At 52.0% G+C, this 117,729-nt stretch overlaps 4 protein-coding genes and 1 pseudogene across 6 annotated transcripts; 3 read left to right on the forward strand and 2 right to left on the reverse strand.

Annotated features, from left to right (window-relative positions):
- The first annotated feature begins 250 nt into the window (after nt 1-250).
- On the forward strand, nt 251-79,303 carry USP49 (ubiquitin specific peptidase 49). Its single transcript, XM_056126419.1, is given in 7 exon segments — nt 251-268; nt 67,812-68,499; nt 68,501-69,241; nt 71,442-71,646; nt 76,946-77,054; nt 77,915-78,120; nt 79,061-79,303. Coding segments are annotated over 6 exon segments (2,112 nt in total). The 5' UTR covers nt 251-268; nt 67,812-67,839; the 3' UTR covers nt 79,252-79,303.
- On the forward strand, nt 75,975-76,071 carry LOC130034898 (uncharacterized; annotated as a pseudogene).
- A 6,412-nt stretch (nt 79,304-85,715) lies between the features above and the next one.
- TOMM6 (translocase of outer mitochondrial membrane 6) lies at nt 85,716-87,685 on the reverse strand. Its single transcript, XM_056126426.1, has 3 exons — nt 87,480-87,685; nt 86,342-86,445; nt 85,716-86,126 (listed from the first exon to the last, which is right to left on the reverse strand). Exons 1-2 carry the CDS (start codon nt 87,644-87,646, stop codon nt 86,349-86,351), a joined length of 264 nt encoding a protein of 87 aa, XP_055982401.1. The 5' UTR covers nt 87,647-87,685; the 3' UTR covers nt 85,716-86,126; nt 86,342-86,348.
- A 197-nt stretch (nt 87,686-87,882) lies between these two features.
- Nucleotides 87,883-91,388, reverse strand: PRICKLE4 (prickle planar cell polarity protein 4). The gene is made up of 5 exons (XM_056125904.1): nt 91,269-91,388; nt 90,481-90,618; nt 90,047-90,250; nt 88,533-88,743; nt 87,883-88,219 (listed from the first exon to the last, which is right to left on the reverse strand). The coding sequence occupies exons 1-5, from the start codon at nt 91,386-91,388 to the stop codon at nt 87,945-87,947; spliced, it is 948 nt and encodes a 315-aa protein (XP_055981879.1). The 3' UTR covers nt 87,883-87,944.
- Nucleotides 91,389-94,107: 2,719 nt separating this feature from the next.
- On the forward strand, nt 94,108-103,805 carry FRS3 (fibroblast growth factor receptor substrate 3). Of its 3 annotated transcripts, XM_056126422.1 has the most exons (7): nt 94,108-94,298; nt 95,602-95,744; nt 98,145-98,228; nt 99,446-99,632; nt 101,892-102,053; nt 102,573-102,730; nt 102,886-103,805. In XM_056126422.1, the coding sequence occupies exons 3-7, from the start codon at nt 98,163-98,165 to the stop codon at nt 103,618-103,620; spliced, it is 1,308 nt and encodes a 435-aa protein (XP_055982397.1). In that variant the 5' UTR covers nt 94,108-94,298; nt 95,602-95,744; nt 98,145-98,162; the 3' UTR covers nt 103,621-103,805. The 3 variants fall into 3 exon arrangements, with proteins under 3 accessions (XP_055982397.1, XP_055982398.1, XP_055982396.1); XM_056126421.1 differs by lacking the exon at nt 94,108-94,298 and having other exon boundaries at nt 95,623-95,744; nt 98,140-98,228; XM_056126423.1 differs by lacking the exons at nt 98,145-98,228; nt 99,446-99,632 and having other exon boundaries at nt 94,163-94,298; nt 102,595-102,730.
- Nucleotides 103,806-117,729: the final 13,924 nt, after the last annotated feature.

Raw genomic sequence — 117,729 nt, forward strand, 5'->3', positions numbered from 1 at the left:
CTCAGGCGGCCTCTCGACGCCGCCGCCCCTCTACGCCGGGTCCCGAGGGGCCCCGGCCCCGAAACTTGGCGCCCGCCGCGGGAACGCGCGGACGGGCTGCGGCGGGGGCGCCGGCGCGGGGGCCCGGCGCGGCGCAGTTGGCGCAATGCGGGGCTGGGGGCGGGGCCGGGGCGGGGCCGGAGGCGGGGCCCGGGCGGGCGGGCCAATGGGCGGGCGGGGGCGGGGCCTCTCGCGTCGCGGTGACAGCTCGCGCGTGCTGATGAGGGCGGTAAATAGACGGGGAGGGGCGGGGGGCGGGGCCCGGCGGCGGCGGGGGGCGTGGCCTGGCGTCCCGGCTCGGCGCCCTCCCCTTTAAAGCGGCCTCGCTCGGCGGGCGCGGGGCGACAAAGGCGGCGCGCGGCGGCGGCGGCGGCGGCGGGAGGCGGCGGCGGCGGGAGGCGCGCGGCGGGGGGCGCGGGGCGCGGGGCGGGGGTCCGGGCTGAGTTGCGGGTGCGGGGGCCGGGCCGGAATTTTTTTTTTTTTTTTTTTTTTTTGCGAGTGGAGGGGAGTGGCGGCGAGCCCGACGTGACGGGGGTGTGAACTAGTGCGGCGCGCGGGGCGGGCCGGGCCAGGTGGGCTCCGAGGGGGCGCGGCGGCACGGGGGTCGGGCCGGGCCGGGCCGGGGCGCCGGGGGAGCCCGCGCGGACTTGCCGAGGTCCGGCGGGAGGCGGCCGGCCGGGGAGCGGGGCAGGCGGGCGGGCGGGCGGGCGGGCCCGGGCGGAGATGGGGGCGCGGCGGCGGGGGACCTGGGTGCCGTGGGACGTGCGCGCCCCGGGGTGCCGCGGCGGACGGGGTGCGCGGGGCGGGCGAGCGACGCCGTCGCGGAGGCTGCAGCAGCGGAGGGAGCCTCGGGGGCCCCGGAGGAACCATGGTGAGCGGACCGGGACCGGGACCGGGACCGGGGGCGGGCGCAGGCGCGGGGTCGGGGGCGGGGGGCGACCGAAAAGTCCGGCTGGAGGGGGCGTGCGGGAAAGGGGTTCTTTGTTGCGGGCTCGACCGGGGGTCGAGGCTGCGGCGTCCTTTTGTCCGTCCCGGTCGCAGGTTGCAGAAGCCTCTGGCTCCCAGCCGGGAAACCTCGAACCCCCCTGGCACCTTCCCGCCGACTTGCGACGCCCCCTGGGAGCGCGCGGCCGCCCGTTTGGTGGGATCGACCCCGCGCGCCCCCGTCGCGCTGTCCCCCGGGCTGTGACGAAGGGGGACCCGGCGGGGCCGGTGACAGCCGCCCCCGCGCCCGTGTTGGATGGGCAGCATTCGCATGTTCGCTCCGGAGCCCACTGCTCTTGGGATGCTGAAAACAAAAAAGAAAAAGAAAAAAAAAAAAAAGGAAAGCTTTTTGTTTCACCAAATCCACCCGATTTCTGCCCAATTGTGGCCCCCGGGGGTCTGGAGGCTCGTGAGAAGTCATGTCAGAGAAAGGCAAATTGGCCAGGAAGTTTTCTAGGGAACAGACCTAGTGGTCAGGGCTCTCGGGCAGCTCTGGGTGGGACGTTTCATTTGTTGAGTGGGTAACTCATGCATGTAACAAAATGGGATCGAGGAAGGGACATTTGTAGACCAGTGGAGGATTTTTTTTTTTTCAAAAAAAGAACCTGTCAGATGTTGAACAATGAATGTGTTAATAATTTGTATTAAACATTTCAGACAACGAAAACTGAAAGTCTGGGGTAGCCCCATGCCTCTTAAAACGAATTTTCTAAGAGCTTTTGAATTTTACACCACCTTTGGGGAGGAAAAGGAAGTTAAGAAATGTGGGACATCTTTTATATTATTCTCATAGAGTATTTTGTTGATTTTTTTTTTAAATCTGAAGCTTTTACATTTAGCTCCGATATGAATGTTTCGGGGCCAGAGAGATACTAAAGCAGTTAAGGCCCTTGCCTTGCACATGCTGGACGTGGGTTCGATCCCCGGCATCCCGGATGGTCCCCAGAGCCCAACACCAGTGATTGCCTAGTGTAGAGCCAGGAGTAACCCCTGACCACCCTGGGTGCGGCCCCCAAACAAAATATAGCTGTTACATGGCATTTGTTGCCAAAGAATGGCATGTAATTTACTTAAGGGTAAAAGTTGGGGGACTGTCTTTTTTTCCCTTTTGATTTTTGGGCCGTACCTGGTGGTCAGGTGCTTCGCTGAGCTTGGTGCTTGTGGTTATTGGGGTGCTGGGGATTAAACACAGTCTCACATGCTGGTCAAGTGCTCAGCAGCAGAGCTCAGATCCCTCAGCCTTGTTCCTCAGACCCTTAGTGGAGGTTCCTTCTTGAATGTATGTGCAGTTACTCAAAGAGTCTTTTATTCCAAGTTGGGTCAAGTTCGGATTACCACTCTTTTGAAGGTAAGGCTCTAAACAGCAAAGCTTATATGAACGCATCTGTAATATTTACCCCAGGTTAGATTTTGGCTTGTGCATGGAAGAAACTATGATTGTTAATGTCTGTGAATCGTTAAGGATTTTCAAACGTTTCTGGATTGATCAGCCATGTTCCGGGATTTTAGATTCTGGATTATTTCAGCTGGTGTTCAGAGTGGTAAAATGGAATTAGGAGTTTAGCAGAGGTCTTTTTAGAAGTGACTGTTTTTGGCTTTTTGTTCCAAGAGGACTAGTGTGGAAGTTTGACTTCCTGTTACAATCACTGTAGGCACCTGTTTCTGAAAGCAAAGGTGTGCACGTTTCCTTCTTTCCGAAGTGTGCTTGGAATGGTGTTACGAGTAGGCTGTGCTCTGCATTGTATTGCTATTTTTTATGATAATTGTTTTATAGTTGGTATCTTTATGTAAGTGGTTTTAGTGGTATTAGATATTAATGAGGAAATTACAAATTATGAAAGCAAAGGAAAGCATTTCTTTGGAGCCTGTCTATGTATTTTGTATGCTCTCATGTCTTTTAAACCTGTTTTCTTTACAAATGGCTTTTTTTTTTTCCCAGTGAGGTAAAATAGTTTTATTTAAAGAAATTCACTTAGAGAAATGGGAGGGGGAGAGAGAGAGAAATACATATTCAAGGGAGAACACAGGCTTCTCCAGAGGGGGAAAAAAAGCCAAGAGTGCACATCTCAGGTTAAGATCTGGGGCCAGTCCCCAGCATGGAGAATTATCTGCAGATGGTCAGTCCTCAACTGATATGTCTAAAACTAAAAATGGATAATCTTTTAATTTAGATACTACTATTTAATTAATAAGGACTCAGATAAAATTTCATTTTCACATCTATTTACTAAATAAAATTCTCAATTTAGTTTTGTTTGTGATTTTATTTGCAAAGCAAAGCTTTATAGTTTTGAATTTGAACGAGTAGGTGGTATATAATTGCTTTTTCCATTAATTATAGAGTCCTTGGATGGCAAGAGACCTTGAAAGGACCTCTAGTGTATCCTGCAACTTCAGTCAGTACCCCACTTAACTCATCCCAGGTAGATAAAAATTTATCCTGCTTTTTATAAATCTTAAGTGGTAATGTGGTTTCCTTTGTAGATAACTTTTTCTGGCGTTTGGTTGTTTTTTCTAAAAGGAATGCTGTCTTCTCTCTAACCAGAACACAGTACCTTATTTGTATTTCTATTCTCTTGCCATTCTTAATTTTTGAGTAAATTCTTTTGTATTGTAGTATTCCTAAGTACTTATAAGACCGTAAGTTTTTCGTAAAGTTCATAACTGACCTATGTATAGTGCTTTCATGCTAGACACTGTCCTAAGATTTTGGCAAATTGTAACATTCCTCTCTGCCATCCTGAGTTCTGCGGTTCCCATTTCCAGATAGAGACACCTCGAGATTCATCACCTGCTCAAGGTTATACTAAGACATCTCTACAACTGCTTGTTTGATAGTTAATATTTTAGTAATGATGCTGCTGGAATTTTGTTGTTAAATACTGACCAAATGATTTGTTTGTACTTAAGGTCAAGGGATAGATTCTGCTAAATTATAGAGATGGATTGAAACCTTGGCATTTCTCTTGCAGTACCTTCTTTATCGCGCTGATGTTGCCTCTGTTTGGCAGTTGAGAAGTTATTCTTCACCTCGTTTTGTTTGGGGGGGGGAGGGCTCACTCCTTGTTCTTCGCGCAGGGATCACTCCTGTCAGGGCTTAGGGGACCGTATGGGTCCTGGGGATCTAATCTGGATCCTCCATGGGCAAGGTAAGCCCCCTTTCTCTGTACTCTCTCTAGCCTCTCAAAGATTATTTTTAACTCTATTCTCATATAGTGTCACTCCTATAAATGCTCAAGATCTGTATATAGATTGACCAGGATTGGCCATGTTCAAGGCAAGGGCCTTTGTACATGGACTATCTCTCTGCCTGGACTTTTTATTATTGTTGTTTTAATGAATAATTGGGCTAGGGTGATAGTACAGCAGGTAGAGTGCATGCTTTGTATGTGGCGAACCCCAATTTTAATCCCTGTCACCACATATGATCTCCCAAGCCCCACCACAAGTATCCCTGAATGCAGAGCCAGAAGCGAGCCCTGGGCACCCAAAAAAAGCAAAACAGGAGAGTAATCCTGTTTACAGAGTGCCCAGTACGAAACCAGTATGTGGAAAGTTTGAGATGCACACAATGACCATATATATATGGTCATTTGTAACATTTGAACCTCACACAGGCCCACGAAAACCTGTTTATTGTAGAACCCCTCTGCTGGGAACCTCTTTAGGCCCTGGCAAGGGGACTCACTTACTGGTAGAGCTGCAGGACTTCCCAGGTGCTGGAATGTGTGGCAAATCATTCACTGAGAAAATAGGAGTGGATTGTAAGTGGATTGTTTGAAATTTTCTTGGGTTTTGGTTTTGGACCACAGCCTGTAGTGCTCAGTACTTACTCATAATTCTGAAGTCAGGGATCACTCCTGGCAGTGCTTGGGGGACCATATCAGATGCTGGGATGAACCAAGGGCAGCTATGTGCAAGGCAAACACTCTACCCGTTGTCCTATTGCTCCATCCCTTTTTGAAAGTTCGTGTGGTCCTTCCAAGATCTGGAAAAGATCTAAGGGCAAAATGAATCGTCTTTTTTATTTATTTATTTATTTATTTTGCTTTTTGGGTCACACCGGGCGATGCACAGGGGTTACTCCTGGCTCTACACTCAGGAATTACCCCTGGCGGTGCTCAGGGGACCATATGGGATGCTGGGAATTGAACCCAGGTTGACCGCGTGCAAGGCAAATGCCCTACCCGCTGTGCTATCGCTCCAGCTCCAGCCTTTGTTTTGTTTTGTTTTTTTTTTTTTTGGCTTTTTGGGTCACACCCGACGATGCACAGGGGTTCCTCCTGGCTCTGCACTTAGGAATCACTCCTGGTGGTGCTCAGGGGACCCTATGGGATGCTGGGAATCGAACCCGGGTTGGCCGTGTGCAAGGCAGACACCCTACCCGCAGTGCTATTGCTCCAGCCCCAAAATGAATCATCTTAAGCATATTGATTGACACTAAGTAAATGATGATTGGAGGGATGGCCCAGGATAGGAGAAGTGTGCTTAAAGTGGACCAGGGCCCAAACACAATGATCTCTTAGTATCTGTATTGCAGATCGTAATGGCCCAAATCAGGGAGAGAGTAAGAAGGACTGTACCTGCCACAGAGGCACGGAATGGGGTGGGGTGGGGATGGTGGGTGGGATACTGGGAACAGGGGTGGTGGGGAATGTGCACTGGTAGAGGGATGGGGACTCGAGCATTGTTTGACTGAGATGCAGTTGTGCAGGTTTGCAATTGTATCTCACCGTGAGCCAATAAAACTTCTTAAAAAATAAAAAGTGGCTCATATTTAAAGAAAAAAAAAGGTATTGGTTGCGGGCCAGAGCTGTGGCTCCGTGGTAGAGTTCTAGTCTTGCTTGTGTGAGAACCTCAGCTCCTCTGTTCCCAACACTGGAAGAAAAAGAAGGAAAGGAAAAGAAAAGCAACATTGGTTAAGATGAACACAAATAAATTGGCCTTACGGTAGGAGAATATATTTAAAATTTCTGTTATCTCCCTCACCTCAGTCCCCTAGTGAGCCAATGTTTTTGAAATCTTCAATTGCTTTCGTTGAAGGAGATTGAATAGACCATAGTCACACCTTCCAGCTCATTGTTCATGGCCGCCCCCCATTTTTGTACCACATCTCATTGTGTTAACTCGAGTTCTATATGTTTGGGAGTTGCTGCTGGTGTTGCTTGGGACCTTGTGGTGCCAAGGATCCAATCCCTGCATCCTGCGTGCAAGACGTACGGTCCATCCCATCTCCCTGGCCCTCATGTTCAGTCCTTATTAAAAAGGAAGCCTGGGGCTGGAGCGATCGCACAGCGGGTAGGGCGTTTGCCTTGCATGCAGCCAACATGGGCGATACAGGTTCGATTCCCAGCATCCCATATGGTCCCCCGAGCACCGCCAGGAGTGATTCCTGAGTGCATGAGCCAGGAGGAACCCCTGAGCATCGCCGGGTGTGACCCAAAGAGCAAAAAATAAATAAGTAAATAAATAAATAGGAAGCCTGTCCATTTGATGTAGTCTTGACCTCTAGAATGAGCCTGTCTGATTCTGTGGAAGTAATTAGTAGCTGAATTCAAACAGATGTAAATGACGGGTGGGCTCCTTTATTCCCCCCTCCCCCATAAGCAACTCTTAAAGCTATGAAATATAGCGCCTTAGTAATTAAAAACACTTTGCTTTCATAAGGATGAGAAAATTACAAATTATTTGGAAAGCATCCTTGCCAGTCGTACATTATCGCTTCTGAGATTTGGGCAGTTTTTAAAGAACGCTAACGCTCTTCCTTTGCCATTTACATGGTAATGGGAGTGAAAAGGAAGGCGCTCCTCTGGAATTTTCCGGCTTGTTTTTATTACGTGTCAAGTTGTACACAGCAGTCTGTGACAGGTATTTTCTCTCTTTGTCTTCCGTTGAGCTAATTAGTAATTTACACTCTCGAAGCATCTCTCGCAGCCTGCGTGTGTGAAAATGCCGGCTCCTCGCTGCCTTCCCTGCGGGCCGGGCTGGCAAGTGACTGGGTGCAGATGTTGGTTCGCTCAGCTGAAGGATCGGGGATATGAAAAGGGTGTTTTTATCAGTGTGCTGGTGGCATGTCTGTCCCCTTCGACTCTTCACTGCCCCCCCCCCCCCACCTCACCGTTCAAATCGGATGATTCGACCAGTAATCCAGAGCCGCTGACCTTGATTCCGTGTTGGGTTGCTTTCTGTTCCGTCTCCCACCCGCACCCCAACACTGGGATCTGGGAGGATTAGCAGGGCGGTCTGGCACAGTTGAAAGCCCAGGAAGCTGGTCTTCCTGCCCCCCCCCCCACCCCCACCCCCCCCCCCCCCCCGCCTCCCGCCCCCCCACCTCCTCGGCAGAATACAGAGCTTCTTGCCACTGTCTTTAGAACCCAGCAGTGCTGCTCTTGCGGGCCAAGTTCTGCAAGGAGAGTCCGAGTAGAGCTGGTGCCGGGGGGTTGGAAAATGCCTTACGAGAGGTTTCTGCATCCTTCCGACAAAATGTTAAGCTCTGCCTTTGCATCCGCTTTTTCAGAATGCTGCTGTGAGTGAGCCCATGTGTGGCTTGACTTTTCCCTTCGTGACATTGGTGTTCTGCTCCTTCCTGTTTGTTCCTTAATTCTTTTAGTCTCTGATGTGGGAGAGGTACGGATGCATCGGGCCTGTCATGTGCTCACTTACAGAGACTCTGTGGTCATATTAAGGTAGCAGGAGTTTTTGATTTTGAAATTAAGGGTTTTTTTTTCTTTTTTTTTGCTTTTGTGGGTCACACCTGGTGATGCTCAGGGGTTACTCCTGACTCATGCACTCAGGAGTTACTCCTGGCGGTGATCGGAGGACCATATGGGATGCTGGGAATCGAACTCGGGTTGGCCATGTGGGCTGCGTGCAAGGCAAACGCCCTGCCCGCTGTGCTATTGCTCCAGCCCTTGAAATTAAGTTTTAAGGCTCAGTATGTTCAACAAGGAACATGTATTTTTCATTGAGAATTACAAGAATTAAAAAAAAAATTCATTTTGTTGCTATGCCTGGCAGTACTCCTGACTCTGCACTCAGGGATTATTCCTGGCAGGAGTTGGGGGACCATATGGGATGCTGGGGATTGACCCAGGTCAGCTTTGTGCAAGGCAAGAAGCACCCTACTCGCTGTAACTTTTTTTTTTTTTTTTGGTTTTTGGGTCACACCTGGCTATACACAGGGATTACTCCTGGCTCATGCACTCAGAAATTGCTCCTGGTGGATGCTGGGAATCGAACCCGGGTTGGCCACATGCAAGGCAAACGCCCTACCCGCTGTCTATCGCTCCAGCCCCATCACTGTGACTTTTTAAAAATTTGCATCATAAATTTTATGCCTGATGTGGGAGAGAGATTCCTTCCATCCCCAAAACGAATCACGAGATCTTGGGAGAGTCTCCCTTCTCCAGTGAGAGCAGGGGCTGGGGGCAGGATGAGCACTGCAGCCCCTCAGTCTGTGGATCTGTCCTCCCCTGCTCAACAAAGGATAGTTGTCCCCTCCCCCAATTATTATTTTTTTCTCATGTAATCATCCCTTTTTAAAAAGCCTTCACTATTAAAACACACCCTCCGACGTTCGCCTTGCACACGGCTGACCTGGGTTCGATCCCCGGCATCCCATATGGTCTCCCAAGCACCGCCAGGAGTGATTCCCGAGTGCGGAGCCAGGAATAACCCCTGAGCATCGCTGGGTGTGACCCAAAAAGCAAAATTAAAAAAAACACACACCTTCCGATATCGAGGGGCAGGGTGCTGGCTGGGATGTAAGGTTAAAGGGCACCATCTCGCAGAATCATCCATCACTTTCTGCTGCAGGGCCTCCTTCCTTGCTGCATCTGTAGCCACTATAGGCCAGCCTCATCTACTGGCCACTGCACGTTCAGGACCACGGAGCCCGGGAGGAAGCTTCCTCGGTAGCAGGTGGGGCTGTTCCTCAGGGCCTGTCACACTAACGTCAGCTAGTTTGATGTTGCGATAACTGGTCCTCAGAATGGAGAGTTCCACAGATGCGTGGTGCTTGTGGGCCGGGCTCCAGGCTGGAGGTGGATTGCACAGCTGCCGGAGAACGGCGGGGTGTCTAGAGGGGAATTTATTAATGTATTAGTTCTCAGCTTCAGCCTTTTTGTTTGAAAATTATCTTTGGTGTTTTTGGGCCACGCCTGGCTGTGCTAAGGGGGGTCACTCCTAGTTCTGCAATCAGGGATCACTACCAGGAATTAAACGTGAGCTGGCCATGTGTAAGGAAAGTGCCCTGCCCACTGTATTTTTGCATCTGTCAGCATCTGTCCCTGGAGTTTGTGCCTTTCTAGAATGCTAGGTAATTTATGGTACTTGTATTTGCAACCCTGGGTGCTTAATTTGTCAGAATAATGTCAAAATTCCTTAAAGCTACCACTTCCCTGACTAAAGTTGCTACCTGGAGGTATCCACAAAGAAAATCAGATAAGAAAATGAATAGCTCTGCTTAGCCATCATTACCAATAGTTTCACATAGACATCTAGCCTTTGGTGGTGAATCAGTATTCATGTGTGGTATTTATATACGTATACGTAAATTGTATGCGTATATAAACCCATACACACACAGAATATCTCGTGTAAGCATTAATAGGGTATGAAAGGGACACCTATATTCGTATTTTGTTTTCATCATCTAGAACACCTAGAACATTCCTATGAATTATCACTGTTGGCACCTCAGTTAGTCTTCCTTGCCTTTTTTTTTTTTTTTTAGTGCGACTGGACTTCTAACTCAGGGCTCATACTTGGCAAGGCAGGTACTCTACCACTATCTTCATTCTCGGCCCAGGCACTCCTTTTATAATGTCTAATGTTAACCATTGCTGTCAGTTGTCCTATCAGTATTATCCAGTTCATGGTTAAAAAATAATTATTTTCATGTCATTTCACACAGAGATTCAGATTCATAAGCAGCATTCCACATAAAAATAAAGTCCCAAAGTGGACAGATTTACAAGAAGTAAAAGTGAGAAAGTGAGTACACAGCAATGGAATTGACTATACCCTTTTAAAAGAAGTATTTCTAGAATGGACTAAAAAAAATAATGGTATGGTGTATGTCTGCTACTGTTCAACCATGAGAAAGGATACCCCACCATTTTGACATGTGACTTAAATGTATTTTGGGCTTTAAGTGTATTATGTGATAAGTCAGAAAGACAAGATACATACATATATATATATTATATTATATCCCACAAATGAGTTCAACCATGCTCTGTCTGTGCCTCTCCTTATGACTCATTTCACTCACTATAGTTTCTTTAACTAGTCATCTATTCTCAGACACTTGGGTTGTTTCCAGATTCTGGCTATTGTGAATAGTGCTTCAATGAACACAGAAGTGCAGATGGTATTTCTGCTCTGTGATTTTTGGCCCCCAAGGTATATTCCCAGAAGTGGTATTGCTGGACGTCTTAGGGAAGCTCGATTTCTAGCTTTTAAGGAATGCCCATATTGTTTTCCCAAAAGGTTGGACCAGTCATCATTCCCACCAGCAGTGAAAAAGAGCCCCTTTCTCTCCTCATCCATACCAGCATTGGTGGTTCTTATTCTTTTTGATGTATGCCAGTCTCTGTAGTGTGAAATGATAATCTCGGTGTTGTGGGGGTTTTTGTTTTTGTTTCTTTTTCCTTTTGGGTCACACCCAGCGGAGCACAGGGGTTACTCCTGGCTTTGCACTCAGGAATTACTTCTAGCAGTGGTCGGGGAACCAGGTGGGATGCTGGGAATCGAACCCGGGTCGGCTGGGTGCAAGTCAGACGCCCGACCCACTGTGCTATCGCTCCCTCAGTGTTGTTTTGACTCACATCTCCCTGATGATTAGCAAGGTAGAGCATTTTTTCACGGGTCTTTTTGGCCATTCGTATTTCTCCTTTGAGAAAGTTTCTGTTCATTTCTTCTCCCTCAAAGGGGAGAGAGGGTGGGAAGGGGGGAGGAGAGAGAGAAGAGGAGGAGGAAAGTGCCTGCCGTAGAGACAGGGTGGGGGAGGGAAACTGGGGACATTGGTGGTGGGAAATGTGCTAGAACACTGTATGACCGAAACCTGACCATGAGCAGATTTGTAACTCTGTATCTCATGGTGACTCAAAAAAAATTTTTTGTTTGTTTGTTTTATTTATTTATTTTTTCTTTTTGGGTCACACCCGGCAATGCCCAAGGGTTACTCCTGGCTCTGCACTCAGGAATTACTCCTGGTGGTGCTCAGGGGACCATATGGGATGCTGAAAATCGAACCTGGGTCGGCCGCATGCAAGGCAAACACCCTACCCGCTGTGCTATTGCTCCAGCCACCCCCCAAATTTTTTTTAATTAAAAAAAAAACGAGCTATGGGGAATATAAAAAAAAATTAAAGTCAAACCTGTGAAAGCAGTCAAATGATACTTGCTGGAGAATGGTGTTTAAGAGTACAAATTTGTTTCTTGTTTTAAAAAAAAGTTGGTTCCTTCTCCACCCTGCTGTTGGCCTTCATATCAACCTGAGCTTTCCCGCTGGAGAAACCCCTGTGTTCAGTTTGTCTGTCTGTCTGTCTCTCCCCCTCACGTGTCTTGTTTCTCTTAAGTAAATGTCTTTAAACTTTTATTACTTAGGGGCAGGTTCGATCCCCAGCACCCTCTGAAAGTGATGCCTGAGCACAGAGCCAGGAGCAAGCCCTGAGCACTGCAGGGTATGGGCCAGGAAAAACAAAAAGAAAATTTTCTTTACTAAAAAAAAAGAAAAGTAGGGGCTGTGTCCAATAGTGCTTAGGGCGATCTGTCACCACACCCTGCCACTTACAGCAGAACTCAGCCCCGTGTGGGCCTGACAGGTCAGCAGTGCTTTGGACAGATGGTGCCGGGGGGGGAGGGGGGGGGCGGGGGGGACGGACTTTGGAGCTCCATCGCATAGTACACTGGCACCATGCACGCCAAGATCCATGGTGGGTAGTAGATATGGTTAGCACGTGCTCTGTCACTGGAACTCTCTTTCCTGGCCCCTTCCTGATGCAAATTTGTATACTGCCTAGTATAATGACTCAGAGACTATAAAAACCAGCTCCTGGAACCGCATGGCCGCATTTGTGGCCGCGCGACATCTTATTATGACATCTTATTATCTCATTCCTACTTTGGACAACCTGGCAGGCTACCGAATGTAACCTGCCCACAGGGCAGAGTCTGGCAAACTCCTCGTGGCATACCCAATATGCCAAACACCAGTAACAATGATGGGTCTCATTCTCCTAAAGAGCCTTGAATATAATCTCAGAGCTAGGATGAAGGAGACGTTACTGGGGCCTGCTCGAGGCAATCGACGAATAACAGGATGATTTGTGATTTGTGATTTTAGTAGAATGAATATGGATAATATGCCATAATAAAGTATTATAGATACTACTATAACAGCTATCATCAGTGTAACATTGAACAATTTAAATTTATACAGTGGTACATGCCACATTTATTCAATAAATACATACTTTCAAAATATATTGCATAGATTGAAAAAAAAACTGAGTTTATTTCAATTGAACGCTATTAATGGTGCTTTCCTAAAAAGATCAGATCCATTTATATTTGGCATTCTTGTCTCCTCCATGCTAAAATCCCAAATTGATTAAGCATTATCAGTACCCTCAATTATATTGTTTTTGTGCTTGAATTTTTTTCCCCTTTGCCAGTTCAGCTTAGCCCTTTATTTTATTTTTTTCCTTAAATTTTTATTAGTGAAACACCATGAGGTACAGTTGTAGACTTACAAATTTTTGTGCTTGGGTTTCAGTTGTACAATGATCGAGTACCCGTCCCTCCACCAGTGCCCATTCTCCACCACCACGGGTCCCAGCATCCCTCCCACCCCCGTCCCCCCATCCCACCCTGCCTCTGTGGCAGGGCATTCCCTTTTTTTTTTTTCTCTCTCTCTCTCTCTCTCCTTTTGGGTCCTGTGTTTTGCAGGAGAGGCATTGAGTGGCAGTCATGTTCGGTCTATAGTCTACTCTCAGCACGCATCTCCCATCCTGGGAGGATCCTCCCAACACCCTTTATTTGGTGCTCCCTTCACTATCTGCAGCTTAGCCTTTTTTTAATCGAAAATGTCTAAACGATAAATTCAGTAATCCTAATCACTTACAGAAAAGGGAAACTAAAAATCACTCCTTTTAATCTTAATTTTTAAATTCCAGCACAGTGATTTACCAAGTTGCTTATAATATAGTTGCTTGAGGCATGAAATATTCCAGGACTGATTCCCCCCACCAATCCCACCCTCAGTGTGCCCCTACCTCCCCCATGTCCCGGGGTCCCCACGCACCACCCCAGCCCGCTCCTGTGCAGGCACAACTAAATCCACTTCCTGTTGCTTGTTGGGCGATCTGTCATAGCGCCGCCTCTGGCCACGACCCACCTGCAGTGCGGCTCCCACACCCTGTCTGTGAACGTGCGCTGCTTTTTATTATTGTTTTATAAAATACTTATTTTAAAATATTGTATAAAATGTTAATGTAAATGTTTCATTCCATAAAATATTCATTTTAAATATTGTATAAAATATTAAAATTTTTACTTTGGAGTGATAGCACAGCGGGTAGGGCACATTGTCCTTGCACGCAGCCGGATTGGCCGACCCAGGTTCGATTCTTCCGCCCCCTCGGAGAGCCCAGCAAGCTACCAAGAGTGTCTCGCCCCCACGACAAAGCCTGGCAAGCTACCCGTGGCGTATTTGATATGCCAAACACAGTAACAAGTCTCACCATGGAGACTTTACTGGGCCCGCTCGAGCAAATCGCAAATCTGATGAACAACAGCAGGACAGTGACAGTTGCTTCTTACAACACAAAGGCAAACGGTAAATTTGTGACGATTGTTATATTTCACCGTGGTGTTTCTGAAGTCGTTGTCTGAGGATATTCTGGGCTGGTTGGTGCCGGTTAGTCCTTCTGTCTTAATGTTTAGGTTCATTGAGCTTGGTGATCTTCTGTGCAACTCAACCATCAGATTTGCTGTGATACTACTGGGCTGGCAGTCCAATGAAATCTTGAGGCATTCTCAACCCAACGGCGCACTAGATTTGATGACGTTCAGTTGTGGAGCTGGGTATGGCTGTGGGCTGCTGTGTCTTCAGGCAGTAAAGGGAGTCAGCCTCCCCTTTCCAGGAAGGCCTCGAAGTTCTCCGCCCAAACCAGTCTACCTGGGAAGATCCCAGCAGTATCATGTATTTTTGTTTTTGCTTTTTGGGTCACAGCCAGCAATGCACAGGGGTTCCTCCTGGCTCTGCACTCAGGAATTACTCCTGGCGGTGCTCAGGGGACCCTATGGGATGCTGGGAATCGAACCCGGGTCAGCCGCATGCAAGGCAAACACCCTACCTGCTGTGCTATCGCTCCAGCCCCCAGTATCATGTATTTTTGGAGACACGTTGCTGGGCCGTTTCCCTGCTGGCATGGGGTGGGGTGGGGGGGTCTCCTGGAGATTCGCCAGCCTCCATTCTGAAAAGACCCAGTTTTCAGCCAGGTCAAAGTCACATTTTACGAGTCAAATTGAAAACTAAGCAAGTTGGGGTGGCCAGCAGTCGATGGGGACACGGGAAGTTGGAGCCCACAGGCAGTGGGAGTGGGAGCTCCTCTGGGGGTCAGTTGGTGGTGTCTGTTGGGATTTGTGTGTGCACACCCTGCGACCCAGCAGTTCCACTTCTAGACTTTTGTCCTGTAGATAGATACTGCATGGGAAAACCTGCAATCCAGGGCCATTGGTAAGGGATCAGGAGAGCATGTTTTGCATGCACTGGGATTCACTCTCCACACGCATGAAGGTACCGGCCGAGGAACAAAGGCATGGTGGGTCCTGGGATGCTCCAAGCCTGCTCCAAGCCTGCTCGGATCGGGGCTGAGCATCCTCCACCCAGATCCTCCACATTCCAGTAGGCAGGGGTCACAGCCACCAACTGGCCCCCTGGCACCATGTAATCCCATCAATGGCCAAGACTCATAGAGACTATAAAACCCAGCTCCCGGAAGTGCGTGGCCGCCCGACATCTTATTGTGACATCTCATTATCTCATTTCTACTTTGGATAAACTGGCAGGCTACCGAATGTAGCCTGCCCACACGGCAGAGTCTGGCAAACTCCCCGTGGCGTACCCAATATGCCAAATACCAGTAACAAGGATGGGTCTCATTCTCCTAACCCTGAAAGAGCCTTGAATATGGCACTTTTTAAAAAATCTCAGGGCTAGGACGAAGGAGACGTTACTGGGGCCTGCTCGAGGCAATCGACGAACAAGAGGATGGTCTTGATCGTCGTGATCGGGATTCAAATCTGAACCCTGGTACTGTTTGCCCCTACCCCACCCTAGCACTGCCGAGTATGCCCGTGTAGGCTCCTGAGCACATTTGGGGTGGCCCTGATGGTCCCCAGCACCAAAGATCCCAAGCAGCTGCCCATTCTCTGGTCCTACTATTGAGCCATCTGGCTCCATTGGACTTACTGTCGGAAGTGGCCTATGGACCCCCCTCCAAAAACAAAAAAAACCCACAAAACCCCTAAATACGGAAGTTCTCTTTTTAGCATTGTTAAAGATTTGTTTTTTCTTTTGTTGGATGGGACTCTGGCAGTGCTGGGGGCAGTTCGACCGTTGCTCAGAGGACTGTTCTGAGGATCCTGCCTGCAGAGCTTGTTGCTCCAGCCTGTTTGAACCAGTTCCCAACCCTATAGCATTGTTTGTTACAGCCAAGAATCCACGCCTGCCAGCGAGGGACTGGTTAAATAGTGCAGATGGATTCCGACAGCAAGCATAATGTGATGGAGCAGTTGAGGATGCCGTGGATCTCTATTTGCTGACACAGAAAAGCTTGTTATTTTGTTTCTGAACCACACCCAGTGACATGCATCGTGCTATTCCAGATATCTGGTCCTTGGAGCTCCCACTGGGCTGGAGCGATAGCACAGCGGGTAGGGCGTTTGCCTTGCATGTGGCCGACCCGGCTGACCCGAGTTCGATTCCTTCGTCCCTCTCGGGAAAGCCCGGCAAGCTACCTATGAGGTATTCAACATGCCAAACACAGTAACAACAAGTCTCACAATGGAGATGTTACTGGGCCCACTTGAACAAAGGGGAGGACAGTGCTACAGTGTCACAGAACTTGCTATTATGTTTTCATTAGTGGACTTAAGCGGCTGTGTGCTCGTGAGTGCCCCTGGTGGTGCTCTGGAGACTGTGCGTGCTGGGAGTTCGAACCAGGGTCTGCACTGTACGTTGCAAGTGCTTCACCTCCTGTTCTGTTTCTCCATTGTTAGCAAGGCTGGAGAATATAAGGTGGATAGGGCACTTGCCTTGCATGTGGCAGACCCAGTTTGTAAGACCCTGAGCCCAGAGTCAGTTTGGCCCACATCCAAAACCAAAACAAAAGCCTGAGGATGGTGTTAATTGAGAACATGTTCTTTCCAGGCTTCCTCTGTCGTAGTTAAGGGAGGAGGGGACCGTCCCAAGAAGAGAAAGGCCTTTCTCATTTGAGATACATTTGAGTGTATTTTTTTTGGGGGGGGGAGGAGTGGGGGTGTTTTGTTTTGTGTCACAAGTGCGGTGCTCAGGGCTCATTTCTGCCCCTGTGCTCAAGGATCCCTGCTGGCAGTGCTTGGGGGATTTATATGTGAACCTGGCTGCAAACCTTGACTCTCTGTACCATGAGTTGAGTTTTTGATTTGAAAATGTATGGCAGAAAGAAGGGGTTGTAGTAGAAGTTGAAACCAGTTGGCGGCTTTAAAGACAATGAGAAAGAGTCTGCATTTTCTATGGATAGATGAGAATAATCGTGTTTGATTTGCTGGATTGTTGTAAGGACCAAAGCAATACATAATACAATGTTTAGAACAATAACATAGTTATTATTATTATTATTGAGTGAAATATCTTTTAAAGCATGAGTAAGTTAAATTTTTTTGTTGTTAGTGGTGATGATTCTGGCCATGTCAGGTCTCTTTTATTTTCAAATTACTACTGAATTTGAGCATTTCTGTTTTGGTTTTTGGATTTTTTTTTTTTTTGGCTTTTTGGGTCCCACCTGGCGGTGCTCAGGCTGACTCTGCACTCAGGAATTACTCCCGGAGGTGCTCGAGGGACCATGTGGGAGGTCGGGCATTGAACCCCGGTCAGCCACGTGCAAGGCAAATGCCCTGCCTGCTGTACTATCTCTCCAGTCCCTCAAAAGGAGCATTTCTGCACATTCGAATGAGCTGTTTCTCTCCCGTGAAATTCTACTGATCGTGTCGCTTGGGGTCTTCTCCCAGTATTGACATTTGGTGTTTCAACCATTCCTGTCTTCACATTTGATCCTCCTACCCACAATCAATCAAAAGATGGAATACTCATGTTAAAATATTAGAGCTTTAGATTTGCAGTATCCTACAAGCGTTGGGTTCATTTACCAGTATTGTAACGTATATGATTTGACATTTTAGATTGTAAAAAAGGGGAACACATCATTCGTTTGGAAAGCAATTTCTGTGCCTGGGATAAGGAGTATTCACTTTGCACTGAATGTGTTAGTCAGTTTTTGTTAGCAGTGCAGTGTAATGAGGATATTAGCTATAACACCTACGCAGCTGGCAGTGTGCTTGTAAAATCTTTCGGAAAACAGAAATCTGGCAGAATTGTTCTGAGCAGTGGAAATATTTTTGGGGGAGGGAAAATTACATAGGACAAATGAAGTAGGAAAATTACTCCAAAAAGAAATTCTTTTAGGGGCCAGAGAGATAAAAGAGCAAGTAAGGGACTGAGCTTGCGTGTGGCTGATCCTGGGCCAGAGCCCCAAACCCCCAAATCAGTCATTTTAAAGCCTTTTGTTCTGGTGATTTGGTTCGGGGCCGCAGCCAGCTGTGCTTGGAGCCTACTTCTGGCTTGGCCTCAGGAATCCCTCCTGGCAGTCTTGGGGTATCATTAGGGTGCTGAAGATATGATACATTTTCCGCTTGCAAGGCAAACACCCTACCTGCTGTACTATTGTTCTGCCACCCCCCCATTTTTTTTTCCCAGAAAAGATTTTTTTTTCTTTTTGGGTCACATCCAGCGATGCTCAGAAGTTACTCCTGGCTCTGCACCCAGGAATCACTCCTGGCGGTGCTTGGGGAACCATATGGGGTGCCGGAGATCAAACCCGGCTCGGCCGCGTGCAAGGCAAATGCCTTACCCGCTGTGCTATTGCTCCAGCCCCAGAAAAGATGTTTTTCCTGTCAACTGGAGTGTGTCTATGTAAGCTTGTGGAACTTGAGGGATTTCTGTTTTGGCGAGGGAGGGTGGACTCGGGGACTTGGGGGCCACATCTAGCAGTCTCTATGGCTCCTTGTGCCGTGTTTTTGGGGATCCCATGCAAGGCAAACTCTTTAATCTCTCTACTGATCTTTGACCCCGTCTCCAGAGTTCTTTATTTCAGCTTTTAATTTTTCCATTTAGAGTACTCAACAAATAGCACTGTAGCACTGTCCTCCCGTTGTTCATCGATTTGCTCGAGGGGGCCCAGTAACATCTCCATCGTGAAACTTGTTGTTACTGTGATTGGCATATTGAATATGTCACGGGGAGCTTGCCAGGCAGGCGAGATACTCTCGGTAGCTTGCCAGGTTCTCCGAGAGGGGCAGAGAAATCGAATCTGGCTTGGCTGGGCCAAGCCGGCCGTGCACAAGGGAAATGCCCTATCGCTGTGCTATCGCTCCAGCCCACTCAACATATATTTACATTTAATTACAAATTATAAAGGGGGGGCTAGAGAGAGAGTGGGTAGTATGCTTGCCTCACACCAGCCAACCTGGGATCAATCCGCAGCATCTCATGTGGTCCCCCAAGAGTAGCCAGGAGTAAGTCTTGAGTTCAGAGCCAGGAGTAAACCCCAGAGCATTGCCAGGTGTGGCCCAAAATACAAAAAAACCAACAATAACAAATTATAAAACTCTTCCCTTCCACTTTCATTTAAAATGCACCTTTAAAACATCTGTTTTGAAGTCTTTTTTTTAAAAAAAAAAACAACCTTCAACAGAAATAGCAAAAAAATATTTTTAAGCAGAGTACTTAAGAGGCGTTCAGTGTATTTATTTAATAAATCAAGGTACCCAAGAATGAAAAATATTCTAAATTTCTGCTTCATTTTCTGTCATATGGGCATAGTCTAGCATTTGTGTCTAAAGCCTGTTCAGCCCTCAGTCCCATCTCTAGTTTCCTTCCTCACTCTGCAGACTTTCTCTCTAATGTGTCTGGTACACACTCTTCATTCTAGATGCATCTCTGTGAAGTACGTTGTGATGGTTTGGGATATATTTCTTTGATTCCAAAATTTCTCACTATACCAGTCTTGTGTCGAACTTGGCTATGGGTCGGGACCGAACGGTAGTAAAACAGGTATCGCACTTGCCTTGTGCACAGCCAACCCCGGTTCGATCCCAGGAACCCCAGATGGTCCCCTGAGCTCAGCCAGAAGTGACCCCTGAGCACATAGCCAGGAATAGGCCCTGAACCCTGCCGGGTGTGGCCGAGAAACGATGATAAACTTGGCTATCGGATTCTCTCTGGAAAGATCCAATTCATTAGATGCGTCCTCTCTCTCCCCCTATGCATTGGTGAGCCTTTCTGCCTCCTCTTTCACTTCGACCCCAGCAGGGTCCTTGCTTCCTTTACCTTCCTAAATGTTTGCCGGCTCTAAGGAAAAAAAGGAAAAAAAAAGTAATAAATATATCGCGAGCAGAGCTGTAGACCTTCCTCTCGATTTTGTTTTCGCTCAGCGAGGCTTTGAGAATGTTTGTCATTTTGATCCTCAATTAGCAGGTAGCTAATTGCTGCAGCCTAATCGTCTTCCACAGGTGCTGTATTCCCATAGTGATGGGTGCCCTGGCTACTGTAAACAGTGCTCCCAGTAACAGGCCCGTGTATGTCCACGGCAGGCATGTGGGAGAGTGTCTTTGTGACGTGACTCGGGAGTGGTTTGGTGGCGCAGTGCTGATGACTGCCAGTCACACTCACAGGCCACTCTGCAGCCTCCCCAGCGCTTGGGACTGCCCGTGTTTGTCATCTTGCCAAGTCGTAATGGCTCGTTTTAATTTGTATTTCCTAATTGCTAGTAAGTTTGACCGTTTCTTTTCTTTACTTTTGAGTTCTGGAGGTTTTCGGCTGCCAGGGCAGGGAAGGGTCTCACCCGCCCCCCTCTGGGGCACCCCGAATGAAACAGCCTGACGCAGGGTCCAGTGGCATGGTGATGGCAGGTGTCATGTTATGCTCCCTCCCAGGAGAGAAGGACGCGCGACTCTGAAGGGTGGCCGATGACAAGATGATCTGGCACGAGCCAGAGGTGGCTTATGGGTATGACTGCTGAGTTGTCAGAGACGGGATGTGGGCCGCGTTTGACTTTTTCCTTGTATTCTCATTAGCTCTTACTCTCCCATGAAATAAGTATTCGAAGAATAGACAACATCTTGTCATTTTTTAAAGGTCGTGTTTTGTGAAATATTAGCGTGGGGCCAGGGAAATGGTTCCGAGGCAGAACACTTCCTCAGCATGGTGAGGCCCTGGATTCAGTTCCCAGCCTCGATCACATGGCCAACCCCAGCACTCTGGGATACGGTCCCCTGGCTCTGGGCACCACCAGCCTCAGAACCCCTGCTGTGTCAGCCTCTGCTGGGGTGGCCCTGTCCCCACCCCCGGCAGTGTTAGATCTGGCCCCTATAGAGGGAGCTGATGTGTTTTCTCAAACTTCAAGAGAGGGAGGCACTTCAGACTTCATGTAGAAGTTTATTGTATTGTCCTCTTCCTGATTCCAAGAGAGCGGGAAACAGCTTTTTAAGCATTCAACTTGAAAGCTCTAGTATATGCTGCAATTACCTTGCTAATCTCGTCTTAATGTCTTCGTTTTGCGCTAAAAAATGAGGGAGTGGAATTGGCAGTCAAGGGCTTTGTCTCAGTTTTAAGTCTGGTCAAAAGTCAATAGAGGATCATTTTAAAAATAAATCAGGGCTGGGGCGAGCGCGCAGTGCGCTCAATGCGTGCAAAGCTTGCATGGCGTGTGAGAGGCCCGATTCCATCCCTGCACTGCATGAACTCCCGAGCACTGCTGAGTGAGGCCTAGAAACCCAAACAGTCATAATAATATAATATCACCCAGCTGGTTTCTCCCATGTACAGCCCACCTGGATGTCAGAAAAAGAAATTAATAGCAGGCAGCACCTTCTCTACTAACCCGTCACGAAGAACCCGGCATTTGATCAGTAGATATGATTTGGTCCTACTGGCTCTGTGTGTGTGTGTGTGTGTGTGTGTGTGTGTGTGTGTGTACCATACCTAGTGGTGCTTGGGGGGATGGTATCGTATGCCGAGGACCTAAAGCAGGTTGGCTGTTGTAAGGCAAATGCTCTACTTACTGTATTAATCATTCTGCTCCATTAGTTTAATTTTTGTTACCTTAAAAAGATTTTTTTTGGGGGGGCAACAATAAGCAGTGGTGCTCAGACAGAGGTTACTCCTGGCAGTGCTCACTCTGGTCCGTGTTTTATCTTTAAGGAGATAATAATATTATGACCAGATCTCATACTTGGGGCTTGGAAAGAGAATACCTGGAGGGGTTAGGAAGCTTGCCTGCCTTATGCTCAGCCAATATCAGTCTGGTCCCCAGGTCCACGTGTGGCCTCCTGCATTGCCAGGAATGCAGAAGTGATCCCAGAGCGTTGGCGTGTGTGGCCCTGAACCCCCTAACGTCAAACACTGTGGCATCAAAGGCGCTCTGATTTTCCAGGTGCTCTCATTTTAATTCATAAATCTTTCGAGCTTATAAAAATTCATAATTTTTAAAGATTGAAGATAGCATAGTTTTATTGAAACGCTGTTTCTTACTTAGGGTCTGCAAGTTTACTGTCTGTCTGAATTTTCAAGAAAGGGCAAATGGCTCAGGACGCTCCTGGTTTTGTTCCAACGTGCTGCGTAGGCTCTAAGTTCCAGCACCTTTCTTCGCCCAAGGAAGCAGTACTGTTTTGCAAGTGTGTCCATTTTTTGGTTTTGGTTTTGGGCTGTACCCAGTATTCCTCAGGGCTTCCTCCTGGTCCTGAGCCCAGGGATCACTCCTGTTGCCTCGGGCCCATAAGGGGTGCTGGAGATCGAACCCGGGTTGGTTATGCTCAAGGCGAACACTCTACCCCCAGTACTATTGCTCTGGCCCCCCATTTATGCCCGAAATATACAATGACGTTGTTTTCCCCCTTCTGTTTAGTGTTTGCTCCACTGAGTGAAAGGACTTGTGAAGAAATTCCCATAGCCATCAGCCTTGAACTTTTCCAAGTAATATAATACGTCCATACTTCCCCCTTTCCTCTTTTTGATGTTTTTTGTGGTCATAACTTTTGAGTAAATATCAGCAGAACATTTTTGGGTTGCTCTTAATTTTTTTCAAACAAATTCGCACTCTATTTTTAGGTATCGTTTTCCAAATATGTCCTTTCTCTCTGCTATGAATTTTCTTTCTTGCTGTGTTTTGGGGTCACATCTGCTTGTACCCAGGGCTTATTCCCGGCTCTGTGCTTAGGGATCATTTTTCCTTAATTTTTATTTTCATTTTATAAGCGGAGTGGTGAGGAAGGGAGGGCGGGAGGGAGAGAGGTGTGGAGCCACACCTTGTGGTGCTCAGAGCATACTCCTGTCCTCTGCTCAGGGATCACTCCTGGCAGTGTTCGGGGGACCATATGTGGTGCTGTGGATCAAGTGGAACTCCTTAGCGTGCAAGGCTAGCACCTTGACCCCTGTACCATCTCTGCATCCCAATACAGACTGACCTCAGTTCAGTCCCAAGCACTGCCAGGAGTGACCCTGGAGCACCTCCTGGTGTGGCCTCGTGTGGCCTCACTAACCCCCATCCTCCAACCCCATAAGGAAGATCTAATTGTGACTTCTTAAAACTTGACTTGAAATTTCTTTAGTTGTGGATGCAAATAAATATTTTTCTGATTCAATTGTGCAAGTTTCCTTTGTCTTCGAAGTCTTTTTGTTGTTGTTTCCTGGTTTTATTTTGGTTTGGGGGCTATACCCGGCAGTCCTTGGGAGTTACTCCTGTCTCTGCACTCAGGAATTACTCTTGGTGGTGCCGGCGGACCATATGGGATGCTGGGGCTTGAACCCGGGTCGACCATCTGGAAGGCAAATGTCTACCCTCTGTACTTTCTCCCCAGCCTCTGTGTTTTATTTTTGGTTTGGGGCCACACTTGCCTGTGCTTAAGGCTTACTCCTGGCTCTCTGCTCAGGGGTCAATCCTGGTGGAGCCCAGGGAACTATATGTGCTACCAGGGATTGAACCCTGGTTGGCCCCGTGTAACCGGTTGGCAACATTTCCTCATTCCTCATTTCATCAGTCCAGCCCCACATCTCTGAAGTCTTTTAAACTGTTTTTGCTTTAATTATGACTACTCATCCCATATGGTCCTCCAAACCCACCAGAAGTGATCCCTGAGCACAGAGCCAGGAATAAGCATTGCTGGATGTGGCCCAAAAATTTAAAATATTTTAAAGCTAGTTTTCTTAATTAAGCTTATTTACTAATTTTTAAGATTGTTATAATTATTGAGTATATTACTTGTCAAGTTAGTAACTATTTTATAGAGCTTTGGATCTAAATTCTATGTGGTTACATATTACAGATTATTTTGTTAGGTGCATCAGAATGAATTCCACCCGGCACCATTAAAACAGACCAAACCAAAAATAGATAAATAGTGGCACCAGTATTAACTCAAAGAGCTTAGATTTAAATCTAAGGAAATTGGGCCAAGAAATCAGCTGGAGATGTGGCTTCATGGCAAAACTCTTGTTTTGCATACATGACAATTCCATGTCAATCCCAATGGTGCAATCTCAGGCATGAGAATAATAATCATAGGGGCCGGAGCAGTAGTACAAAGGGTAGAGTGTGTGCCTTGCACATGGCTGACCTGGGTTTGATCCCTGGCACCTCATAAAGTCCCCTGAGCACCGCCAGTGTGGCCCAAAAAGCAAAAAAGAAAAGTAATAATGAAGTTAGTTAACTTTTGGTCTTTTGACACTTCTACATGCAGAATAGAGTTGTTTGAGTAAGAAAGAGAGAAATTTTGTGCATGTAAAATTTCCATGCAGTTAGGTTACAAGTATGTTATCTCTTCTTAAAAATATTTGTGCTAGGGCTGGAGCAAGAGCACGGAGGGTAGGGCATTTGCCTTGCACGCGGCCGACCCAGGTTCGATTCCCAGCATCCCATATGGTTCCCCGAGCACCACCAGGAGTGATTCCTCAACGCAGAGCCAGGAGTAACTTCTGAGCATCGCCGGGTGTGACCCAAGCAAAAAAAAAAAAAAAATTGTGCATTTGCTGAGTAGAATGTCGCTGTTTCTACCCCTCCTCCCTTGCTCATCCTTTGAGTCCTGAGTTGTACAGTGGTGCCTGTGCCCGCCTATAAAACTTGCTTTTCCTTTGATTTCGAGAAAGACACTGTTCACAGAAGCTCTTGTCAATTTAGTACATCTGATTGAAGACAGACCGAAAAAGGTGATGTATGTCTTGTCATTGACTAAGGCAAATGTCTTCTCAAGTAGGGCTTCCCTGTCTTTTTTCATTGTTGTTTCGGGGAGAGCCCGCACCTGGCAGTGTTAGGGTTTCCTCCTGCCTTTCTGCTCAGGCATCACTCCTAGCAGACCCTGGGGACCTTATGTGGTATCAGGGATCAGACCCAGGTGGGCTGCATGCAAGGCAAGAGTGCTACCCTCTGTACTATCACTCCGGCCCATCCCTTTTCTTAAATGTTTGGGATTTCCCTGATCTGAGAATTTCACCCTGACTGCATCTCCCCTTTGCTTCATTATGTTATTTTCTTCTCCTTATTTCCTGCTTATCTTTTTTTTTCTTTTTAATTTGTTTTTGACACACATCCAGCAGTGCTCAGGGCTTATTTCTGGCCAGCTCAGGGAACCATATGGGGTGTTTGGAATCAAACCTCGGTCTCTGATGTGCTAGGCAAGTGCCCTGCCTGCTGTATTATCTCTCTGGCCCCATATTTTCTTTCTTTCCTTTTCTTTATTATTATTTGGGGAGGTGCTATGGGGCACACCCAGCTGTGCTCTCAGGGCTTACTCCTGTCTCTGTGCTCAGGACAGGAGTAGTTGGTGCTTGGGGAACTATGGGACACCAGGAATCAGATTCTGGTTGGCCATGATGAGCAAAACAAACCCCCTACTGACTCCTATTTTCTCTCTCACTCTTTTCTTTTTCTCTTTTAGAGATAAACTTTTTTTTTTCTTTTTGGGTCACACCTGGCAATGCTCAGGGGTTACTCTTGGCTCTGCACTTAGGAATTACTCCTGGTGGTGCTTGGGGGATCATATGGGATGTTTGTGGATTTTTTTCTTTTGTTTTTTGTGTGGGCTTTTTTTTTCTTTTTGGGTCACCTGGCAATGCACAGGGGTCACTCCTGGCTCGTGCACTCAGGTGCTCGGGGGACCATATGGGATGCTGGGAATTGAACCCGGCTTGGCCGCATGCAAGGCAAACACCCTACCCGCTATGCTATCACTCCAGCCCCAGAGATAAACTCTTTCTTATTGATTGATTGATTGATTTTATTGATTCATCGTGAAGTACAGTAACAAAGCTCTCATGTTTGAGCTTTGATCAGTCATCAAACACCCATCCCTTCAACAGTGCACGTTTTCCACCACCAAAATCCCCTGTGTCCCCCCCCCCTCCCCTCATTCCACACCTTTCCCTGTCCAATTTGCACAACTCTCTCTTGCTCTAGTTACCTTCGATATTTTGAGACCAGTCCCACACCTGCCAGAAAGGCAATGCTAGACAGTGTGTTTTGTATTGCTTGTTAAGGATACAATAGAATGTCACACGGCCACGCGCTCTAGCAATTCTAAAATCTTACTAATTAGGGTCTGAAGAGATCGCTGTAGCAAGTTGCTCGGGTCCGAGGTTCATTTGTGTGTCTCTGAATCGTGACCGTGTGGGAGCTTAAGTAGACAGTGGCCGGATGTGGCATCATCTCAGAGTCCCATCAGGACGGGAGGAAGGAGAAGGGCCCACTCCTCCCCTGTCTCGTGAGGCCTGGCATCTGCCACCACCACTCACACCTGGAGCTTGTCGCTGGACGGTCCTGGAGGACAGGTGGAGGGACGGCACCTGCCCCGGTCTGGAGCAGCCCCGGGGAAACGGCCTATTGCGAAGCCCAGGGCCATTTCTGCAGCAAGTTGCTTGGGTCCGAGGTTCGTTTGTGCGTCCCCCAGAGATAAACTCTTGCTCTTGTCTAATTCAGAAGGATTTTTCTTTCTTTTTTAAAACTTCTAAAATTCTTTGAGCCACACCCGTTGGTACTCAGGGCTGACAGTGGGCTCTGTTCTTGGATGTCACATCATGGTGCAGGAAATCTAACTCAGGGCTCTTGCATGCGTAGCCCGTTGAGGTGTCTCCACAGATCCAAAAAGGACCTTTGAAAGGGCCAGTGCGATAGTGCAGGGGTTAAGGCACTGGACTTGCACGTGGCCGACCTACGTCCTACTGCCAGTGATGCCTGTGGTCTCCGGGTCATTGCCAGAAGTGAGCCTTGAACAGAGAGCCAGGAGTAAGCTCGGAGCACAGCCCAGTGTGGCCCCAAAACCAAAAAAAGAAAAAGTACACCATTTTAGAGGATTTTTCTATTGGCTTCTTAGGATGACAAAATAGAGAATTTTTCATCTTCTTTCGTGCTATCCACAGCACACCTGTCTTACGATTTTAGGTCGTGCTATTTTTTAAGTACCAGAAACCTAAAAAATGTTTGTCCATATAACTTTCACAGTCATATGCTCTAGTCATTTTTTTACATACGGCGTCCTTATATAGACCCTCTCCTGACTTTACTCGACCTTGGTTCTTTTGGAGGGCACCCAGCAGTGACTGGTAAGTCTCTGATTCCTGGACCCCTGCTTAGACAACTGGGTGCTGCTGAGGATTCAGCCAACCTTCCCTCAGGCAAAGCATGTGCTCGGTCCATCACCCCTCCCAAAGAGAAACACAAAAGTTATTTATTGGAAAAATAAATATTTCACATTGTATTTATGAATTTGGGTCTTCATAAGTGGACTCCTGTTACGCTGAAAAATATGTAAATTGCAGCCTTTTCACTGTTTGACATCAATTTTTTTTTTCTTTTTGGGTCACACCCGGCAATGCTCAGGGGCTACTCCTGGCTCATGCACTCAGGAATTACTCCTGACGGTGCTCAGGGGACCATATGGGATGCTGGGAATCAAACCCTGGTAGGCCACGTGCAAGGCAAATGCCCTACCCGCTGTGCTATCGCTCCAGCCCCTGTTTGACATCAATTTTAAGTTGACTAAATTACATTGCAGTTTACCGATCCTCTTGAATTTGTAAGTGAAGTCGCTTTTCTCTTGCCGTGTATCCGCCCAGCCTTATAGACTGTTTTCCCCTGTAGGTAATAGAGAAGAGGAAACCCAGCCAATGACTGAAATAGTGTGGAGGACGATGGGGAAAAACTTATTTAATGGGTAAGAAATAAAAACCATCATAGAAGGCTGTAATGAGAACTATTCCTAATAGTGACGTGTCTGTCTGCAGTCACACCACAGTAGCCGGCTACCGTAGGCGTCTGAGCAAGCACAGTCCTAGGCTGTCTCGCTAGTAGTCTCCAGGGTTGTCTTATTCCTGTTCCTTCCGAACTTTCACTACCTTTTTTTTTTTTTCTGCCTCTTATTTATTTTTTTGGCTTTTTGGGTCACACCCAGCAATGCTCAGGGGCTACTCCTGGCTCTGCACTCAGGAATTACACCAGGCGGTGCTCAGGGCACCATATGGGCTGCCGAGGATCGAACCCAGGCTGTCTGCATGCAAGGCAAATGCCCTCCCCGCTGTGCTGTTGCTCCGCCCCCATCTAATAGGTGATTTATTGTTGGTTTGCTGGAGACTGTGTCTGTCATGACCCAGGAGTTAATGCAATTCCTAATAGTTCGTAAGACAAATCATGTCTTTCTACATACTGCCCCCTGCTGTCCTGTTAAGGTCGCCTCGGGAATCCCATTCATTTTGGTTGAAATTGCATGTCATATGATAGCCCAATAGAACTCCAAAGCACTGCACCCTAGCACTGGCCTCCGTTATTCATCGATTTGCTCGAGCGGGCACCAGTAACATCTCCATTATGAGACTTGTTGTTTCTGTGTTTGGCATATCGAATACGTCACAGGGAGCTTGCCCGGCTCTGCCATGCGGGCGAGGTACTCTCGGTAGCTTGCCGGGCTCTCCGAGAGGGACGGAATAATTGAACCTGGGTTGGCCATGTGCAAGGCTGTGCTATCGCTCCAACCCAGAATTCCAACAAAGCCCAGTAAAGGGTTTCACTAAACTTCTGAACATACATCTCTTCTGGGGGTGGGGGTTGGGGTACTCCCAGGCTCACAGGCCAGGGCCTCATGCCCAGAGATCTCCAGCACAGCCCTGCTGACCAGATCATTTCATGGTCGGTCCTGGAACTGTGTTGCTCAGACCGGCAGTGCTTGGGGGCCACAAAGGGTGCAGCCTCAGTGCTCAGAGAACCACCTGGCTTGGAACCTGGGCTTCTGGCGGCGAAGCACGTGTTTCGGAGCTTGTATAGTTTTTAAAACGAGGCAAGTCACTGCATTTTTATTGTTGTTGTTGTCAATAATTAGAACATTGTAGGGATTCAAAATCTACTTGATCTTAGTCCTCTCAGAGCGTGTATAAATCTCTCAGGATTTACGCAAACTTCTTCAAAATTTAGAGCTGGAGTGGGGTTTTTGTTGCTGTTTTTTTTTTGGGGGGGGGTCACAGCCAGCAGTGCTCAGGGCTTACTAGTGGCTCTGCGCTCAGGGATCACTCCTGGTAGAGCTCCGGGGACCCGTATGGGGATCAAGCCTGAGTCCGCAAGGCCAGCTCGTACCTTGGGGAGTTCACCGGGTGGTGCTCGGGGGACCATGCGGTACTGGGGATGAAACCAGGCCTCCCACGTGAGCTGTGCTCAGCCTTTCCGAGCTCCCTCCCGCCCCAGCACTCTGTTGCGGCACATCCCTGATGGCCGTGGTAGCCAGACTTCCCGTGGAGGACTGCCCTGTCCTTGGGGTTGCATCCTTTGGGCGAGGCTGACACCCGCCTAGCTGTCATGCAGCTGGAGTAAAGTGACCTGTGGCACCAGGACTCAAACACAGGAGAGCTGCCAGGATTGCTCTCGGCACATGGAAAGCAAGCTCCTCACCCCGCCCCCCCCATACTATCTCTCCAGTCCTGTGGCAGGTATCATGATTCATTTCTTAGGATTTTTGGCATTGGGGATCGGATCCAAGCCTGATCGTGTTTCGACACGCTCTGCACACTGCACTGCACCCCTGACTATCTTCATTCTAAATGCTGAGGGAAGTGAGGTCTGGTAAGCCTCAGAGTCACCTGCAGATTCAAACTGAGGTTCCCTTGCTCACCGAGTTCATTAAACACCTAAAGGACATGCTAAAATAGATGTGAATAAGATCTTAGAGCCAGGGGAGCTGGAGCGATAGCACAGCGGGTAGGCGGGTAGGGCATTTGCCTTGCACGCGGCCAACCCGGGTTCGATTCCCAGCATCCCAGATGGTCTCCCAAGCACCTCCAGGAGTAATTCCTGAGTGCAGAGCCAGGAGGAACCCCTGAGCATCACCAGGTGTGACCCAAAAAGCACACACACACACAAAAAGATCTTAAAGCCAGATATTTACCAGGAAAAGGCAGCATAACAGATTTACTTTTGCTCGCCTGTGGGAAAGAGAACCTGAAGGTCATAAAGCCATGCAACTTCTTTTTTTTTTTTTTTTTGCCTCACACCCGGCAATGCACAGGGGTTACTCCTGGCTTTGCCCTCAGGATTACTCCTGGCGGTGCTCAGGGGACCTCATGGAATGCTGGGAATCAAACCCCGGTCCACTGCGTGCAAGACATACAGCCCCACCCCACTGTGCTATCTCTCCAGCCCCAGGCCACGTGACTTCTTAGGTGTGGGGGCGCATGAGGTGAGAGGATTCTTCACAAGTAGTTCCTTGTCTTAACAGTAGTAAAGACAGCAGTGCTTTGGCTTCACAGTGAGTTGCTTGTGGTTGATGAGAACCTCCTAATCCTGATAAGAAATGGTACTGGTCCATCTCCCCTCCCCGTGATGCTGCTCTGCTGGTGACGAGTAGGGCTGCACGCGTCCCGTTGTGATGCTCATGTCCTTGGCGGTGTCGCTTGCGCTTTTGGTTGTGATGCTGGGCTTGTCTCTGAACGCAGAGTAAGCCCTAGGTACTGCTGGATCACTGGATCAGTCCCGTTGTTCATCTGTTTGCTTGAGCGGGCGCCAATAACGTCTCCATTCGTCCCAGCCCTGAGATTTTAGCAGCCTCTCCTTACTCGTCCTTCCCAACGGTGCCATATTGGAGGCTCTTTCAGGGTCAGGGGAATGGGGTCCGTTATTGTTATTGTTCATGGCATATCAAATATGAACCCAGCTACAGCCAAGCTCAAGACCATTCTCCTCGTGATACCGAGGGTATCCCGCCCGTAACGGCAGAGCCTGGCAAGCTACACGTGGTGTATTCGATATGCCAAAACTGCGGGATATGGCTCAAAAAAGAAGGCTGCTGGACATTTTGTCATTTTTTTTTTCCCTAAGAGGTACCAAATGGTTTGGAATTTTTGTATCTTGCACGGAACCTTCTATGTAGTGAATAATAAAAATGGGCCTATCAGGTTACCTCTGTTTCTCTTTTTTGTTTTTGTTTTTTGGGTCACACCCCAAAAATGCGATGCTCAGGGGTTTCTTCTGGTTCCTCACTCAGATATTACTCCTGGTGGTGCTTGAGGGACCCATGTGGGATGGTGGGGCTCGAACCCATCAAACCTAGGATGGTCCATGTGCAGGGCAGTGCCCTATCCACTGTACAGTCGCTCCTGCCCCAGGATACCCTTGTGGTAGTTGTTTCTGTCTTTGTTTTCAGTCGGTACTACTTGGTGTTTGGGGGGGGGGGGGTGGGGCTCCATTCAGCAGTGCTCCAGGGGCTGTACTCCTGGCCCTTGGCTCGGGGGCCACTCCTAGCAGTGCTGGGACAGACACTGCAGTACCATGTTGTGCATGCTCTCAGCTTATTGAGCGATTTTACCCCAGTGTTACTTTTGTAAGAAATTGAACTTAAACTAAATACTAGCTGACTTAGATTTATTCTTCTTGTTTTTTCATTATCCGAAGAAAAATGTTCACACATGTGAGATTGTCTTTGCCTCGAGTGTTGTTTCCGAGACCCTGTAATTTGTCTAATAGACTTTTATACAAAAAGAGATTACTTGGCTCATTAAATTGAGTCACTTAATAATGACTTAGAGGTTAACTCATGCAGCTCCCAGACTCCTGCTCGTCTGCGAGAGGTCTGTTGCGTTACTCACCAATTTCAGCCATTTTCAAATGCAGACAATTGGGCATACTACCAGAATATTAAAAAGGTAAAGGTAAAGGCCCTCCCGTTGATCGTCGATTTGCTCGAGCGGGCCCAGTAACGTCTCCATTGGAGACTTTGTTGTTACTGTGTCTGGCACATCGAATACTCTCAGTAGCTTGCCGGGCTCTCCGAGAGGGGCGGAGGAATCGAACTCGGGTCGGCCATGTTGGCCGCTTGTAAGGCGAACGCCCTACCGCTGTGCTATCGCTCCAGCCCACCAGAATATTAAATGGAAAAAAAAAAGAAAAAGAAATTGACATCCCAAATGAAGGAGCATGAAAAAGTTCATAAACTCTCTGCTCAGTTGGGCAGACCTGTAGAAGAAGAGGTGAGGGTCCGAGTGGTTGGCTGAAATGATGGAGCACTGGCCTAGCTTGTGTGAGGCCCAGGTTTGGATTCCTCATGGTGCTCCCGGGCACCTCCAGGGATGGCCTGGGACGCCTCAAGTGCTGAGAAGAGAATGGCCCTCGCCTCTTCTCCCCAGCACCAGTCACATGAAAACAACACAGATTGACTGCTTGGGGTGTGCTCTTAGACTCTCCCCCAAAGGGCACGTGTGTGGGTCTGATCTTAAACAGCACACTGAGCTCGCTGACAACTGAACTATTACAGAACTGGCTCAGTTTAGACCGGCACACTGGGTAGCACTCCTGCGACAATCCCAACAGCTCAGGAAGCACTGCAGTGTCCTCCCATTGTTCATCGATTTTGCTCGAGCGGGCCCAGTAACGTCTCCATTGGAGACTTTGTTGTTACTGTGTCTGGCATATCGAATACGTCGCGGGGAGCTTGCCAGGCTCTGCCGTGCGAGCGAGATACTCTCGGTAGCTTGCCGGGCTCTCCGAGAGGGGCGGAGGAATCGAACCCGACTCGGCCGGGCCAGCTGCACGCAAGGCAAACGCCCCACACCACTGTGCTATCGCTCCAGCCCCAACAGCTCAGTAAAGACTTTAAATGTGGGAACTGATTTGAACACTACCCGAAGAAGATTCTTTAGAACTTGGGACTCCACTCCAGCCAGGCCGTTTTCCTGCGAAATAGAGATAGCCACTTACCCCACAGTTGAGTCTCATAGAGTGTCCAGGAAACGGTAGGAATCATTCAGCCTACAGAAGACCAGGGAATTCTCAGGTGCTGGGGGAAAGACAGGCCGCAGATGGCACTGTGGCATTCTGCCCTTCCCTCAGTCTGACTGCCATGCCTTCCCAAGGATGCCCTTGCGCTAGTGGCCGAGACTGCGTCGGGCCTGCCCTGCCCTGGTGCTCCATCACAGAGAGCTTACTCGGGTACTGCACTAGCAGGCTTCTCCTTTCTGAACGCAGAGTCCTACCCGCACCCAGAGGGGTGGCTGCATGATTGAGTGTTCCATCCCCGGCAGTGCCCCTCAAGGCAAGTGAGATCCCTGCAGCAGTGCCATTGCGACCCCTAATGCCCCTATAAAGTGAGTCATCTCTACACACTGCAAGTGAGTATGTGGTCACCACAACCAACCGAGTTCTCCACGAGTGAAGGGAAGGGCTAAATAAGCCAAAATCCGTACTTGTTGAACTTGAGTTCTCAGATTTTGAGGGATCTTAAGATACAGAAAAGGTTGGGGCTGGAGCCATAGCACAGCGGGTAGGGCGTTTGCCCTGCACGCGGCGGACCCAGGGTCGATTCCCAGTATCCCATATAGTCCCCTGAGCACCGCCAGGAGTAACTCCTGAGTACAGAGCTAGGAGTAACCTCTGAGCATCGCTGGGTGTGACCCCTTCCCCCAAAAAAGATACAAAAAAGGTTGAAAGGATATAACCCATCAATGTATATAGTTAAGTAAAAAATTTTATTTATTAAGGGGGCAGAGCAATAGTACAGCAGGTAGGGCATTTGCCTTGCACGTGCCAATCCAGGTTCAATCCTCAGCATCCCGTATGGTCCCTGAGCACTGCCAAGAGTAATTCCTGAGTGCAGAGCCAGGAGTAAGCATTGAGCATCACCTGGTGTGGCCTAAAAACAAGAACAGTTTATTAAACCTTTGTGTGTATAGATAGATTTGTGAGTGTGGGTGGGGGTGGTTTTGGGGCCACACCCACTGTGCTCAGGGCTTACCTCCAGGCTCAGAGCTCAGGATCACTCCTAATAGGGGCTTGGGAGATCATCATATGGGATGCTGGGGATCAAACCCCACTTGGCTGCATGCAAGGCAAGCAGCCTACCCATCGTACTACTATTGCTCCTGCCATATTTTCTTTTTACTTAGGATTTTTGTAGGATTTTTCTTTTTAGACAGGCATCCAGTAGACTTCCCGGCCAACTGTCTGCACTGAGAGAAACAATTAGGTGAAGAATGGTGGTAGAGAGCCACACCATAGCCTCTGGAGATGAAGATGACAGTCAGGTCGGTGGTCCCCACCGCTGCCCACTCCATGCCCTGTTTTTTTTTGTTATTGTTGTTAGTTAAACACCATGGGATACAGTTGTAGACTTACAAGTTTTCAAGTTTTTGTGCTTGGATTTCAGTTATACACTGATCGAGTACCCATCCCACCACCAGTGCCCATTCTCCACCCCTACCAATCCCAGTATCCCTCCCACCCACCCCCATCCCCCATCCCACCCTGCCTCTGTGGCAGGGCACTCCCCTTTGTTCTCTCCTTTTGGGTGCTGTGGTTTGCAGAAGAGCATCCCCTGGTTTTTACAACCTGTTATTCTCTCTCTCCGGAAGGAACAAATCCTCCCGGTGCTTCTGTCTGGGCTCCCTGGCATATCTGCCACTAAAGAGACTGCGACCCCTCCCATGCCACTCGGCGCTGCTTAGTCCAGGTTCTGCTGTAGTGTAGCTTCAGAGTGTTTCTCCTTCCTTCTGCTCACTGAGCTTTCTTGGGTCTGCACATTCACACAACAACTCCTTGGAGCTGCAAAGCAGCCAGTTTCAGAAAGCACGCTTGAGAGAGAGAGGCTGCAGAACATGGTGGAGCCTGCATGGTGGAGTTCTTTTTTTTTTGCTTTTTGGGTCACACTCGGCGATGCACAGGGGTTCCTCCTGGTTCTGCACTCCGGAATTACCCCTGGCAGTGCTCAGGGGACCCTATGGGATGCTGGGAATCGAACCCGGGTCAGCCACGTGCAAGGCAAATGCCCTACCCGCTGTGCTATTGTTCCAGCCCCTACACAAGTTCTTAGAGCCCTAAATGTGTCACATTTCCAGTTGTTCATGCAAGCAAGAAGTCTAAAAGAAGGCAGTTTAAACTGCAGACTTATCAGGTCGCAAGGGATTTTTAGTTGGATTTTACTTAAAAAAAGTGATCATAAAAGCACAGCTTAATAATTTTCATTATTTGACCAGTGAAAGGAGAATTTGTGGGGGGATCAGATGAAAATATCTGACAGAGCAAGACAATCATAGTCCTGTTTATTAGCAGTGTCATTTTGTAATCTGGAGAAAGTACAGGATCATTCTGTATCAATGGTTTTCAGCTTTTTCACACCCACTGATAGGCACTGGTCCGTGGACCAGCAGTTAAAACCACACTTTCTGTGTGATGCCGGCTTCCTTTGAATGATACTGCCTTTGTTCTAAGCTTTTTACTTATGTTAATTCGTTAAATGCTCACATCACTGTATGCTGTAGAAATTATTGTTATTCCCATTTGAATAAAGAAACTAACTCCCAGAGGGATTATTTTCCCAAGGTCATAGTCACCTAATAACAATAGAGCTAAAATTCAACTCAGCAGGTTGAATGCAACCCTTTAACCACTATGCTATACTACATCTTACCACTACCATAACTATCTCAGATATAGCAAGCAGAAAGTTAAATAATAAAAGTGCTTTTAATCAGAGCATATGATACAACAGAAAACTGGCCTAAGAGCCCAATACCAATGCTAGGAATTGCTGAGAAACCCTCTAGTATCATTTCAAATTACAGAATTCATAGGTTAGAAGGTGTGCTAAGGCATTGTTATAAGGGGATTTTATATAAAACAATGATTCCCAGATTTAAAAAATTTTAAAGATCTATAAAATAATTCTTTTGTACATGTGCATACAGCAAACACACAACACACACACACACACACACACACACACACACACACACACCCCTCTCTCACCCCAAATGGCTATCTGCTAACATCACCTTAGAGAAGGGGCAGTTTGCATCGAGAACATTGAAGAGATGGGCTCTCTTAATGAAAACCTGTTTACTGGGAACAAAACAGCAATCTTATCCTGGCCGTTGAAATTGTTAATTGTAGTGGTTGGGGAATTCCTTCATCTGGACTGGTGTGTTTGGATCCTATTGGGACTAGAGACTGTGGGGTGAAATGAACTCTGACGCAGTGACTGTCACTGTTACTGTCACTGTCCTCCCGTTGAGCTTCGATTTGCTCGAGTGGGCCCAGTAACATCTCCATTGGAGACTTTGTTGTTACTGTGTTTGGCATATTGAATACGTCACGGGGAGCTTGCCAGGCTCTGCTGTGTGGTGACATCATCATCAAATCATTTGGAAGCATGTTTTTTTTTTTGGGGGGGGGTCACGCCCGGCGATGAATAGGCACAGGAGTTACTTCTGGCTCTGCACTCAGGAATTACCCCTGGCGGTGCTCAGGGGACCCTATAGGATGCTGGGAATCGAACCCGGGTTGGCCACTGCAAGACAAACGTCCTACCCGCTGTGCTATTGTTCCAGCCCCTAAGGTACTTATTAATAAAGCTTTAAGGGTCTGCCTTGTTAACCTGAAATGCCCTTTACTGTAAGGGTCTCTACTCTTTTCCCATCTTCCATATTAGACTGTCTTCTAATGTCACCAATCAATCAAATGTCTTAATCAAAAGATATAAATCAAAAGTCTGTCTTTTTTTTTTTTTTTGGCTCATACCTGGAGATGCACCGGGATTACTCTTGGCTTTGCACTCAGGAATTACTCCTGGCGGTGCTCAGGGGACCATATGGGATGCTGGAATTCGAACCTGGGTTGGCTGCATGCAAGGCAAACACCCTTCCCACTGTACTATCACTCTAGCCCCAAAAGTCTTTCTTTTTATCCCCTGCTCTCCAGTTTTAGTGGTGGTGAGAATATTGCAGGGGTCAGGGCTTACACACCATGCATCTGGCTGTCTTTTTTTTTTTTCCCCTTTATTTTATTTTATTTTTTTTAAAGTTGTAGATTTACAATTTTTTGTGCTTTGGTTTCAATTATACAATGATCAGATACCCATCCCTCCACCAGTGCCCATTTTCCACCACCATGGATAATATCCCTCCCTCCCCCATCCCCCCATCCCCCCTGTCTCTGTAGCAGGGCAATCCCCTGTGTTCTCTCTCTCCTTTTGGGTGTTGTGGTCTGCAAAAGAGGCATTGAGTGGCAAACATGTTCAGTCCATAGTCTACTTTCGACATGCATCTCCCCTCCTGGGAGGATCCTCCAAACATCCTTTATTTGGTGCTCCCTTCTCTATCTGAATAGCCCTTTCCTCTAGGATACCCGGCTGGCCTCTAAGTTATGGAGTAATCCTCCTGGTGCTGATCTCAGCTATTCTTGGGTATTAATCTCATACTTTGTTACTTTATATCCCCCAGATGAATGCAATCTTTCTATGTCTATACCTCTCTTTCTGACTCATTTCGCTTAGCATGATACTTTCCATATTGTACCACTTGTATGTAAATTTCATGACTTCATCTTTTCTAAGAGCTACATAGTACTCCATTGTGTAGATGTACCAAAGTTTCTTTAACCAGTCATCTGTTCTTGGGCATTCAGGTTTCTTCCAGTTTCTGGCTATTGTAAAGAGGGCTGCAATGAACAAACAAGTGCAGATGTCACTTCGACTATACATTTTTGCCTCTCTGGGATATATTCCCAGGAGTGGTATTGCTGGGTCAAATGGGAGCTCAATTTCTAATTTTTTGAGAATCGTCCATACTGTTTTCCAGAAGGGCTGAACCAGTCGGCATTCCCACCAACAGTGAAGGAGTGTCCCTTTCTCGCCACAACCACGCCAGCATCGGTTGCTTTTGTTCTTTTGAATGTGGGCCAGTCTCTGAGGTGTGAGATGGTATCTCATTGTGGTTTTGATCTGCATCTCCCTGATGATTAATGATGTAGAGCATTTTCTCATGTGCTTTTTTGCCATTCGGATTTCTTCTTTGAGAAAGTTTCTGTTCATTTCATTGCCCCATTTTTGGATGGGGTTGGATGTTTTCTTCTTGTGGAGTTTAACCAGTATTTTGTATATCCTGGATATCAACCCCTTGTCAGATGTGTATTCGGTGGATATCCTTTCCCATTCTGTAGACTGTCTTTGTATTTTGGTCACTGTTTCTTTGGAGGTGCAGAAGCTTCTTAGTTTAAGATAGTCCCATTTGTCTATCTCTGTTTTCACTTGCTTGGCCAGTGGCGTGGCATCTTTGAAGGCTGTCTTGCTTGCATGCTTTTCGCTATGGTGTCTGATCGGGCTGAGATTCTTCTGCTTCGTTTGTTTTGGGGCCACACCCAACAATGCTCAGGGCTCACTCTTGGCTCTGCATTCAGGGATGATTCCCTGCTGGTGACCCAGGACCACATGGGTTGCCAGGGATCGAACCTGGGTTGGTTGGATGCAAGACACACACCCTACCCACAGTCTGTCACTCCAGTGCCAGGCTCATAGTCTTGGTCTGGGGTACACAAGTTTTGGTTGAGTTTGATGAGGGTCGCTGTGGTGCTCACATCCATGCTTACCAACGGCCATACATACTTTGTTTTTTTTTCCTTCTTTTTTTTGGGGGGGTCACACCCGGCGATGCACAGGGATTACTCCTGGCTCATGCACTCAGGACTTAACTCCTGGTGGTGCTTGGGGAACCACATGGGATGCCAGGAATGGAACGTGTGTCAGCCGTGTACCCACTGTGCTATCGCTCCAGCCCCAAGGACCGCACCTTCTGGCCAGGGCAGTCACACATCTTTCCAGTGCTCGCCAGGGAACGAACCTCTTTATTTTTGCTTACACCCACCTGCCTACAGCGCAGACAGCAGAGCTGCCAGGATCGTGCTTGATATACAGGGACACTGGGGGGTTGAACTGGCCAACTTGCAGGGCAAGTGGGACTCAAAAAATCAAAACAGAAAAAAAAGAGAAAAAAACACTCATCACCCCTTATTAGGGAAATCCAAATTAAGATAACAGTGAGATAACATCTTACACCTGTGAAAAGTAACACATATCAAAAATACTGGGAACGGTGTTGGTATAAATGTGGCAAAAAAAAGTACTTCTCATCCACTGCTGGTGGGAATGTTGTCTGGTTTAACTCCTATAAAAAAAAAAAAACAGTATGGAGGGTTCTCAGGTAACTTCACATTAAGCTGCTAAGACCCAGCATTTCCACTTTTGGGACCTACCCTCAGGACAGAAAAACATCCATTCATTCAGAAGGACATAGACTCACCCTATCCGTTATATCACTTAGTATGATAGCTTAGATTCGGAGTAAATCTGGACCTCCAACAACAGATAAGTGAATCACGATCACGATCATGATCATCCTGTTGTTTGTCAATTGCCTCAAGCAGGCACCAGTAACGTCTCCTGCGTCCTAGCCCTGAGATTTTAAAAAGTGCCACATTCAAGGCTCTTTCAGGGTTAGGAGAATGAGACCCATCATTGTTACTGGTATTGGGTACGCCACAGGGAGTTTGCCAGACTCTGCCCTGTGGGCAGGTTACATTCGGTAGCCTGCCATAGTTAGGTGTAGTAGAAGGTTTTCAACAATCAATAATCAAATAGAATAATTGTAACAATTCACTGTAATATGTTTATTCAAATTGCCCTTTTTTGTGTGTAGCATGTTCAAGCTACATTTGACTGTAGTTAACCTAGATCATGGAAAACAAAACAGGCTATATGTGTGTGTGTGTGTGTGTGTGTGTGTGTGTGTGTATGAATTCTACGCAGCTGTAGGGAATGATGAAATCATGTAATTCACTGCAACATGGATGGAACCGGAAGATACTACGTTCAGTGAAGTAAGCCAGAGAAGAAAGATACAGTCACCTATATATGGCATTTAGATAAGCTGGCTGAAGGAATGCAGTTGGAAGGGGGATACCTAGATCATCCTTGGCCTCAGTGTATATGGAGGAGAAGGGAAAAAAATCGAGTGGGCCAGGGAGGAGAGACAGAGGAGAAGCAACAGAGGAGGGGAGGGGTGAGAAGGCTCACATTCTTTGGTGACGTAAGGAATGAGAGAGTTAAACATCCAAACCAGAGACTGAACAGAAATCACGAGACCTAAATGTTCACAGCCCAACTTAGAAAGGTGCTTGTCAAGATGGCAGGCAGCGGGCTGGGGGCGGGGGTCAGGAACACTGGTGGGGTGAAGGTGGTGATGGTGGCAGGGTCAGTGCGGGAGCGTCATATGTCTAAAACCCCATTAGACTTGGTATGACTTTGTAAATCATGGTACTTTTTTTTTTTTTGCTTTTTGCTTTTTGCTTTTTGGGTCACACCTGGCGATGCTCAGGGGTTCCTCCTGGCTCATGCACTCAGGAATCACTCCCGGCGGTGCTCAGGGGAACCTATGGGATGCTGGGAATCGAACCCGGGTTGGCCGCATGCAAGGTAAACAAACGCCCTCCCCGCTGTGCTGTTGCTCCAACTTCAGGCATGGCACTTTTAAAATAAATAAATAAAAAGCACTTTAGTGCATTAAAGGACAATGTTGGCCAGAGTCAAGTCTGGATTCTGTGCCCAGGCCTCTCCTGCACTGCCAGGTGAGCTCAACCCCCAGTATCACCCAGAACAGCCCTAGAGGCCCCCAGTGTGTATCTCCGGTCATAGCCCTGGAGGCCCCCCAGGCATCACCAGGTGTGGCTCTGGGCCCTGAGCACTGCCTGAGTAGCCCTGGTGTTCCAGAACTCGGGGGGCATTTCCCCTGCATCCCCACCCCCAAAGGGACATAAACTCCCATTGGTTTTAGGCACACTATATTTGGGGGTGAGGAGGGGCACAGCCAGTGGTGCTGAGGGGTTACTCCTGGTGGTGCTCAGGGGACCATGTGGGATGCCAGGGATGGAACCTGGGTTGGCTGTGTACAGGCAGACTCTCTTCCCGCTGTGCTCTTGCTCCAGCCTTGCAGGCGCACTCTGGGGGTCAAACAGAGTTGAGAGCTGGGGAGAGATGCAGTCTTCACCCTTAAAGGCACTGGCAGAGCTTTCTAAAAAGATTACAGTGGCATTACAAGTCCATCAAGGCAGCCGGGCCTGCACTTACCAGTGACTGCCACTCACCCCAGGAACTCAAAGACTGCCAGAACCCGAGAAGCCCTCCGTGGAGGGCGCCCCCTGAATGCCTGGGCTTTGCCTGAGTACACCCACACCCTTTCATATCTGAATTAACGCCAAATTAATGATGACTGGCTCCAAAAATAGCACTCCCCCCCAAACCCCCATAAGACCCCTAAAGACACGGCCGGTTAGAAAGATAGTTCAAAGGGCAGGAGGCCAGCATTCAATTCCCAGTACCACAAGGCCCCCCTCCAAGGGACCAGAGTCATAGTTCAGTGGGTAGGGCACTGCCAACCCGGGTCCAATTCCCCGCACCACATACGGTCTCGTGAGCTACCTGGGCTTTTGGTGTTCTACCAAAAAAAATAATTTGGTGAGATTATTTTCTGGAGCCAAAGCAGTAGTGCAGAGGGTAGGGCCCTTGACTTGCATGTAACCAGCCACTTTAATTCCCTGGAACCCCATATAGTCCCTTGAGCCCACCCAAAGCCAGAAAAAAAAAGTTCTCCTTTTTTGTTTGGGGGCCCACCTGGCAAGTGCTCAAGAGTTATTCTTGTCTCTGAGCTCAGAAACTAGGCCTGGCAGTGGTGCTCTGGGGACCTTCGGGGATGCTGGGGACCCAACCTGGGTCATCACATGCAAGGAAGAAGCCTACAATCCTTCCACCCCCCAGAAATGATTTTCAAGTCCAGTGTCATAAGTCTTTTCCCCTCTGTTTAGGGTTTTTTTAAATTTTTTAAATTTTTTTTTTTGCTTTTCAGGTCACACCCGGCGATGCTTAGGGGTTACTCCTGGTTCATATACTCAGGAATCACTCCTGGCGGTGGTCGGGGGACCCTATGGGATGCTGGGAATCGAACCAGGGTCGGCTGCGTGCAAGGCAAACGCCCTCCCTGCTGTGCTGTTGCTCCAGCCCCTCCCTCTCTGTTTAGTTTTAAATGTTATGTAGTTTTAGGTTTTAGGTTTAGGTTTTAAATCATTTGAGCTCTTTTCTGTGTGTGATATTAGATCAAAGTTCAACTCCGTGACCTCTTCCTTTACCATCTCTGGTTCTACCATGTGGTTATCATTACGCCAGTGCCACAGTTCTGTTTACTATAGTCTATGTAATATGCTTTAAAACTAGAAATACCAATTCCCCTCCAACTTTATCTTTTCCAAATTTTTCCCGACTGAGCCAAGGATGTAGCTCAGTATAGCTCATTCGCCTGGCATTTGGGAGGGCTCCGGGTTCCATCCAAGCAGGTCAGAAAGGGGGGAAAATGAAAAATCGTTTCTTCTCTTTAGTCTTGAAATTGCTGATAATTTTCCGGTAGAATTTTTATATTCTAGGAAAAGGAAACTGACATGGGGTCACGATTGTTGTTTGTTTTGGTTTGCGGCCACAACCCTGGTGCACAGGGCTTGCTCCTGGCTCTCCCCTCGGGACCCTGTTCGGTGTTGGACATGGAACCCAGATCAGCTGCCACACAAGGCAGGCACCTTATCCACCGTCTCATCTCTCTGGCCCTGCCACTGGGGTTTTGTTGGAATCCAGAGGTCACTTTAGTTGGGGTGGCCATCTCAACAGTCCCTGAGCGTGAGATGTCTGTGTGTGTGGATAGCCAGCGTCCAGCGTCCCTCAGTGTTTCGTAGTACACACGTTTGTCTTCTTGGTAGGGCTTCCCCCTCGTGTCTTCCCTACACGGTGGTCCTTGTTCTGATGCTCGAGGGTCACGCACACATCCGGCTTGCACGTTTTCATTGTGTTCGTAGCCTCAGGGGTCACCACATCAGATTGCTGTGCTCACCGAGGCTTAACACCCCTTTAATTCTGTTGCTTCTACCTGTACTCATTGGAGGTCACATTCAGTAGTGTGATGGTGCCAACGGGCCTTGCGCTGCCTCATCATGCTGCTGGCCCATCTTTGTGGTGTTGTTGGGGGTCACACCCCTTTGTTGTTATACTCCCACACACCTGGCTGTGTCCTCGCTGAAAGTGGCTTGCGGGGGCTGGAACGATAGTACAGCAGGTAGGGCATTTGTCTTACATGTGGCCAACCCAGGTTCTATTCCCAGCATCTCATATGGTCCCCTGAGCACTGCCAGGCATAACTCCTGAATTCAGAACCAGGGTAACCCCTGAGCATCGCTGGGTGTGACCCAAAAAGAGGGAGGGAGGGGGGAAGGGACAGAGGTAAGAGGGGAGGGAGGGCGGGAGGACCATCTTTCCATTCAAGTATTTGAGGAATAAATCCTAGTTGGCCGTGGTGTATAATTCTTTTTATGTGCTTTTGAATCTGTCCTATTAGTGTTTCGTTCAGGATTTTTGTGACACTGTTCATCAGGGATTTTGGTCTGGAGGTTTGTAGTGTCTGATTTCGGTCTTAGGATATTATTAGTTTCTTTTTTTTTTCTTTTTCTTTTTTTCTTAAACGCGGGTTCCGGGGCCGAGATCTCCAAGTCTACTTGAATTGGAGTTGAGCATCCTCCACCCAGATCCTCCAAATTCCAGTAGGCGGGGGTCACACCCACCACCTGGCCCCCTGGAGCCGTGTAATCCCATCAGCGGCCAAGACTCAGAGACTATAAAATCCAGCTCCTGGAACCGCACGGCCGCATTTGCGGCCGCGCGACATTTTATCAAGACATCTTTTTATGACATCTTATTATCTCATTCCTACCTTGGACAAACTTGCAGGCTATCAATGTAGCCTGCCCACGGGGCAGAGTCTGGCAAACTCCCCGTGGCGTACCCAATATGCCAAATACCAGTAACAATGATGGGTCTCATTCTCCTAAAGAGCCTTGAATATAATCTCAGGGCTAGGATGAAAGAGACGTTACTGGGGCCTGCTCGAGGCAATCGACGAATAACGAATAGAACAAGTTTGAAACTGATCCTTTCTCCTCAGTTCAGGAAGAGTTCCAGGAGAGTGTTATTTGGTAGTACTCTTCAGTGAAGTCATTTGGGCCTCAACTCTGCAGTCGGGGAGGAAGAAGGGCGGGAGTGTGACTGACTGTAGCTTCTGTTTGCTTATAGCTTTGTTTGTTGTGTGTTTTTTCCCGTGTTTCTTCATGACTCAGTTTGGGGTAGTTTCCAGAAATTGATTCATTTCATTTAGAATATCCAGTTTGTTAGAGAGTATTCACTTAGAAATTTTTTTTTCTTTTTTGGGTCACACCTGGTAGGGGACCATACGGGATGCACAGGGGTTACTCCTGGCGGTGCTCGGGGAACCATACGGGATGCTGGGAATCGAACCCCAGTCGGCCGTGTGCAAGGCACATGCCCTACCCGCTGTGCTATCTCTCCAGCCCTCACTTAGAATTATTTTTATTTCCTTGAATTCGTTGTAATGTCCCTTGTTCTTCTGTTGTTTTTTTTTTTAAATTGAGGTATACTTGACCATCTTTTTGGTTTTTTTTTTTCTTTCTGAATAAATTATAGTTATTTGGGTCTTTTTCTCTTGTTTCTGTTCTTTTTTGTGTGTGTTTTTTGTTTTTTGTGTCACACTCAGCTATGCTCGGAGGTTACTCCTGGCGGTGCTCGGGGGACCAAGTTGAACCCAGGTTGGCCACATGCAAAGCAAGCACCCTACCCACTGTACTATCACGCCAGCCCCTAAAATAGAATTTCTATTCTCGGCTTATGGAAGGAAGAGTGCTGTTCCTGGAGGGAGGGTCTGGAAGGGGTTTGTTTTGTGTTTACACGACAGGCTTTCTTTTCTGTTGTTTTCTTATTTCAGGACTTCAGGGTACAGCTTTATGAAGAAAGTGTTTTCTTGGTTTGCCAGAATGCTCTGTCTACTCTTATGAATACCTACACGTTAGATTTATATCATTCCGTAATATTTACTTTGCCCACCATCGGTATCTTATTTTCTCTAGTCCTTCAAGCACTAGTTTCCATTATCCCAGTGCCTTCCATTTCCTTCTCTGCTTTAGGAACCTAGCCAAACTAAATTGAAGTCAAACATTTCAGATTTGTGTGAGGAAAATGTTAGTGGCATGAGCATTTCTTTATTCGGATTAAAAGTACTTATCATTTGGTCTCTCTGTTAAACCACTGCCACTCTGGGATCTACCAAGTGAGTCTACATAGCAGCCAGTACTAAATTTTGTCTTCCAATTTGAGGATTTTTCCTACTGATGGTGAATCAGATCAAAAAACTTTAGTGATCGTTTGTTCTCAGAATAAGGCATCTCCCTAGGAATCAGTGCTACTTCTAGTCTTGCTATTGATAACGTCCCTCTCTCCTTTGTCTCTCCCTCCCTCTCTCCCTTGTTTCTTCTCTCTCTCTCTCTCTCTCTCTCTCTCTCTCCCCACTACTGGTGGTGCTCAGGGACCATATCGGATGCCAGGCAAACTTGGGTCAGCTGTATCCAAGGCAAGTGCCCAACCCACTATAATACTATTGCTCCGGCCCCGTCTTTCGTTTGAATAGAGTAAAATATTACAGAAGTTAATGATATAGGCAGTACTTACTTTGTATCCTGGCTCTTTTCTGTATGTTCTTGAAAAAGTTATTTAACTTTATTTTTTTTCTTTTTGGGTCACACCTGGCAATGCACAGGAGTTACTCCCTGGTTCATGCACTCAGGAATTACTCCTGGCGGTGCTCGGGGGACCATATGGGATGCTGGGAATCGAACCCAGGTCGGCTGCGTGCAAGGCAAACGCCCTAACTGCTGTGCTATCGCTCCAGCCCCTGTTTAACTTTCTTGAACCTCAGGATTGTCATATTCAACATGAGAACAATAGTAACTGGCTGTTTTCAAAATGGGTTGTGAAAAAATGCTTGATACTTAATGCGCTTTACTAATTACTATTGCTGTTTTGGAATAACCATTGTTTACTTTTTCTCAGCAGCATGGGAGACTTCTCAGATCATATTTAATGTTATGAGAGCATTAAATAAAGTGAGAGACTCACAAGAAGAAAGCTGGTAGTTATTAAATTTGCAAATCACAGGGTTAGCTCTCTCAAGGACTTTAAAGATCCAAGAATGCCCCATGGCACAGAGGAATTCATAAAATCCTAAACTAGGACGGATTCCTTTAGTTCCCTCTTGTTTCTGGATCTGCATGTTTCAGTGTTTCCAATGATTCGAATACATGAGGTGAGCCTTAGAGATAGGACAGCGGGTAGGGTGCTTGCGTTGCGTGTAGCCAAACCTGCTTTCAATCTCCAGCATCCCAGATGGTCACCCTTGCACTGTAATTCCTGTGTGTACAACAGGGAGCATCACTGTGTGACTCCGAAACAAAAGCATAAGGCTTTTTTTTTTCCTTTAAATTTTTATTAGTGAAACACCATGAGGTACAGTTGTAGACTCACACATTTTTGTGCTTGGGTTTCAATTATACAATGATCAAGTACCCATCCCTCCACCAGTGCCCATTCTCCATCCCAGTATCCCCCCATCCCCCCCCCATCCCACCCTACCTCTGTGGCAGGGCATTCCCTTTCTTTTTTGTTTTGTTTTGGGGTGACACCCAGCAGATTCAGGGCTTACTCCTAATTCTGTGTTCAGGCATCACTTCTAGTGGTGCTTAAGGGACCATGTGTGGTGCCAGGGATTTTGAATTCTGGTCAGCCGTGTGTAAGGCAAGCATCTTAGCCCCTATACTGTGTCTCTGGCCCTATGTGAGCATTTTTATTTATTTATTTATTTATTTATTTGCTTTTTTGAGTCACCCCCAGCAATGCTCAGGGATTACTCGTGGCTCTGCACTCAGGAATCACTCCTGGCGATGCTTGGGGGACAATATGGGATGCTGGGGATTGAACCCAATTTGATCGCCATGCAAGGCAAAACGCCCCACCTGCTTTACTATCACTTTGGCCCCGAGCATTTTTTTTTTTATTAAAGCCCTGTTTCCTTTGGACAAACTGGCAGGTTACCGAATGTAGCCTGCCCACAGGGCAGAGTCTGGCAAACTCCCCGTGGCGTACCCAATATGCCAAATACCAGTAACAATGATGGGTCTCATTCTCCTAAAGAGCCTTGAATATAATCTCAGGGCTAGGATGAAGGAGACGTTACTGGGGCCTGCTCGAGGCAATCGACGAATAACAGGATGATTTGTGTGATTTGTGAAAGCCCCGTTTGTTGATCTGTTAATGGGCCTGCTGCTAATATACTCAACACATTTTCTTGGCCTTGGCCTGTCATGGTAGTATGACTGGCCGGTTTTGTCAGAAGGGCATTCCACAATAGCTTTTTGGGAGGACGTGGCAAAGATGGTTTTGAAATCAGACACTGACTTGCCTGTGTTCGTTTAAGGAAGGGGGTTTTCAGCTGAACTCTCTGCTCTCTCTTTGCTTGCCCACTTTGGGGATAAAGAAGTGTTGCTCATCTTTTTTCCTCTCAGGCTCGTAATCTGATGATAAAAAGGTAAAGGTAAAGGCCCTCCCGTTGATCGTCGATTTGCTCGAGCGGGCCCAGTAACGTCTCCATTGGAGACTTTGTTGTTACTGTGTCTGGCATATCGAATACTCTTGTCTGGTCTATTTCCCTGAAAGGAGCTCAAATTCTAGCTTTTGGTGTGTGGCAGAGAATTTTCATTCAGACCAATAAGCACTTGCTTGTAGGTATTTCATGGAAAACTGTTTGAGCTTCTTTGTTTAACATTCATTTTCAACTGTGAGCATGTAATGAGGAAACATTGTATTTTCAGTAAACAACAAAAATGTATTCCCTAAACATGGATGTGTTTTTTCATAAACTAGAATTCAAGTCAGAAATATTATTTCTGGGCCTCAGACCCCATCTCCACTACCAATAAAATGGGCAGAAAACCACAGTTTTCAATCACAGAATATTCTGGAGTTGGAAAGATAGTACAGGAGTTAAGACACTTGACTCGCATGCTCCCAAGGGACCGGGGAGACAGTCCAGTGGTTAAAGAACTTGCCTTACCTGTGACCAACCATGATTTGATCCCCAGCTTCACATTGTCCCTTGAACCCAGGGCTGGGAGCAGCCCAAACCCCCACCCCCCAAACTATCAGATGACACAAGAAGCCCAGGAGGAGTTGGCTTTGGGTTCCTTGTTTTCCCTCTATCAAGAACCCTGCATAAGGAGGGGTAAAAAAGAAACAGAGCTTTTCCCCCTGGAATGACCCGGCGACAGTAACCTACTGCAGGGTTCGCAAGCATTTCTGCCAAAAGCCACTGGGTTCCAAGATTTGTTTCTGAGTCTCTGGGATCATGGCTGTTAAGCAGCTTGATCAGGAGTCAGAGAGGCCGTTTGTGGACGGCGACTCGGGGTCTCGTTGGGACGGGAAGGAAAGGGCCGGCTCCACCCCCATCCCGTGAGGCCCCACATGTCTTGTCACTGAGGGCCCAAACCTGACTGTCCAATGGCCTCTAGAGGATATTGGCCAACTAAGCCGCCAAGGGGGGGCAGGCGGAGGGACAGCACCCTTTCCCCGCTGGGGTGGCCTGGTGACAGTAACCTACTGAGGGGTCCGGATGCATTTCTGCCAAAAGCCGCTGGGTTTCGAGATTTGTTTCTGAGTCTCTGGGATCATGGCCATTAAGCAGTTCAATCAGGAACCAAAGAGGCCTTGCCCCCAATTATATAGCTGAGCCGGAGGTGGTTTGTGGGTGTGTTTCCCACATACCTAACTTTTGGCCGTTTACTTTCTTGGTAAACTTTGCCCCAAGTTTTTGGGTGCTGGACAAAGGCACAGCAGCAATTTTGGGGTATCTGGAAGTCTGAAGGCACCATCAGGCTGCTGATGCCCTCACCTCACAGGTACAGATTGACCTGCTGGCGGCTCCATACCCCCTCGTCGTTACTTTTGGATGATGACAGCATTTGTCCATGATCAGGCTCTTAACTTACAGTTAAGAATCGTGGCACTTTGGCCTGGCCCATTTCCATGCCAGGGTAGCTCACAGCTTGCCCTGGGCCCATTCAGTCCCTCATCGGGACCCTGCTTTTGGGATCCTAGAAACTAAGGGCAACTGAGGCTTAAGTCAAGAAAGCAGATGCGCGGGAGTGAATAATACTCGAAGCCAATTAAATCCCAAGTTACAGAAGCATAATATTAACTGTCTTCCTGTATTTATACAAAAAGGACATTGCTTTAAAGTCAACTATTCAAAAGACAGAAGGAGAGGAGAAAGACAATATTTCACTCATACATACAAAATCACAGATTTCTGAGGAATCTGACCTTACAAGTTAGCAGAGTCTGATTAGGGGGAAAAGCTGACTAACTGGTTGGGGAGGAGAGCAGAGGGAAGAGTTTACAGATAAACACAATGGAATGGAAGTGCCTCAGGAGCACTGTAATATGTGGCAAGGGAGGAAGGGCAAACCAATGTCATCCTCCAGGCAACCAATCTTGATATAGGGCAGCACACCAGGCTCAGCCTGAAACAGCACGTTAGTAATCTCTTAGAAGGTGAGATACAATGATTTCCAACACTTTCTTCTAAGGAAATCTTTCTGGATCTTTTTTAGCAGGTTATTCATAACAAGGAATACAAAATAAATTATTCGGCATTGGCCTGTAGGGTACGCTTGGGTGGTGGTGGTGGGGAAATTCAAAATAATGGTGGTGGGATTGGTGTTGAAGTATTGAATGTAATCATTGTGAATAACTTTATAAAAATAATTTTTTTTTCTTTTTGGGTCACACCCGGCGATGCTCAGGGGTTACTCCTGCTTTTGCACTCAAGAATCACTCCTGGCGGTGCTCAGGGGACTTTACAGGATGCTGGAGTCTCGAACCCGGGTCAGCCTCATGCAAGGCAAACGCCCTACCCGTTGTGCTATTGCTCCAGCCCCCAAAAATAAAATTTTTAAATTAAAAGTGGTGGCAAGAAGTTCAAGATGGTGGCTCTGAGGTATTTTTGTTTGTTTTGTATTTTTTTGTTTGTTTGGGTTTTTTTTTTGTTTTTTGTTTTTTGCTTTTGGGGTCACATCCGACGACGTACAGAGGTTACTCCTGGCTCTGCACTCAGGAATTACCCCTGGAAGTGCTCAGGGGACCATATGGGATGCTGGGAATCGAATCCGGGTCGGCCACGTGCAAGGCAAACGCCCTACTCACTGTGCTATTGCTGTAGTCCCTGTTTTATATTTTTGTTTAATTTACAGTGTTGGTTAATGTTAAATACAGACCTAGAAGCCCAGGAGAGCTAGTCATGGAAAAAATCACTTTTTTACCTTATAAATAAACACTTCTTGGGTGGGAGAGATAGGGCACTTGCCTTCATGCAGCTGACCTGGAGTGATTCCTAAGTGCAGAGTGAGGAGTAATTTGCACCCCAAGGTGTGGCCCAAAAGCCAAAATAAATAAATATGTGTATATATATATATATATATTTTTTTTTTTTAAGGAAGAGGGTGCTCCCAAGCTGCTTGGGAGGCCCCCACAGGCATTCCCGATGTTGTACACCCACTGGGTCAGAGGAAGTACTGCTTGAGCCCCGAAGTGTTGGGGACTGCCAGGGCCACACCTGACAGTGCTTGGGAGCCTTCAGACTTGGGGCCAAAGGGGCCAGGGACCAAGCTTGGGTCTTACACGCACAAGGCATGTGCTTCTGACCACTGAGCACTCTCCCCACCCCATATATCACTTTGTAGCGCCTTAGTGTAAGTTACAAAGTTTGGAGCTGCCCCTTGTTGTCACTCAACCTTTAGAAGTCTTTGGAAGGGAATGCCCTGCCACAGTGGCAGGGGGGGATGGGGGGATGGGGGGATGGGGGGGAGGGATATTATCCTGGTGGTGGAAAATGGACACTGGTGGAGGGATGGGTATTTGATCGTGGTATGACCGAGATCCAAGCACAAAAATTTGTAAATCTACAACTGTACCTCATGGTGTTTCACTAATAAAAAAAATAATAGTAATAAAATAAAATAAAATAAAAAAAAGAAGTCTTTGGAGTGTAGAGCCATCTCTTGGCCACCTGGCATTGTTGCGCGCAACGCTCTCATCAATTTGAACTGCTTGCTAATCTGTTTACGCCACTGTTACCTCTTTTCTCCCATTAAGTTCTGTCTGTTTGAATACTTTTTTTGGGGGGGTCACACCTGGCCATGCACAGGGGTTACTCCTGGCTCATGCACTCAGGAATCACTCCTGAAGATGCTCAGGGGACCATATGGGATGCTGGGAATCGAACCTGGGTCGGCCGCGTGCAAGGCAAACGCCCTACCCGCTGTGCTATCGCTCCAGCCCCTAAATACTTTTTCAAAAGTATAAACTAACATGAAATTTCTGCAGGGGTTAAAGTAGACACTGAATTACCAAGACAGAATTTTCCAGTGCTTAAAGACCTATAATCAGTGGTAATAACAGTAATTTTACTCTGAATTTAGCTAATCTACCAGTAAAACAATCTTAAAGAAGACCCACAAAAGGCAGCTTCACAGGCCTTACCACGCCTTCATTAAACAGCAACGATGGAGGAATTAAACTATTTCAGAGAGAAAGGGAATGCTGCCCATCTATTTTTTAAATAAAAAATTTGTGGGACTGGATTGGTAGTACAACACGCAGCTCACCCAGATTTGATCCCTAACACCCCATTCGGTCCCTCGAATCCACAAGGAGTGATCCCTGAGTGCAGAGCCAGGAGTAAGCCCCGAGCACAGTGATACCACCCCCCCTTTCCCAAAATACAACTATAAAGGAGTGCAAACCAGGACCAGGGAGATTGCTTAATAGGCTGGAGTGCATGCTTTGCATGCAGGAACCCCATGCATGATCCCTGGCACTGACTGCATGATCCCACGAGTACCACCAGTGAGGCCTTGGTGACCCCTAGCACTGGTGGCCCCAGGACTTTGTGAACACTGTGGGTGAGGCGGGAGCAGGGGTGGGGTGGGCAGGCTGTATTTTGAAAAAGAAGGAGGAGCCCAAACAGTAGTACAGTGGGTCGGGCGTTTGCCTTGCTTGCAGCTGACCTGGGTTCAGTCCCTGGCATCCCACATGGTCCCCTGAGCACCGCCAGGAGTAGTTCCTGAGGGCAGAGCCAGGAATAATCTCCTGAGTATCATCAGGTGTGGCCCAAAATAAAAGGAGAAAAAAAGATAGCGTTCAGGGCTGGAGAGGTTTAATCATCAAACAAAGGTACCTTCAATCCGAAGGTAAGCCATAGACTAAGAATTTATATAGTTATAGGAGAATTTATGTTCAGAATATAATAAAGCATTCCAGTCCTTTATTTTTATTTATCTTTTTTGCATTTTTGGGTCACACCTGGCGATGCTCAGGGGTCACTCCTGGCTCTGCACTCAGGAATTACTCCTGGCAGTGCTCAGGGGACCATATGGGATGCTGGGAATCGAACCCAGGTTGGTAGCGTGCAAGGCAAACGCCCTCCCCGCTGTGCTATTGCTCCAGCCCCACATTCCAGTCCTTTAAAGAGAAAAAGACAACCAGTGAAAAAGTAGGCAAAAGTTCTTTGTAATCAGAATTTTTGTTATTTTTGCCATTATAATTTCTAATAATTATATAATTAGATTTTTATATAATTATATGTTATATAATTATATAAAGTCATATCATTTCCAATGATAATGACTTCAAAATGATTTAGTTGTTATTGGTTCTGGTAACTTCTTGTCTTGTTTTGGGACCATACCCAGTAATACAGGTTCTACTCCCAGGACAGTGCTGGAGGAATTGTGCGGTACGCTGTAGTGGGGATCAAATTAGGCCCCGCATGCAAAGAACGTGATCTAGCCATTCTAGCTATTCCTGCCTCAATTCTGGTAAACATTTCTGTATGTGGCAGATATAAAAGTGAACATTTTGTTGATTCCCTAAAGAGGCTGTCCTCGCCGGGGCCCCTTAGAGGGGAGCGGGTTGAGTTTCCCTCCCCGCCCCGACCAGGGCTCCGGCAGCCAAAGACCTCCAGAATCAGCCACCACCATGCTGAGACCACTCTCCACACGCATGACAGTAATGGCAGAGGAACAAAGGCATGCGGGTCCCGGGGCTGAGATCTCCAAGCCTGCTCGGATCGGGGCTGAGCATCCTCCACCCAGATCCTCCATCTTCCAGTAGGCAGGGGTCACACACACCACCTGGCCCCCTGGCGCCATGTAATCCCATCAACGGCCAAGACCCAGAGACTATAAAACCCAGCTCCAGGAAGCAACATCTTATTATCTCATTCTTACTTTGGACAAACTGGCAGGCTACTGAATGTAGCCTGCCCACATGGCAGAGTCTGGCAAACTCCCCGTGGCGTACCCAATATGCCAAATACCAGTAACAAGGATGGGTCGTCATTCTCCTAACCCTGAAAGAGCCTTGAATATGGCACTTTTTAAAAAATCTCAGGGCTAGGACGAAGGAGATATTACTGGGGCCTGCCCGAGGCAATCGACGAACAACAGGATGGTCGTGATCGTGATCCTAAAGAGAAAACAAATTGGTTAGTAGCAGTATGAAAAAATATCCAGTCACGCTCTGGGAATTAAGAAAACCCAGGGGCCGGATAGTTAAACAGGTAGGTGAGGCTTACAAAGTTGTTCCCGATTGACTTTGAGTCAAGCAATGACCAAAACCCATCCCTCCGCCAGAGTATCTTTCCCACCACCAGTGTCCTCGGTCCGTTTCCCTCCCACCCTGCCCCAAGATCTCCTTTCCCCCACCCCGGAGAACAGATGCCCCAGAGTGAATATTATTCGGAGTTAATTAACTCCCAGGTTACAAAAGCACAGCTTTAACTATCTTCCTGTGTCTATAAAATACGGACATTGCTCTGAATTAACTATGCAAAGGACATAAGAAGAAGAGAAAAACAGTATTTACAAGTTAACAGTCTGACGAGGAGATAAAGGTGATTTGGGGGAAGCAGAGCACAGAGATAGACGTGACTGATAAACACAGAGGAATGGGAGTGCCTCGGGAGCACTGTGATGGGTGCAATCCAGTAAACCCAAGCTCCCTGTGGCAAGGCAGAAAGGACAAACCAGGGTTATCCTACAGGTGTGGTGCTTGTACACTGAGGTGGTGTAGCGCCAGGGATCCCAGTTGCCAGGATCACACAGCGTGTGTGCCATACATTAAAGAAAAAGTTCGGAGGACTCAGGTTCAGAACAGGCGTGTTTATTTGATTGGGGTGGGGGTCGCACGTTACGCCACACCCAACAGTGCTCAGGGCTTCCTGCTGGCTCTGTGCCATGGATCCCCTCTGGCGAGGCTTAGGGAACCACATGCAGTGCTCGGGATCGGCCAGATCGGACTCGTATGAAGCAAGTGCTTTACCTTCTTGGTACTTGCTCTGCAGCCCCCAGACATGCATGTTTATAAACAAAAGGCTTCGGAGAGCCCGGCAAGCTACTGAGAGTATTCGATATGCCAGACACAGTAACAACAAAGTCTCCAATGGAGACGTTACTGGGCCCGCTCGAGCAAATCGATGATCAACGGGAGGGCCTTTACTTTTACTTACTTAAACAAAAGGCTTAACTTTAGAATAATTACTTTGCTAGTTATTCCTCGCGATCAAAATTCACACTTAACAAACACGTACGTATTTTATTATTCCACCTCATGGAAGCTATAATTTGTGGGTATGAACAGTATTCAACACAGTTACCATGGTGACGTTAGAGGGATGCTGAAAAATATGAAGTCAGTGAGGGTTGTTTTGTGCGTTACCTATTTCAGGGCTCTCCGTCCTTGGTGTCTTACCTCCTTGGCATGACCTCTCGAGGCTTAAATGTTTTTCGGGGTCTTAAGCAATGATTCCTCTTTGGCCCTCCCTCTTTAGTTTCTTCCTTCCTGCGTCCCTCTGCAGTCTCCTGGGCTCCGAGCTCTGCTTTCATCTCTCTTCTTTGGTCAATTAATCTGCTCTTCGTCCCTACTGGATAAGTGGCTCAGTGCGTTTCCTTTAAAAGTCTCTCCGTTTGCCTTTAATGGAGTTGACAGCATCTGAATCCAAATGGTGGGCCTCACTGGCAGACCAAGAGGTTGATAGTTTTTCGAAACAGGAGCAGAGATGGCTGGGATGCGTGGGATTCAGACAACACGAAGTTCATGGCCTCGGTGCGCTCGGGCCTCTTCTCTTGTGCCCACTCACTGTTAGTGGAGTTCCCAGAAGTACTTCTGTCTTCTTCTTATACTAGAGATGAGGGTTCACGCACAGTTCATGTCTTTGAAATGTCTTCTATGCCGTACTTGAAAGAAGGGCCCTTTTATTTTTTTGCCATGCAGCACATTCTCTTGGTCCTGTAAGTATTCAATGGGCATCCCCCACTGGACACTGAGCTGAGACTGCTTCTGCTTCTTTGATTCGACTGCATTATCTGCTGCTGTGGGGTAGTTTTCCCCATCTTAGTCGGGCTTTTATTATCCTTGCACTGTGTCAATAGTGAACGCAATTTTTAAAGACCCAAGGAAAATAATTTTAGAAATTTTCATTTGCTTTGGAAATACTGTGATTTTTTTTCTCATTGTATTTAAAAGTGCTTTTTTTTTTTAAGGGGGGGCAACACCCAACTGCACTCGGGCCTCACCGGCCTTGTGTAGCTGGGATCAAAATCAGGCCAGCCATGTTCGAGGCAAGTGCCTTACCCACTGTTCTCTCTCTCTCCAGCCCTTAATTTTTATGAAAATCTTTTATCATGAGTGCCTGTTAGATGAAATTTTCTGGCTCCAGTCAAGAGCATCCGTTGCTGAGAGCTGTCCAGTTAGTCTCTCTCTTCTCTTTCCTCCTCTACCTCCTCCTCCTCCTGTTTCTCTCTCTCATGTTGAGAGCTCTCTTTTGCTGCTGCTGCTGCCCTGGCATACTGCAGAGCTGTTCCATGCATGAAAGAAAGCTCTCTGGAGACCGGGAAAGGATCTGCCTGCAGAATTCACTTCTACGGACGATTTTCGGTAGTGGCCCCTGGGGAAGTTGAGTCGAAATTACCTTGGGATCTTGGCTGATATGAAATTTCCAGTGATTGACACTTGATGACTGAGGCTCTGCTATATTGCCTTTCTGCAATAAGCCGGGGACGCCTGCACCTTGCTGGTCAGGCTTCTGGAGAGGGGGCGAGGTGTATTTTTTGCAATGATTCGTGCTGCTAGCATATAATTCCTTAGGTTCTCCTAACACCAGAAATGTAATTAGGCTGCCTCAATCTTATTTTGTAATGAAAACATAATAAACTATATAAGCACTGTGCTTATCTGTCCTCATCTTGCTGATGCTTGCATTTTTAAGACTGTTGAAAGATTCTTGGGGTGTTATGTAGCCTTCGAAGAGGAGATAACGTGATTTCCCGCCCTCCCTGCCCCGAAGGTACAGAGATTGATGCCTGGGCTTCCTCCCCATCTCCACCTGCAATTCGCCACCACAGGGCATGTTTCTGTTTATCCACTTAATTGCATAAGAGATATCTATGTATAGTGTATTCATTGTCGTAATGGAATAGTATAAACACCATCACCCCCATGCTTTTTTCTCATGCTGTATTTGAATCATTGCGCACGTAGGCCTGCCTCTTTAAGAAGCAAAACAATGCATAGTTGGTGGTTTCTGGTATACTGCCAATTTATAATTTATTTAACCTGTTCTCTATTTCAGGGCCTGAGTATTCTCTTTGTAGCTTCCCGCTTTCTCCTTTCGTATGTCTGTAACAAATGCCCCTTTGTATCTGGGCCCTTCTCTTCGGACATTCATCTTCTTTGCTCTTGAAATCAAGTGCTTCAAAGTTGTGGGTCCATTCATGTTAATATGATGGGCCTTCGTTCCCACAGATGTGCTTGGCAGAACTGTCCGGAGGCACAGGACTCGGTGCTGGGTTATCATTTTTAAGAAGCGGGACTTGAGGACATTTGGTTCCCAGGCCTTGGAACCAGCCCTGAAATTGCCCACTCTGGCCTCCACTCCCCATGATCCGTTTGTAAATTCTAGTCAGATTTATTTTCTATTCACAGAAATTGTTCCTTTTTTTCCCCCCCTGCAGGCAGTTCCTAACGTACATATGTGTCTTCCATACCAATGGCCATGTGCGGAAGGCCGCTCCAGCCAAGCCAGGGAGGGGGAGGGAGGAGGCGTGTGTCAGTGCCTGGGTGCAGCTGGGAGGGCAGTGTGTGGCATTTCAGAGTGAAACTTAGAATTACTTTTCTTAAAATAAAACATGTTCTGGTTAGCTTGAAAGGAGATACCCTGGCATTCTAGTTCTATCCAGAACTGCCTGATGGGCTCTCTGGCCTTTTGAACCGGACCGACTGCTCTTCAGAACGGTGTTTCTATGAGGAAACGAGTTGCCAAATTTCATCTATGGGGCCGGGTTGGGGTGGGGGGTGATGGTTTAACCTGACGGTCACTGTTTGTAAATACCGTATTGGATCTGTGTGGCCAGATTTTGTTTGGCCAAACAGCACGTCGCCTGGAAGTGACCTTTAGCTGGTGCGGCGACAGAGAAACAGAAATGTTTGGAATTTTTTCAATGACTTTCTTGTGCGGCTGTTTTGCTGCGGCACCAGTGAGGCTTAGAATGGGCTAGGACAGAGGACAGCAGGTACGGCGCTGGCCTTACACATGGTCAACCCAGACGTCCCCTCTGGTCCCCCGGGCCTACCAGAAGTGATTCCTGAGCACAGAGCGAGGAGTAAGCCCCGAGCATTGCCAGGTGCAGACCTTCCGCCCTTGCCCCCAAAAACGAAAGGGCCGGGATGAGTTCCTTGCCGCCTAGAGGATCAGTTCCTGAGGAAGGAGTCGAACTGTGAAACTGTTAGGCTTTTTCTTTCTTGGGAAGCGGGGGAAGTTTCCAGAAGAGAGAGAACATTTGACTCTAGGCTTTGTGTTCCCAACAGATAAAGATACTTAAGACATTTCTGTAGTCAAAAAGCTGGTATTGAAGTTTTGTCAATACCAGAGCAATAGTGCAGCGGGTGGGGCATCTGCCTCGCATGTGGCCGACCCGGGTTTGATTCCCGGCATCCCATGTGGTTCGCTGAGTACTGCCAGGAGTAACTCCTGAGCACCGCTGGGTGTGACACCCCCCCCAAAAAAAAAGAAGCTGGTGATTATTGAAAGAAATGGGGGGTGGGGCTGCAAAGAAGTTGCTGGGGCCGGAGTAATAGTATAGCTTTTTGCAATGCCTTGTCCACGGCTGATCCAGGTTCAATCCCTGGCACCCGGTATGTTCCTTCAAACCCCGCCAAAACTGATCCCTGAGCACAGAGCCAGGAAGGAATAAGCCCCGAGCACAGCCCAGTGTGTCCCCCAGCGCCCCCTTCCTCCCCCGCAAAGGTCTAAAGGGAGAGTTAAACTTCAGCCCCAGGTGCAAAGAGCGATGTGGGTGATCGCTTCTGCTCCCAGGGGAAACTGCGGTGCTTTAATATGGGGTGTCTGAAGGTGGGGCGGGGACCAGCATTTCAGAGTCAAACAGGGAAGCAGGACATGTCTGGTTGTCCTGCCTCTGACCCGACCTTCCCCCCCACCTCTGCCGCCGCCACCACCACCTTCTGTTGCCATTATTGCAGCGGCCAGGAGTCAGACATTCGCTCACAGCATCGGCAGTGGTGTTCGCTGGGGGTCACACATCTGGCCGTGTCCCTGGCCCACTTGGCATGGGTGCTCGCCAGGCGTCGCACTCTGGTTGTGGCGCTCACAGTGGGGGAGCGGTTGCTGTGTCTCCGCCCTGTGTTGACTGTGCACTGGAAATGACACGTGGTCACCCGTCAGGAAGCCCCAGACGGACAAGCCCGGGAACTCGCTCTCCGTGCCTGCGGGTGGCACTGGGGACCAAAGTTACAGACTGCAGCTTGCAAGGCATGTGACTTCGTGGTGGTGACGCAAGAGTCAAGCCCAGGGCCTCCTGCGTGTAAGGCACCCTCTCTGGTGGTGTGGCTTCCCACCACTGAGCCATCCCCTGGGGGCCGCCCCCCTACAAACGTCACCCATCACCGATCTCATGATTATATCAGGGCTCACAGTTCAGAGACAATCGGATTTAGTTCACAGCTGCCGCGTCGAAGAGTGCCCCCGGCACTGCTCAGGATGGCAGATGATGTTTTTCATAGGGGCCATGGTGGGGGCGGGCTGCTCCTGGCCGTGCCCATCCCAGTGGTATGACTGGACCCAGGGCTGTGGTGCTTGGGCTCGGCGGTACTCAGGGCCTCGTGATGTTCTGGGCATAGCGCACAGGCCTCTCACACGCAAGACCTGGGCTCTCCCACCGAGCCATCTCCTTTGCCCCTCAGTTCCCTCACTGGAGTATGAAATTAATGTGCGGTGTCAGGTGTGGGAAGCTGTATCGATGCATCAGTTTCCTGCCAGCTCTTCCCCGGTAGTTCAAGGAGCAGCTGCCCAGGTGGCTTGCTTCACTGGAGTGAATTGTTATTCAGATGCTTGTGTCTGTGTACGTTTTAAGAGCTGCACTGAAGTGTAATTAGCAATACTAACTGCACTTATGTTTGTTAAGGTCCCACCCTTGGTGGTGCTCCAGGGCTGCTCCCAACAGTGCTGGTGGGACCAGGTGGGGCCAGGGATAGAACCAGGGCCTCCCACATGCCATGCGTGTGCTCCAGCCCTTTGTGCCATCTCTCCAGTCCGGAATAACTGCACTTATTTAGAGAGCACAATTCAAAATGGGTTTTTTTTTGGGGGGGGTTCACATCCGGCAATGCACAGGGGTTATTCCTGGCTCATGCACTCAGGAATTACTCCTGGTGGTGCTCAGAGGACCATATGGGATGCTGGGAATCAAACTCGGGTCGGCCGCGTGCAAGGCAAACGCCCTACCTGTTGTGCTATGGCTCCAGCCCCACAATTCAAAATGTTTTGACATAGGGGCTGGAGCCATAGCACAGCGGGTAAGGCATTTGTCTTGCACGCAGCCAACCCGGGTTCGAGTCCCAGCATTCCATATGGTCCCCCGAGCACCGCCAGGAGTAATTCCTGAGTGCATGAACCAGGAGTAACCCCTGAGCATCACCAGGCATAACCTAAAAAGCAACATATATATATATATAACAAAATGTTTTGACATAGATGTCGGTACATGACATCTGTACCCACACAGACGTGTATAGTTTGGCGACTGCCCGCCTCACTGCTAACGAAGAACATGGGACTTTGGAGGCCTATGCACATGAACCCCGTGGTCAGAGCTGGAAGGTTTATTACCTGGACTTGCTCTCGGGCAGGGACTTCATTCTTCTGTGTGGTCAGAGTCGAAGAGAGATAACCGAGTTTGGACCTCACTGTCCCCCTCGCTGGTCGGGAGCCCCGTGGACACCACACAGGGCTGTGAGGAGCAGCACGTCGGGTCGGAGGCAGCGTGAGCCACTGAAGCAGCCTCCTTTCCCGTGCCACAACCAGCCTGCTTATTCTGTGTGTGTTCTCCCAGAGCTTTCAGGCCTTCTCTGTACTGTAAGAAGTCGTCTTCGGCTACGCTGCCCCTAGTCAGATACCCCCTGGGCAAGTGGGTTCCAGTTCTAGGCACAGATCATTTTTGCACGGGGGTGTGGGTCAGTGCATCCGAAAGCCTGATGATCCCTTGAAAGCCAGCGAGCTGAGCTTCAGCCACAAGTGGCAAGTCCTCGCCCTTCAGTCGGCCACCTCAGTGTCTTGATCACAGGGAGGCCTGGAAGAAACAGTGGGTGCGTTTCAGCGCGTCATTGCTACTACCCGGCCAAAGAGGGCAGCAGATTTTCAGTACCTTCGTTTTACCAAAATAATAGTATCCGGTAGCAAACTGTGAATATTCCACCTAAAACCGAGACTCTACAATGAAATAGAAATAGATCCAGAAGTGATTCTAGGACTCTGTGAACATACCGGTAATTAAGTTGTATGTGTGGAAAAATGTTCTTGCTATTGTCGTGACGGTTATGCCTCACTTTGCCCAGTGAGGCGCTGCCAACTGAACCCAAGGCATGTGCTCTGCTACTGAAGACAATTCAGGACTCTCCCAGGCCTGAATTACATGCTTTAAATTAGTGAATTTGATGGGTCTGGTGGATTTTTAAATAATAACTCAATAAGGAGATGTGTGTGTGTGTGTGTGTGTGTGTGTAATTTTTGGTTTGGGGATTTTTTTGTTGTTTTTGCACCACACCTGTGTATGTTCAGGACTCACTTGTGGTGGGGCTCAGGGGACCAGATTTGGTGCTGGGGATTTGCAACCAGATTCGGAACCAGCTTGGCCGTGTGCATGACTAGCGTCCTACCCTCTCTACTGCCGCTCCAGCCCGTAAAAAAGTTTATGTTACTAAAAGGCATTATCTAGTCTAGAAGTCATACTTGTCATCGGAATAGATGAAATCACTGAGAACAGAACAGAAAGCCCACATTTCAAGGAAGAGACACACATATAAAAGGTGTGATCACAGCTGAGGAGAAAAACACAGGCTTTGGGTCGCCCACAGTTGAGCGTGTGTCGGGCCAGCTGCAGATGAGACGTGGATGGTGACTGAGGAAGAGCACTTAGGGCCGTGGATGTGTCTCAGTGGTAGAACACCTGCCTTGTACGTATATGAGACCCTGGGTTCAAAAATCAGCCCCCCACAGAAGGGGAAGAAGATTGAACTTAGCTATAAGGAAGCTGCTAATGGTCTTTGAGAAAATTGCGTGAACTGAAGCTGTTACAGAGTTGTGGTGAACATGACCATGACATTGCACTCTTGTCAGACATAAAGCAGGCAAAAAGAAAAGGGGGGTGAGAGAGAAGTACAGCGGGGGAGACGCTTACCTGGCCCGCAGCCGACACAGGTTCTGTCCTTGGCGTCCCATATGATCCCCTGAATCCACCGGGAGTGATCCCTGAGAGCAGCGCCAGGAGAAACCTCTGAGCATCACCAGGTACAGCCCAAAAATCAAAACGAAAGCCAGAGAAAAGAGCCTCCACTAGTGTCAAGGATGGTGAGGATAGTACGTATCCCTTCAGACCAGTGACAGTAACCAGCAGTGCAGAGAAAGAAAGCAAACCCGAGAACAGGAAGGAAAGGCCAGAGCACCCAGCCTGTTTCAGGCGCTTCGTGGGGTCAGACAGGCTGGTCTTGGTGCAGAGCAGAGCTTGAGTCCAGATTCCAGGCTCTGCCTTTGTATCCCGACATGGTGCCAGGCATGACCCCTGCCCTGGGCAAACCAGGATGGTACGTTGAGCTCCCTAAATGAAGCCGGCTTGTTCTTCCCCTTTGGAGCAAATACAACTTTTTTTTTTCCATTCGACTTAGGTTTTTTTTTATTTTTTAATTTTAGTGAAACACCATGAGGTGCAGTTGTAGACTTACAAGTTGTTGTGCTTGGGTTTCAGTTATACAGTGATCGATTGCCCATCCCTCCACCAGTGCCCATTCTCCACCAGCAATGATCCCAGTATCCCTCCCACCCTCCAGCCCCCCCATCCCACCCTGCCTCTGTGGCAGGGCACTCCCTTTTGTTTTCTCTCTCTCCTTTTGAATGCTGTGGTCTGCAAAAGAGGCATTGAGTGGCAGTCATGTTCGGTCTATAGTCTGCTTTCGGCATGCTTCTCCCATCCTGGGAGGATCTTCCCAACACCTTTTTGGAGCAAATACATCTTAATGCGAGTAAGAGAGACATCAGCCTATAGGCTTGCCCCTCCATCTCCCGTCAGCTTCGATTTCTGATGCCAGTGAAGTTACAGGCATAGCATTCCCTGCACATAGTATTCCTCTGACTGAGAGCCACTGCCTATGCAGCCCTTGCCAGCTTTATTGCCATAATAGAAAAATTCTAAAGGTTTTTTTTGACTGGACTGTTATTTGGGTGTTTTTATTTTTTGCCTTCCTTTCGGGGCCACACTTGATGGTGCTCAGGGGTTACTCTTGGCTCTGCACTCAGGAATTATTCCTAGAGGTGCACGGGGGAGACCATATGGGATGCTAGGGATCGAACCCAGGTCAGCCATGTGCAAGGCAAGCACCCTAGCTGCTGTACTGTTGCTCCGGCTCTCACTGAATTTTTAATAGTCTTTAGAAACACTGTACAACACTCTAGAATGTTCCATTGGAGATTACTAACTATATATTAATGTGATTGTTATGTTTGGGGGATATTTTTCTTAATTGCATATTAATGTTAAACGATCTTTCATCTCTTGGAAATATTAGCTAAGAAACAATTCATCTTAACGCTGGTTTTCTTATAAAACTGTATTCTCTGTGTATACCATCTTGGCAGGGTTTTTGTGGTAGACGTAATTCAGGGTACATTCAGTAAGTTGAAGGGTTAAAATACCCAGTGCTGTCGCATATGGCAGTGAGCAGAATCGCAGATGTTGATGATGCCACGTAATTAGTATTCTTTTATGTAAATGAAGGCTGTCAGCATGTTACCATAGTGTCTACTCTTTCTGAAGCTGGAATTTATGCCACTTGGTCTCACCAAGACCGTGCAGGATTATTCCACAGTCCTTATCGAAGAACTGAGAGGAAAGCAGTACAATGAGAGAAGAAATGGAAATCTCGTAAAATTAGAGTCTTCCTTTTTTCTTTTTGATTGGTTTTTACCGCCAGAAATTTTACTTGAATTTAATACAGTTAGGGTCCACTAAGATATTATTTATTCAAGAAGAATTGGAGTTATATGCTTAAAAGACATGATATTTCAAGCTATAGGTTTTCCAAGATGATTTGCACGGTTTAGTCATCTTCTGTCAAAGGCAGACCTTATTCAAAATGCTGTGCTCATGGTCCCCCCAAGCAAGGAGAGATCGCTGAGCACAGAACCAGGAATAAGCCCTGAGCACCACCGGATGTGGCCCAGAACAGCAACAATAAGAAAAAGATGTGCTAAAATCTAGAAGTTTCTCGTAAAGAAAGGCAAGAATGAGATTTTTTTTTTTGTTTACCCACTGTACAATTTCTCTGGCTCAAGAATGAGAAATGTTTTGTTACCTTCCCTTAACGTTTAGTGATGCCTCTATAATTTAATTATTCAAAACTGACACTAGTTACTTGATTACCTTATTTAGATTTTGAAAAGAAAAAGTATGACTGTTCAAAGAATTAAAAACTATTACTTGTCAGGTTTTACATTTCCCATGGACCAAGGTATACAGAAGATTAAAACTGTCAAACTATTTATTGATGTAGAATTGGCCTTTAACTCTCACCACTGCAAGTTTTTCCTCTTTTGAATATTGTATGCCTGCCACATCAGATGTGATATGTTTTAAGTGGCAATGTTAAGACTGGTACAGTCCTTGAGAACTGCAAAAGAAAGAGGTACATAATAAAATAGGAACTCCAGTTTGTTTCATTCCTGAGGGTGTTAGGGATTGTTCTGAAATAATGTACCTGAGAGGGGAGGGTTTTTTTGGGGGGGGTCACACCCAGTGATGCTCAGGGGTCACTCCTGGCTCTGCACTCAGGAATTACTCCTGGCGGTGCTTGGGGGACCATATGGGATGCCGGGGATTGAACCCAGGTCGGCCGCGTGCAAGGCAAACGCCCTACCCGCTGTGCTATCGCTCTGGCCCCGAGGGGAGTCTAAACACATAGTTTTTTGAACCAAGTATACCTGAAGTTGTGTGCTCTTTATTCTCGACTTGTGTGTGAGCTGAATTAGTTTTGCCTGGAGGGGCACACCGGCTGTACCCAGGGCTCACTCCTGGTTCTGTGCTCAGGGGTCACTCCAGGTCGTGCTCAGGGATTGATCATATGCATTGCCAGGAATGGAAGCTCCTTTCAGCCACCTTCAGGCAAGCAGCCTTCAATGCTGGCACCTTTCTGCTGGATCGTCTCTCTGGCTCCAGGTTAGCTTTTTTCTTGTGTGTCGTCGCTTTTGAGAGCTTTCCATTTCTGGATCAGAGAGAAGCCAGCCTGCCGAGCTTTGCCCAGTGTGATGAGCCGCAGACCTGTCCGTTGTTTTCCTGAGTGGATTTCCTCTGCCATATGGCAGGTCAGTGAGTCACCACAGCAGATTTGTACTGGGACAGGGCAGTGCAGGCCAGGAGGCGCCAGCTCAGCAGATTTATAGATCAGAAAATGGAATCGAAAGAATTTCCAGAGTGCCCTTCCCATTTGACAGCTCCCCTTGGAGAGCCTATGGAATGGGCACACTGTGTGACTCTGTGCGTGCGTGCGTGTTTGTTTGACTTTTGGTTGTGTGTTTGTGTGTGTGTGTGTATGTGTGTTTCTGTTTGACTTTTGGTTGTGTGTGTGTGTGTTTCTGTTTGACTTTTGGTTGTGTGTGTGTTTCTGTTTGACTTTTGGTTGTGTGTGTGTGTGTTTCTGTTTGACTTTTGGTTGTGTGTGTGTGTGTTTCTGTTTGACTTTTGGTTGTGTGTGTGTGTTTCTGTTTGACTTTTGGTTGTGTGTGTGTGTGTGTGTTTCTGTTTGACTTTTGGTTGTGTGTGTGTGTGTTTCTGTTTGACTTTTGGTTGTGTGTGTGTGTGTGTGTGTTTCTGTTTGACTTTCGGTTGTTCCAACATAGTTTTTCTTGCACAGGAGTTGATTTAATGTTCTGCATGTTACATTGCCATGCTCCTTCCTGTTAACAGAAATATTCTTTCTTTGTAGGATTTGAGGCTGTCTATGTGTCATGTGATGAGATCTCAGTAGCAGTTAAATCCTGAAGACATCGACCCTGTTGGACAAAATGGGGATTTGCTAGGTTTTGAGTTACAAGAGTATTCAGATATGATTCACTGTGGGACTGTGTGTCTATGGGAGAGAGACAGAGACGGAGACAGAGAGATTTTGGACCACACGCAGCTGTGCGCAGGACTCACTCCTGGCAGGCCCAGGTAATTATATGAGGTACAAGGGATCAAACCTGGGTTGTGCACGTTCGCGGCAAGCCCCTTATCCACTGTACTCTCTGTGGCCCCAAAGTCTCTGCTTTCCAATACTGCAGCTTTTAGCCACATGTGAGTAAATTTAAATTGGGTACAGTGGAAAGTTCAGTTCTTCTGTCTCACTAGCCACTAGTCCTCAGAAGTCACATGCTTTAGTCTATTATTGGTATGCAGATAAGAGCATTTTCATTATTACAGGAAGCTCGCTTGGACCTTAGATTCCTGTGAATTCTTCATCCCTTTGTTGTAATGGGTTAATAAAATGGTTCTGAGGTTTCCAGGTACAAATAGTATTTTTGGGTTTTGTTTGTTTTTTGGACACGCCCAGCAGTTCTCAGAGCTTACTCCTGGCTCTGTGCTCAGGGCTTATTCTTAACAGGAATATAAGTTGTTCCTTAAGTGGAAATACATGGGGCCGGAGAGATAGTACAGCATGTAGGGCACTTGCCCTGAACACAGCTGACCCGGGTGTGATTCCTGGCATCCCATATGGCCACCCAAGCCTGCAAGGGGTGAACCCTGAGTTCAGAGCCTGAGTAGCTCTGGAGCCTCTTATAAGCATTCAGACCCCGGCACTAAAAAAATAAATAAATAAATAAAATGGAGATTTTAGTGTGGAGAGATAGTATGGTGGATAAGACAGCTGTCCTAGTATGAAATACATTGAAATCCACCAAAGATTGCCTGTTGAGGGTAGTGCATTTGCTTTGATGCTGCCAGCCATCAAATTTGATGCTTTGGTTCCGTCCCTGGCATCACATGCTGTCCCAGAGCTCCACCGCGGGTGATTCTGAGTACAGACCCACGCGTGATGCCTGAGCTTAGTGGGGTGTGGGCCCAACAGACAAACAAGACTGCCTTTTGGTGTGAGGGTCTCCATCTTTCCTCCTGATATCTGAAACACCAGCTGTCTCTCCTCGCCCTTCCTGTCCTGTCTCACACAGGCAGGATGTGATCAGTATGATACACACAAAGGCTTTCATCTGGCGGACCTTGGAATCAGCTCTGAGACGCTTCAGAATACAAGTTGCTCGCCCCCGGTGACCAGTTAGGCGCAGTCAGTGTGAAATCAGGGCGATGGCGTTCTGTAAGGAACACAAATCAGCCCAGTGTAAGACTTAGCTGACATTCAAACATTAAAGCAGGCTGAAGAAACATCAAGTTGGCCAGAGTTCAAATTAAGGAACCATAGTTAGAGTAGTTAGTTTGCCTAAAGGCTCCAAGCTAGAGACATAAAGTTGCTCAGCCAGGGCCTGAGAGAGTTCAGAGGTTTCAGTGCTTGTCTGGCATGTGGCCGACCTGGGTTTGATCAACTGTGGTTCCCTGAGCACCACCAGGAATGACCCCTGAGCCCAGTGGGTGTAGCACAAAAATCTTAAATTATTGAGCAATATCACAGCGGGTAGGGCATTTGCCTTGCACGCGGCTGCGGCCGACCAGGGTTCAATTCCTCTGGCCCTTTCTGAGAGCTCGGCAAGCTACTGAGAGTATCTCGCCAGCACAGCAAAGCTTGGCAAGCTCCCCGTATTCGATATACCAAACACAGTAACAACAAGTCTCACGATGGAGACGTTACTGGGCCCGCTGGAGCAAATCGATGAACAATGGGAGGACAGTGTAGTGCTACATAGTTACAGCTCAAGGGTGGGACGGTGCCCTTTTGGGTTCACAGCGTGGTATACCAGATGCCCCGAAACACAGAACAAGTAGAAACAAAAAACGATATTTGGTCCTAAGCTTCTCGCCCCTTCTACTGTATCTTCCTGGTCTTGTTCCTTTTTTAAGGAATATGGAATTGTTCTAAGGTCATTCTCAGTCTCTACCGAGTTTTACCTTTTTTTCTCATCGTTTAGTCCTTCCAAAGGGAGCTATTTTTTTTTTTGGGGGGGGGTCACACTGCGCAGTGCACAGGGAGTACTACTCCTGGCGGTGCTCAGGGGATGCGGGAGATGGAACCAGGGTCGGGCGCATGCAAGGGGAACGCCCCGCCCAAAATTGGGAACCAGCTGTTTTTCTTTTTTTTTGCTTTTTGGGTCACACCCGGCGATGCACAGGGGTTACTGTGCACCCAGGAGTTACTCCTGGCGGTGCTCGGGGGACCACATGGGATGCTGGGACTCGAACCTGGGTCGGCTGCGTGCGGGGCAAACGCCCTCCGGGCTGTGCTCTCTCTCCAGCCCCTGGGACCCAACTTTGAATTGCAAACCTCTGTTGGTTGCGTCGCAGGCTGCGTGCAAGCCTGCCCCCCTCGGAAGCCCCCCTGCTGAAAGCGCGCTCTGTCCCTCTCTCCCGCCCCCCACTCCCCGCCAGGTTGCAGGAGCGGCCGCTGGCCTGAGCCATGGATAGATGCAAGCACGTGGGGCGCTTGCGGCTGGCCCAGGACCACTCCATCCTGAACCCGCAGAAGTGGCGCTGCCGCGACTGCGCCGCCACCGAGTCGGCGTGGGCCTGCCTCAAGTGCTCGCACGTGGCGTGCGGCCGCTACCTCGAGGACCACGCGCTGCAGCACTTCCGGGCGACGGGCCACCCGCTGGCCATGGAGGTGCGCGACCTCTACGTGTTCTGCTACGTGTGCGAGGACTACGTGCTCAACGACAACCCCGAGGGGGACCTGAAGCTGCTGCGCAGCGCGCTGCTGGCCGTGCGCGGGCCCCGGCAGGAGCCGCGGGCGCGGCGCGGCCCCACGCTGCGCTCGCGGGCGGCGGGCGAGGATGCGGGCAAGGATGCGGCGGCGGCGGCGGCCACGGCCACGGCCGCGGCGACAGTGACAGCTGCGGCGGCGGCAACGGCGCCCCCGCCGCAGATGCTCACGGCGCTCTGGTACCGGCGGCAGCGCCTGCTGGCCCGGACGCTGCGCGTGTGGTTCCAGCGCAGCTCGCGGGGCCGCGCGCGCCTGGAGCAGCAGCGGCGGCAGGAGGCGCGGGAGCGCGCCAAGGAGGCGGCGCGGCAGCGGCGGCGCGAGGTCAAGCGGCGGCTGCTGGAGGAGCTGGCCAGCGCGCCCCCCGCGCAAGAGCGCGCGCCTGCTGCTGCACGGCGCGCCCCGCGGGCACGCGCCGCGCGCCCCCGCCGCCGCCGCCGCCGCCGCCGCCGCCGCCGCCGGCCGCGCCCCGCGCCGCGCGCCCGCCGCCGTGGCCCCCGGCGTCACGGGCCTGCGCAACCTGGGCAACACGTGCTACATGAACTCCATCCTGCAGGTGCTCAGCCACCTGCGCAAGTTCCGCGAGTGCTTCCTGAACCTCGACCCGTCGCAGACGGAGCAGCTGCTCTCCACGGCCGCCCACGGGAGCGCCCCGCTGCCCGGGCTGGCGCCCCGGGGCGGCGAGGGGCCGCGGGCCCAGGCGTGGGGCGCCGCCGCCGCGGGCCTCTGCCGCGACGGGGCGGGGGCCGCCGCCTCGCTGGGCCGCCGCCTGGAGCTGGTCCAGGACAAGGAGCCGCGCTCCAAGCACATCTCCCTCTGCCACGAGCTGCACACGCTCTTCCGCGTCATGTGGTCCGGCAAGTGGGCGCTCGTGTCGCCCTTCGCGATGCTGCACTCGGTCTGGAGCCTCATCCCCGCCTTCCGCGGCTGCGACCAGCAGGACGCGCAGGAGTTCCTCTGCGAGCTGCTGCACAAGGTGCAGCAGGAGCTGGAGGCCGAGGGCACGCGGCGCCGCATCCTCATCCCGCTCTCGCAGAGGAAGCTCACCAAGCAGGTCCTGAAGGTGGTGAACACCATATTTCACGGGCAGCTGCGCAGCCAGGTAGGTGGTGCGTGCCCGCCCCTGCCCCCGTGCCCCCTGACGCAGGCGGCACAAGCGTGCGCGCGTGTGTGTATGTGTGTGTGTGTGTGCGCGCGCGCGCGTGGCCGCCCACCCCCAGGGCCCCTGCGGAGTAGCCAGCCTGCGCCTAGTTAAGATGCTGGCTGGGCCACCCATTACTCAGTGTGCTTTGAGGGCCTTGTGGGTGGTGATCTGGTCCCCGCTCTCCTCTCTCGGGTATGTGTTTGGTGCTGGGGGAGCCTCCGAGGGGTGCCCTAGGGCCCTTGCCGTGCCTGGACCCGGTGCAGGGGAGCGGGGCGGCGGGCGTGGACCTGGGTGCCGGGGAGCGGGGGTGGCGGGCGTGGACCTGGGTGCCGGGGAGCGGGGGTGGCGGGTGTGGACCTGGGTGCCGGGGAGCGGGGCGGCGGGCGTGGACCTGGGTGCCGGGGAGCGGGGTGGCGGGCGTGGACCTGGGTGCCGGGGAGCGGGGCGGCGGGCGTGGACCTGGGTGCCGGGGAGCGGGGTGGCGGGCGTGGACCTGGGTGCCGGGGAGCGGGGGTGGCGGGCGTGGACCTGGGTGCCGGGGAGCGGGGTGGCGGGCGTGGACCTGGGTGCCGGGGAGCGGGGTGGCGGGCGTGGACCTGGGTGCCGGGGAGCGGGGTGGCGGGCGTGGACCTGGGTGCCGGGGAGCGGGGTGCAGGAGTGCACCCAGTCTTGGGTGCCAGGGGTGGAACCCATGATCTCTGATCCCCGAACTGTCTTTCACCTTATTTCTGAGGGCCCCTTCCTTATCTGTCCTGCCATCGGTTGATCAGTTTGAGGAAATTGAACAACCTGTTTCTAACCCTCATTCGGGTCACTTGATTTTTTTTTTTTTCCTTTTTCACTTTCTCCAGGTCAGGGGTTGTGGGCGCAGGGGAGGAATGCAGGGCCTCTCCCACGCTGGCCAGGCTTTCCCATGGCATCCACAGACTGTCATTCTGTCACAGGCCAGGTAGCACAGAGGGGAGGCTGTTTGCTTCGCACAAGGCCAACCCAAGTTCGATCCTTGGCATCCCAGGTGGTCCCCTGAGCATCACTGGGTGTGACCCAAAAAGCCCCCCCCCAAAAAAAAAAGCTAATCCTTCCTAGGCGTTCTTTATATGAGGAAGGAAGCTGGCTGGCTAGGAGGATGCAGAAAGTTAAACAATCTTCCATCCGATTCCCCATTCCCTTTCATTTCTCGGACCTTCTTTTCATGTTGAAACATAAACAGCGGCTCATAGATAAAGCACTGTGAGGCGATTCAGGAGAACGTTGGGATCTCATCTACTGCGTGTTCCTGCTTGTTTGTCTTTTCTTGGGGCTTCCCCAGTATTGCCAGGGGCTCCGGAGACCATGAGAAGTTGGGGGTCGAACCCAGGGCTCATCCCAGGCTTTTGTTCCAGCCTTTTAAGCCATCTCCTGACCTGCCCCCCCCCCCCCAAACAAGAACATTGTAGACTTCAAAAATAAAGGGTGGGTAATGAGATTCGGAGAAAGCCTCTAAACTTTGCTCCCATGCCTCTGAGGTTTGATGTTTTCATATTTAGGTTTTCCTGAGAAGGGTTAGTGGAATAGGAAAAAAAAAAATACTTGCTTTTGTTTTTGCATGTGAAAGGAGAGTATTTATAAGCACTTCCTCTAGTCCGTGAGAGTTCTTCCGAAGAAAGGGACATCTGGGAAATTTATAATGGGAGAAGAGGTCTAATCACGAGGTACTTAGAGATTATGCAGGCACAGGGATCCGTGTTGAATTGCTGCAAGAAACCAGGGCAAAAGGAGAAGCAAGTTGGAGTGGAAGAAACCGGTGAAAACTGGAGGAGGAAATCGGATGAGAAGCAGACAGGAATTTGCATATCTTCCATCTCAGCCTAATTCCTGGAAAGACCCATGCTAGCTTGAGTGTACAGCTCTGCGGCACAGAATCCCATGCGCTGGTGGAGAATTGTCTTTTGTGTTTCACGATTTTCCAGTTCCAGCCAGTTGTTATAAACATAGTTATAAACATATGCCAGAATTGGTATGCTCTGATTCTCTACATTCAAGTCAGACTTCTTGTTTTAATATTACACTTGTTTTGGGGTGGTGTGTGTGTGTGTGTGTGTGTGTGTGTGTGTGTGTGTGTGTGTGTGTGTAACTGTACATTTAGCTTTGGTCAAGTTTATGTGTCTTTTCATTCTAGGTCACATGTGTATCATGCAATTATAAATCCAATACCATTGAGCCCTTTTGGGATTTGTCCCTGGAATTCCCCGAACGCTATCACTGCATAGAGAAGGGGTTTGTCCCTTTGAATCAGACCGAGTGCCTGCTCACTGAGATGCTGGCCAAGTTCACGGAGACAGAAGCCCTGGAAGGGAGAATCTACGCCTGTGACCAGTGTAACAGTGAGTGCTGGCCGGAGTGTGGAGGGCAGCAGGGGCTCTTAAAAATCCTTTTAAGCCATTTCTCTTGCCTCTTTTTGTTGTTGTTGTTTGTTTGGGGGGAGGGGGCGCCTCATCCTAATAGTTTTCAGGGCTTACTTCTGGCTCTGTGCTCAAGGATCACTCTGGCAGGGCTCTGGACCAGATGCGTGTCGGATTGAGCCCGAGTCGGCCATGTCTGAGCAAGGCAGACACCTCCACCCATCACAGTCTCTTTCCCCTCTCTTGCCTCTGTAGTCAGAAGTAAGATGGATGATACTGAGTGGTTCTGGCACATCTTCTTAGAGGATTTTTTTTTTGGTCTCCCATTTTCTGAGAACAAGCATCTATGGTTTTGGTTTTGTTTTGAACAAAAGCGAGAGGTGTGTGTCCTTTGGAGTCCTGCTGTGACTCACATGAGTTGTTACCTAGGAGGCATTTCTAAGTGTGGCTCGGACATGGGGACTTGCCCTAAGAATGTGGATATTTAGCTTCAGAGTACTCCAAAAGGTCACGAGTTCTTAATTCATCAGAAAGGGGCTGGAGCGATAGCACAGCGGGTAGGGCATTTGCCTTGCATGCGGCCGACCCAGGTTCAATTCCCAGCATCCCACATGATCCCCTGAGCACCGCCAGGAGTAATTCCTGAGTGCAGAGCCAGGAGTAACCCCTGTGCATCGCCGGATATGACCCAAAAAGCCAAAAAAAAAAAAAATCATCAGAGAGGCCATGGTGGCACAGAGTGTCGGGGACCATGCCATCAGAAAAGTGCCATGGTACTGTATTGAAATCTGTCAGAGAGCTGTTAAAGATTGGCACCGGAAGCCAGAGAAGCAAATTGTCAGATGCTTCGTGGCAGCCGTCTTGTTTGGTTGCAGGTAGGGAATTATTTTGGGGGTCACACCCAGAGGAACAGGGCGGCTACATGTGGCCCTGGGCTCAGGGCTCACTCTCGGTGGTGCTTGTGGGGACCGTGTGATGCTGGGGGTTGAATCAGGGTGGGCAGCGGTTAAAGACAGGTGCCGCAAACCCTGGACTCTCTCACAGTTGTTTCTTTCCATCGTGAGCTTTCAAGAGGAGTCATAGGAAAGTAGTATTTCTCTGTGGGGTCATTTAATTTTATTGTTATTTTTTTTGCTGAATTCTGAAGAGATTTTACCAGAAGAGAAAGAGGAGTAGAGAGGGCAGGAAGCCTCCCACAGTCAAGAGGGAGGTGGGTCTCCTAGTCCAGTTTCCCAGGAGTTTTTATTTTACCTTTTTTCGTTTTTATTTTCCCCCCCTTGGATATGCAAAGCTTCATCTTTCTTTATTTTTTTTTTATTTTTTTATTTTTTTATTAGTGAAAAACCATGAGGTACAGTTATAGGCTTACAAATTTTGTGCTTGGGTTTCAGTTATACAATGATCAAGTGCCCATCCCTCCACCAGTGCCCGTCATCCATCCCCATGGGTCCCAGCATCCCCCCCCTCATCCCCCCCCCCCCCCCCCCCCCCGTCCCATCCTGCCTCTGTGGCAGGGTATTCCCCCTTGTTCTCTCTCTCTTCTTTTGGGTACTGTGTTTTGCAAGAGAGGCTTTGAGTGGCAATCATGTTTGGTCTATCGACTACTTTTAGCGTGCTTCTCCCACCCTGGGAGGACCCTGACAACACCCTTTATTTGGTGCTCTCTTCTCTATCTGAGCTTCCTTTTCACCTAGAGCCTGTGGCTGGCCTTCCATTCATGGAGCAAAATTCCTGGTACTAATCTCAGCCATTCCTGGGTGTTACTCTCCCTTTTTTCGTTTTTTCTTCTTTCCTCTTCCCCCACCCCCCAGGCGTTTTAACTTGAAAGAGTCCGTTTTGGGGACACAGCGGCAGCACTCAGAGGCCAGGCCTGGGGCACCCGGATTGGCCCCAGGGCTCCTCTGTATGAAGAGTGCACTGGGTGTTCTGAGCCTGAAGCCCTTGCTGAGGAAATGTGGGTCAAGGAAAAGCCAGGTTGGGAGGTTTGAGCATGGAAAGACTGGAGACTAAAACAGTGAATGCTTGGAGAACTGGAAATCAGTTGCTTCTACATAATTTGAAGGATGAGTTTTAGTGAGAAAAACCTTTTGATAGTCCTTAATATAGTTGCTTATGGGGGTTTTGTTTTGTTTCGTTTTCTTTGCTTTGATTTTTGTTTCGGGGCCAGACCTGGCAATGCTCAAAGGTTACTTCTGGCTTGGTACTGAGGAATTACTCATGGCGGTGCTTGGGCGACCATCTGGGGTGCTGGTGACCAAATTTGAGTTGGCCACGTGCAAGGCAAGCACCCTACCCTCTGTACTATTTCTCCGGTCCCCGTTTTTTTTTGTTGTTGTTGTTGTTGTTGTTTTTTGCTTTTTTGGGTCACACCCAGCAATGCGCAGGGGTTATTCCTGGCTCATGCACCCAGGAGTTACTCCTGGCGGTGCTCAGGGGACCATATGGGATGCTGGGAATCGAACTCGGGTCGGCCGTGTGCAAGGCAAATGCCCTACCCGCTGTGCTATTGCTCCAGCCCCTTATTTGTTTTTTACCGTTGTGGAAAATATATTCTCTTAAGAATCAGGACAAAAGTTATATTTGCTGTTAAGTGTCATTTAAAACAGTTTGATATATATTTTTTTATAGACCTAACCTACCTGTCCTGCTAGATATTGAGATATATTGCCAGTGATTTAATTTACTCTGTTAGAGGATAGTGATTTGGAAAGCACATCACTTTAAGGCAACAGAAAATCACGGTAAGAGCTTTAATGATGGGACTGGCGCAACAGGACAGTGAATAGGGCGTTCGCCTTGCACGCGGCCGACCTGGGTTCGATTCCCAGCATCCCATATGGTCCCCTGAGCACCGCCAGGAGTAATTCCTGAGTGCAGAGCCAGGAGTACCCCTGAACATCACTGGATGTGACCCCAAAAGAAAACAAAAAGAGCTTTAATGCCATTCTTGGCTCTGATAGACTAGACAAGGAAAAAGATTTTTTTTTTTTGAAAAAAGGATTATTTTTCTGGCTGCCAATTTGTCTGAATGTTTCTAATCCAGCTCAAGTAATTGCTGGAGAGGAGAGCTATGGACATGGGAAGAGTGAGTGACGTTGATCTATTGCTTGTGAAGCTTCAGAATTACCGGCCTGCTCCCTCCCTGGGTGACCAGCTTAATCATACGGAGACAGAACTGATCAATCTCAATTGAATCAGTAATTTCTTTGTGAATTTCATTTTAGGGAAACAAAGCCGCCTTCTGTATTGTCTTCCGGTTAGCTCACATGCGCCCTCTGCCGAGAGAGGCAGTCACTGCCAGTTCCCTGGCAAAGCGGCGATCACTTTCACCAATCCCTGGGTGAATGGGAAGAGGCCCCTTTGAATTCCATCTCTGCTCATGCCCCCGCGTTTCCTCAGTGTCGCTGTAGTCCCAGCCACGCTGGCTCCCTTGTTCCGCTGCAGTGTGTCAGGAGAAGCCACAGCTCTGCAACCTATTGTCGCAGAAAGCTCCATGCGACGTCATCAGACCGTGATTTGCTGCCTTTCGTGAGGGGTGCAGGCAGGACTTGGAATCAGACGGCAAGCTCTTCAGGTGCTGAGACTGTGAGAGCAACAACTCGGGCAGTTTTCAGGCGCCACAATGAACCGGTGTCTTAATTTCGTATTCTCATCCGCTGGTGTGATTCCTCGAACAACAGAACTGTCCATAGATGGCTACAGAGAAGCCTTGTCTTGGAAATTAGGAGAACTTTATTTCCGTTATTCATCTGCTCCAATTTTGAAAGGCATTTCATTCACAATTCAGTAGCTTTAAAGACTGAACGAGAGTCTCAGCCCTGGGTGACTGTGACCAGCCTGTCCGCCTTGTCCTGCACATCCAGCATTTTGTTCAAAAAACGAGTTTGAAAAACGATAGATAGGGCAGGGGGTAAGGTAATCGCCATGCATGTGGGCATGCTGCTCACCCAGGTTCGATACCCTGACACCACAGATGCCCTGAACACTGCCGGGTGCAGCCCAAAGGCCAGAAAGGGAAAAATAAACAAACAAACTAGTTAGAGCATAAAAATACAAAACCAGGAGTTTCTAATAAAAATATTAAGAAAATAATTTTATATGCCACAAGTAAATCATGATGGGGAAAAATTACCATCCTTTGGGGCTGCAGTGATAGGCTTTTGTCTTACCCGCGGACAGCCCAAATTTGATCCCCCACAACCCATATTGTCCCCCGAGCCCACCAGGAGTGATCCCTGAGCTCAGAGCCAGGAGTAAGCTCTGCGTACATCTGGTATAGCCCTAAAAAAAAATTATTTTTTAAAATCACTGTACTCTGGCTTCTCTTCAGATCACGTACATCTTTTGCCTTTTACTAAAGGTTTCTGTAGAGAGGAACAATTCTGAGGTTTTTTTTTTTGTTTTTTTTTTTGTTTTTGCTTTTTGGGTCACACCCGGCAATGCACAGGAGTTCCTCCTGGCTCTGCACTGAGGAGTTACTCCTGGCGGTGCTCAGGGAACCATATGGGATACTGGGAATCGAACCCAGGTCGGCCGCATGCAAGACAAATGCCCTCCCCGCTGTGCTATCTCTCCAGCCCCACAATTCTGAGTTTTGAACCAATATTTTGAAGGCTTGTTTCTGCAAGGCTAATTTAAAAAAAAAAAAATCACCATCCTGGTTTCCTTATCTTTGTTCTGGTCCTAGGTCCAAAATCTATGTCGGGCTCATTTTACCAAAGGGGAAACTAGAGTTCACAGTTTCAAATAACATGTCAAAGAGCATGCAACTAACTGTGTGCATGAAGTAGAGTGAAGTCTCTATGACGAAAATAAGGGCTTTTCCTTTGTTTGGGGGTCACACCCAGTGGTACTCAAAGCTTACTCCAGTGTCAGTGCTCAGGAATCACTCCTGGCAGACTCAGCGGACCACACGGGGTGCTGGGAATCCAGCCCGGGTTGGCCACTCACAAGGCAAGCACCCTGCCTGCCGTCCTGATCTTCCCCTCCTTGCTTTCACTTGTTTAGTTTGCCTCAGAAGCAACGCTTGGGGGTCTGGAGGCCGCTCCCGGTCAGGCTCAGCATTTCCATGCCAGGGACTAAGAATGCCGGGGTTTGATGCAAGGACCTGAGGTGTGAGGTGTGAGCCGCTCTGGTCCTGTCGTGCCAGAGTTCGGACTAGGAGCTGGATTCTGCTAACTAAGGAGGATGTATGTTGAGAGGCAAAGCATTGTCTCTGCCGGAGCACAGGGAGAATGAGTCTCCTCACGATCTGTGTCTTATGCCTTCCCGAACCATCTAGGCAAACGACGAAAATCCAATCCCAAACCCCTTGTTCTGAGTGAAGCTAGGAAACAGTTAATGATCTACAGACTACCTCAGGTCCTCCGGCTGCACCTTAAACGATTCAGGTGAGCTTCCTCAGGGACCTTCCACGTGGTCGAATAGGCTGGTGTGGTTTTTTTTGTTGTTGTTTTTGTTTTTTTTTGGTTTTGGGGGGCATGGGGTGGTGTTGAGGCCATACCTGACAGTGCTCAGGGGCGATTCCTAACCCTTCGCTCAGGGGATCATGTGGTGTCTGAAGCCAAACAGACGGGCCTCGTGCAAGGCAAGCACCTTTCCCCGTAGAGTGACTGACTGGCCTTCAGCCCTGGCTGTTTGACAGGCTTTGCGGAGGGCTCGTGTCCTCCAAGTGCAGAGAACCAGTCTCGCCTCTTTGGGACTGAAAGCCTGGCTCCTGTGAGCCTTGCGCTTTCTGTGGAGATGAACTGTCCGACACCCCGTCAGGCAGATTGGCTGGCCCTGTGTGATTGGCTCGCCTGCTCAGGTGTCTGTTCGGGCCCCACCGGGCTTGGGTCCTCTTTGGCATAGTCGGAGCAACCTGTGTGTAGATGGCCCTGCAGTCAGTACAGAAAGATGACGGCTGGGGCTGGAGCAATAGCACAGCGGGTAGGGCGTTTGCCTTGCACGCGGCCAACCCGGGTTCGATTCCCAGCATCCCATATGGTCCCCTGAGCACTGCCCGGAGTAATTCCTGAGTGCAGAGCCAGGAGGAACCCCTGTGCATCACCAGGTGTGACCCAAAAAGAAAAAAACAAAGATGACTGCAGAGGGAATTTCTCGTTTCAGAGATCCTCCTGAGACATTCACAGTAAACCTATGTGGGCGACCCAGAGCCGTTAATTTTCTCAGGCCCCCTCTTTTTACCTGCCTCCAGCCAAGACAGAACATGTCGCTTCTTCCCAGTAAGCAGTTGTTATATATGTTCTAGGTGGTCTGGCCGTAATCATCGCGAGAAGATTGGGGTCCATGTCGTCTTTGAGCAGGTATTAACCATGGAACCTTACTGCTGCAGGGACATGCTCTCCTCTCTTGACAAAGAGACCTTTGCCTATGATCTCTCCGCAGTGGTCATGCATCACGGGAAAGGGTTTGGCTCAGGACACTACACAGCCTATTGCTACAACACAGAGGGAGGTGCGTGCGCTTTACTCTGTGGGGTGTGGGACACGGAAGAGGGTTGGTTTGTCCACATTCCATCGGTTGTCTTTTATTTCAATCCCACCAATCATCCGCAAGGGGCAATGACATGCGCTCAGTTCCGGTGGGACGAATTAAGACTGTTGGAACTGAATTTTGGTTGTGTCGCCAACAACGCAAGATTATTGTGAGCCTTGACAGGAACTCACACACGGTGCCCTTCCAGAGTGCTCTCACTGTGCCCTTCCCTCCCTTTCCGTGGGCGTGGGGGTCTGGCCTCTCCCGAAGAGCCTCAGTCTCACCCTGAGCAGAACCTCCCAGCTACTGCATGGAGGCAGGTGGACTGACCTGGAACCAGCAGTCCTTCAGGTGGCCCGTGAACTTGATTCCAGCTAAGTTTGCCTCGGTCACTTCCCTCTAGTTACATTTCCTCACTTCTCCCTCGTATCTCTGAGCCTGCGGTTCCCTGACTGTCCCTACAGAGGCCCCAGTGGGCCGTGAGAAAGCCTCCATAAGGCAAGGACAAAAATGACCATCAGGGGCCGGAGCGATAATATAGTGAGCGGGCAAGGCTCTTGCCTTGCACACGGCCAACCGGGGTTGATTCCCGGCACCACATACGGCCCCCAGAGTCCTGCTCGAAGTGATCCCTGAGCACAGAGCCAGGAGTAAGCCCTCAGCACCGCCAGGGGTGGCCCCCAAACCAAAAATGTCCATGGGGTGGGGTGTACTGAGGAAGGCGTGGGGGTGGGGGAAGGCGGGTGACAGGGAGGTCTGTGGAGTTCGTATGCTTGTCTCTTCCCCCATCGAAAAAGCGAACCTCGTCCTGCTCAGAACTCCTCTGTGCCTTTCTCCATCTCTTCGTTGTGCTTGCTGAGCGGACATCCAAGCTGGGTGGTCATTTCTCTCTCTCTCTCTCTCTCCTTTGGTTTCCTAGGTTTTTGGGTCCACTGCAATGACTCAAAGCTGAATGTATGCAGTGTCGAGGAAGTGTGCAAAACTCAAGCCTACATCCTTTTTTACACTCAAAGAACAGTTCAGGGCCATCCGAGAATCTCAGAAACCCAACTCCAAGCTCAGGTGCAGTCCAGCAACAGAGATGTGGGCAGACCACGGACATTCCCCTGAAGGGGAGGTGCGCATCACGGACTGGCTTGCTTTTAAACTCTCGGTGTCTATTTTCCTTTCCCCTTACAAAAAAAAAAAAAACAATAATAAGGTTTACTGCAGTAACAGATTACTAGGTTTACCTCACTGGGTAGCGAGCAGCTGTCAGGGGACCGTGTCCGATCCTAGAGTTTACAGTCACTTTCTTGTGAATGGATTTGGAAATTTCCCTCCGTCGGTGAAACAAATCAAATAGGAAGTAACTTCTGGGGGCCGAAGAGATAGTGAAGGGGTTAAGGCACTTGTCTTGTGTGTCTCTAACTGTGGGTCGGTCCCTGGCATCACCGGGTGTGCCCCCCCCAAAAAAAAAGTGAAGGAGTAACTGCTATGGAAATTCTTTCATCCGTTGCTTCTTAATAGAAGACGATGTGGGAGGAGCAAAAGGGAAGGGTGAAGGGGGTCCCAAGCCAGCCAGGAGAGCCACTGTTGTGTGATTCCCCCCCACCTTGCTAATCAGAACCCCTGAAGCAGCATGAGAAGACTGGGCCCGGACAGTGAGGAGGGTCTGGGCCAGCAGCTTGCAGAACGGGATCCGAGGTGCAAGGCGTAGTCGAAGAACGTGTCCTGCAGAGGAAGGGACCATCCCGGCAAGGGTCGGAAGCTGGTGGGTGGCCTTTGCAGCAGGGTGTAGCCGTTGTCGAGAAAGATGCACGGAGCAGATTTCCCCACGTAGAACACAGCAGCCACATCTCCACGGCTGCATGCGGAGCCCGGGGTCCTAGGCAACAGATCCCTGCTTCAGATGCCGGACAGCGGGTACGGGTTTGGTTAGGAAGGCCAGTGGTCTGTGGCGCTCTCCCAGACGACCCTGCGGCGGCGGGCAGGGACGCACACCCACATGACGTCACCCCTCCCTGCCTTGCCGTGGCATGCATTTGCTTGCCCCGCAACGTCCTTCTTGCTCCTGGAGACCTCAACTATTCTTATTCGCCAGATTTGGGAGTTCTTGCTTTCCTGGGCATGGGAGTGGCTTGGGGGTCCGCCCCCGGGATGTCCAGACAGTCTCTTCCCAAATCTGACAATTCCTTCCCTTTATTGACTCCCTCCCCCTCCCCCCCACCACACACACACACCACCACCACCACCATCACCCTCAGTCCATCCCGGAGATAAGTACGGGGGACCTTGGGCTGAACTCCAGTGCAAGGAAGTGTGTCTTTGTATCCTGGGTCCCTTTCTAAGTAGCACGATGGTGTTCACAGAGGAACACTCGTCTCCCTGGAATTTCCCTTCTCCATCGTAATCCTTCCCCTAGACGCACTGCTCTTCCTAAATGCAAACTTCAAGGGGTCGCCCCCGTCGGTCCCCAGGAATGCTCATTTTTTGACTGAGCACCTGGTACTAGTATTTCAATTCAGGTAGAAGGACAGTTGTCACTGTAAGGGGGGAGGGGGGAGAGTGGGAAAGAGAAGCTCACGAGCGGGGGGCAAACCTTAGCGTGTTCAACCGAGCCCCATTTCCCGAGCGTTAGCTGGGGGTCTCCTTCCGCGAGACGAAAGGCCCCCAGAGGACAGGCAAGACACCACTGAGACACGGAGGAGATTCCGACAGAAAGTGGCTCTCCCCAGAGGAAAGAGGGAGTGGCGATATTTTAAACTTGCTTTTTCCAACACTGTGAGGTTTCTGTAATATTTAGCTTTTATTTGGAAGCGATGGCGTATGGCATTTTTTATGCCTTTAGGTTTATATTGTCTGCTGCAGGCGTCTTTGTACAAACTTGGCCCAGCCTCATCCGGTCCCGGACACTGTTTTAAAGTGTCCCACTGCCAGGGGCTCTGGTGGGAACTTGACTCTGAATGCACATGTTGAAGGCAGCCTGTTTGCTGATGGCTTCGTGGCGAAAGAAAAACCCAACGACTTTTTAAAAAGAAGAAGAACAAGAAAAGTGAAAAAGAAAATATAAAGTGTGCCTCCTTTCATTGAACACTATTTACAAATCTAGAAAAAAGAAGACTTACAAATGGAGAAGGAATAAAGGCATTATTATCATCCCTCAGGCTGTCCATTGTGGGGGCGGGGGATTGTTTTAAAAAATATATTCATGGAAAATGAAAAGACCTTCCATTTTTAATTAATAAGCATCTTATACCAAAAATGTTAATGATTGTTACGCAGATTAAGGACTTTATAGAATGTCTTTAACTCAGCTGACACCCCCGTATAGGATTTGTAAACCGGTTCAGTTGGAGTAGAAGTTGGCATCGAGTCCTGACAGAGCTGCGGCCGTGAAGGTCCCCTACAGCCCACACCCCGGGGTACCAGACGCGGCAGCACGAGGTGCCACTGAGAACTTAGTATTTATGGAGATTTTATCGAAGAAAAAAGTTTCCTGCTGCATAAGCCAGTGGCTATTGCGAGGGAAATTCCCTTTGCCTTTAATTTATTTGCATATTGAAAATAGATTAATTTCCTGGTTGCATCTTATTTTAAATCGAAGCATCCTAAGGAGAAGAAAATAATAACCAAGTCGAAGTATCCTAGATGCTACCAAATGAAACCCAAGATCTCGGAACCGAACCTTTGGGCCTCCTCCTCTCAGACAACTAGTTAGGAACACTGTGTCGTTGGCTGGCGTGTTTACTTTATGCTCTAGCCAGCCAAGATGAATACGTCCCGGCCTCAGAAATGATTTTTACCTCAACCTTGCTTGACCCTCTTACTTATGGTTGCCTCTGAGATGAGCATCCAGCTCATTTAAAAAAAAAAAAAAGAAGAAAAAGAAGAAGAAAAGAAAAATTGGGAATGCCCTCAACAGCTAGGAACTGCAGTTCTTCTTAAAGCCTAGGCAGGGCACTTGCCAGCTTTGACCCAGCCCCTCTCAGGATGAGGACGGGCAGTGGCGCTGTAAAGAATCCCGGGTGTCTCTTAAATGTCATGGCTGAAATTGGAAACGGTAGAAGTGTTAATGTGTCCTATGGACTCGATGGCAGAGTTTATTTTTCTTTTGAGTAGGAAGGCTTCTAGAGTCAGTGATTGTATGGTTCCCTAGTCCGGCTTTGCCTGCATACCATCCAAGGGCACAAACTGCGGAAGTGGGTTGGCTGGCAGTGGGGCGTGGCCCTCGGCAGACCCCGACATGAGCCTGGGAGAGGTGGGCAGTAGTGGCAGAATGCAGATTTGGGCTGGGGGTGGGATGTGGGTGGGGAGGTCGGGAGGGAGAAATGGAGTTGGTTTTCACTTACCGATAAAGCTTTGTGAACTAATTTTATACAATTCATAAAAGTTGGTGCCTTGTTAACAACTCAATTTCGGTATGCATGAGATTGAAAGCTTAAAGGAAAGGATTCCTGGTCATTCCAAGTGGCGAAATGGGTCTGTATAGTGTAAAAGACATTTGGTATCAGACTTTTTGAATGCATTTCCTGTTGTGTGTGAAAACAAATTCTTCGTGCCAGTCAGTTTCGAAATGTTACTGGACCGTCCCAAATCTTTGTATCTGTGATCATTCCTCCAGTGTCTGCTTTCTAGGGCAGACTCTCCCATTCTTTCCTGCACCACCTCGCTTCCCGCTTTTCTAGTCGGACGTTAACACGGGCCTTTTCGATTCAGGCTGAGCAGGCTACCTCTTCTTAACAGACACTCGAACCCTGTTTGGGCTGGTCTCTCACCAGTGAAGAGCTGCTCTTCCAGTCGGTTGGAAGAGCACAGATGTTCAGGAAAGGCCTTTTCGTTTTCCTGACGCTGGGCATCTTTGTGGCGGAAGTCCAAAATGGTTCCTTCTCCAGTGGCACCTTCATAGATTCTGAAATTCTTTTGCACAAACTTTCAGGAAGTGGTGTAGATCGTAATCCCCTATATGTGAACCTTTCCGTGGTAAGGCAAGCCGGCGCACTGTGTATACGCAAGAGAAGCCACAGGCACCCTGGCCCGGCCCGGCAGCCCCCTGCCCTGGTAGGCGCTGACGGCACGCACGGGTGCAGGCGACTCTCCTGCGGGACTGCTTCCTGCCTGCTCAGCTTACTCCTACCCCAGGCTTCCAGCCGAGATTTCACCGAAGGGTGTTCGTAAAACTCACCCTGCGAAGCACATTTGATGATTGGGTCCTTCTGGCCTAATTAACTGAGGCATTTTCTAGCTCTGGGTACCTTGTGTGGCCACTTTGATTTTTTCCTGGTAAGTATGCATCACCCTGGTGGTCCTTTTTCTTGAATTTGTTGGGTTGTTTTTTTTTTTTTGCGGGGGAGAGCGAGTGTTTTTTTTGTTTTTGTTTTTAGTTAGAATCTGACATTGAAAAGCACTTTCTAAATGTGACTGACTGAGCTTAGCGTCTTTCATGTCCAGAGTAACTGTCCTCTTGAATTAGAGCTTCGTATTTGTTTAACCAACAAATACCCTAAAGACACCCTAGCCACTGTTGCATTGAGGCCAGTGGTCATTTCAGTGGATTCCTTCCATGGCTAACTTCTGGTCTGTTGCCGTTTTAAACTCTGGTTTAAGAGAACAGGATGGAGGTTGATAGGATTTCGAATCGACCGTGTCAGTAGTCGGAATGGTGAAAAAGAGCCCTTTCATTTACAAAAATAATTTGCCAAATTGGCATGAATTTGAATTGAATGCAGCTCAGTGGTACAGCACTTGCGTTGCCTGTGTGAAGTCACAAAGTCAATCCTCTGCATGGAGGTCAACAAAAAGAAAAAGAGAAATTGTTGGGGGCCAGAGCAATAGTACGGCGGGTTGGGTGTTTGCCTTGCTTGCAGCCAACCCAGGTTCGATCCCTGGCATCCCGGATGTCTCCTAAGCACCGCCAGGTATGGGACAAAAACAACAACAACAAAATTGAAAAATACATCTTTGTTAGATATGTTTGCATTTGGGTTAGGGGTACACATCCGGTGGTGCATGGGGGCTACTCCCATTGTTGCCCGAGGGAAATCCTATACTACCAGGACCCGAGCCGAGGCCCTGGCACGTTATAAGTCCTCTACCCACAACCCCCATCTCCAGCCCTGTTTGCTAAATTCTTGCCACTTTCAAGAATCAAGCCAACTGAAATATGAAACTTGACCTCACTGACATTATGGTTTCATCAGTAATTATTTCCACTTGAAACTAAAACGTAACCAATTTAAATTCACATCAGCTTAAACACCTAATAGAATGCTGCTTTTTTCAAAGTGGTGGGGCTGGATAGTACAGTGGATAGGGCACTTTCCTTGCATGCCACGGACAGCAATCTGATCCCCTAAGTACCACCAGGTGTGATTCCTGAGAAAGCAGTAACCCATAAGCATCACTGGGCATGGCCCAGAGACCAAAAAAGGAAAAGCAAGAAGTTTAAATGAACCTTTTGGAAGCTCTTAATGCTTGCAGAATTCGTATTTTCAGCTTTGAAATTTTTTCAACGAATGGCACGTCAGACAGACGTGAATGTTGTTTCATTTTCGAAGTGGTCGCTGGCATTTCTCGGCTTAGCAGTGGTCTGGTGCAGGTGTAAAGGAATCTAAGGGATCGTCCAGGTTTCCTTTCTGGTTTCCATTTGAGCAGCAATGTCTTCCACCCTCACCCTGACTCTCACAAGGAATTCTTCCTCATGCCAACACAGGAAATAGAAACCTGTATATCACTAATCCCACTATGCTTTTTAAAAAACATGTTCATAGCCAGGGCTATTTCTCTTTGTTCTTCTCCAGTTATAGACTCCAGGGCCTTTCATGTTAAGCCAGCCAGTGGCCTGAATTCACATACGCTTAAACTCCTTCTAAGGGAAGTGACCTAATACAAGAGAATGGTGCTTTTAAAAAAGTGGTAAGAAACCTTCATTGTGTTTAGGAGATTTATGTTGGCAGGATCACAGTGGATAATTTTGTTCTGTGTCCTTTTAGTGAAAATGTCGCTTGAAACCACACATCAGCCACAGGCCACTGTGGTGCATATATCCTGACACTCCTTTACAATCCATGTCCTTTAACCTCCATAGGTGACTTGGCATGGAAAGGCCATTTTTTTTTTAATGCCTGGTAAATCAACAAGAAAAAATTGCCAAGGGAACCTGTCTCCATCACCCCATCTTTCTAAGCCTACACCAGTCTTTCCCATGCCACTTGCATACATACTTCATTTTCAAATAACCCCAAGCCCTGGGCCGGTGGCATGCTGCTTAATCTTAGTGTCAGAACACATCTGTTTCCTTGTGTAAGAAGTGGCTTCCTTAGTGTCACTTTCATACCCCATTCTCCAGGCTTGCTGACACCATGTCAACTCCCTCTTTCTGCTAACAGATCCCTTGGTTAGAGCAACAATGCCCCTGGTGCCTGCAGGACCCCACTGGTGGGTACGCTGGGATGCCTATGCAGCACCAAATGGCCTTGTCCCTAGCATTGCTCAGAAACAGAAATCCCTCAAGAGTGAGCTTTGTTCATCCTGTTAACATCAGTATACAGTGACTGCAGTTTCTGCTTTCTTTTTTCCTTTTCCTGTGAAGCAAACCACCTCTGTCAAGATCCACATTTGGGGCTGTTCTTGTCTCTCGAGAGTAAAACAACACATTTCTATGATTTTTGTAAATCTTGACTTTTTACACCTTGTTTTTGTAAGCTGATGTTTCTTATTAAAAGAATAAAATGGCTGCCTTTGTATGTAGTCTTTATTTCAAATATTGTTTAAATACCATACATAAGGTCAAAGTGCACCCCTCCAGAAACTTGGGGACCATTACAGAACTTCACAAAACAGGATATCACCGCGACTGAAGCCTGAATGCTGCCAAGAGGATGGAGTTCTGAGTGGACTCGTGGGAAGAGGAGGAAACTGGGAAGGTCCCTCTGGATCACATCAGCTGCCATCAGGAAAGCCAGATTAGAGCTGTCTTTGGAAGGTTCTACAGGGATTCCTTGTGCCTGCAATAAGATTTCAGGACAAGAAGGGGGATTAGAAACGTGAATGCACGTGAAATTTAAGAGCTGCAAGCTCTTTTCTCCCAACATCTGGGCACACACTTAACTAGGACTTGCTCCGAGGTTCACATCAAGTCCCTTTCCTTCACTGTGTGATCAGCTGATTGATTCTGCAAGACCCCTCTATGAGCCCTTCACAGCACCCGTGAAGCGCTTACCTCTGGGTTACACCCCAGGCTGAGGTGCCATTAAATCAATGTCGCTCAAGTTCCTGGCCAGCCAAACTCCAGCAGCGAAAAGTCCCAAATTCAGGATCAAGTTCCTGAGAAAGAAATGCATCTCATTAGCCTCGGGGGTGGGTGGGTCAGTGAGTCTGATTAGGTAAAGTTACTGGGGTAGTGTGGGAGGTGGACACCCTTGCCGACGGGAAAGACTGCACTTGAACTTCAGGAGCATTGATGGCTCCGAGGTAGGTCGCCCAAGGCCCACACGGAGATCCATTTAGAGTTGGCTCGTGTCGAACAGGAGCAAAATCGAATGCAAAAGCCAGGGGAGTTGCGGGGGTGAGTGGAAAGAGCGGCAGTGCAGCGGGTAGGGCGCTTGCTTTGCTCTGCACGCGATCGACCTGGGTTCAATCCCTGGCTCCCGAGCCCACCCATCAGGGAATCCCCTGAGCACGGCGCCAGGAGTAAGTCAGCACCGCCGGGTAAGGCCAAGAATAAAAAGAGAGAAAAACAGGGGCCGGGAGGCTGGAGCGATTGATTGCATGCGGCCGACCCCGGGTTCGATTCCCAGCATCCCATAGGGTCCCCCGAGCACCGCCAGGAGCAATTCCTGAGTGCATGAGCCCAGGAGGAACCCCTGAGCATCGCCGGGTGTGACCCCAAAAAAGAAAAAAAAAAAAAGAGGGGCCGGAGCGATAGCACAGCGGGGAGGGCGTTTGCCTTGCACGCGGCTGACCCCCCAGGTTCGATTCCCAGCATCGCATAGGGTCCCCTGAGCACCGCCAGGAGTCATTCCTGAGCGCAGAGCCAGGAGTGACCCCTGTGCATTGCCGGGTGTGACCCAAAAAGCAAAAAAAAAAAAAAAAAAAAAAAAAAAAGAGGGGCAGGGAGGCTGGAGCGATTGCACGCGGCCGACCCGGGTTCGATTCCCAGCATCCCATAGGGTCCCCCGAGCACCGCCAGGAGCGATTCCTGAGTGCATGAGCCAGGAGTGACCCCTGAGCATCGCCGGGTGTGCCCCCAAAAGCAAAAAAGCAAGCAAGAAAGAAGAGAAACAGCTCGGCAGGGGGCCACGACGCGGGCTGCAGGGGCGGCCAGCGCCAGGGTGCCCGGGGAGGGAGGCCCCGCTCACCTCCGGAAGTCGTTCCTGTCGGTGGCGAAGCGGTAGACGCCCCGAAGCCAGTCGCACACGTTGTCCGGCATGTCCGTGGCGTCGGCGGCCCCGGCCGCAGCGCTCACGCCGACCGCGCCGGACGCCATGGCCGCCCCCTGCCTGCCCGCCAGCGGCTTCCGACGCATCGTGTGGGCGCCGCCCGATGACGCACTTCCGGCCGCGCACTTCCGGCGGCCGCCGCCGGGTCGCCCAGGGCGCCCTGGCCGGAGCCGTCCGCAGGGGGAGCCGCGCCCCCGGCCCGCCCCGCGCGTGCTCTGCGTGATCGCGGGCCCGGGCGGGCGGGGGCGCGGTGCGGGGGCCACAGTCCGGCGGCGGGAGGTCCCCCAAAGTTCCCACGAGGCGGCCCGGAACGCCCCAGGGCCGGGTTCGAGGCTGGACGAGGGGCGAGCCTCGAACCCGACCCCCGGGCGGGCGGCGGCGCCCCTAGCTCACGGTGCAGTGCCTCCTGCAGGCGCCGTCCCCGGCGTGGGCGTCCCCGGGGGTCTCCCGGGGCCCGGGAAGCGGCCGGCCTAGGAAAACGCCTTCGGGTTCCGAGTCCGAGGACGAGGAGCAGGTGGGGCAGGGGTCGTCCTCGTGGGGGTCCGGGCCGCCAGGCGCCGGCCCCCCGGCTCGGACCCGCCCGCCCGGACTTCCCGGGCCGGAGCGGGCGGCGGGGGCGGGGGCGGGGCAGGCCTCTCGGGAGCGGCGCCTCGCCTCCCCTGCGGGAGGGAACCCGCAGGTCGGGGGGCGCCCGCCGCGCGCCCCGCCCCCGCCCCGCCCCGCGCCCGCCCCGCCGGCCCCGCGCCGCAGCCCCCCCGCCCCAGGCGCCGGTGGCTCCCCGGCTCGGCGGCGCTCCGGCCTCGGCACGCGCGGTGAGAGCTGCGGGCCCCGAGGCGCGCGGCGGGGCGGGGGCGCGGGGGCCCGGGAGGGACGGGACGGCGTGGGACCGGGGCTCCTGGGGGGCCCGGCCCGGGAGAGCCCCCCCCCACACCAGCCCCCCGCCGCCGCCCCCTCCAGCCCCTTGATCCGCACCTTCTCCGCGTCCACCGGGGGGCGTCCTCCCGAGGGCCAGGGTCGAGCCTGAACCCGAGTAGCGACTCTCAAAGCAGCGGGGGCAGCAGGGGCCGCCCCCCGGCAGGGCATAACGACCCCCTCCCAAGGGCCCGGCGCAGTGCTGGCAGCAGAAGTGGTTCTCGTGCCAGCGCCGTCCCTCGGCCTCGGTGCAGCGCGGGGAGAAGATGAGCTGGGGAGGGGAGAGGGGAGGAGGGGAGCGCAGGGCGCGTCCATCCATCCATTCATTCATTCATTCATCCAGTGACCACGCCTGACAGCCAGATCATGCGAAAGCACGTCTGCAGCGCGTTCGAGCGCCTCGACACTCTCCCCGCGCGGGGAGGGCCGCCGGCCTTAGCATCCCGACTAGCAGGTGGCACGGCGCCCGGCGGCCCCCGGGTCTCCTGGACTCCCAGCCCCGGGTCCTGCGCTGTCCCTGACGCTGGCCGGGCGCGATCGGTGGCCCCCGAGTCTCCTGGACTCCCAGCCCCGGGTCCTGCGCTGTCCCTGATGCTGGCCGGGCGCGATCCGTGGCCCCCGAGTCTCCTGGACTCCCAGCCCCGGGCCCTGCGCTGTCCCTGACGCTGGCCGGGCACGACCGGTGGCCCCCGAGTCACCTGGACTCCCAGCCCCGGGCCCTGCGCTGTCCCTGACGCTGGCCGGGCGCGATCGGTGGCCCCCGAGTCTCCTGGACTCCCAGCCCCGGGCCCTGCGCTGTCCCGGCACGACCGGTGGCCCCCGAGTTACCTGGACTCCCAGCCCTGGGTCCTGCGCTGTCCCTGACGCTGGCCGGGCACGATCGGTGGCCCCCGAGTCTCCTGGACTCCCAGCCCCGGGCCCTGCGCTGTCCCTGACGCTGGCCGGGCACGACCGGTGGCCCCCGAGTCTCCTGGACTCCCCAGCCCCGGGTCCTGCGCTGTCCCTGATGTTGGCTGGGCGCGATCGGTAGCCCCCGAGTCTCCTGGACTCCCAGCCCCGGGCCCTGCGCTGTCCCTGACGCTGGCCGGGCGCGATCGGTGGCCCCCGAGTCACCTGGACTCCCAGCCCCGGGCCCTGCACTGTCCCTGACGCTGGCCGGGCGCGACCGGTGGCCCCCGAGTCACCTGAACTCCCAGCCCCGGGCCCTGCGCTGTCCCTCACGCTGGCCGGGCACGACCGGTGGCCCCCGAGTCACCTGGACTCCCAGCCCCGGATCCTGCGCTGTCCCTGACGCTGGCCGGGCACTAGATCGTGCCATCGGAGACCAATGGTCCGTCCAGGACCTCTGCTCTCCAGGGAAATACTCTCAGTCCAAGATACTCGGGGTGGGGGCGAGGGCGCTGCTCGAGCTGGTGAGGGGTGGGCGCAGGTCCTGCGCTCACTCACGACCGAGCAGAAGGAACAGAACCGTCCCCGGGCCGGTCCCTCCTTCTCCCGGCCGTGCTCCAGGTCACTCCGTGCCCCTGTCCCCCGGACGCCCAACCCGCTGTCCCTCCCCTGGGGGAGGGACGTACCTGGTCACAAGCCGGGCAGCGCGGCCGCAGCAGCTCGGCGTGATGCCGGCCGCAGTAGAGGTGCCCGTCGTGGTGGAAGTAGATGAGGTCAGCGAGGGCCTGGCCGCACGCCCGGCAGGTGAAGCACGCGGGGTGCCAGCAGCGCCGCTGCCCCGCGGGGGTTGCGAACACGCCGGGCTCCCCGGGCCTCAGCGGCTCCCTGCACTGAGCGTGCGCCGTCAGCAGGGGGCGCCCGGGCCGACACAGGGCACCGCGCTCCCGCCGCCAAGCTGTCCCCCAGGCCCGCTCCTCTTTGGCGCACTAAAGTGTCGCACCCTGAGACCCCCCCCCACCACCACCACCACCACCCCCAGAGGCCCAGAAGCTCTGCAGAAGTGAGAGAGCAGTGAGGGGAGGCGGAGAGCGCTGCGGAGGGGCTGGGTCCGGGAGCATACCTGCTCGCAGGTGTGTCCCTCGAGCTTGGGAGGCACCGGGCGGGCCACCCCCTGTCCCAGGGCCTCCTGCCTCCGCTGGGCGCAGAAGAGCCGGAATGCCGGCAGTTCCTCCCCGCCGAGGGCCAGGCAGTAGCGCTCCTGCAGAAAACAGGCCCGCATCCCACCTGGAACCGGGAGCACTCACCCCCCGCCAGCTGGGATGAGGGGGAGTGCGCCCCGGGAAGGTGCAGCTGCTGGGTCCAAGGAGAGATAAGAGCAGAGAAGATTGGGGGAGGGGGCTCCTGGGGGACAAGCGAGTGGTCCCCTCAGCTTTGCTTCTTGGCAACTGTTGGAACCCCAGCCCCCAGCTCTGCAGCCAGAGCTCACTGCCGGGGTCCCCTGCGGCTCTCCCACTGACCCACATGCACCCCTGTTCTGCACCCCTGACTGAGCTAGCTGGGGAGGAGAACCCAGAGCATCCTCCAGGCCCGGCAGGCACTCTCCAGCTAAGCCCGGGTCCCCAAAACGGAACTGTGTTCTAGGTAGCTGCACATCGGACCTCAATAAACACAGTGACAACCCTCCGCTCTGCATTTGTACATTGCATGACCAAGGGTTCACACTAGCTCATGTCCATCCGCTCATGTGCTCTTGCGTCGAGTGGGGAGGCAGCCCCCAAAGATGGGAGCGCTCAGGCCAGGAGGGAGGGTGGTCTTGTCCCATTAGTCCAAGGCTGTCCCCTGCACCCCCCCACCCAGTAAGAGGCGGGGGGGGCGGGAGGGGAGTGGGGTGGGGTGCAGGACACTCACCCCGCTGTCCTGCGGAGGGAGCTGCCGCAGGAGTGTCTGAAGCCCAGGCCACTTGGGCTCCTGGTTAGTTTGCAGGCCAGGGAACTCCAGGCTTAGCGTTGCAGCATCCTGAGGACACATGCAGAGGGGAGGAGTGGAGCGAACTTTCTCCTTAGTCCTCCACGGCCCCCCTTACTGCCCTCTCTGCTGCAGTCGGGAACGGCTCCCAAACCCCCCTTCGTTGGGAGCCCCGGGGGTCAGCACAGAGAGAGTGGGAGGTGGTTCTGAGCTAAAGCATGAGCTGAATCATGAGACCTGAATCGTCAGTGTCCTGTGGCCTCTAGAATAACAGTAGTGTAATGGGACGGGATGGAACCTGGGCCTTCTGCGTTCAAAGCCTGTGTCTCCGGAGCTTTTTTTTTTTTTCGCTTTTTTTGGGGGTTACACTAGGTGATGCACAGGGGTTACTCCTGGCAGTGCTCAGGGAACCATATGGGATGCCGGGAATGGAACCCAGGTTGGCCGCGTGCAAGGCAAACGCCCTACCCGCTGTGCTATCGCTCCAGCCCCCTCAGGAGTATTCTTGTCCCCATCTTACAGATGGGTAAAGCAAGGCCCAGCAAGCATCCATAGTATGCCCGCAGCCACACGGCTGACAAGAGCCAGATCTTGAAGCCCGACCTTCAGACTCGGGTCTCCCAAAATTAAGGTAGAGGAAAGAAGAGTTCCCCCTGGAAGGAGCAGGCATCTGTCCCTGTGGCGTCTCCTCCCACTATTCTCTTCTGGGCATTTGGTTTCCCCACTCCCTCTGCCAGCCTCTCTTCGGGGGGGCCCAATTGAAAGGAGCCGACCAGGGGCCAGAACGCCCTCCTCAGCCCCCCAGCTAGCACAAGTTCCCCTCCCCCCGGTGCTATGTGTCTGGAGTATTCACTTCTTTTTTTTTTTTCCTTTTTGGGTCACACCCAGCCGATGCACAGGGGTTACTCCTGGTTCACGCACTTCCTGGCCGTGCCAGGGGGACCCTATGGGATGCTGGGAATCGAACCCGGGTCGGCCGCATGCCAGGCAAACGCCCTTCCCGCTGTGCTACCATTCCAGCCCCTGGAGTGTTCACTCCTGTGAATACACACAGCCCGTGCTGTGACTCTGTCCCACTGTCTCTCTTTGCTCCCTGCACCTCTCAGCTCCTCTCCTGTGGTTTCTCCGTTTCTCCTTGAGGGACCAGAAACACCTCGAGCTGCTTCTGCCCAGATAATTCTCAGTGTATCTCTTCCTCCGAGGTAGGGTTGGATTGGTTTGTTGTTGCTCTTGCTTTGGCTTTTTGTGGAGTCATACCTGGTGGTACTCGGGGGTTACTCCTGACTCTGCACTCAGAAATTAGTCCTGGCAGTGCTCAGCAGACCATATGGGGTGCTAGGGATCGAACCCAGATCGCACCCTACCCCGCTGTACTATTAGTCTGGCTCCTGAAGCTTTTATTGATCCCATTTTACAGCTGAACCACAACAATGAAGTCACTGGGGTGAGTTCAGAAGGCCAAGGAAAGTTTAGGGGTGCAGAGCGGGGTGTTCATAGCCAAATTCCAGGCTTGGGAGATGGGATGCTAGCAGTTACTCTGCCTCGAGCCCTGAGCCCCCCTCAGCACCCCTCAGTTCCCGGCCCCACACCCACCTTCTTCCTTCCTGTTCTGTCACCAGGATCAGTTTCCTGTGGAAGGCAGGGGAGGCAGTTTGGGGGGGAGGGGGGCTGTTCACACCCAGGGCTCTGGTCGGCACTGTCCAGGCAGCTAGGGAAAGTGGGGTCCATCTGGGCCCCAGAACGGCCCCTACGGGTGAGAGAAAACCCGTCCTACAACCAAACACCCGGGAAATGAGTCTGACCCATCCACCCGCTGCCACCCAACTCTACAGCCCCGGGACCCCATCTACCATGCTGGGTTCCTTCTGGAAACCCCTTCACCTGCCCCGGGAGATAAGTGACAGGCCGAATCCCCCTACACCCACCCAGCAGGTGCTCAGGGCCCCCTTCCCCCACCCCCACACACCGTCCCTGGAGGGCAGTGCCCGAGCGACCCTGAGGACAAAAAGGCCTGGCTGGGAAGGTGTCCGGGACAGTGACCGGAAGAAGAGGGGACAAAAGTGTCCCGTGCACCAAGGGTCATTCTCCACCTTACCATCCCCTCCCCCGTCCTCCTTGAACTTCTCAAGGGGTCCCTCCGGGGTCGCGTTCCAAGGAAGGGACGGCGACTGCACTGGGATCAGCTGCTCTGCTCGCTGCAGGGACCCTCCAGGGGGCCTCGGTCCGGGTCCCCACCCCAGAGGCCTCCAGGCCCGCCTCTGCCCGCCCCGGGGGCGCGGTCCTTCCTCTCTCACGCCCCCCGCGGCACCTGCCCGCCCCGTCTGGCTCGGGGCACCGCGCTGGGCCGGGGCTGCGGGCGAAGGGGAGCTCGGGTGGGGTCGCGGCAAGAGTGCGGCTCCGTGGGGACCGCCGCCCCGCACTGCCGCGCCCCCCCTCTACGCGTCCCCTCGACCCCCCCTTGAGCCCCGTCCCCCTCGTCCCTGCTCCTCCCACCCGGCCTCTCCCTGTTCCCCGCCTCTTCGTCCTGCGCTGCCCTGTCCAGACCCCTCCCCGCCTTCTGGGTCTCTCTTCTCGGCCCCACGCTGCGGCCCCCGAATTTGGTAAAGCCCCCCCGCCCGGCGAGGGGCGGGGCCCCGACAAGCCCCGCCCCTGTCCCCGCCCTCCGGCCCCGCCCCCTCCAGGCCCCGCCCCGCCCCGGCTCGCTCGCTCGCTCAGCCCCGGGCCGGGAGCGCCCTCTGGCGACTGCGCATGCTCCCTGTGCCCGACTGCAAAGTCCTCCAAAGGGACCTTCTAGGCTGCGCGCCCGGCGCCCCCGATCGGGCCGGCCCGCCCGCGGCGTCTCGTTGGTGCGGCTGCCGACCTCCGACCTCGCGGCCGCGGGGCGGGGCGGGGCGGGCCTGGCTGCGGGCGGGCGGCGGCTGCTGCAGCGGGACCCGGGAGCGGGGCCCGGCGCCGCCCGGGCTGCGGGGCGATGTGAGTCGGGGCGCGGCGGGGCGGGGACGAGCCGGGGGCGGGGATCGGGGAGGGCGCGCGGCCCCCACCCCCCTTCCCCGCCACCTGCCGCCGACGCCCCGGGCCGCCCCCGCCCCCACCCGCGGCGGGCACACCCTCGCCGGCTCGGCCCCCTCGGAACTCGCCGCCTCCCGCCCGCGGGTCCCCCTGCCGCACGCCCACCCCCGGGGGGGGACCCCCCCCCCAGCTCCCAGCGCCCCGAGACCCCTCGGAGCCGCCGCGCCGCGCTGCCCCTTGCCCACGCTCGGATCCCCGAGCACGTTCGCGCCGGGAGTGCTCGCGGAGCCCTCGCCTCGCTGCAGCGATCCACGCCAGCGCGGAGTCCCCTCCTCCGCCCTGGCCCGCAGGGACCCCCGAACCGGGCCGGCACGATCCGAGAGCCGGGGGAACAGGGAAAGGAGCCGCCCCCAGCCCCCACCGCGCTCCCCAGCCCCTCTTCCCAGCCCAGCCGCTTCCCAGAGCATCAGCCCACCGAGAAGGTGGGGAGGGGACCTTCGCCCTGGGAAGTCGTCCCAGCTCGGCGCCCCTCGCCCCTCGGGGGACCGTCCTGCACGCCCCTCCAGAACAGGAGGTGGGAGCAGGGCCGCCCTGCAGCCCTGGCTTGTGCTCTTGTCAATCCGAGACTCGGTCCCGATCCCTGCGGTGCTTAATCCGGAGCACTTATGTTCCTCCCGGAGAGGCCTCTCGGGGCTTGGAGCGCACAACGCCCAGGAAGGCTCCCGCATGGGGAAATAAGAGAAAATGTCTTTTTTTTTTAAAGTGGCATTTCTCTTACCAACCGTAACTCGAGGGCAAAAGCGGCACCGCGTACAGATAGATGGCTTTCCCTCAAAGCCAAGACTTTTCGAATGGAATTTGGGGTCCCTGGTCACACCGGGACACTCCGGAGTCACCAAGGAATGAGAATGTTGGTTTCCCAGCTCTGGAGCCAGTGCTCTGTGCTACATTGTCTGTTCCCCTGTTTTTGCTACATTGTCCTGTCCTTTTTGAGGACTGGCATTTCCGAGTTCACATTCTCCGGGAAGGTAAGATGTGACAAGGATTCAGGCGGGGTCCCGAGGCGACTTAGGCTTGGACGCTAGGGCTGACCCCTGTACTGAGTCCCAGGGGCCTGCTCGTCTCCTCCTGCTCATCCTCCGCATTCCATTTCCCTGTCACCCCGAGGAAAGTGTCTGGTGGGGCCCGACAGCAGGTGGGACTTCGGAGCAGAGGCAGGACCGGTGGACGCTGGCCACTAACCTGTAGCCTCTGTCTCCTGTGCCAGGTGAACCCCAGGCCTGCCCCAGAGGGATCCCCGTGACTTCTCCGCAGCCGGCTGCCCACGATGCCACACCAGGACCGGGGAGAATAGAGCGGGGTCTTTCCCCATGCCCCTCCCCTGGTCGGCTCCCCGATGGCCTGGGTGAGGTGAGCCTTGTGTGACTGAGCCCATTCCCCGGACGTTTTCCCTGGCCGCATGCTCAGAGTGGTTCAAGCCCTCATGAGCCCAGCAGGACTCCGTTTGGCTTGGGAGCCACGCTTACTCTGGGACCACCCCGGGTGGGGGGTTGCGGATACTAGATGTGGCGCTGGGACTTGAACCTAGGTGGGCTGTAGGCAAGGCAAGGGTCTTCCCGTGCAGTCTCTGTCCTGCCCGCAGCGGGAGTTGTGGAAGCAAATCATCTCTGCCAGCTCCTGTCTCGCCCTAGGTTGCAAGCTGTTAAGCTTCTGCAAGGGGTGTGGACCCTGCGTTCGTGCCCTTCAGCGGGCAGGCCTGCTCGGACGTCTCCTGTCCTAGACACACAGGCCTGGCCATGTTGCGGTCACACTGAGGGAAGTGTCAGAGAGGAGGCCAGGGCTCCCTCATGGATGCTAAGGCCGGGATACTCCCACAGAGCCTCCCTGGGCCTGAGGATTTATCTTTATTTCAGTGGTGGTGAGGATCAACCCCCCCCCCCCAGGGGACCCTCCCACTAATTCCAAGCCGCCTGGGTGGGGGGAGGGGGGCATCAGTGCAGGGACCTGAGCAAGTGATGCTGCGTGAGCTGACCTGGGCCACCCCAGCGGTGCTTGGGAGGACCGTGTGACACCAGGGACCAAATTGGCCACAAGTGTGGATGTTTAGAAACGTCAAGCTCAGGGGCTCCAGAGAGTCCAAAGGATGGAGTGCATGCTTTCCATGGGGATGTCCCGGCTTGGGTCCCCAGGACCACAGGGGCCCCAGTGCCCGCCCCCCACCCATTTATGGGAACAGTCCTTGAACCCAGAGCCAGAAGTAGCTGCCAATCCCAATGGGTGTGGCCTCAAAACTACCCCTCCTCCCAAAAAATTGTCACTGAAGAGTTCAGTCTTATGAACGTATCTTTTTTGGAGGGGTGGTGAGAAAGGGGCTGCTTGGGGCGGTAGCTGGTGGGTTTTCAGGGGCTGGTGCCAGGCTGTGCTTGGGGCTCACTTTAAGTGGTACTCAGAGCCACGTGGGCCTCGTGCGAGATGAGAGCCTTCAGCCTCGTACCCATCCCTAGAGCCCCTGAATGTATCTTTTGGGGTGGGACACGCTCTAGGGCCACGGTGCTCGGGGCTTACTCCTGGCTCTGCTCAGGGGTCACTCCTTGTGGGGTCCAGGGGACCATGTGGGGTGTTGGTCCAGGTAGACCACAGGCAAGGCCAGTGCCCTCCCGGCTGGACTGTCACTCTGGCCCCGAATGGAACTGCTGATAGAGTGTCGTTTCTGGTTTTCCAATGAAAACACCCACAGGTCCGTGTGAGGTGCAGAGTGGGGTGCTGGTGAGTGTCAGAGAGCTGGAAAGAGGAAAAGGAGAGCTCCAGGCCCAGGCTGGGGGGGGGGGGGGGGTGGGCGCGGGGTGGAGTTTCTTTGCTGGAATGGATGAGGCCTGAGGGCTGCCAGACTTCCGGGTCTGTTGTCCCCCGCCCCCCAGGTTCCCTGTCTTCTATCGGGTCAGCGTTTTCTCCTCGCAAGGTCCGTGCCCTCCACACCCATCCTGAATGTGGGTCCTGCGGCCTCAGGCTTGCTGTCCGGACCCCGGACACCATGGGGGAGCCCCTCGACTGCGTGGGGCTGCCCCACAGCTCGACTTTTTGGTGCCGACTTCAAGACTCTCCTTTTTTTTTCCTTTTTCTGTTTGGTTTGGGTTTGGGGCCACACCTAGCGGTGCTCAGGGCTCACGCCTCCTGACTCTGCAGTCAGGAATCACTCCTGGCAGCGCTCAGGGGACCCGATGGCGTACCCGGGGTGGCCATGGGCAAGGCAGACATATGCCTTCCTCTCTGTGCTAGTTCCCCAGCACCATGCACATTATCCTTCTGTTTTGTTTTCGCTCTATTTTTGCAGTGCCAGGGATCGAATCCAGGGCCTCACACATGCGGGGCAGGTGCTGTACCACTGAGTTGTACCCCCCAATTGCATCATCTATTTTTACTCATATTTGCTTGGGTGGGGGGGCATACCTAGCAATGCTTAGGGCTTACTCCTGGCTCTGTGCTCAGAAGTCACTCCTGGTGGGGCCCAGTGGACTATAGGGGGTGCCAGGGATTGAACCCGTGTCAGCGGCGCATAAGGCAGATGCCCTACTCACTGTACTATCTCGCAGTCTCATTTATCTGTTTTTTTTTTTTTGTGAGGGGGGTGGCAGGCGGGTATGCCAGGGGAACTTGGGGCCACACCCAGCCCCGCTCCTGTTTACTCCTAGCTCGGTGCCCAGGGATTATTCCTGGTGCTTGGGGGACAGTGTACCGTGCCCGCGTCGGCTGCGTCCCCGCTGTCCTGTGTCTCCGGCCGGCCTGACCCTCTCCCATCTCTGCCTAGGGCAGGCCAGCTGCTCTGACACCATGGGGAGCTGCTGCAGCTGCCTGAACAGAGACAGCGTCCCGGACAACCACCCCACCAAGTTCAAGGTACCACCAGAGCCCTCTCCCCTCGGTTCCCTGCATGGCCCCCTGGGCTCAGGCACCAGGCTGTGGCGGGGGTGTGGCGGCCGGGGCCGGGGTGAGGGCTGCTGCTTATAACGTCCTGAGCTCAGGGCCACGGAGGGGCCCAGGCCCTGCCTTGTGTGTGCGACTCCTGTGACGCCGCCACCTGGCAGCCACCAGCATGCTTTCCTAGTAGTGATGAGCCCTTGTCCTGGTGTGTGTGTGTGTAGCTGTGCCTGGGGTGTGTGTGTGTGTGTGTGTGTGTGTGCGCGTGTGTGTGCGTGTGTGTGTAACTGTGCCTGGGGTGTGTGTGTGTGTGTGTGTGTGTGAGATGCCTCCACCTGGCAGCCACTAGCATACTTTCCCAGTAGTAGTGAGCTCTGGTCCTGGGTGTGTGTATGTGTGTGTGTGTGTGTGTGTGTGTGTGTATGTGTGTGTGTTAGCTGTGCCTGGAGTGTGTGTGTATGTGTGTGTATAGCTGTGCTTGGTGTGTGTGTGTGTGTGTAGCTGTGCCCAGCACTTGGGAGTTACAGGCTGGGCCTCCTCTCCAAGGCAGGGGGGCCCCCGGGCCTGTCTGTCTGTGTGTGTGTGTATGTGTGTGTGTGCCTGGTCCTGGGTGTGTGTGTATGTGTGTGTGTGCCTGGTCCTGGGTGTGTGTGTGTAGCTGTGCCTGGTATGTGTGTGTGTGTGTGTATGTGCCTGGTCCTGGGTGTGTGTGTGTGTGTAGCTGTGCCTGATGTGTGTGTGTGTGTGTGTGTCTGTGTGTGTGAGAGATGCCTCCACCTGGCAGCCACCAGCATGCTTTTCCAGTAGTAGTAAGCTCTGGTCCTGGGTGTGTGTGTGTGTGTGTGTGTGTGTGTGTGTAGCTGTGTGTAGCTGTGTGTAGCTGTGTGTAGCTGTGCCCAGCACTTGGGAGGCACAGGCCGGGCCTCCTCTCCAGGCAGGGGGGACCTGGGCCTGTCATGGGCCCCACCGCCCCAGGGTCTCAGAATTGAGCTGGAATCCGGAGCCTCCCCCCCTTCCTTGGGGACTTGGTGGGGGTTCTTCAGGTCACCCGACTTGGACCCTTGGAGGCCGGTGCCTTTCCCTCACTGCCCGCCCACCGGCCCGCATGCCAAAGGGGGACTCCCTGGGGCAGTCCCAGAGAAGGGAACCCCCCCAGCTCGCTCACTGACCCTCCTGCGCCCCGCCCTGCCCCCCAGGTGACGAATGTGGACGATGAGGGGGCGGAGCTGGGCTCGGGCGTGATGGAGCTGACGCAGTGCGAGCTGGTGCTGCGGCCGGCGGGGCGCGAGCCCGTGCACTGGCCCTACCTCTGTCTGCGGCGCTACGGCTACGACTCGAACCTCTTCTCTTTTGAGAGCGGCCGCCGCTGCCAGACGGGCCAGGGTGAGTCCCGCCGGGCCGCGCCCCCGAGGCACCCGCCGGAAGTCGTGGCTGTCGGGGTGGTGAGGGGCAGGGCCTGTTGGGGAGCCCCCCGGGCAGGGTCCCGCAGCCCCGAGTGAGTGGGGTCCCCGCCCAGGCCCTTCTCTCCAGCCTGAGCTGTGCCCAGCAGGGGGGACCTGGGCAGGGACAGGGGTCACGGAGCCCTTGGGAAGGGCCAGTGCTCCCAGGCCAAGACCTGCAGGGACAGCGAGTGATCCCTCCCCGCTTCTCCCTCCAGGGTCCGGGTTCCCTGTGTGGCCTCCAAATTAGGAGCAAGCGTTTTCTTGGGGGGCGGTGGGGAGTCGGTGCTCAGGGCTGACTCATGGCTCTGAGCCCCGGGGGTCACTCCTGGTGGGGATCGGGATGGGGGCTATATATGGGGTGCTGGGGCTCAAACCCGGGTTGGCCATGTGCAAGGCAAGCACCTCCCCGCTGTACTTCCGGCTCTGGGCAGCCCCAAGGAAAAACTTTCTGCTGAAACTCCCACCTCAGCCTCTGGCCCCCCCCCACCCCCCACCCCAGGGGGTGATCCGAGGCCAGGCAGGGTCTGGGTGACCTGGCCTGGAAGGAAGAGATACAGGCAGTGGTAACTTCTAGGTTCCTGATGTGCACCCTGACACTCGAGAGGTGACCCTGTGTCCCCCGCCAGCCCCAGGTGGGGGGCGCGGAGAATCTGGGATTTTCTGCTTTGTCCCTGCAGCCAGAGGTCCAGGTGTCCTAGGCTGCTCTGCCAGCCTTTGGGCCCTGCCCGGGCTCCTGGCCGGGGGTGCGGGATCGGGGACAGCGGAGGGGAGAGGAATGGGCCTCTCGCCAGGCTTCTGCCCCAACTGTGCTCTCAGGGGGCAGGTGTTGGCCACGGGACTGCGGGCAGTGCTGAGACCGGGGAGGGGCTGCTCCCTCCCTTCGTAGCTCCCCTGGTGCTTCCTCCAGGGGCTGCCAAGCCCCCTGCCTCCCAGGTGCTCCTGTGGCTCCAGAGGCCTTCCTCGCCAGAGGCTACTGCAACAGCCTGTTCTCTCCTGCCCATCCTCTCCCAGCCTCTGTTCTCTGCACACTATCCAGATCGGAGGTTCTTTTTTTTTTATTTAAATTTATTTATTTATTTTTTTTTTGCTTTTTGGGTCACACCCGGCAATGCACAGGAGTTACACCCGGCTCTGCACTCAGGAGTTAACTCCTGGCGGTGCTCCAGGGGACCCTATGGGATGCTGAGAATCGAATGCCCGGGTCCGCCGCGTGCAAGGCAAACGCCCTACCCGCTGTGCTATCTCTCCAGCCCGGAGGTCCTTTATTTTTTTATATTTTGGGGTTTAGGTTCCACACCTGGTGATGCTTCAGGGCTGATTCCTGACTCTGCACTCAGGAATCACTCCCGGCGGTGCTCGGGGGACCACTTGGGATATGCCCAGGATGGAACCTGGGACGGCCGGGTTGGAAGGCAGACGTCCTCTGCACTGTGCTATTGCTCCAGTTGCCCCCAGATTTCGCACCCGCCCGGCCACCCCCCCCATCCCTGCCACAAACCACCTCCCAGTCTGGACCTGCTGTTAGGGGAGGGTAGTGCTGAGTCCGAGGCTGGTGCCCATGCCCCTGGGTGTTGAGAGGTGCCCTGAGTCACAGTGTAGTCAGTCCAGTCTTGCTGTCCTCCGTCTCTGGAGTGGGCATGCTGGCTGTGCTGCGGGACCCCACCCTTACCTGGCTGTGTGTGTGTCCCCTTTCCTGTCCAGGAGTGTAAGCTCCATGCTGGCAGGGGCCGGGCAGCTCGGCTGGGGGCTAGGCCTGTAGTGCGCTGGACCAGACCTCTGGCCCTCAGAAATCTTAGAGGAGGTTCAGGCAGAGGTCAGTGAGGTGCTTGGACGCAGCTCGTCTTTCCTAGGGACAAAGGGTGGGCAGAATCCGTCTGTTTAGGAACCAAATGGGGTGCTGAGGAGCGAACTAGGGTCCGCTGCCTGAAAGGCAAGACGCCCTACCCACTGTGCTATCTCTCTGGCCCTCCGCTGGGTTTTGCTTCTCCTCCCTCGGCCGGGTGCTCTCACATCCTTGTCCGTATCACCTCCCCGCACGGCAGGACAGGGGAACTGGCAGGGAACCCGCCCCCTCCAGGAGCACTGGGTCTCCCCCAAGGACTGGGGACAGGAAGGAAGGGCTCGTCTGACCCCTGCAGGCCAGGGCGGGGGTGCAGGGTGCATGCCCCCCTCTCACCCTTCCCCACCTTTCCTCCCTCAGGGATATTTGCCTTCAAGTGCTCCCGGGCCGAGGAGATCTTCAACCTGCTGCAGGACCTGATGCAGTGCAACAGCATCAACGTCATGGAGGAGCCCGTCATCGTCACTCGCAACAGCCACCCGGCCGAGCTCGACCTGGCCAGGGGCCCCCCGCCTTCCAGTGGTGAGGAGACCCCCCCTCCCTTCCCCCACCCACACGCAGATATCCACCGCGAAGGCACCGGACCAAGCGGACGCTTGGGGCTGGCCAGTGGTCCAGGGACCGTACCCCCGGGGGCGGTGGATGAGGTCCGGCCTCGGCCTCGGCCAATCAGGCCCCGGGCCCCGCACTGGTGCCTCAGCCTCCTCCGAGCATCCACTGACGGCCCGCCGCCCGCCGCGGGGAGACGTTTCCATGGCAACGGCAGTCTGGCGCGGCAGCGCCGCCCTCCCACTCCCGACTGGGTCACACCCCTGCACCTCTCTTTCCCCCCTGCTGGGTCCGGGTCCGGTTCTGACGGTTCCGAGTTTCGGGTGCAGGGGTGGGTGGCGACAGGTGCGCAGGTGCGCCCGGAGCCGCGCGCTGACCCTCCCCCCCCACTCCCCCAAGAAGGCAAGGGTCGGGCCGGAGGGCAGCGGTGGGCGGAGGGAGGCCCTCACCCCCCACCCCCTGCCCGACCCGGTCCCGTCCCGTCGTCCCCAGCCCTCGGCTACACCATCTCCAGCTTCGCCAACGGCTTCCCCGGCTGCCCGGGGGAGGGCCGGCGCTTCTCGGCCCCCCGGCGCCCCTCCACGAGCAGCCTTCGCCACCCCTCCCTGGGGGAGGAGTCCACGCACGCCCTCATCGCCCCGGAGGAGCAGGTGAGGGTGCGCCACCCCGCGCGCGCGCGGGGGCGGGGGTGGGCGTTGCGCGCGGGGCGGGGGGGGGGGGGGACTGGGGGGGCCGGGCGCCCGGGACCCCCCTGCCCCCCGCCCACCGGCTCACGCCCCCTCCCCGCCCTCTCGCCGCCGGGCAGTCGCACACCTACGTGAACGCGCCGGCCGGCGGCGAGGACGCCCCGCGCCGCAGCCTGCAGCCGCTGCCCGCGGGCAGCCCCGACGCGCGCGTCTTCCTGCAGCCGGGCCGCGTGAAGTTCGTGCTGGGCCCCACGCCCGCGCGGCGCCACGTGGTGCGCTGCCAGGGCCCGGGCCACAACAACAACGAGGGCGCGTCCGAGTGCCCCGCGCGGCCGCAGTGCACCTACGAGAACGTGGGCGGCGGCGGCGGGGGCGGCGCGGGGACCCCCGGCGGCGGCCTGGCACAGCGGCGCGCCGCGCTCCTGCACTACGAGAACCTGCCCGCGCTGCCCCCCGTGTGGGAGGCGCCGGCCAGCGCCGCCCCCGCCAGCGGCGACGACCCCCGCGACGGCCTCACGCCCTCGTCCACGGGCGCCGCCGACGGCGACGGCGACGAGACCCCCCTGCAGAAGCCCCCGCGCGCCCGGCGCGGCGCCCCGCGCGTCTTCAGCTTCGACTTTCGCCGGCCGGGCCCCGAGCCCGCGCGGCCGCTCAACTACATCCAGGTGGAGCTGAAGGGCTGGGCCGGGGCCGAGCGCGCCCCGGGACCCCCCAGCCCCCCGCGCCGCGCCGACGCCTACGCCGTGATCGACCTCAAAAAGACCGTGGCCATGTGCAACCTGCAGCGCGCGCGGCCCCGCGACGACGGCACCGCCCGCAAGACGCGCCACAACAGCACCGACCTGCCTGTGTAGGGGGGCCCGGCCCGGCGCCCCCCGCCCCCCGAACCGCCCCCGCCCCGCGTGTGTTCGTTTCGGTTGAGATTTGGAGACCTTTTGTACCTGTTGATTTTATTTATCAGTTTATTTTTCTATTTATTGTTTTAAATGTAACTTAACATATTTATTATTAATATAATTATTTTTAAATTCCGGCGTGGCTCCGCAGGGCGTCAGTGAGGTTCTTGAGGGTCAGCCAGGCCGGCCGGCGTTGGGCAGCGGGGGCGAGGTCCGCTCCGGTCCGGGTCCGGCCGGGCCGGGCCGGGCCGGGGGATGCTTGATCCCAGGAGGCCGGGACACCCCGGCTGCAGGGAGGGAGGGCGCGTGGAGGCCCCCTTTGGACCCCACCCGGCGTGGTCGGCAGTGGACACAGGGGCTACTTCCACGCTCCGGGGTCACTCCTGGCGGCACTCAGGGAACCCTTGGGTGGAGGGGTTGGAACCCGGGGCTCCCACCGGCGAGGCTGCACTCGGCCCCAAGGCTGGCCCTGGACGCAGGGCTGAAGGCCCAGAGGCACAGCCACGGTGCGGGGACTCTGTTCTTTCCCAGAGAACTGCTCCCCAGGAATGGGCTCTTGGGGCGCTGCCCCCCCCCACCCTAACACTACAGCCCCTGTCCGGGCAGTCTGCTGGAACCGCGGCCCGGTGCTGTGCTGTCTTCCCGGGCAGCGCCCCATCTTCTTCCGCCTCCCCCTTTAAAAAAAATTTTTTTTTTTTTTTGCCTTGTTCTTTTTGTTTCTTTATTTGGGGCCAACTCCCAGCAGTGTCCAGGGCTCACTCCTGGCTCTGCACTCAAGGGCCATTCCTGGAGGGGGCCAGGGGACCATATGGGATGCCCGGGATGGAACCAGGCAGAGGGTGTGCTCTACCCACTGGGCTATCTCTCTGGCGCATCCTCTCCCCTGCGCACCCAGGTTCCAGGGATATGACTCCACTTAGACCCTTGCCTCGCCCCTACATTCACTCCCCTGCACTCTCCAAACACCAAATCCACCGCGGCAGCGGGCTTATCTAGAATTGAGGCTCCCAGATTTACAGGGTCTACCTACCGCCCCCTTTCAGAAGGAAAAAAAAAATTCCCTGGAAATCTACCTTTTTTTATAGAATAGAAAAGAAAGTGCCCACCAGCTGCAGTGCAGGGTGCTTCTGCCGCCAAGGAGAATCACCCTCTTTGAGAATCTCTCTTTTATTTATTTATTAATTTATTTTGTGGGGGTGGGGTGGGGTGGGTTGGGGGAGAGGGCTTGGTGTTTGTACTTTTGGCCACAACCTGCTGTTCTGGGGTTTATCTTTGGCTCTGCACTCGGGGTGCCAGGTGTCACTCCCGGGCTGACCGCGTGCTAGGCAAGCACCTTACCTGCTATACTAAAGGCTAGCAAGTCCTGGGTCCAAGACTCTTAACTCGTCTTTGGTCACCGACTCTCCCGGCCAGGCCGCCACAGCCCAGGCCAGCCTGCAATGCCAGGAGCGCCCTCTCCCGGGCACGGGTGGAATCGACCAGCGTCCAGGCTCTGTCAAGGAAAGTCACAGGGGAGGGCTGGAGCCATAGCACAGCAGGTAAGGTGTTTGCCTTGCACGCAGCCGACCCGGGGTTCGATTCCCAGCATCCCATTCCATATGGTCCCCTGAGCACCGCCAGGAGTAATTCCTGAGTGCATGAGCCAGGAGTAACCCCTGAGCATCGCCCAGTGTGAACCAAAAAGAAAAAAAAAAAAAGGATTGGCCATCTTGCTAAATAGGAGGGGAGCCAGGGTCCAGGGACGGTACAGCTGCCATCATGCCAGGACCCCCGGTCTGACTTAAGTGCTCTGGATCTGAAGAAGTGAACGGGAGCATTTGCCTTACAGGGGCGAGGCTCTGGGCTTGACCCCTGGCATTCTCCCCCCCCACCCCCCTAAAAAAGGGCCAAGTTCTTATCCCTGGCTCCGTGCTCACAGGTCACTCCTGGTGGTACTGGGGGCACCAGGGGTCCCAGGAATGGACCCCAGGTTGGCTGTGTGCAGGGCAAGTGCCTTAGTCCCTGCCTTCGGGTTTGGTCCCCTCCCTGTGGGCCTGGTGTTGCTGGCTGTGAGGAGTGGCCAGTGAGAGGAAACGCATGCTGCGTCTTTGGCAAAGTCTACAACCCAACTGTGTCCATCTTGTGCGATCGCTCCTGCCCAGACAGACCCGCGTTAACTAGCCTCAGGTGGCCAGGCCCAGGCAGACCCCAGGCTCCCCCCAGAGCATGGCGGATGTCATTGTCTCCGTGTGACCTGGCTCCCGGCCCAGGCCCCCAACCTTCCCGTCCCCTCCCCAGCTGGCCGCCTGGGCCCTGGGCTCTGCGGCAGGAATTTTCCTCTGGCGCAGCAGGGGGGCTGGGAGGGTGCTGTCTGCCTTCCTGGCGGGAAGGGGCGTGTGCCACCCTGCCCAGAGTGTGTGTGTGTGTGTGTGTGTGTGTGTGTGTGTGTGTGTGTGTGTAGGGGCCCCCCAACATCAGGACATCAGCCCGGGGCGAAGCTTCATCAGTGAGATCACTGGAGTCAGCGCTTGGCTGAGTGCTCAGTTCCCACTCGCCAGCCTCCCGCCCCGGCCCCCAGGCTGCCCTCAGGAAGGGACGGGACCAGCATCCTGTCTCAGAGTGACATTTCAGGTCAGACCAGGAGGGGCCCCACCAAGCCCACCCTGGCTAATGACAGCACTCGGCGGCGGATAAACACCGTACACACGCCTGTTTTATCTGGGGCCCCGTGCTCGGGCAGAGTCCAGCCTGGGCCCGTTGTGCTTGGTGCCCTCAGCTGTGTGGGAGGGGGGAGGGGCGCTCCCGCCAGGATGGCCCTCAGCGGGGAGCCACATTCCTGCACTTCCTCTCCACAGTCCCTGCATCCTGGCCAGGACCTCCCTGGACAATTGTGGGGTGAACTGCATTCCCTGAGGCCCCGACCCACCAAGGGCCGCCCTTTTTGTAGCTGGGTACACTCAGAGGCCTGATCCCTGCCTCACAGCCCTGCTGCCCACTCCTGAGCGGACAGGCGGGGCTGCCATGCTCAGGGGGGCTATAGAGAAGACCATCCAGGCCCCCAGAAAGACCAGGGAGATACCAAGGCAGCTGAGTGTAGCTCACCAGGCCTGGAGGGCGGAGGGGGGGTGTCTCCTAGGTCAGCCCTGAGTCCCCTGCACAAGATATCGGGGGGGGGGGGGCTCTGCGCACATGTTCCCGGAATGGGGAGCACCCTCACTGCTCAGGAAGTGCTCAGAAGGCAGTGATGGTTCTTCCTGAGCCCGGGGTCCCCTGTGCCATGGAGGGCTGTGCCCCACGGGCCCCAACATGCCCCCGCCAGCAACTCCTGCTCCTGGAGACGCGACTCCTTGGGAGCAGCCCACACTCACACTCAGTTCAGGGCTCCGAGCCAGCCAGAAACCGCCACATTCTCCATGTGAACCCCCTGAAACTAACCGCCACGCTCCCCTACAAACCCCCTGCAACAGCCACGCTCCCCGTGCGAACCCCCCTGCAACGGCCAGGCTCCCCGTACAAACCCCCCTGCAACGGCCATGCTCCCCGTGCAAACCCAGGGCACCCTGAAACCGCCAAGCTCTCCGTGCGAACCCCAGGGCAGCACCAGTCAGCATCTGCTCATTCACTCCCCCAAGACTGGGGGGATTCAGAGGCACAGGGGGCAGGAGAGCAGAGAGGAGGTGCTGGAGGAAGTTTGTGCATGGGGACAGGGGGTCTTATCATCTGGGGCCCTCGGCCTAGCTGTTCCAGAAGCTTCTCTCCCTGCCTGTGGTTGGTAGGAAGCCTCCAGCTCGCGGGCTCTCATGGTTTCTCCCTGCACAGAGGGCCGGGAGGCCAGCTGGGGTTAGTGGACGTTGGTGGACGTTGTCCTGCTCGTTCTTCAGGAGTCATTAGCACGACAGTGCATGACCTGAGGCAGGGGTGCTGGGATGGGTGGGGTCTCCTCGGCTGACTCTCCTCCCCCTTCTATTTAGTTAGTTTTGGGGCCACCCCTGGTGTGGCTCAGGGCTTACTCCTGGCTCAGTGCTCAGGGATCACTCCTGCCAGGGATGGACCCCGGGGCACCTGTGCTATCTGGCCCCTGCCTTCCCCTCTCACTAAGGTGTGCTGCTACAAGAGGTTTCTCCCGCCCTTCCATCCACCCATCCCTTTTCTGCCTGGCCCAGGTTCCCTCGGGGCGGAGGATGTCAGGAAGAGTGGAGAGACCCAAGGGAGTGACCCTGTGGCTCAGACCACCTTCCCTGCGTCTGGTCACAGTTCCAACCCACACGCACTGAGCGCAGTCCTGGTAGCTGGGCTGTCTGCCCCCGCTGGGATTTCTCAGGTGTGAGTAAGCACCACAGCCTCCCTGGCAGGAACTGCAAGGGCTTTTGGGGTGTGGGGAGGGGGGTCTCTGGAGGGAACACAGCCGGTGTGTGTGCAACGCTGGGCACTGCAGCATTGATGGCCGGAAGAGGGAGGCAGAGCACTGAATGAAGAAGTCGTGTTTGGGACAGGTGGGGACCCATAGCGCTATCAGCAGGATACTTGCCTTGCATGGGACCAACACAGGATCCATCCCCAGCATCCCGAAGGGCCCGCTGAGCACTGCTAGGAGTGATTCCTGATGGTAGAGCCAGCAGTAACCCCTGAGCATTGTCTGGTGTGGTCCCTCCAAAATGTTGCATTTGGGGGGATAGAGAGATAGTTCTGCGGGTACGGTGTTTGCCTTGCACGCGGCTGACCTAAGTTCAATTCCTGGCGTCCCACATCGTGCCCCGTTGCCCTGCCAGGAGTGACCCCTCGGTGCTGCTGGGCATGCCACGCCCCATAAAGAAAAAAGGAAGGTAAGTTGTGTTTGGGGGGCGGGAGCGATAGCACAGCGGGTAGGGCGTTTGTTCTTACACGCAGCCGACCCAGGTTCGATTCCCAGCATCCCATATGGTCCCCCGAGGACCGCCAAGAGTAATTCCTGAGTGCATAGAGCCAGGAGTGACCCCTGTGCATCGCTGGGTGTGACCCAAAAAGCAAAAACAACAACAACAACAACAAAAATTTGTGTTTGGGCCTCATGTAGGGGCGTAGACTCTATGGAGGGGCTGGAGAGCACAACAGGGCGAGCATGTGGGGGCCCGGAGCACAGCCAGGTATGGCCCCATACTCAAAATAAATAAAAGAGCCTCTTCTTTCTTTTTTATTTATTTATTTATTTTTGGCTTTTTGGGTCACACCTGGAGATGCACAGGGGCCACTCCTGGCTCTGCACTCAGGAGTTACTCCTGGCGGTGCTCAGGGGACCATATGGGATGCTGGGAATCGAACCCGGGTCGGCCGCGTGCAAGGAAAACGCCCCACCTGCTGTGCTATCGCTCCAGCCCCTTCTTTCTTTTTTAAAACAAAATTTGGGGGAGGAGGGAAATGGGCTGTCTACTCAGCAGTGCTCAGAAGCCACTCCCCGCTCTGTGCTCAGGAGTAACCTTTGGCCATGCTCACCCATATGCCATGCCAGGGATCAAACCAGGGTTGTGTTTGCTCTAGCCACAAGACAACTAAAGACAACTTAGGCACGACAACTCGGGACAACTCTCTCTCCCACCCAGTCCCTGTTCTTGGGGGGCAGGGGGTGGTGAGAGCCAGGCCTTACTCCGGGGACCACATGGGGTGCGGGGGATCAATCTGAGAGAAGGTGCGTGTAAGACAGACGCCTTCCCAGCTGGACTGTCAGTCCGGCCCCCCTAATATCTTCTCTTTTTTTTCTGACCATGGGAGTTTCTGTTCTTGGCGACCCTATGGGGAGGGCTGGTCTCTTGGCATTTTGAGTGTCCTTGCTCTGGATCGGGGGTCTCAGGACCCTGTGGGCATGCTGCTGGAGCGGGGTTTGGGGGGGCTGCAATGCCCTCCAAGCAGGTTGGGTATCTTCCCCAGGCCCACGCCAGCACCGCGGCCCTCACTCCCAGAGTTTTCAGTCCAGGTGGCACCAGACAGAATTGTTTTGTTTGGGGCCAGAGAGATAGTACAATGGTTAAGGAGTTTTTGTGGCCAACCCAGGTTCAATCCCCGGTACGCCACATGGTCCCCTGAGCACCGTCAGGAGTAACTTCTGAGCAGCCAAATGTGGGCCAACACACACACACACACTGTCACTGTCCTCCCGTTGTTCATCGATTTGCTCGAGCGGGACCAGTAACGTCTTCATTATGAGAGACTTGTTGTTACTGTGTCTGGCATATCGAATACGTCACGGGGAGCTTGCCAGGCTTTGCCATGTGGGTGAGATACTCTCAGTAGCCTGCTGGGCTCTCCGAGAGAGGCGGAGGAATCAAACTTGGGTTGGCCATGTCAGCTGCTTGCAAGGCAAATGCCCTACCCGCTGTGCTATTTCACACATACACACACACACACACACACACACAAAAAAAAAAAAAAAAAAAAAGGAAAGAAAGTTTTGGGACCAGAGTGATAATACAGAGAGTAGGGTGTTTGCCTTGCATATGACCCAGGTTTGATCCCCGGCATTCCTTTATGGTCCCCAAATCCCATCAGGAGTAATTTCTGAGTGCAGAGCCAGAAATGATCCCTGAACATTGCCAGATGTGGCCCCCAGACAAAAAGTAAAGTAAAGTAAAGTAAAGGCCCTCCCGTTGATCATCGATTTGCTCAAGCGGGCCCAGTAACGTCTCCATTGGAGACTTTGTTGTTACTGTGTCTGACATATCGAATACTCTCGGTAGCTTGCCGGGCTCTCCGAGAGGGGCGGAGGAATCGAACTCGGGTCGGCATGTTGGCTGCATCCAAGGCAGACGCCCTACCCGCTGTGCTATCGCTCCCAGACAAAAACAAATAAACAATTTTTTTTTTCTTTTTGAGTCACACCTGGCAATGCTCAGGGTTTAGGTCCTGGCTCTGCACTCAGGAATTACTCCTGGCGGTGCTCAGGGGACCATATGGGATGCTGAGAATCGAACCCGGGTTGGCCGCATGCAAGGCAAACGCCCTACCCGCTGTAGTATCATTCCTCCGGCCCTTCCATAATTTTTTTTCTTTATTTTGAGCCCTGGAGCGATAGCACAGCGGGTAGGGCGTTCGCCTTACAAGTGGCCAACATGGCCGACCCGAGTTCGATTCCTCCGCCCCTCTCGGAGAGCCCGGCAAGCTACCGAGAGTATTCGATATGCCAGACACAGTAACAACAAAGTCTCCAATGGAGACGTTACTGGGCCCGCTCGAGCAAACTGATGAACAACGGGAGGACAGTGCTACAGTGCTGTGTGTGTGTGTGTGTGTGTGTGTGTGTGTGTGTAGGGGGATGTTCGAGGGACGTAAAAAGGACTCAAATTGTAGGCCTGGAGTGATAGTACAGCGGGTAGGGCGTTTGCCTTGCACGTGGTCAACCTGGTAGACCTGGGTTCAATTCCTCCGTCCCTCTTAAAGAGCCCGGCAAGCTACCGAGAGTGTCTCACCTGCACGGCAGAGCCTGGCAAGCTCCCCGTGACGTATTCGATATGCCAGACACAGTAACAACAAAGTCTCCAATGGAGACGTTACTGGGCCCGCTCGAGCAAATCGACGATCAACGGGAGGGCCTATTTTGAGCCACGCTTGGCAATGCTCAGGGGTTACTCCTGGACTTAGGGGACACTGGGGATTGAATCTGGGTCCTTCCTAGGCAAGACAAGCGCCTTCCCTGATGTTCTGTCATTCTGTCCCTGACACAGACAGAATTCGGGAACATGTGCTCAGCCCTCTGACCTTGGGGAGATCTCTCGACCTGGCTGAACCTGTTTCCCGGCAGTGCTGACCGGTCTCCCTCATGCAGGCATGCACTCCCGCCCTCTGAGGCAACCCCCTGCCCGCGTCCTCGAGAAGGGAGTGTCTTTCTAAAAGTCTCCAGGTATGAAATAAAGAGGTGAGCATAAAGTGTCCATGGTGTGGGTGGGTGCGTGGCCCAGGCTGCACCCAGCCCGTGGGGCATAAGGGTGGGGGGAGTCGAGGCGGGTGAGATGGGGAAGAGCTAGTGTGGGGCTGTGGGGCTGAGAGATAGGATAGAGGTCGAGGCACTCGCCTTGCGTGCAGCCGACCTGAGTTCGATCCCTGGCATTTCATTTGCCATGAGTGGGCCCAGAGCACTGGGGGCATTGTGTGCACCTGCACTCGGACCCGGAGGGTGAGGAGTACTGACTGAGGACTTGCACGGTGCTGGCCTCTGAGCTGGCTTCAGAAGGTTTTTGTTGTTGTTGTTTTTGTTTTTTTTTTTTCTTTTTGAGTCACACCCGGTGATGCACAGGGGTTCCTCCTGGCTCTGCACTCAGGACAGAGCAGGACAGAGCAGCCAAAAGTCTTGACAGGAACTTCTGCCCCCCAAGGTGAGAGCAACAGACTGAGTCAAGGAACAAGATGAAAAACAAAAACAGGGGCCAGAGTGATAGCACAGCGGATAGGGTGTTTGCCTTGCAAGCAGCCAACCCGAGTTCAATCCCTGGCAACCCATATGGTCCCCCAAGCACCGCCAGGCGTAATTCTTGAGTGCAGAGCCAGGAGGAACCCCTGAGCATCGCTGGGTATGACCCAAAAAGTAAAAAAAAAAAAAAAAAAAAAAACAGGAGGGGAAGGGATGGGGTAGGTGAGGGAGGCCCCACCTCAGGAGGTGACATTGCATCCGAGGTTTGAGGGGTGCAGGAAGCTGAGTGAGCAGCTGAGGGGTGGGGACAGGACTCAGAGGTCAGCAAAGGGGACAGGAACTTGGGAACCCGTGCTAGGCCTTGCCGGGAATGAGGGCACCGGGCGCTGGAGGGGCTGACTTGAGTTCTGATCCGATGGTTCTGGCAGGGAATCGCATGCAAGGGCACCGTGCAGGTGGGGAGACCTGTTTGGAGGCTTCTGGGGGAAGATGGTGGCTTGAAGCCCACAGATGTCGTGGAGATGGGGGGAAGTAGAGAGATTGCGGGGGCTTTGTTCTGGAGGTTCACCCATCAGCACAGTGACAGAGGAGTAAGAAATTGGGGGGAGGGGTCCCGGAGCAATAGCACAGCGGACAGGGCGTTTGCCTTGCACGCGGCCGACCCGAGTTCGATTCCCAGCATCCCATAGGATCCCCCGAGCACCGCCAGGAGTAATTCCTGAGTGCAGAGCCAGGAGTAAACCCTGAGCATTGCCGGGTGTGACGCAAAAAAAAAAAAAAAAAAAAAAAAGAACTTAAGAGGAGGAGGAACATGGGGGAGACACTGAGGCTTGGCACTGTCTGCCCTTCGAGGGAGGGAAGCTTGTGTGGGGGAGGGGGTTGGGAGGGGTGTGGGAGGGGTGGGGACGGGTACAGATTTGAGCTGGAGCCACAGAAAGATCCCAGAGCCAGAGGCTTTAAGAGGAAGCCCCTTATGTTCGGGGGTCCATCCAGGCCTTGGAGAGACCCTACCATCTGTGAGGCGTCTCGGGCCTGGACACGAAGCCCCGTCCCCCTACTTGGGAGGTGAGGCCCCTGTGATGCGGGTCTGGGGGTCATCCCGGAGAACCTGGAGACGACCTGGGGGCCCTGCTCCTGCAGAGAAACAGGGAAGGCCCCCGCCCCCCCCCCCGCCCCCTCCCCCCGCAGTCTCCCAGAATCTCTGCTTCCGGAATCCAGGGGCAGTTCCCCAGACCTGGCAGAAAGTAACCCCCACAATACAAAAAAATGGGGGTTCAGCTAAGAAAGCAAGAGGGAAGGAAGTTTTGGAGGGGCTGGCTGCCTTTCTCCACGGCTGGAGGGTGCGAGGTGGCTGTCCCCTCTGCCTGCCTGAACCTGGGGGAACTGGGGAGATTCACTGCACATTTTCCAGGAAGCAAACCCTGCGGCGTCGGCGGGGTGATCCTGCACCTGTGGCCGGGCCTGGGGCTCTCCTTATCGCTGTTTGCTTGGGCCTTGGGGAACAGGTGGGGCTTCTGCTCCTTATCTGGCCTTTGATACACTCTGGCCTAGCACACAGCCCACCTCCCCACCCCTTCCAATCCTCAGTCCTCAGCTCCCCGCCCCGCACCACCCCCCCCCACACACACCCAAAGAGACCAGGCCCAACTCCTGCAAACCAGCCTCCTGGTGGCCTGCCTGACCTGCTGGCCCCCTGCTCACTGTGCCCCCACCCATCTTCCTGGTGCCAGCCGCGAGTCACTCCCATACCTCCTGACCTTTGCATGAGCTGTGCTGTGGCCCCCAGAGGAGCCTGTGCTGCTTGGGGTGGGGGTAGGTCGTGCCAAGGCTCTGCACCCCTCCCCCCCCCGCTCCCCTGCACACTCTGGTTTGTGCAGGTTCCATTTCTGGGACAGTCCACTCGGCAGGCAACGGAGCTGGCCGTGTGGACAGCGGCAGGGACAGGGGCCCCCGGGTGGCCTGACAACTGAGTGTGCAGTTGTCCTGCCTCGTCAGAGGGGGCCACCCCGAGCCCCGCTTCACGTCAGGACGCCGCGGAAGGAATCTAAGCCCTCGGGCCTCTGGGGCGCTGGGGGAGCTGCAGGACCTGCCCCCTGCGTCCTGGGTCACAGGCGCTCAGCTGCGGCCCGGCTGCTGCTTCTCCCATGGGGTGGGCGTGAAGTTGGGAGCAGGACGGTCGGCAACACGTCTCTGCAGAAACGTGTTAAATCATACAATTAAATAAATAATAAATCTGTAACTCTTTCAAAAGAACAGGTTGGGGGCTGGAGAGATAGCACAGCGGGTAGGGCGTTTGCCTTGCACGCGGCCGACCCGGGTTCGATTCCCAGCTATCCCATAGGGTCCCCTGAGCACCGTCAGGAGTAACTCCTGAGTGCATGAGCCAGGAGTAACCCCTGTGCATCGCCAGGTGTGACTCAAAAAGCAAAAGAAAAAAAAAAAAAGAACAGGTTCATCTTCATCTTTTATTTTTTTTTTGGTGGGGGAGGAGAGCAGGAAACACCCCAATAGTGCCCAGGGGTCATTCCTGGCCCTGTGGTTGGCTGTCGCCACTGGCGGTGTTGGGGACCAGGAGGCCTCGTGCGTGTGCTCTGGCTGGTCACACTGGGAGCCCCAGGCCCGGCCCTGTTCATCCTTGCTAGACCTGACGTGTCTTTGTGAGGCCTGACATCCTTCTCTGCGTCGTGGACCATCACCTCTGACTGGGCACTGCTGCTCCCTCCATCTTTTTATTTGGTTTTGGTTTTTTGTTTGGGGGCCACACCTGGTGGTGCTCAGGGGTTACTCCTAGCTCTGCACTCAGGAGTCTCTCCTGGCTATGCTCAGGGGACCATATGGGATGCCGGGGAACGAACCCGCATCAGCCGCATGCCAGGTAAGCGTCACACCTGCGAACTATCTCTCTGGCCCCTTCATCCTTGGGGTTGCTCTCTTTTCTCATTTTTCAGTTTCTGCAGTGCTTGGGCTCTTTACAACCTTCTTTCTAAGATAACTTTACAGAGCAGGAGAGAAACTGGGGACATTGGTAGTGGGAAATGTACTGGTGAAGGGCATTGGAACATTGTAAGACTAAAACCTGACCATGAACAACTTTGTAACTGTGTATCTCTTGGTGGTTGTATCATATATATGGTATGCGGGTCTGGAGAGATAGCACAGCGGTAGGGCGTTTGCCTTGCACACAGCTGACCCGACCGACCCGGGTTCAATTCCTCCGCCCCTTGGAGAGTCTGAAAAGCTACAGAGAGTATCTCGCCCGCACGGCAAAGCCTGGCAAGCTCCCCGTGACATCTTTGATATGCCAAACACAGTAACAACAAGTCTCAAATCGATGAACAACGGGAGGACAGTGACAGTGACAGTGACTTTGTAACTGTGTGTCACTTGGTGGTTGCTCAAGCGGGCCCAGTAACGTCTCCATTGGAGACTTTGTTGTTACTGTGTCTGGCATATCGAATACTCTCGGTAGCTTGCCGGGCTCTCCGAGAGGGGCGGAGGAATCGAACTCGGGTCGGCCATGTTGCATGTTGGCCGCTTGTAAGGCGAACGCCCTACCCGCTGTGCTATCGCTCCAGCTCTTGGTGGTTGTATCATATATATGGTATACGGGCTGGAGTGATAGCACAGAGGGTAGGGCATTTGCCTTGCACGTGGCTGACCCAGATTCGATTCCTCTGTCCCTCTTAGAGAGCCCTGCAAGCTACCGAGAGTATCCCGCCTGCATGGCAGAGACTGGCAAGCTCCCCGTGGCATATTCAATATGCCAAAAACAGTAACAAGTCTCACAATGGAGATGTTACTGATGCCCACTCAATGAACAATGGGAGGACAGTGGTACAATGCTATATATATGTATATATATTATATATCATAATATAATATATTATAACGTATTATATATAATATAATATATTATATACTATAATATATAATATATAATATTATTGAATTATTATTATAATTATATTATATTTTGGGTTTTGTTGCTGTTTTTTGTTGTCTTTTTATGATCTAACTACCTCGAAACTTATTTTATAGAATGCAGTTTAGGTTTTTCTGATGTTTTCTCCAAACAAGCTTGAGAGCGTGCACTGGGCATCAGAAACCAAGAGGGGATAAACGCATCTCCAGGCACGGAATTACCACGGGTATATATATTATATGTATATAATATATACATATATAATATATATTATATTTCATAATATATAATGATATATAATATATAATGATATATAATATATATTATATATGTATATATTATATATTATATATTATATAATATCTCGAGTTCAATTCCTCCACCCCTCTCGGAGAGCCTGGCAAGCTACCGAGAGTATCTCACCCACACGGCAAAGCCTGGCAAGCTCCCCGGGACGTATTCGATATGCCAAACACAGTAACAAGTCTCACAATGTTACTGGGCCCGCTCGAGCAAATCGATGAACAACGGGAGGACAGTGACAGTGATAGTGATATATAATATGTAATATATATAATAAAATAAGTTTACAGATCCTGAAGAGCATATCGGGGTGAAGGCATTTGCCTTGCATGTGATCGACCCAGGTTTGATCACCGGCACCACAAATCCCTCCAAGGCCTCCCGGAGTGACCCGTGGTAATTCCGTGCCTGGAGATGCGTTTATCCCCTCTTGGTTTCTGATGCCCAGTGCACGCTCTCAAGCTCGTTTGGAGAAAACATCAGAAAAACCTAAACTGCATTCTATAAAATAAGTTTCGAGGTAGTTAGATCATAAAAAGACAACAAAAAACAGCAACAAAACCCAAAAAAACTTCCAAATAAGGGGCTGTCACAGATTGAAGGAGATGAACTAAACAGATATAAAAAGGAAATGCAATGAGGAAGGAAACTCCACAGGGCCTTGAGGTGGGAGAATGACATTAGTGAGGGAAAAGGGTGAAATTCAAAGAGGCTATACTGGGGCTGGAGCGATAGCACAGCAGGTAGGGTGTTTGCCTTGCACGCAGCCGACCCGGGTTCGATTCCCAGCATCCCATATGGTCCCCTGAGCACCGTCAGGAGTGATTCCTGAGTGCAGAGCCAGGAATAACGCCCCGCTGGTCTGCAGGAATAAAAAAGTGTAAAATGGGGGACTGGAGAGATTGTCCAGCAGGTTAAGGTTCAATCCTCAGCATCGCATGTGGTCCTCTGAACCCGGCCAGGAGTAACTCCTGAGTGCAGAGCCAGGTGTAACCCCTGTGCATCGCTGGGTGTGACCCAAAAGGCAAAAATAAATAAATAAAATAAACAAAGAGCCTATACATTTGGTTTTGATCACGACTGATTTCCTGTACTATGGCTGTGATAACTTACAACTGGTGGTCTAAATAAAAGGTATATGGCATTGGCTGGAGAAGTAATAGAGAAGTTAAGGATCCTTGCAACTAGCAAACCTGGGTTCAAATCTTGAAACCACATGACATATGGCATATGGGAAGTTCCTATACCAGTGGTTTTTAACTCTGTGTGTGTGTGTGTGTGTGTGTGTGTTGTGTTGGTGGGGGTACACCGAGCTTATTACTGACTCTGTCCTCAGGGATCACTCCTGGCAGGGTTCAGAGGACCACATGCAATGCTGAGGATTGACCCTTACCTGCTGGACAATCTCCCCAGTTCCCCATTTTAAACTTTTTTTATTCCTGCAGACCAGCATAGTGTATGAGGCAGTGGGTAGTTGAAAACTTCTGCT

The sequence above is a fragment of the Sorex fumeus genome, unplaced genomic scaffold (genome assembly GCF_029834395.1).
Source record: "Sorex fumeus unplaced genomic scaffold, SorFum_2.1 ptg000061l, whole genome shotgun sequence".
NCBI classification, from domain to species: Eukaryota; Metazoa; Chordata; class Mammalia; order Eulipotyphla; family Soricidae; genus Sorex; species Sorex fumeus.

Coding starts and splice junctions, on each gene's coding strand:
- TOMM6 (XM_056126426.1), bottom strand. CDS start 87,646: ATGCGTCGGAAGCCGCTGGCGGGCAGGCAGGGGGCGGCCATGGCGTCC. Junction 86,446..87,479: donor GACAGGAACGACTTCCGGAG/GTGAGCGGGGCC, acceptor TTTCTTTCTCAG/GAACTTGATCCTGAATTTGG.
- PRICKLE4 (XM_056125904.1), bottom strand. CDS start 91,388: ATGTGTCCTCAGGATGCTGCAACGCTAAGCCTGGAGTTCCCTGGCCTG. Junction 90,619..91,268: donor TCCCTCCGCAGGACAGCGGG/GTGAGTGTCCTG, acceptor TGTTTTCTGCAG/GAGCGCTACTGCCTGGCCCT. Junction 90,251..90,480: donor AGGGACACACCTGCGAGCAG/GTATGCTCCCGG, acceptor GCGCACGCTCAG/TGCAGGGAGCCGCTGAGGCC.
- FRS3 (XM_056126422.1), top strand. CDS start 98,163: ATGGGGAGCTGCTGCAGCTGCCTGAACAGAGACAGCGTCCCGGACAAC. Junction 99,633..101,891: donor CCGCTGCCAGACGGGCCAGG/GTGAGTCCCGCC, acceptor TTCCTCCCTCAG/GGATATTTGCCTTCAAGTGC. Junction 102,731..102,885: donor TCATCGCCCCGGAGGAGCAG/GTGAGGGTGCGC, acceptor GCCGCCGGGCAG/TCGCACACCTACGTGAACGC.